Source organism: Dama dama, chromosome 20 (assembly GCF_033118175.1).
Source record: "Dama dama isolate Ldn47 chromosome 20, ASM3311817v1, whole genome shotgun sequence".
Taxonomy (NCBI): Eukaryota; Metazoa; Chordata; class Mammalia; order Artiodactyla; family Cervidae; genus Dama; species Dama dama.
Window position 1 is genome coordinate 96,316,925 of NC_083700.1, and position 128,431 is coordinate 96,445,355.

General features: G+C 42.2%; 3 protein-coding genes across 6 annotated transcripts; 2 read left to right on the forward strand and 1 right to left on the reverse strand.

The window, feature by feature from the left end:
* Window positions 1-40,729: 40,729 nt before the first annotated feature.
* EFCAB14 (EF-hand calcium binding domain 14) lies at window positions 40,730-83,108 on the forward strand. Of its 2 annotated transcripts, XM_061121984.1 has the most exons (11): window positions 40,731-41,913; window positions 43,508-43,656; window positions 52,305-52,450; window positions 63,817-63,915; window positions 67,197-67,307; window positions 69,447-69,551; window positions 70,588-70,779; window positions 72,553-72,639; window positions 74,922-75,033; window positions 75,962-76,087; window positions 79,620-83,108. In XM_061121984.1, the coding sequence occupies exons 1-11, from the start codon at window positions 41,732-41,734 to the stop codon at window positions 79,793-79,795; spliced, it is 1,485 nt and encodes a 494-aa protein (XP_060977967.1). In that variant the 5' UTR covers window positions 40,731-41,731; the 3' UTR covers window positions 79,796-83,108. The 2 variants fall into 2 exon arrangements, with proteins under 2 accessions (XP_060977968.1, XP_060977967.1); XM_061121985.1 differs by lacking the exon at window positions 72,553-72,639 and having other exon boundaries at window positions 40,730-41,913.
* A 1,701-nt stretch (window positions 83,109-84,809) lies between these two features.
* TEX38 (testis expressed 38) lies at window positions 84,810-89,780 on the reverse strand. 2 transcript variants are annotated; one of them, XM_061121988.1, is made up of 2 exons: window positions 88,542-89,780; window positions 84,810-85,420 (listed from the first exon to the last, which is right to left on the reverse strand). In XM_061121988.1, coding segments are annotated over exons 1-2 (612 nt in total). In that variant the 5' UTR covers window positions 88,543-89,780. The 2 variants fall into 2 exon arrangements, with proteins under 2 accessions (XP_060977971.1, XP_060977972.1); XM_061121989.1 differs by having other exon boundaries at window positions 87,077-89,780.
* Window positions 89,781-89,861: 81 nt separating this feature from the next.
* On the forward strand, window positions 89,862-116,568 carry ATPAF1 (ATP synthase mitochondrial F1 complex assembly factor 1). Of its 2 annotated transcripts, XM_061121986.1 has the most exons (9): window positions 89,862-90,208; window positions 93,524-93,632; window positions 96,948-96,992; window positions 97,625-97,687; window positions 101,297-101,347; window positions 102,505-102,552; window positions 105,701-105,796; window positions 107,349-107,456; window positions 113,738-116,568. In XM_061121986.1, exons 1-9 carry the CDS (start codon window positions 89,877-89,879, stop codon window positions 113,930-113,932), a joined length of 1,047 nt encoding a protein of 348 aa, XP_060977969.1. In that variant the 5' UTR covers window positions 89,862-89,876; the 3' UTR covers window positions 113,933-116,568. The 2 variants fall into 2 exon arrangements, with proteins under 2 accessions (XP_060977969.1, XP_060977970.1); XM_061121987.1 differs by lacking the exon at window positions 107,349-107,456.
* The last annotated feature ends 11,863 nt before the right edge of the window (window positions 116,569-128,431 follow it).

Consider the following 128,431-nt stretch of genomic DNA (forward strand, 5'->3'; position numbering starts at 1 on the left):
ATGACTCCACCCTGTTCCCTCACCATCAGCCAATCAGAGAATTGTGCATGAGCTAATCACATACCCTGTGATCCGCTCCCTCACCTGGGTTTTTAAAATGCTGTGCCAAAACCCTTCAGGGAGCTTGGGGCTTTTTAGGGCAAGTCTCCTTACATGGCCCTGCAATAAATCTTTCTCTGCTCCAAACTCTGAGTTTTGGCTTGTTTGGGTCACTGTGCATTGAGCACATTACCTTGTAGCAACAGGTAGTAAATTAGTAAAGAAATGAACTCTCTGGCTGATTCATATCAATATATGACAAAAACCACTACAATATTGTAAAGTAATTAGCCTCAAACTAATAAAAATAAATGGGAAAAAAAAAAATGAACTCTCAACCCTGATTCCATATCTCTGGGGATAAGAAAGAGATTTATTTCCTTCCACATGAGAGTTTTATTTCCTACTCTCAAGGATACAGAGAGGAGAGCCAAAATGTTCTCCTTGCATACAGACTGTTTCTTAAATAGCTTTAATTCAAAATAATCAATATGCAATTGAGGCATATTCTGGGCCTGTCCTGAACCCTAACATAACCAGTGAAGAACAGGGGTAGTGGATAAATGAATACTCTCCCCTCCCATGCCCCAGGTAAGCAGTACTGAGGTGTATTCTAAACAGGTCCTCAGAGGGTCCCCCAGCAGGACTGAGCCCTCTTGCCTCCAGTGGTAAGTAGCTCAATAACACACCTCAGGCTGGCTTTGCCTTCTCTCCTGGTCACTCTTCCCAGCCACCCACCCCTCCTATTTTCTGGGGTGAATGATCTGCTTTCCCTTTGAGGGAGACCCAAGTTAAGACCTAGAGCTGTGTGACTCACAGTTATATGATTAAGTGCATGGGAAGAGCTGGGGTGACAGGTATCAGAAGCAAGGGGTGGGGCCTACATGTTATGCTATTTTATTACCCTGATTAGGTCAAATGGACCCTGAGTCAATGGTCAGCTCTACCAGCCTGGTCCTGGAGAGTCAGAAACTTGGAAACCCTGTGTAAATGCCCAGTTTCCCAGGTGTAAAGAAAAGGGATATAGGTATTTCTCAATTGCTTCAGAATGCGTAGGGGAAAGGGTGTGTGTGATACATCAGAGAAAACTTCATCTGACACTTCAAAAAGACCTATTTCCTTGTCTCTCATCCCCCCATCCCCCCGCCCCCCGCCCCCTTCCTTCTCTTCTTTCCTCCTTTTCCTTTCTCTAGCCCATCAGGGATGATGACTCAGCACTTCTCCTCTAGGGACAGCTAGAGCTATGAGCAAACAGGGTTTCTGTTCCCCTCTGGTGGAACCCAAGAAGGAGGGCGTGTTTCCCCACGAGGGTGACTCTTACAGCCCTCCCCTCAGGTCCTGTCCAGCTCCACCCCATGTGATACCCCCAGATATGTTTCCAGTAGCTTCTGCCCTTAGAGATCTGACTGGGGTGGCCAAACCCCGACCTTGGTGTTCAAGCCATGTGCTGGCCAAGCTTCGCCTGGCCCCCACTACTTCCTCATCAGACACACTAGCTGCCTGGAACAAACAAGAGCACCAGTTAAGAGCATCGTCTTGGGTTTCTGATTGTTCTTAGGTACACATCCAACCCTGAACAAGTTCCTTGACCTCTTTAAATCTCAGGTTGCTAATCTGTGAAACAGTGGTTATAATAGTAGCCGCCTCATAAGGTTGTGTGAAGGATTAAATGAGTAGCACAGAAATTCTCTGGTAGCACAATGGATAAGAATCTACCTGCCAATGCAGGGGACACAGGTTCGATCCCTGGTCTGGGAAGATTCCACATGTGATGGAGCAACTGAGTCCTGTGCTACTCTTTGCAGGCCTATAAATGTGGAGCTTCCCTTTCTGCCCCCAATTTCTATGAATTTTAATCTCAGGGAGATAGGGGCCAGAAATTTGTTGGTCTTAATAAAATGCCAAGGCTGCAACAAATATATTCAGAACTGCAGACTTTGGAAAGATTTTCCTGAGTATAGTCTCTACTGATTCTCACAAAACCTTGTGAGCTCATTAAAGAAGGAAAACTAACATTTGTCTCAGTAGCCACTGAGGTAGAGAGGTAATACATGGAAAAATAACCCAGATCCAAGGAGGGAAGCCTTAATATTTCAAAATGGCACTTCTTAAAGCAGTCTATAACTCTAATGCCATTCCAAACAAGTCTGAACAGGAATTTCCATAGCACTTAATGAATTGATCCTAAAATTTTTACAGAAAAATAAAGGGCCAAGTATAGCCAGAGGAATTTGAAAAAGAATAAGAGTAGATTTACCCCCATAGGATATCAAGACATTTTATAGGTCTAGTAATATTTTTTAAATGTACTCATACAATGGAACAGAAAAACTAAGAATGATATCAAAATATCATAAATGACAAAAGTAGCATTACAAGTCAGTAAAGGTAAATGAAACACTCAGTTGATGGTTCTGTTACTACTGACTGTCCCCAAGGAAACAGGGAAAACAGGTCTCTATCTTATATCATACACAAAAATTCCAAGTGGTTCAAAGACATGAACATTAAATCTTTAAAAATATGTCAAAACTTTTAAAATAATATCAAATCATAAAGTCCTGATAAATAATACATTTGACCACATTAAAAAGTGGGCAGTTAAACATTAAAATTTGAAGTTTGTGCATAGAAAAGATATAAAGAGCAAAATTAAAAGATCACAGACTGAATCACATATTTACAAAGCATGTACTAGCAACAAATTAATTTTTCAAATACATAAAGATCTACAAATAATAAATGAAACACAAACAACCTAAGGATAATTGACAAAAGATATGAAAAGGCAATTCATAAAAGAAACCTCAGTGGCCAAAAGCATGGGGAAATGTTCAAACTCATTAGAAATCAGGGAAATGAAAATTTAATCTACAATGAGATTTTAGTTCATATCAAACAAATTAGCAAAAATTTTTAAGTTTGATAGTACCAGGCATCAGTGAGGATGTAAGGAAATGGAAACCCTCATATATTTCTAGTAAGAATGTAAGTATGAGAGCAGTGTGACAGTGCTTGGTAAAGTTGCAGAAGTGCAAACCTCACCACCCAGCAATTCTTTAGACATATACCCAATTTCCACACTCATGCCTGGAGACCATGAAAGCAAGTTTACAGTGCTAAAAGAGTAGAAACATTCCAACTTTCCCTTGGTAAGAAAATGGATACCTAAACTGAATAATTCATACCATGAATAACCATACAAATGAGTAACCCAGGTCTACATATATCAATATGAATGAATCTCAAAAACAAAGCTGGAGGGGGGCAGAGAAGTTGAAAAGGCAAGTAAACATTTATGTAAAATTTTAATGCAAAAAACCATACTCTGTATTACACACAAACAATTTTTAAGTATAATACATATGGAAACATGTTGATTTCAGGTTAGACTTTGTGGAGACAGCAAGGGAACAGGAATGATCAGGGTAGGATTTTAGCCATATCTAGCATTTACTTGCTTTTAAAGGAGAAAGAGGCATCTGAAACAAATATGGAAATATTCACATCTGTTAGATCATAAACCATCTGGAGGTGGTTTATAGGCTTTTGTTACAATATTTTTATATTTTCTGTGTGTTTGGAATCTTGTCTCATAATGTAAAAGTTAAATTTGAAATATCTCCTTGGTACAGGCAACATGTACCCTAGCTCCATGGTGGGAATTAGAGTTGCGTGGGGAACAGCCTCAGATGGGAACTGATGTTGTGACAAGTGTCAGCAGCAGCCATGGCAGTGCAGTGAGGAGGTGGTAGCTATGATGCTCTGAGCCTCTGGTAGTAGCTATGATGTCCTCCTGACTTCAAGGAGACCCCTCTGAGTTAAATACAAACCAGAAGTAGTCTTTTGACCCCAGAAAACTCCTGGGGATTTCCTGAGAGGGTCATAGTAGCGGGAACATCAGGGAGAAGCAAAAGGCATTCTCAGAGACTGGGGAGATGGGCAATCCAGCCATTTCACTGGAATATTAAAAAGGAATAGAAAGAAAGTAGTCCACTTCCATGCTTTTTGAATGGAAGATGAACCTATTCTCTCTTCGGGGCCGCAGGCTAAGAAGTACTTTCTCTTACTGAGATGACCCAAAGAGTCCTGCAAGTAGAGCCCAGAGTCCTGGTTCTCAGCTGACCCAGCTCCCAGCTGGGTGAGTGGGATTGGCAGTGAGGTGGGATTGTTCCCTAGAGTTACCAGGTACAGTGTTGAGAAATGAAAACCATTCCCTCTGCCTCTAAAGTTCCTTGAGAATCTGAGATACTTCCCTCAAATTTGTTCTGTCCCCAGGAAAACACAAGAGAACATCCCCATCCTAACTCCCAGCTTGTTGGTCATTGGCCAATTTAATCAGTTTCCTGTCATCAGAACTACAGAGCTGGGAACTTTAGCAATAAGTCTTTCAGTTTCTAGATAAGTTCTGGACAAGAGAGGAACTTGGCCAGCAAGTCACTGAAAGACCTGGGAGGAGAACGTCCATCTCTACATTTGTGCGATCTCTGATATGGAAAGTCTCTGGCAGAGCTGGAGGCCCCAAGGGTCAATGCCCAGGGAAGGGAGGAGAGAAGTTGGAGCTAGTCAGGAATGGAGTCCAGAGTCAGGACACAGTGCACTGGGCAGAGTTCCTGGCAGCTGAGAGTAGCCAGAAAGTCCTGATCTCTGTGGCCCAGAGGGAAAGGGTCCTAGGGACAGACTCCAGGACCTTCTCTAAAACTCTAATCTACCCAGAAGGTGCAACCTGAGTCCAAAGGGGAAAAGCAAGCCTCCAGCTTCTGCAAAGCAATGGGGAGGCAAAAATTGGGGGGTGGGGAGGAGGTGGTGCCAGCACAGGGTCTGAACCAACAAGAGTTCACATGGCCAACTCCACAGGCTGATAGGAGGCTGAGTCACAGCAGAGAGTCTGGCAGGGATGGCCACTGTGGCTGGTCACTCCTTGGCTTTATCTTTTTCTCCAGCACTATCTTGTTGCCTTGATGTGATGGCAGAGGTGCTGCCTGTATTAGTCTTGGTTCTCCAAACAGAGCTCTTCTATGGTTTCTTTCCATTGCCCTTAACTAAAAGATAAAGTCTGGAATGCAGCCCTCATGGAACTGCCAACCCAGCTCCTATACCCGCAACTGAGCTTCATCCTCTGTCCATGCCGTCTTCCCCTGCAACTGTCACCTATCTTCCTCTGGGTCTGCCAGGGCACTCTGCTCCATCTTGCCTTCACACATGCGCTTCCCTCAGCCAGGAATCCTCTTTCCCTTCTCTTTGCAAAGATGAATCACAAGGTGGAATCGAGATGGAAAGAGGAGTGTGAAAAATCTGGCTTAAAACTCAACATTCAAGATGCTAATATCATGCCATCCAGTCCCATCACTTCCTGGCAAATAGAAGGGGGGAAAGTGGAAGCAATGACAGATTTTATTTTCTTGGGCTCCAAACTCACTGTGGATGGTGACTGCAGCCATGAAATTAAAAGACGCTTGCTCCTTGGAAGAAAAGCTATAACAAAGCTAGACAGTGTATTCAAAAGCAAAGACATCACTTTGCCAACAAAGGTTTCTATAGTCAAAGCTATGGTTTTTGCAGTAGTCATGTACAGATGTGAGAGTTGGACCACAAAGAAAGCTGAGCACCAAAGAATTGATGCTTTTGAATTGTGGTGGTGGAGAAGACTCTTCAGAGTCCCTTGTACTACAAGGAGATCAAACCAGTCAATCCTGAAAGAAATCAACCCTGAGTATTCATTGGAAGGACTGATGCTGAAGTTGAAGCTCCAATACTTTGGCCACCTGATGCGAAAACCCAACTCATTTGAAAAGACCCTGATGCTGGGAAATATTGAAGGCAAAAGGAGAAGGGGGCTGAAGATGAGATCATTAGATAGCATCACTGACTCAGTGGACATGAGTCTCAGCAAAATCCAGGAGATAGTGAAGGACAGGGGAGCCTAGAGTGCTGCGGTCCATGAGGTCACAAAGAATCAGGACTTTGCAACTGAACAACAGTAACAAATCAGACACAATGGGGCAAAGACTCTTCAACATGCAGCACTGCTTGGAGACAGGAAAAGGGCAAGAGAACAAGAATTCAGTTATAAAACTCTTACCATACCAGATCCATTACACAATCAGCCTGCCAGGCAGGTACCTGTGAGCCATGAGTGGTGACCTCCTCATCACTGGAAGTGGGTAAGCAAGGCTGAGGTTTCGTGATAGGGAAGAGAAAGAAGAACAGTGCCTTCAGAAACTCCCATCCCTCTAGTTCATAAAACAGGGCTCCACTTCACCAACGGAGGCAGGATGGTGGACCTATCTCTAGCAATAACTACCAAGGATCGCTGGGGCAGGGCAGTCAACGGACCAAGTTACCAAATTACCTGGCTCAGGTTTCAGTAATACTGTGGGTCCTGCGTCTGCCCTGCCGCAGCTCAGGCAATTAAGCAATGCTTGGGTTTAGGACAGTTTCCAAAACCTCGGAGAGAATGTGCTAAGTACACTTGTCTCCAGCCCTGCCCTGGGAACAGCTCTCTCTTCTGTGATCAGCAAATACTGCCTGGCCCTCATCCCTGCTGATATGAGCTGAACAGGTTTAAAAAATATGTGGTGCTCAGAGAAAGGTCCTGAGAAGCTTGGGAACAGCAAAGGAAGGGGTGTGGGGTGTGGGGTGTTAATGATCCGTCAGGGGATTCGTGGTTGTTTACTTGCTAAGTCATGTTCAACTCTTTGTTACCTCATGGACTGTAGCCTGCCAGGCTCCTCTGTCCGTGGGATTTCCCAGACAAGAATAATGAAGTAGATTGCCATTTCTTTCTCCAGGGGATCTTTCTGACCCAGGGATCAAACCTGAATCTCCTGCATTGACAGGCAGATTCTTTACTATGAGCCATAAGGGAAGCCCTAAGATAAGATACCTGAGAATTTTTTAATGCTGAAGGGAAGATACTGGGAGAGAACACAGTTGAGAATGCAGGACAGAGTTGGGGAATAAGAGACAGATCCAGGTCCCAAGCAGGCAGGAGACATAAGAACCACAGGGCAGGATAGACAGCACCCAGGGGACAAAGGAGCATGAGAACAGCGTGGTGGGGTGATGGTGGGGTTCTGAGGGAACCTAGAAGGACACAGGATCCTTCGCAGAGCCAGAGGAGAAGGTTTCAGGCAGAAGGGAGGATGCCCTGAGTAAGAAGGATGAGTAGGAGATGATGGCCAGCCAGAGAAGCTTGGGAACAGTCTCAGAGAAAGGACACGGGCAGAGCATGAGCTGGGGCCCAGCAAGCTGAGGGGAGCTGAGTGGGAAGAGGCCCTGCCTGGTGCAGAGCGGGCAGAACCTGTGAGGATGGTGCTCTGACCAGGGAAGGGTGGGCACTAAGGACCTGCCCAGCTGGCTCCGCCCCCGGGGCTGCTCTTTACCCTCAGGGCCCAGCCTGGTGAGTTCCCCGGTGCACCTCCACCCCAAGCAGAGAGAACCCACCCTCCTGAGAACCCCCACAAGGCCCCTCTGGAGAATTGTCCTCCCTGAAATAATGCCTAGAGTGCCAAGTTCTTTAGACACGTTGATTTTTTCTTTCTCCCATTTAACCCTCATCACCCACCTCCATATGCAGGCATGATCATGCTCATTTTACTGAAGGGGCCCTGAGGCTCAGAGGCATAAAGACATTTGCCCAAGATGACTCAGCAAGTCTTGCCCAGGTCAGTCTGAGCACAAAACCCACCTTTTCCACTTTGCCACTGCATTGGAACCAGCTGAGCATGGGTCTGCCCCACACTGACAATATGCCCCATGAGGGCAGGAACAGGGTCTGCTTCATCTTCTTATCACCAGCAGAGCCCATGCGGTACTGAAGAATACTTACTGAGAAGACCCCAAAGGCAGATCATTTCATCTGATCCTTTCATTTTATAGATGAACAAACTGAGGCTCAGGAGACAGAAAACATTCAGCAGGGTCACACAGCAAATTGGCTCTGGCGCTGGGTTCAATTCAGTTCAGTTCAGTCCCTCAGTCATGTCGGACTCTTTGCAACCCCATGGACTGCAGCACACCAGTCCTCCCTGTCCATCACCGACTCCCAGAGTTTACTCAGACTCATGTCCATTGAGTTGGTGATGCCATCCAACCATCTCATCCTCTGTCATCCCCTTCTCCTCCCATCTTCAATCTTTCCCAGCAATAGGGTCTTTTCAGTGAACTAGTTCTTCGCATCAGGTAGCCAAAGGATTGGAGTTTCAGCTTCAACATCAGTCCTTCCAATGAATATTCAGGACTGATTTCCCTTAGAATTGACTGGTTTGATCTCCTTGCAGTACAAGGGACTCTCAAGTGTCTTCTCCAACACCACAGTTCAAAACTATCAATTCTTCGGTGCTCAGCTTTCTTTATTGTCCAACTGTCACATCCATAGATGACTACTGGAAAAACCATAGCCTTGACTAGACGGACCTTTGTTGGCAAAGTAATTTGGCACTGGGTTAGGATACACATTTTCTGATTCTGAAACTAGAGAAAGGCCCATTAAACCCAGCACAAAGTCTGGTTCTTCTCTCTGGTGCCACAGTCTCACCCTTGTTGCTGCCTAATGATCTGCCCACTAATCTTATTTTATACTATGTGGCCCTGAAGCTTATGTCAGAATCAGTGTCCTGGGCCTGGGAACACTGCCAATCCCACCTCCTGGGAATACTGCTGCCAAAGGAAGCCAGGAAGCAACTAAGTTTCACTGCTTAGATGGCCCCAGGCCCAGGGCTGGGGCTGCTGGCCAAGGAGTTAAGCTGGGACCACTTTGGAAAGTAGGGGAGACACAGATCAGAAACACTTGTGGGCAGGGACTTAGATATGATCTGGGGAGACAGCTACAGAACCAAGACCTAAAGGATGAGTTAGAGGGAGGCAGACAGAGAGAAGTAAGGGAAGATGGAGAGAACAGCAAGAACAAAGGCCTAGAGGTAGAAGAGTAAAGGGAATAGTCACAAGTTGCACATGACCCTGCACATTCACTGTAATGAAGGTACATGAGATGCAAGGTTCAGTCTAGAGAAAGGAAATAGGATGCAGGCCAGGCCAGGCCAGTTATCTTTCCCATAAAAGGAAGAGAATGGCACTGGCATTTCAAGTAGGGATAGTGGAATGAGGAAACACCAGGAAAGGGTGCAGAGAGAAAACTATTTGAACCATGGCACTTGTTTGTCTGTTTCTACTTTGAGGCAGTGACAGACTTTATTTTCTTGGGCTCCAAAATCACTGCAGATTGTGACTGCAGCCATAAAATTAAAAGACACTTGCTCCTTAGAAGAAAAGCTATGTCAAATCTGACAGCATATCAAAAGCAGAGACATCACTTTGCTGACAATGATCTGTCTAATCAAAGCTATGATTTTTCCAGTAGTCATGTATAGCTGTGAAAGTTGGACCATAAAGAAGGCTGCTGCTGCTGCTGCTGCTAAGTCGCTTCAGTCGTGTCCGACTCTGTGCGACCCCATAGACAGCAGCCCACCAGGCTCCACTGTACCTGTGATTCTTCAGGCAAGAACACTGGAGTGGGTTGCCATTTCCTTCTCCAATGCACGAAAGTGAAAAGTGAAAGTGAAGTCGCTCAGTCGAGTCTGACTCTTAGCAACCCCATGGACTGTTGCCCACCAGGCTCCTCCATCCATGGGATTCTCCAGGCAAGAGTATTAAAATGGGGTGCCATTGCCTTCTCCAAAGAAGGCTGAGCACAGTAGAATTAATGCTTTCAAACTGTGGTGTTGGAGAAGTCTCTCAAGAGTACCTTGGACAGCAAGGTGATCAAACCAGTCAATCCTAAAGGAAATCAACTCTAAGTATTCATTGGAAGGACTGATGCAAATCTGAAGCTCCAATACTTTGGCTACCTGATGCAAAGAACCAACAAATTTGATAAGATCCTGATGCTAGGAAAGATTGAGGGTGGGGGGAGAAGGGCAACAGAGAATGAGATGGTTGGATGTCACCACTGATTCAATAGACATGAGTTTGAGCAAGCTCTGGGAGATGGTGAAGGACACGGACGCCTGGTGTGCTACAGTCCATGGGGCCACAAAGAGTTGGACACTGAGCCACAACTGCCCTGTCCAGAATCTTCTAAAGGGATCACACTTCTTACCTTTGAGATGGAATTCAAACACTTTGCTACCCAGGCCTGGCACAGCTGATTCCTACAGGTCACTCTGATGTCCTCTCCCCATCAGCATCCTGCAGTTCCCTCCTTCCTCTCCTGCTCCTTGATCCCAGGATAACCTCTGTAGCTCTTCTCCTGCTTTCTGCTTTGCCTGGAATGTTCTTCCAGCTCAAATGTCACTTCCTCCAGGAAGTCAACCATACCCAACCCCTGAAACTCATCTGTCACTACTTTCTGTCTCAAGGTCCCCAGTGCTGGTCTCCATTATAGCTCTGGTGACAGTTTTATAATTATGTAACAGTAAGGAGAAAGTGTTCTTTTTTTTTTTTTTTAATGATGATCTGAATTATTTAATTTTCACAGACAACACTCTTCCAAGCTACATATACAAATGTAACTCAGAGAAGCAAAGCACATTCCCAGGAAGAAATTCTGACACAGATTTACATTTATTCAAATAGCATATTAATATATGGAAAGGATTTACTAAGCCAGTTTAAGTGGCAAATTGGATTTAAGGCTATACAATCAAACATCTCAAAATAACAGATTTCTGTCAAGAGTATTAAAAAAAAGCAGAGTTAAATTGAAAATATATGAAAAGGTGATGTATAAAAGAAGAGTAAATAAGGTATGACTAGTTTTAAAAATAATTTTAGAAAGTGTGTGTGTGTGCTAAGTTGCTTCAGTCATGTCCAACTCCTTGTGACCCTGTGAACTGGAGCCTGCCAGGCTCCTCTGTCCATGGGATTTCCCAGGCAAGAATACTGGAGTAGGTTGCCATTTCTTCCTCCAGCTGGCTTAGGAAGAAGGTAGAATTGCTCTTAGGCAAAGAATGTTCTTTTGGTTTGGAGATAAATTAAACAAAGTGCCTGGTGGCTCAGACAGTATAGAATCTGCCTGCAATGCTGGAGACATGGGTTGGGAAGACCCCCTGGAGGAGGGTGTGGCAACCCATTCCAGTATTCTTGCCTGGAGAATCCCCATAGACAGAGAAGCCTGGAGGGCTACAGTCAATAGGGTTGCAAAGAGTTGGACATGACTGAGCAACTAAGAACAACGAAGCCCCTGGCCACAGGTTAGATGTGAGCTGAATGGACAAAGAGACTTTAAAACACTGTGTAAGATGTTTACGTCCCAGTTCTCTGCAATCTCTCTGCACTGCTCTCCCCATTCCCTTCCTAGTACCCTCTAGGTACTAGCTAGATCTGAAATTCTTTGCAGAGCAGCATTCTTGACTTGCAGAGTCAAAAGGCAAGACCTGGAGTTGCAAAAACCAGGCTTTCAGACTTCAAAAACCTAAGCCCTGAAGGATTTGGAACATGAGCTCTGTAACATAAACAGTAGATTTAAAGGAATAGTACATGAACAATTGGTACCACCTTCCCATAGCTGAGACCAAATGCATGGGTACTGCAGGTGTTGGGGCCACTGGGAGGAGGGCAAGAGGGCTTGCATCTTGAAGACTGTCAGCTATCTTAAGGCAGGATGTGAACTGGGCCTGAACCCTGTTAACCATCATTAAAGGAAAACCAGGAAACCCCCTCCTCACAGATGGCAAACAAAGATTGGAACTAAAGGTCAGGTTGTCTCAGTTAGATTAATGATAGCGCCTGCACCTGCATGTTGTAATTGTTAATTCTTCAGCACCTGCATGTTGCAAAACTAACTACTAATGTGTAAACAGTCATGTAGCAGAGGGTATAAAACCGAGTCCTCCGAAATCATCAGGGTCCTTGTTGTGAACCAGTTCCCCTTGGGCCCCCTGGAGTAACAAACAGTCCTCCACTGTCTCGAGTGTCCTCTGAGGTGTGTTTTGGGACTCCAGATTCTACATTTCTGGTGCGTTGGCCGGGAAACCCTCAGAGAGACAGGCCCACTGAGACTCCGCCTGTGGCTCGCTGGGATGAGAGTCTCCGGAAGGGGAAGGAGCCTCCTCCCCTGAATCAGCTCTTGTTTAATCAACTCGTCTTTCTAGGTGGATTTCACAGGACTGTAGACAACAGAGGGAAGCACACACAGGTACATCCCACTGTAACAGTGGAAGAAGGGGCCTGATCAGTCCCTTGGAGTTGGATGAGTCTGCAGCAGCTGTGTTCTCGTAGGCTCAGTGGGGAATTGTTTACTGAAATAAGTAAAACTCTGTTAACTGCATCTGTGCTGGTTGTTTGTCAATGTATTTTCTGGCTTCCAAGGGACCGTCCCCTTTGCCGCATCACCCTCCAGTTCTCCTTAGGGATTCGGGGAACTCCTAAACATTGTTTAGGACCAGACTGGGAACTGTGGCACTGGATGCATGTTTGTCTGCACCAACCCATGATAAGACAGACTTGGATCGCTCCAGGATCAGACTTAGGCAAGGAAGAGTACGTGCAAGCCTTAATTGCTTGGATTTGGCTGGCTTCTGAGAGAAAAACATGAGAGGTATTACCACTGAAACACTTAGTAAGTAAGGCCTTTTCCACCCTGGTCATAGCCGAGGTAAAGTGGCATTTGTGCTTTGAGTGGAAACATCAGCAGTGGCTGGGGTACATGACCCTGGCAAAGCAGCAACGAAATAGAAGTTGGACTTTCTGTGATTGAAGAAACGTGAAAAGTAGGATGGGTAGTGGAGAATCCACTTGGACTTGAGCTTAGTAAGCCTAATGCCCAGTATTTTACTTGTTTGGCTTTCTTTTGTAAAAGAGTGGCTCCAGTTAGCCAAAGAATTTTTGCCAAGACCCCAGGACAGGTCGGAGAACCCAGCTGACTTGGACTCAGCTGCCACAAAGGGTTAAAAAATTCCCCTATGATATTTGGGGAAGCCCTGGCAACAGATCTCCTCTCCTTTCCATCAGATATTACTAAGTGTCAGATCCTACAATATGTAGAAGACCTACTCCTGATGGCAGAGACTTGTTCTCTATGCTGGGAAGGAACTAAGACTTTCCTGGGCTTGCTGGACCAGGCTGGATATAAGGTGTCATGGAAAAAGGCCCAAATCTGCCAGACTGAGGTAAAGTACCTGAGATTTATTATAAAGAAAGGAAGGCTTGCCTTGGGCATAGAACAAAAACAAGTGGTCAGTCAGATAAACCAGCCTACTACCAAAAGGCAAGTGAGAGAATCTTTAGGAGCCATGGGGTTTTGCCAGATCTGGATATCTGGATTTTCACAAATAGCTAAACCCCCCCTGTATGCTGCCACTACAGATCCCGGGAATGCCTCTCTAACTTGGGAGCCAGAGCAGAATCATGCTTTTGAACAATTAAAGAGAGCTGTGACAGAGGACCCCGCATTAGGCCTCCCTGATTTAACCAAACTTTCACTTTGTATGTCCATGAGAAAGAACAAGTAGCACTCGGATTGCTGACACAAGCAATAGGCTCAGGGCAACAAACTGTGGCTTATTTATGAAAGAGGCTGGATCCCATAGCCTCTGGATGGCTCCCATGTCTGAGAGAAGTAGCAGCTGTTGCCATTTTAATAAGAGACTGACAAACTGACTAGGGAGAGCTATTAAAATAAAAGCACTGCATGCCATAGTCATTCTCCTAACGGGGTGTCTGGGGCAAAGTGACTCTCCACCTCTCAGATCAAGGACTTTCATGTGAAAGTCCCCAAATAAAGGTGGAACACTGTCAAGCTCTAAACCCAGCAACTTATTTGTCAGTAAGCCAAGGGCCTCCCAACCATGACTGGGAGGAGATGCTAGAGGAAGTCTTTTCTAGCCAACTGGACCTCAGAGACATCGCCTTAAGTCAACCAGATTAGACTACACAGATGGGACGAGCCATCTGGATGTGGTAAGCACAAACGATACAGTAGTCGAGGCGGGATGACTCCCCACACACTAGTTGGCTCAGCTAGCAGAGCTCTTGGCACTTACACAAGCCTTAAAAGTGGCTAAAGGTAAATATATATATACTGACTCACGGTATGCCTTTGCTACCTTACCTGTACACGGAGCCATATATAATGAAAGAGGGCTATTAACTGCAACTGCTAAGGAGATAAAAAAAAAATAAAGGAAATTCTGCTACTGTTGGAAACAGTGTGGGAACCTGCTGCAGTGGCAGTAACACACTGTCAGTTCAGTTCAGTTGCTCAGTAGTGTCCGACTCTTTGGGAACCCATGAACTGCAGCACGCCAGGCTTCCCTGTCCATTACCAACTCCCGGAGCTTGCTCAAACTCATGTCCATTGAGTCAGTGATGCCATCCAACCATCTCATTCTCTGTTGCCCCCTTCACCCACCTTCAATCTTGCCGAGCATCAGAGTCTTTTCCAATAAGTCAGTTCTTCTCATCAGCTGGCCAAAGGATTGGAGTTTCAGCTTTAGCATCTGTCCTTCCAATGAATATTCAGGACTGATTTCCTTTAGGATGGACTGGTTGGATCTCCTTGCAGTCCAAGGGACTCTCAAGAGTCTTGTCCAACACCACAGTTCAAAAGCATCAATTCTTTGGCACTCAGCTTTCTTGACAGTCCAACCCTCACATCCATACATGACTACTGGAAAAACCATAGCTTTGACTAGACGGAACTATACACAGTAATACACTGTAGGGGCCACCAAATAAGGGTGGACACACCTCAGGGAAAAGGGAACTGTTTGGCTGATCGAGCGACAAAGCAAGCAACCACCCAGGACAATATAGCAACCAAACTTACTATGATGCCTGTGGTGTCTAGCCTACTAACCACCCAAGCAGCCCCAGACTATAACAAGGAAGAAACCACCTGGGCACAAACTGAGCAAGGAACACAGCGGGAGGATGGATGATGGAAACTCTCAGATGGGAGACTTTTCATCCCTCTAGGGGTGGCATTTCAACTGGTTATGGATTTTCATCAATCCATCCATTTACAAAAAACAAAGACTTGAGAGAGTTCAGCCATACCATGTCTAACAGCCTTGTGTGCAGATGCAAGCCTATGCATAACCTGTGCTAAAAATAACCCGGCTTCCAAGGAGACAGAGCTCCCCAAATACAATTAAGCGGGATCACTCCATTTGAACATCTACAGGTGGACTTCACTGAGGTAAAACCATGCCAAGGATGCAAATATTTGCTGGTGATGGTATGTACTTCTACGGGTTGGGTAGAAGCTTATCCCGCCAAGACTGAGAAAGCAAAGGAAGTGGCCCCATGTATGCTAGGTTTGGGTTCCCTTTGAGAATCGGATCAGATAATGGGCCCACATTTGTGGCTGAGTTACTCCAATTGGTTTGCAAAGCAGTAAATATTAAACGGAAACTACATACAGCATATAGGTCTGTATACGTACATATATACATACAAACTACATACATACAATGCTCAGGAATGGTTGAGAGAATGAACCAGACTATCAAGGTGACTTTGGCAAAATGGGTGGACATGCTGCCATTAGTGTTAATGAGAATCAGAATGACCCCCCAGTTGCATGGATATTCCCCCTGTGAGATAATGTTTGGGAGGCCTCTCCCGGTTATTTTGGAAGGAGAGGGAAATTTACAAAGAGGAAGGATGGAGGTGTCATGGCAAATGAAACAGTTGGGGAAGGTGATCCATGACATCATCCCCTATGTTCAGGAGAGAATTCCATTTTCTCTAGGCACTACTGTACACCCATACTCACTAGGAGATTTAGTATGGGTAAAGGATTGGAAGCAGCAGACATTGCCCCCACCTGGAAAGGGCCATACACAATTGTACTAACCCCTCCCACTGCAGTTAAAGTTCCAGGTATCACTCCCTGGAGTCACCACACTCGGCTCAAGACAGCAGTGGAGGAAAAGGGACACTGGACTGACCATCCTAACCCAGAAGAACCACTGACCCGACTCATCTTTCATCAGTGACCGGATTCAGGAGGGAGCCGCTTCAGATGATTCTGCTGTTCCTGATCAGCATGACAACCCTGCTGGAACTGCAAACTCAGGATAATGTGTTCCTGTCCTGGGCCCACTCATATGCAAACTTAACTGGTGGGTTTGTGGGGTCATGCCTTTGTCAGTGATGGATGGACTTTCTTGGAGGGTGTCTCCCTTACACAGAGGGGAATTTAGTCCCCTCTGCTCATTCTTGAGGCAACAATGAGAAACATTTCTTTCTTTAGTAACTCACAACCTGTTGATTCTTTTTTGGTGTAATCTGGAATCTAACCAAATTGATCAAGGCCATGGATGACATTTAAGGTAAAAGCTATGTCTAATGATAATACTCCTTTTTTGGTCATCAGTATTTTCTTGGATCAAAGGTGATTAGTGGAAAAATCTTTTTGTAATCGTTGTATTATTTTTAGGCCTTGAATTCTCCAATGTATAACTCCATGTATAACCTCTAGACTGACAGCCTTGCTACAGCTACATGGTCTCCATGTACAATACTTACCCATGACTGATGCCCATCATTAAAGATAAGATGAGCATCAAGAGGAGGGAATGTTGGAACTACTGGGAGGAGGGCAAAAGGGCTTCCATCTTGAAGACTGTCAGCCATCTTAAGGCAGGATGTGAACCCTGTTAACCATCATTAAAGAAAAACCAGGAAACCCCCTCTTCACAGATGGCAAACAAAGACTAGAAGTAAAGGTCAGGTTGTCTCAGATTAATGATAGCGCCTGCACCTACCTGTTGTAATTGTTAATTTTTCAGCACCTGCACGTTGTAAAACTAATCACTAACATGACCAGTCATGTAGCAGAGGGTATAAAACCGAGTCCTCTGAAATCATCAGGGTCCTTGTTGTGAACCAATTCCCCTTGGAATTGGTACTGGTGTACCAATATAAACTGGCAGAATAAACTGTACTCCACCGTCTTGACTGTCCTCCGAGGTGTATTTTGTGACTCCGGATTCTACAACACAAGGACAGAGAAAGAGCCAGTGAAGAGTGAAGAAGAGGTGTGACTCTGGCAAGTCCCTGAGAAGGTCCTTGTGTTACCTGTGTGGGAACTCGGAGAGGGAAAAGGGACACACATCCTCCCAGGGTCAAGCCTAGGAAAGCAGCATGACCCAGGTGGCTCTGGAAAGGTGCTAAGGAAGGGGCTGCATGGTGCTTCTAGGCTGATGGGTCTTCTCAGCCTCACAGCATGGGGGCAGATGCATGCTCTGTTCTCCCAAGTGGGGTCCAGGGGCAACTGGGAGGGAGTTTGACCGGGAAAGACCTTGTGGTTGGACATGAAGGAAGACACAGTGGCCACCTTTGCTAACTGACAGAGTGAGGGTGAGGCAGAACCGTGTATGCTCAGGAGAGAGCAGGCACCCCATAGCCCAGCCTCAGCAGTACTGCAGTGACTTCCCAAACTCGACACACACCTGGAAAGATACACACCCGGAGGAAGGAAGAAGGAGACCCAGGGGTGACTGAGATCCATTTCCGCCACCTGTAGGAAGGGCATTGGGGAAAGAAAATAAGTTTACATGTAGGGAAATAATCTTTCATGTCTTGCAGCCTTACATTTATGGACTAACACTGTGATGGTTGGATGACTGCCTATGAAAATAAGAATTAATGCAACTGAAGAGGGAAAGGAGGACTGAGAGGGGAAAGAGAGCCCCACAATGAGGGCAGAAGGCCTTGCTTATAGAACCAGCAAAAATCCCCTGTGGAGTACCTGTGAATTTTCCCTAATGGGAGTCTAACAGACAAATTCAAGTTCTCATTTGTCCTGATCTTTGCTGTAGCTCCCCTCTGCGGCCCCAAATCTTTGATATCATCCACCACATGTACTAACCTTGCATGAGTGATGCTTTGTGGGGATGAAGGAGAAGGAGCAATGGTGTTTGTGGGCCCAAGCAGCACAGAAAGAGGCTAGTGCTACTATGACACAGCGTGGCAGCAGTCAAACCTCCTAGGGCTGGAGTCTTCTCAAAGGCTTCCTCATTCACATAACACTCACATTTGTCACCTGGGGCCCCAGTTACGGCTGTTGGCCAGAACACCTGCACATGGCCTCTTCATTGTGGCCTGGGCTTCCTCACAGCATGGCAGCTGGGTTCCAAAAGCAAGTGTGCAGAAAGAGAGCCTGATAGAAGCTCTATCATCTGGTACAATCTAGCCTCAGGAATCAAACAGCATCACCTTTTTGGTAATGGAAAGCCTCTTTCCAGCTTTTTGGTTTTTGCTTTTGCTTTTTTGGCAATGCTGCATGGCATGTGGGATCTTAGCTCCTAACCAGGGATCAAACTCATGCCCCCTGGGGTGGAAGTGTGGAGTCCTAACCACTGGACTGCCAGAGAAGTCCCTCACCTCTTTTTGTTTATGAGAAATAAATCACTGAAGCCAGTCCATCATCAAGGGGAAGGAATTAGACTACACTTTTCTGATAGGAAAAATGTGTAGACAAGTTTAAGATCACTACAACAACCAGGAAATCACCAAGAGAAACAGAAGCTTCTGAAATATTGTGCGGGTCATGCTAGTTTTCCACCAGGTGTGGAAATGCATCTCAGATGGTTCTATTTGAGTGTCAAGGGTAGTGTGACTGCACTGGCTAGAAGACTTTCGGAAACCCAGGGCAATGTTGCTAGTTGCCTGACACCCCCCAGAAGGTAGTAAGCTCACTACCCTCTGCCCTGGGCGTTGAACTACATTGGTGTACACCTGCTACAACTGAAACCATCATGACTTGTTTCCATACCATGCACCTGTTTACTTAAAGTTTGGCAAATGTGTAACATCTGTGGTGCTCACTACAAGCACTGCTACAAGAGAGTACAGCAATTTGCAGACTTGAGAATGAGTATCTGGGGTTGACTTTGGGACTGACCGGGACTCTGTTGGACACAGCCAGAGGTGGGTGATGATTCTTCTCATGATCAAAACTCACCAACTAAAGCAGACAGTTAAAATAAGCAGAGATGGATTGAACCCTGAGCCCCTCCACAGCATGGTTAGTGTCTGAAAGTGAAAGTTAAAAAGCAAATTAGACCATAGGTATCACAAACATGTCTGTGAGAAGGAGAGGACAAGGGCAGAAAGTGTGAACCAGGTTCTGCTAAAAGGCAGCAGGACCTTCCCTCAGGGGAGACCCTGGGGTTTCTGACAGTAAATCATTCATCCCATCCCTGAAAAGAGGGCCAAAGAGAAGAAGCTACTTATGCTGAATCAGCACTTGCCCTTTCACCGAGAAAATGGAAGCCCTAGAACATCAAGGTACGACTCATCCGCTCTACCTTCACTCCTTCCTATCTCCAACCAAACCTGCTCCTTCTCCCTCTCTCCTGACAAATGACAACAGGGGGTGAGTAATGCCAGGAGGCAACAGGGGGTGTCAATTGCTGCACGGAGACTTACTAGGCTCTTGGCAGACTTTTGGAGAGGGAAGTGGTAGGGAGAGAAGGAAGGAGGGTATGTGTCTCAAAGCTTATGCTCCAATGTAGGGTCTACCTCTGGCCCTGGTGGGATGTGGTGGAGAATGCTCCCTTGTTGTGGAAGGGTGTCCAGAGGAAGGGGGAATCTGACCAGCAGGGACACTGAAGCTGGTTCTTTCTTCACACCACTTTGCACAACTTGAGAGGAGATCAGAGCAGCAGTAGCCTGAAGTCACAGGCCTGAGCAGGGAAGCCATCTGAGGCTGACTTCATTCATTCAACAGATACCCAGTAAGCTACTACTATGCTGAGCTACTAATACTAGTGCTAAGGGCTGGAGACACAGAGCTATCTCAGACATGGAGGAACTCCCAGAGGAGGGAGAGAGAAAAGTGCAGAACAAATCAGGGCAATCAAGTGTTTCCTGTTGCTGGAACCATGGTGAGGAATTTGTTACAGCTGGGGTAGAAAGGAAGGTCATGGAAGCATTCCCAGAAGAGGGGTCACTAGAACTGCATCTGGAAAGATAAACAAGCACTCCCTAGCAGAGAAGGTGACATGGATAGCCAGGGCCAAAGAGGCAAGGCACAGTCAGCCAGCTGTCGGATAATTGCAGGGGCAAAGGGCATGAAGGTGGTTCAGACTAAGGGGAGAGGCTGGAGAGGCAGGCCAGACCCAGAGCATGCCCAGCCTTGCAGGCGAGGCTGAGGACCAGGAGCTTGACCCTAGAGGCCATGGGGAGGACTGAAGGCCGTAAAGGGAACTCAGGCATTAGTCACTCTGGCTAACGTGGAGATTAATCTGGGGAGGTGGAAAGACCTGGAGGGTAGGAGAGCGGTGAGGAGGGCTGATAAGAGAGAGTGGAGGCTTATACTAGGGCAAAGGCCATTGAGGATCACCTGGATGTAAGACTAGCAGCCGAGGTCAGCAGTCCTGTCCTGTCCATTCCAGTGTACCAGATTCTAGCCCCAAGCTTCTGTTTCCTGTCCCAGCTTTGGATGGAAAATAAGTCTTGGAGATAGATTCAGAAAGAAAAGAGCAGGCCTTCCTTTGTGATACAGTAGATAAGAATCCACCTGTCAAAGCAATGTGCATAAGTTCAATCGCTAGTCCGGGAATATTCCACATGCCACTGAGAAACTAAGCCCATGCGCCTCAACTACTGAGCCTATGCTCCCCAGCAAGAGAATACACCACAGTAAGAAGCCATGCACTGCAACGAAGAGTAGCCTCTGCTCAACACAACTAGAGCAAGCCTGTGCACAGCAACAAAGACCCAGCACAACCAAAGAAATAAAACTAAATTAATAAAAGAAAGAAGACATTATGGAAGACTTTGGGCAGTGAAACAATTAGGATAGAGAAGGCAGGGAGAAGAAACATTTCCTCCTCAAGCTGGAGATCTGCTCTCAGCCCTGTGTGGTGTTCACCCCAAGAAATAGGATGCCTGGGAGGAGTAGGGTGTCTGAGAGGGAGGAGGACCCTGCCTTGACTTAATTCAACAAGTTTGTTCGACAGACATTTGTCCGGGGCTTGCTAACAGAGAGACACCAACTTTTTGGAATCAACACACCTGGTTCACATGCCAGGTATACAATTCACCAGGTCCATGGCCACAGGCAAGTGATTTCATTTCTGAGTCAGTTTCCCCATCCAGAAAATGAAGATGGTCATCCCCTCTATGTGCAGCTGTTTTGAAGGTTCGAAATAATATATAATACTTGTGGCACATAGAAGGTGTTTGGTAAATGGCAGTCACTATTACTTGTCTAGAACTTTGCAGAGGCTCTGACCATGCAAAGGTACGGTGAACCCAGTTCTGGGCATCAGAAATTTCTGTTTCACTGCTTCCCTCTGCTGATCAAAGGAGGCAGACTCTGCTGGGGAGAGAATCGGAGGATGCTGGCACCAGACAGAGCTCCCTATCACTCCACCTGGAGGAGATTCCCCATACACCAAACGCTCTCTAGTGGGAGGACACCAACCTCCCTCCAGATATGGATCCCTCCAGAGACAGCACACATGAAGCAGCATACAGATAGACAGACACTTAACAGCAGTTTGAAATTGAATTCATAGCTCACCTCTCTGCACCTCTTGGCTATAAAATGCATGATGATCTCTACCATGTTTCACAGAATTGTTGTGACTTTCAGGAGAATAGATTATGCCTGGATGATCTCTGTGGACAGACATGCTCTGAGCTACCACACAAATGTTACTGATCAAGCATTTTCTGATGTCCCTTCCCCACCATGCTGGGTGCTAGGGATCCCAGGAAGATAGAAGAAGCTGGCCCTGCCCTTGAAGAGTGCCAGTCTGGTGGGAGAGACAGTCATGTTTCAGGCAGGTGCTAATGGAATGGGGGCTATGCCGCCTGAGGGAATCAACGAAGGACCTGCTGTTATGTCAGCTTGTTTCTAGGACCCAGTTTTTCAGCCCTGAAATGGCAGAGGATAAAGCCAAACTCAGGATGACCTACTCCAATCACTGCATCTCTTGACATAATCCTTTCTGCCCTTCAATCCCCTCTCCCTAAAAGCCATGAAAATGTGGAGGAAGGTCAACAGAGTCAGCCAGACAAAGCCACAGCTGTCTCTGAGTATAAACCCACCTTGTATTCAGGTAAGGCTCTCAAGACCTTGCCTCACTTGGTAACACTTTCACACTGGAATTTCTGGGCCAACTCCTAAGGGAGTTGCCTTCACCTTTAAAGCTTTGTTTTGACTCCACCTCACTAATCTTGCTAAATCTCCGCAGGTGGGTTTCCACCAGACAAGCTTATCCAGGTTCCCACAACCTATAGAAATTTCTGAGGACATAGATATTGACAAAGAATCACAGGGACAGAAAGAAGTTAAGAAAACAGAAAGGGACAAACTGGTAGGGAAACATACCTACTTGGCCCTTCCTTAGAATTTAGTTTCAGAACAGAAAAAAATTTGTATGACAAGGAAGCACAGGGGCTGAGAGAGTGGAAAGGAGAAACTTCAGCCCTAACAGGTGAAAAAGACATCCAGGTATGAATAATTGGAAAAGGAGAAATATAGTTGTCATTAAGTACAGATAATATGATTGTCCACATAAAATGAAATAAAACAAAAAGTTCACAAATTCTTAGAATTATTAACAGAGCAAGGCAATTGGACAAATGTTTGAGTGATTGCATTTCTATACACCAGCAGCAAACATTTGCCATAGAGAACAATATTTAAAAGATTCCAACTATAATAGCAACAATATTATAAAGTAGTTAGGCATAATTATAACTAAAGTTGCATAAGATTTACATGTAATTAAATATAATATATTACCGAGAGATACTTCCTCACCCAAATGATCAAATCTAATGTCAGCAATAATTACACTACTGACATTTTACCCTCAGGTGTGATACACTGAGATAACATATCAATGATAAAGTATTCCTCCCACAAACATGTATAACCTGAATCTAATCTTGAGGGAAAAAAATCACATGACAATTACTGGTGGGAGTGTATATTTACATAACCATTTTGAATCTAAATTGAAGTACATTTTTGCAGAAGATTTGGCCTGTACATTCAAAAATTTTATAAAAGACAAAAAATCATAGGTCTGTGACAGGCTGGAAACTGATCTAGATTAAAGAGGAAAAAAAGACAAAGCAATGAAATGTAAGCTCTTTGACCACATGTTTTAAAATCAGTATGAAGGACATTAAGAGGAAAATTGAAGAATTTTTAATAAGAACTTTATTAGAAAATAATAATGCAACAATGTCAGATGTCCTGAATATGATCATTACATTGTGCTCATGCAGAAGAACATCTCAGTACTTGGCAGTTATGTGCAGAAATATTTGGGAATACAATTTCATAATTTGAGTTACTCTCAAATGATTCAAAACAAAAGAACATATTAGTATTTATATAAAATAGAGCCCTAAAACAAATGTTGCAAGGGTATGTGGGTGTTGCTTTACTGTTTTTGTGGATATTCTATATAGTCCTTATTACTGTTCCAAAATTAAAAACTGGGGTAAAATAAGCAGAGACAATATCAGGACTTCCCTGGTGGTCCAGGGGCTAAGACTCCAAGCTCCCAGTGCAAGGAGTCCAGGGAACTAGATCCCACATGCCACAACTAAGAGTTTACACGCTGAAACCAAAGATCCTACCTGCCACAACTAGGACTTGGCACAGCCAAATAAATAAACATTTTTTTTTTAATGGAGACAATGTCTATCCCAGGTCTCCAAAGAAAAATATATATTATGGTCAATTTTAGATTCAATGCAACCTCAATCAAAATCACCATAAAGCTTTTTAAAAATTAAGCCTAACAAACTGATTGTAAATTAATATGGAAGAGGAAAGGGCCAAGAATACCCTAAATATTTCTTTTTTTATTAGAGTATAGTTACTTTACAATATTGTGTTAGTTTCTGCTGTACAGCAAAGTGAATCAGCTACATGTATGTGTATATATATATATATACATACATATGTGTACACATATACACATGTATGTACATATACACAAACACACACACATATATATATATATTTAGGTCACCACAGAGCATTGAGTAGAGTTCCCTGTACTATACAGTCGGTTCTCATCTGTTATCTATTTTATACACACTAGCATGTATATGTTAATCCCAATCTCCCAATCCATTCCATGTCCCCTTCCCCACTTCCATACATTTGTATCCTATGTCTGTGTCTCTATTTCTGCTTTGCAAATATATCCTAGGTATTTCTGAAAAAGAAGAGGGAGGAAAGACTAGCTCGACCAGTTTTTAGAATATATTATGAAATCACTTAATCACAAAATTAAGATAGTGTGATGGTACAAACCTAGACAGCATATTTAAAAAGCCAGAAACATCACTTTGCCAACAAAGGTCCACCTAGTCAAAACTATGGTTTTTCCAGTTGTCATGTGTGGATGTGAGAGTTGAACCGTAAAGAAAGCTGAGTGCCGAAGAATTTATGCTTTTGAACTGTGGTGTTGGAGAAGACTCTTGAGAGTCCCTTGGACTGCAAGGAGATTGAATCAGTCCATCCTAAAGGAAATCAATCCTGAATATTCAGTGGAAAGGGCTGATGCTGAAGCTGAAACTCCAATCCTTTGGCCACCTGATGTAAAGAACTAATTCATTGGAAAAGACCCTGATGCTGGGAAAAACTGAAGGTGGGAGGAGAAGGGGATGACAGAGGATGAGATAGTTGGATGGCATCACCAAATCGATGGACATGAGTTTGAGCAAGCTCTGGGAGTTGGTGATGAACAGGGAAGCCTGGCGTGCTACAGTCCAAGGGGTCAGAAAAAGTTGGACATGACTGAGCGACTGAACTAAATGGATGGTACAAATTGGCCAATATGGATTAGAAAGATGAAAAATGTGAAATTGGATCCGTATTTTGAGTGAAAGTGACAGCGCTCAGTCATGTCCGACTCTTTGCGACCCCATGGACTATACAGTCCATGGGGTTCTCTAGGCCAGAATACTGGAGTGGGTAGCCTTTCCCTTCTCCAGGGGATCTTCCCAACCCAGGGACCGAACTCAGGTCTCCCGCACTATAGGCAGATTCTTTACCGGCTGAACCACAAGGGAAGCCCTCTGTATTTTGCCCCATACACAAAATGTCTGTTCAAGGTGAACTAAGGATCAAAATGGAAACTCTAAAAGGTAAAGCGTTTAGTATATACTTTAATATCTTTATAACTTCGACCTGGGAGATAATTTCTTAATAATTTACAAAAAAGTTGTTTTAGTTGCTAAGTCATGGCCAACTCTTTTGCGACTCCATGGACTGTAGCCTGCCAGGCTCTTCTGTCCATGTGATTTTCCAGGTAAGAATACCGGAGCAGGTTCCATTTCCTTCTTCAGGCGATTTTCCGGACCCAGGAATCAAATCCACATCTCCTGCATTGGCAGGTGGGTTCTTTACCACTGAGCCACCAGAGAAGCCCTTATTTAAAAAAAAAAAAAAAGTTAATCATAAAAGAAAAAGAATAACTTGAACTATATTAAAATAGTTCTACCCATTAAAAGACATTTTAAGAAAAGATAAGCAATTATTTACAAACTGGGAAAAATATAGTTGTAACAGATACCAACAAATGATTTGTATCAAGAATATATAAAGTGCCTCAAATCATTTACAGAGGGGAAAACAATTAAAAAATGAACAAAAGTCACAATTAAGCATTTCACAGAAAAGGGAACCAAATTATTAATAAACATTTGCTAAACCTCACTAGTAATACAGTAAATAAAAATAAAGACCACATGAAATCACAATTACTCCAGTTCAATTATGAAGATTAAAAAGTCTGACAGTATGGGACAAGAAACTATATTCAATATCTTATAATAACCTATAAGGGAAAAGAATCTGAAAAAGTATATAACTGAATACATATATATATGTATAACTAAATCACTTTGCTAACCTGAAGCTAATACAACATTGTAAATTAACTATACTTCAATTAAAAATGGTTAAAAAATAAAGAAGTCTGACAATAGCAAATGTTAGAGAAAATGTTGGTCAACTATTCTACTATACTACTGGGAGTGTAAACTTACTGGCTGGGAGTGTAAACTTACACAACCACTTTGATAAGCAATTTAGTACTAGCTTATAAATCTGAATTTCCAGATACTCTACAACTTAGTAATTCCACTTCAAGATATATACAGGTGTGTAAGTAAGTGTAAGTATGCACAAGGAGATATGCTCCAGTATATAAATACAATAATATTTTTAGCAGTACTGTTTGAAATAGCAAAATAATAGAAACAATACCATTATTATCCATTGACAGGAAGATCAATCAATAAATTGGGATACATTTGCACAAAAGAATATTTCATATACAGCAGCAAATTTGAGTGAACTATAGCCCATGTTACAGTTTGGTTGAATATTGATGGTATTTACACTGAAAGAAAATAGCTAGTCTCAAAAGATTGTATAGAGCATGATATTCTTTTTGTAAATACCACAAAAATAACTAAAACAAAAAAAATGTGTGTGTGTATGTTTTGAAAATCAAGGAAATGACAAATGCAAATTTCAGGATGGTGTTTACATGGAGATATGGAAAGAGGTTCAGTTCAGTTCAGTCACTCATTCATGTCCAATTCTTTGAGACCCCATGGACTCCATCACACCAGGCTTCCCTGTTCATCACCAACTCCCAGAGCTTGCTCAAACTCATGACCATCTCATCAGTGATGCCATCCAACCATCTCGTCCTCTGTCATCCCATTCTCCTCCTGCCTTCAATCTTTCCCAGCATCAGGGTCTTTTCCAATGAGTCAGTTCTTCACATCAGGTGGCCAAAGGATTGGAGTTTCAGCTTCATCATCAGTCTTTCCAATGAATATTCAAGACTGATTTCCTTTAAGATGGACTGATTTAATCTCCCTGCAGTTCAAGGGACTCTCAAGAGTCTTCAACACCACTGTTCAAAAGCATCAATTCTTCAGTGCTCAGCTTTCTTTACGGTCCAACTCTCACATTCACACATGACTACTGGAAAAACCATAACTTTGACTAGATGGACCTTTGTCGGCAAAATAATGTCTCTGCTTTTTAATATGCTGTCTAGATTAGTCATAGCTTTTCTTCCAAGGAGCAAGTGTCTTTTAATTTCATGGCTGCAGTCACCATCTGCATTGCAGTGCACCAAGAAAATAAAGTCTGTCATGATTTCCATTGTTTCCCCATCTATTTGCCATGAAGTGAAACTGGATGCCATGATACTAGCTTTTTGAATGTTGAGTTTTAAGCCAGCTTTTTCACTCTCCTCTTTCACTTTCATCAAGAAGCTCTTTAATTCTTCTTCGCTTTCTGCCATAAGGGTGGTGTCATTGGCATATCTGAAGTTATTGATATTTCTCCTGGCATTCTTGATTCCAACTTGTGCTTCATCCAGCCTGGCTAGATGTACATCATTTCATATGATGTACTCTGCATATAAGTTAAATAAGCAGAGTGACAATATACAGGCTTGATGTACTCCTTTCCCAATTTGGAACCAGTCCATTGTTCCATGTCCAGTTTTAACTGTTGCTTCTTGACCTGTGTACAGATTTCTCAGGAGGCAGGTAAAGTGGTCTGGTATGCCCATCTCTTGAAGAATTTTCCACAGTTTGTTGTAATCCACACCGTCAAAGGCTTTGGAGTAGTCAATAAAGCAGAAGTAGATGTTTTTCTGGAACTCTCTTGCTTTTTCAATGATCCAACAGGTGTTGACAATTTGATCTCTGGTTCTTCTGCCTTTTCTAAATCCAGCTTGGCCATCTGGAAGTTCTCAGTTCACATACTGTTGAAGCCTCTCTTGGAGAATTTTGAGCATTACTTCGCTAGTACGTGAGATGAGTGCAATTGTGTGGTAGTTTGATTATTCTTTGGCGTTGCCTTTTTTGGGATTGGAATGAAAACTGACCTTTCCAGTTCTGTGGCCACTGCTGAGTTTTCCAAATTTGCTGTCATATTGAGTGTAGCACTTTTACAGCATCATCTTTTAGGATTGGAAATAGCTCAGCTGGAATTCCATCACCTCCAATAGCTTTGTTCATAGTGATGCTTCCTAAGGCTCACTTGACTTCGTACTCCAGGATGTCTGGCCCTAGGTTAGTGATCACACTATTGTGGTTATCTGTGTCATGAACATCTTTTTTGTATAGTTCTTCTGTGTATTCTTGCCACCTCTTCTTAATATCTTCTGCTTCTGTTAGGTCCATACCATTTCTGTCCTTTATTGTGCCCATCTTTGCATGAAGTGTTCCCTTGGTATTTCTAATTTTCTTGAAGAGATCTCTAGTCTTTCCCATTCTATTGTTTTCTTCTAGTTCTTTGCATTGATCACTTAGAAAGACTCTCTTATCTTGCCTTACTATTCTTTGGAACTCTGCATTTATATGGGTATATCTTTTCTTTTCTCCTTTGCCTCTTTGAGGAAACAGGATGGACACTTACATGTAATTATTGCTGATGTTACTTGCTGGGCTGGTTTGCAAGTTTGTGTGTGAGAGAAAGAGGAAAGGAGGCAGGGAGAGGGAGGGAAAAAAGGAAAGAGGAAGGAAGGAGGGGAGGAAAAGAGGTCAGTTCAAAGACTAATGATGACAGTGTTATGAGCCAAGATTATAGATAAACTAAATTTGTGCAACTGGTGTCAGTTAAGAAGAAGAGGAGGAGGAGGAGAAAGAGACACCTAAGCAACCTGGGTACCAAGGAAGGCTTTCTAGAATAAGGGACCCCTAAGTTGAGCATTGAAGAGCATCTAGGGCTTATTCAGATGAAGGAGGCATGAAGAGGCTTTTCAGGGAAAGTCAACATGCAATGATAAAAGGCCAGAGAGTTTGGGCTACAGGTTGCTGATGCTTCAGGTTCTCTGATGCTGAGAAAGATTGAAGTCAGGAGAAGAAGGGGGCAACAGAGGATGAGATGGTTGGATAGCATCGCTGACTCAATGGACATGAGTTTGAGCAAACTCTGGGAGATAGTGAAGGACAGGGAGGCCTGGAGTGCTGCAGTCCATGGGGTCACAAAGAGTGGGACATGACTTAGCAGCTTACAGGTTACTAAGGATAATTGCTGAGCAGAATGGGAAATGCTAAGGAACTGTGCCTGTAAGAAACAAGTCTAGGGAACTATGTAGGTCTAACAACTTCAGCCATATGGACGGGGTAGGACCTAGGAAACTGACTGGGTCGGGGCACTCCATTCTCTAGGTATGAAGCCTTTCTTAATCTGTGTGACCAGCAAGACTATCACAGCAACAGTAACCTTGGAGATCTGAATAAAGGTGGAGCCAGGCACACAACCCCAAAAATCTTTTATCAGATCTTAAGGCTCTGAGTCTCTGACCATATTCAGGGTGATGATTGATTCCGTGATGATTGATTCAAGGCTAGCTGGTTCTGTGCCAGTCCTGAAAGCTGAGGTGGGAGCACAGATGTGCCTTTAAGAGGTGGAGAGAGGAACTTTCAGATCAGCACCATGGACAGAAGACCCAGCCATTCCTGTCTTCTCAAGGTTCAGGGCAAGCCAGGAAGACCTAGCTGGAATCTTTTGCTTTGTTTGGTTTTGTTTCGGCTGTTCTAGGTCTTTCTTGCTGTGTGGGCTTTTCTCCACTTGCAGAGAGTGGGGGCTACTCTCTACTTGAAGTGCCTGAGTTTCTCATTGCAGTGGCTTCACTCATGAAACACAGGCTTTAGGGCACATAGGCTTCAGCAGTTGCACATGTGGGCTCAGTAGCCGCAGCTCCCCAGCTCTAGAACACAGACTCAGTAGCTGTTGCACACAGGCTTAGTTGCTCTGTGGCATGTGGAATCTTCCCAGACCAGGTATCGAACCCATGTCTCCTGCACTGGCAGGCAGATTCTTTACCACTGAACCACCAGGGAAGCCCCCTGGAGCCTTTGGCAGACAAATCCTTGAGCTCCAAGAGCCCAAGGATAGAGAAATCCCAGATCAGGAGACCATCAGTCCTGATCTTCTGATTGGATGACCTCACGATTGCTTTTGCCTCCTCCCTGGCCTTCCCTGGTGACTCAGGCAGAAAAGAATCCATCTGCAATGCAGGAGACTCAGTTCAGTCCCTGGGTTGAGAAGATCCCCTAGAGAAGAGAATGGCTACCCATTCCAGTCTTCTTGTCTGGAGAATCCCACGGACAGAGGAGCCTGGTAGACTATGGGATCTCAAAAGAGCACAACACAACTGAGTGACTAAGCATGAATGCACACACTGGCCTTCCTACCTAAAGTCTGACCCCTTCCTAATCTCTGTTTGAATCCCACAGTGCTACCAAAGCAATCTTTCTATGACTTGAATCTGACTGTGACTCTGTCTTTTAAGATTGATATCCCCATCCTGGCATTCAAGACCGTTCAAGACTTCCCCTGCCCATATGTCTGACATTATTGGTCTCCTCTCCTTTCTAACACCTTTGCTCCTAACACAATTTTCCCTCCTATTTCTCAGATGAACCCCTTTAATCCCACAAGTGCTAAATATTGGCGGACCCACAGGGTTCAGTCTTTGGAACTTTTCTTCTATTTCCACTCATCCCATTAGTCATCTCATCCAATCACATAGCTTTAAATACATCTGTAACTTAGACTTCATGGGCCTACCTACTTGATAACCCCACTTGGGTATCCAGTAGGCATCTCAAACTTATCATGTCTCTGACAAAATTGTTGGGAAGAAGGATGTTGAATAATATCCTCTGAATGAAGAAGGAAGTTTAAGACTGAAAAATGCAGCAAGCAACTCCATAAGGTGCAACAATGAAGTCTATTGTGGGTAACTTACATACAGGCAGGACAGTGTGGACCACAGTCCAGACATTGATAGCTCTGCTTCACACCATACTGTGGAGGGAGTACAGGAGGATTTAAAGGAGCCAAAGCTAAAAATAGAATCTGACTATCAAGTGGGAAGCATGTCAGCACCAAGGGAAACTGGGCATTTTTCATCTCCCCCAGGGGTCTCATGACCATTAACCATCTGCATCAGCAAAGGCGTTCTTCCAGGTTTTATATGAGACGAAGGCACGGGTAAAAGTTGATAGAGAACATATATGGTTTGTGCACATTCCTTATGAGTAGGTTAAAGCTCAGTCATGCAGAAAGAGGAGGGGGTGGACTTCAGGCCTAAGATGAAGCTGATAAGATGGAGTCAGTGTGGTTCAGCCACACAAAACACTTCGTCTCATCCTCCTACCAGCTTCCCCACCATAGTAATTAGCATCTCTGTTGTCCAGTTACCCAGACCTTAAATTCTCTCTTTCTTTCATGCCCTATATCCAGTTCATCAGGAAATTCAGTCAGCTCTACCTTTAAAAATGTGTCCATAAACCAACCACTTCTTACCACTTGGTCCAGATCACCATCATCTCTGTATTACAGCAGTAGCCTCTACACTACTCTTCTGCTTCTGCCCTTTGTCCTTATTTTCTCTTCTGAATATGGAAGCCAGAGTGACCTTATTAAGACATTAAGTGGGATCATATAAGCCCCCTTATCAAAATCTTCTAATAGCTCCCTAACTGACTTAGAATGAAATCCATAATCTCCTTGCATCAAACATTCTTCTACAGCCATACAAGTATCCTCACTGTTCCTCAAATGTGCAAACATGCTCCCACCTTGGGGAAAGTTTTAGAATCAAATATTGTAAATCTTCCAACTTTGTTCTTCCTCAAAAAAATTTTTTACTATTATAGGTTTTTGCATTTTATATATATATTTTAGAATCAGCTTGTCAATTTTTATCCCAAAAAAAAGCCTGCTGGTATTTTTGCTTATGGCTGCATTGAATCTATAGATGAATCTAGGAATAACTGACATGATGACAATGTTGTCTTTCAATCCATGAACATGATATATTTATTTATTTAGGTCTTACTTTGGTCTCAGCGGTATTTTGTAGTTTTAGTGTACCAGTTTTACACATAATTTTCTGAACTTATCCATAAATATTCCATGTTTTTAAGTCATTGTAAATGGTTCTAAGTTTTTATTTTCCAGTTGTTCAGTTCTAGTATACAAAAATATAAATAACTTTTGTACATTGACCTTTTATCTTGTGATTTTGCTAAATTAATATATTAGTTCTAATAGCTCTTTTATAGATTCCTTAGGACTTTTTATTTATATGATTATATCATCTGATCTGTAAATAAAGACAGTTTACTTCTTCATATCTAAATATGTGACCTTTTTTCTTTTTTACTGTGGCAGTGATTAGGACCTCAGTACAGTGTTGAACAGAAATAATGAGAGCAGACATCCCTGTCCTGTTCTTAATGTAAAAGTATTCTCTTTCAGCATTAAGTATGATATTAGCTGTAGAACTTTCATAGATGCTCTTTACCACATTTTACTCTTAATTTTAATAGAGCTTTTCTTATAAATAGATGGTGAATGTTATTAATACTCTTTTTTGTATATATTGTGACAAATTATGTTTTTCTCCTTTATTTTATAATATGGTGATTTCCAAACGTTAAACTAATCCTGCATTTCTAAGATGAACCCCACTTGGTCATGATACATGCTTTTTATTTGGAGTGGGTTACGATTTGGTAACATTTGTTAAATGTTTTTATATCTATTTTCATAATAGAAAGACAGTTGATTTTCTTTGTACTGTCTTGTTTTCCTTCTCTCAAGGATAATAGTTCTGCGCTAATTGTTGTCCAATGCCTAAAAAGTTATTCCATGTATTTGCACAGTTTTCTAGTTATTTATGGGCTTCCCCCATGAGGTAGCAGTAAAGAATCCATCTGCAATTCAGGAGACTCAGGAGAGGCAGGTGTGATCCCTGGGCAGGGAAGATCCCCTGGAGGAGGAAATGGCATCCCACTCCAGTATTCTTGCCTGAAAAATTCTCCTCCAGGACAGAGAAGCCTGGTGAGCTACAGTTTGTGGGGTCACAAAAAGTTGGACATGACTGAGTATGCACACACATACACACACTAGTTAGTTATGCAGGACAGAAAGTCCAGCACAATTTTAATCATGTACAGAAGCTAAAATTCCTCTCCCTTGAATATTTTTATTCAAATTTCACTTCAAAAGCTGTAATCACTACAACAATACTCTTCCTTTACTGCTTCATTTTTCTCCTTAGTACTCATTATCTAACACAGTATCTATTTATCACCTCATTTGTGAATTTTTTCCTTTCATTAGAATGTGAGTTCCATGCAGGCATGGATTTCTGTGTATTTTGTTCCTTGTTATAATTCCAGCACAAAGAATAGGGCTTAGAATACATTAAGTGTTCAATAAATATATGATGGATGGATGATTGAATGGATGAAAGCTTACTTCATTTCAAAACCTTTCCCTAGTTCCATCCCTACCCTTTCTGCATCTTGTATCATGGTACTGATCACATCTTTACTGTTCATCTTTATTGTTCTCTGTCTCTGTCTGTTGATCTGTCTCTCTCTCTCTGTCACACACACACTCACACACACCAGAAGCTCTTACACAGCAGGAGTATGATCTTGTCTATCTTGTGTTTCCCCATCTCCTGACAGGAGAGTTATTTTCGGTGAAGAGCAATTGTCCCCATCTAAGAGGTGCAGTTGTGCAGGAAACCTGCAGAGGGCAGCATGAGGTAATATATGTCTATTGTCTCCTAGTGCCAGTCTCTGTAAGTAGACTGGTCTCAGATGGAACTGAACTGTAGTCTCAGGCTGATTCAGACACACAAAACCAGTGCTATTCCCTTAGAAAAGAACTCAGGATGGCCCAGACAGCCTCTCCATGTTGTCCCCCACTCCTACACCTTGCTGATTCAGCATCACCTGCCATTTACTCCTTCATCCACCCCCAACATTGATGGAGGGAGCCCATACACACACACACACACACACACACACACACACACACACACACACAGCCCTTTCTCAATTAGAAGAGCCTTCCCATCACGATCCCATTACCTTCTTTCCAAGTCTGCACTAAGTCTCCTGCTCCAAATAGGTATCTCAGAAGTCTGTTTCCTGGTCTCCCTGTCCACTCAATGCATTTAACAATTCCCTTGAAGCCCTTTAATGCCCACCATTTAAATTTAATCCTCAAGCACTGCCAGGAGGTACACATAGTTAGTTCCAGTTTACAGACGAGAAAACAGACTCAGAGAGGAAAAGGAACTCATCTAAGATCATACATTCAGTAGGTGAAAAGGCTGAGACTCAAACCCATACAATACTGTACCCAGACTCAGGGCTCCCTCTGATCCAGTCCACTTCCAGCTCAAGCCCCTGGAAAGGAGGGCAAGAACTGGTGGTCTGAAGGCCATTGTACATTCTTTCCTCCCAGGATTATTGTTCTCATCCTAAAATAAACTCAATCATTCCAGACTTTCTTTTTGTCCCACAGTATAAACCCTGGGGACCACTGCCTGCTTCCTGGGAACTCTGGCAGTGCAGAACCTGGATATTACTGGTGTATTCCAGGGCCACACACAGGACTTGGCACGTGGAAGTAGCTTCCTTAGGGCAGGATTGTTGGATGGATGGATGGATTGATGGATGGAATGAATGGGTGGGATCACCAAGATGAAGAAAAATGCCTAGAAATTCTTCCAATAGCTCTCTTCTGCTCTCCCAATAATTTAATTCAGCAAACAGTACCCAAGGTCCTTCCAGCACTGGATTCTGTTCTGGGTGCTAGGATAGTCAGTAGATGGGGAAACTGAGGCTACTACACCGCCAAGGGGAAAAAGCTTGCAGCAACTCAAAGGAGACTGTGCCAGGAATAGAAGAAGTATCCCGGTGGGGGCAGTCCTTACCCCTGCCCACAATAATGCTGGGAACCGGTGCTGCTTCCTGTTGCCTGGGACCCACCAGGAGAAAAATCATTGTTTAGCTTGGAGCTTGGCTCCTCTCCTACCACCCAGTCCTTCCTCTTCCCATTGTCTTTAGGGTACCGGATGCAGCTGCCGACACAGCAGCAAAAAGAATGGGGAAGGGGCTGGGAAAGCAGATGAAGCCACCCCAGGAGAGGTAAGATGCTTCAGCTTGTGGTCCCTTTCCAGATGAGCTGCAGACAAAGGCCCAGGCAGCAGGTCTGCCAGCATGGCGCTGGGCACCAGGTGCAGAACTCAGGCTTCCAAGGCTAAGATCCAGATTCAAGTCCCAGTTTCTGACACTGATGTGCTGTGTGTCCCTGGGCAAGCCTCTTGCAATCCCTGGATATCCATTTTCTTTTCAGCTAGAGCAAGGACAAGATGCTTACCTTGGGAGGACTAATTTATTACAGTGATGATTAACACAAAAAATGCCTAATACATGACTATTTTTAAAAGTTCATTTCTGTTCCTTCCTTCCAACTTTAACCATAGAAAAACAACAAGAAAAATGATGGCAAAGGGAATTCTTGTAGCAGATGGAAGCAGCATTTTCTATTAGGTAAATGAAGATGAATTACCCAACTGGGTCACCATGAAAATTATACTTAATAAATCACATTGAATAATTAATAATCACATTGATGGAACAGGTACATTTATTGAGCATTTACTATGAGTCAGGCACATTGCTTCTTCACACAGCTATTCTGTGCATTACATGTTATCAGGGTCAGTTTCACAAGTATGTGACGCAGAACCCCCAACTCAGAAGGGTGCCCTACAGCTGGGGCTTAATGCTCTGTGGTTACCATCTTGAAATTCTTAATCATTTTATTTTTGAATTTGTGTTTTGAAAGTGAAGTCTGATGGAGCAAAGGAGCCTACACTAGGGACTTGGAGGCTCTGTTCATACGTAGTCCTGCCTCGCCCCACCTCCCTCTCCCCTTCCCCAGGGTAGGTTCTCAGCAGCCTGTTCCCCTGCACCATCTCATCCTTGGCCTGGGTACAGACACAGGGAGGGCTGAGTTGGGGTGCCTTGGGAAGGATCCCTCACCCCTGTGAGTGTCCCCATGCCCAAGGAAGCACAGGGCTAACTAATGAGTAATGAACAGCGTGACAAGCTAGGTAAGAAATCATGAGAGAAACGGGGAAGAAAGCTTTTTTCCTGATTTTTGAACAAGGGATCTTGCATTTCCATTTGCACTGACCCCCACAAACTACATGGCTAGTCCTAGGTACTATTATTACCACCACTTCACAAAAGTGGAAACTCAGAGACGCTCAATCATTTGCCCAAGGTCACACACCTGCCACCTGGCAGAACTCAGATGTGGACTTAGATCCCAAAGAACAGAGGATTATGAGATCTTAAAGAGCTTCAGCCTAGGAATCAGAAGTCCACACATTTCTGATCATTGGCCCTGAGCCAGTTCGCCCCCACTCTCTGCCTCAGTTTTCCCACTCTCTGCGTCAGTTTTCCCAAGTGAAAGCATTCTGTAGGTCTTCTAAGGTAGCGCAGCATCTCAAGATGTGACTTCACTACTCACACAGAATGGGATTTTCAGCTCTAGGAACTCAACTTTGCTTACCCTCAGCACATTGTTGTATGAGAATTCAGCCCATATCATTCACCCTGTATAAACACTATGATGTTGCTCCCTTCCCAAAAAAGCATGGAGCAGAAAGCTGGGCAGGGAGTACGCTTATTCCCATTGTACACATGGAAAAGCTGGAATACCAGAACTGGAAAGTGACTCCAGTTCAGTTCAGTTCAGTTCAGTTGCTCAGTCGTGTCCGACTCTTTGCAACCCCATGGACTGCAGCACGCCAGGCCTCCCTGTCCATCACCAACTCCCAGAGTTTACTCAAACTCATGTCCATCTAGTCGGTGATGCCATCAAACCATCTTATCCTCTGTTGTCCCCCTCTCCTCCCTCCTTCAATCTTTCCCAGCATCAGGGTCTTTTCCAATGTGTCAGTTCTCATCAGGTGGCCAAAGGATTGGAGTTTCCGCTTCAGCATCAGTCCTTCCAATGAATATTCAGGATTGATTTCCTTTAGGATGGACTGGTTTGATCTCCTTGCAGTCCAAGGGACTCTCAAGAGTCTTCTCCAACACCACAGTTCAAAAGCATCAATTCTTTGGCACTCAGATTTCTTTACAGTCCAACTCTCACATTCATACATGACTACTGGAAAAACCGTAGCCTTGACTAGATGGACCTTTATTGGCAAAGTAATGTCTCTGCTTTTTAATATGCTGTCTAGGTTGCTCATAACTTTTCTTCCAAGGAGCAAACGTCTTTTAATTTCATGGCTGCAGTCACCATCTGCAGTGATTTTGAAGCCCCCCCCCCACCAAAAAAAGTCTGTCACTGTTTCCACTGTTTTCCCATCAACTTGCCATGAAGTGATGGGACCAGATGCCACGATTTTAATTCTCTGAATGCTTAGTTTTAAGCCAACTTTTTCACCCTCTTCTTTCACTTTCATCAAGAAACTCTTTAGTTCTTCGCTTTCTGCCATAAGGGTGGTGTCATCTGTATATCTGAGGTTATTGATATTTCTCCCAGCAATCTTGATTCCAGCTTGCACTTCATCCAGCCCAGCATTTCTCATGATGTACTCTGCATATAAGTTAAATAAGCTGGGTCACTTGGGAAAGTGACTTACCCAAGATCTTAGTGCATTACAGACAAGTTTTGAATGGGTAACAGGGCTGCACAGACACAGAATCATAATGTGAACATCCCCAAATGAACAGATGGGTCACAACCTTCAGAGGTCCTGGTGTGGGAAGGCACGTGGCTCCTCAATGCTGGAGCCCTTGCTCTGAGAGGGTTGGCTTAATTTCTGGTCTTGAGGGTCCAGGTTTGAGGGAGGAAGCTAGAGAGTACCAAGAGCTCCTGAGAGAAGAAAGACACCTGGCTAGCAGTTTTCAAAGGTTCAGTATCTCATGGGATACCCAACACCAAAAGTCATGTTATCTAAAGACCAATAGACAAAAAAAAAAAAAAACAGACAAAAAGGTGGACAGCAGGACTGAATCACAGATCCTTCCTCCTCCAACCTCCCCACCCATGACTGGTCCACTGCATGAGAGGGCAGGGCCTGGCTAACCAGATGTCATTGAAGCTGGGTGAAACAGCTTTGGTCCCACCTCACTCCCTTGGGTTCCTCAGCCCCAGGTTCCCTTGGTGTATATGTAACATCTACAACACAGGAGGGCCATGAGAAGGGCTATCCTGGGCCAGTCATTCCTTATGCCTGGGCTTCTCATGCCCACAGCACATGTTTGTGAAATGGTTCTAGAAGTCAAGACCTTTTCCTGTGCAGTACCACACCTTCAAGGAGATGCTAGTGCAGAGCTGTCCAACAAAACTTTCTATAATGATGGAAATGTACTGTTCTGTTGCTGCCCAATAGCCACTAACCACATATGGTTATGGAGCACAGTGGCCAGTGAGACTGGGGAACTAATTTAAGCTTTTAATTTTAATTAAGTAAAATGTAAATTAAAATTGTCATAGGTGGCTAGTGACTACTGACTACCATACTGTGTAGCACAGCTCTAGAAACAAAAGGAAATGAAAAACCAAAATAACTGCATCATGTTTGGGAGGCATCAAAAGCACTTTCACAAGTATCTTCTCGTGTGTCTGTCCTGTGAAATAGATGCTAATCCTCACTTTGCAGAGAGGAAAACTGAAGCTCAGATTTAAATGGCTTCCGTGTTGACAGAACTAGTAAATATTCTAAATGATTCCATCCCAGATCTCTTGATTCTAAACCTCCACTCATACCTCTACATAACTCTGCCTACCTACAGAGGTGTCACATATATATCGGATCTTCTACCTCTGGACTTGACACATAAAGATAAATAAGAGACAGGCCCAGACTTTGGGTGGGTATCCCTAGACAAAGCCAGTGTGACTGACACAGTAACAAGTGTCAATATATAAAAAATTACTTTAGGGCCATATTTTAGGATATAAAAATTACTTTAGGGCTTCCTGGTGGTTCAGTGGTAAAGAATCTGCCTGCTAGTGCAGAAAACATGGGTTCAGTCCCTAATCTAGGAAGATCCCACATGCCACGGAGCAACTAAGCCCCTGTGCCACAACTATTGAGCCTTGCTCTAGAGCCCGGGAGCTGCAACTAGTAAGTCCACGTGCCACAACTACGGAAGCCTGCACGTGTGCTCTGCAACAAGAGAAGCCACAGCAACGAGAAGCCTGCGTACCACAATGAGAGAGCAGCCCCCGCTCACCACAACTAGAGAAAAGCCTGCACGACAAAAAGTACAGCCAAAAATAAATAAATTTTAAAGTTATATTTTTAAAATTACTTTAAATGACTTTTCTCCGAGGAGTTCAAAGCACTTTGCTTTAAATACTATCTACATGGGAGACTCTCAGATTTATATATCATGACCCATCCTCTGCCCAGAATACCAAATAGATATACCAAACAGTCCATCTGAGTATTGAATTGGCTTCTCAAGTTTGCCCCAAATCTGCTCTTTCCTATCTCAGTAAATAGCAATTCCTTTGTTCCAACTGTTACAACCCGACTCTGGAGTTATCTATGACTCCTTGTTTTGCACACACCTGCTCTGTAAACCATCAGCAAATATTGTTAGCTCAATGGTCAAGAAGCATCCAGAATGCTCACCATCTCCACTATTGCCATCATATTTACTTGTCCTTTTCTCTCCTAATTCTCTTTTCCACACAGTAACTAGAGTGATCTTTTTAAAAATCTAAGCCAGAGCTTAAAGCACTAATGGTTTCCCAAAGTCCTCACAGTAGTCCCTCAAGCCCTACAAGATGCTCCTGATGCTTGTCTGACCTCATTTCTTATAGCTCTCCTCTGGCTCTTCAGTGGAGAAGGAAATGGCAACCCACTCCAGTGTTCTTGCCTGGAAAACCCTGTGGACAGAGGAGCCTGGTGGGCTGCCGTCTATGAGGTCACACAGAGTTGGACACGACTGAAGCGACTTAGCAGCAGCAGCAGCTGGCTCTTCAGGTCCAGCCACACCACATTTTCCACATCACTCCTTCCTTGGGGTCATTGCACAACTCTTTCCCTCACTGCCTCCCAATCTCTAACCAAAGGTCCCCTTATCACAGAGGCACTCCCTGTCCCTTTATCATGTTTCAGTTTTCCCCATAATATTTATCACCTCCTGACATTTAACATGTCATCGTTCTCCTTCCACTCAAGTATAAACTGCAGGAACAGGGTTGGCAGATAAAACACAGGAGGTCCAGTTAAAATTGAATTTCAAATAAAATAGCGTTTAAGTATGAAGATGTCCCAGACGTTACATGAGATATACTTACATTAAAAAAAAAATTCGTTGTTTATCTGAAATTTAAACTTTCTTAAGGAGTGTCCTGTATTTTTATTCACTAAATCAGGCAACCCTAACGCTGGAAGACAGGTACAGTGGTTATTTTGTTTATTGCTGTATACTCAGCGGTAGAACTGTTTCTGACACGTGGTAATCAATATTTACAGAATGAATGAATGAATGTGTTCAACTGGGTCATTAACCTGTAACACGCCTAAACCTTTAATAAACAGCTGGAGAGTCAGAGGGTTGGCACCTCTAAACTGGGTTAGTCACAACCGGGGGCCGGTGCGGTGATGAACTTCCCAAACAAGTTCATCCAGCTGAGTGCTTTGCCTGGCTCATCGCTGCTCCCCTGGAAAACTCATACGGCCCAGAACTGGTGAGAGACAGGTCCCCTGGGACCCTAATGGGGGCGGGGCCTCCTCGACGGGGCTGAAGGACTAGCCCGCGCCAGAGCCTGCGCCTTTTAACGCCCCGCCTCCCCTACGCCCTTGCGTGACGTCATCGAACAGGCGGCCAATAGGAGTGCGCCTTACTGGCAGGCGGTGCCGGTGGCCGCTGCCAAAGGGGAAGTGAACTGGGGCTGAAGCTATGGCCCGGGTCTGGAGCCTGCGGCCACAGCCGCCGCCGCCACCAGCGACTTGGGAGCAGCTGCGGCCGCAGCCGGAGCGGGGGCCGGAGTCGCGGCTGGAGTGGAGGCGGCGTGTGTGAGTTGCCGAGAGTCGCCCGTACCGGAACACCTCAAACTCTGGGCGGGAGCGCTTCAGGTGGGCTGAGCTCCGGTCACCCCTCCTCACCGCGCCCCCAGGCCCAGACAGCAGGGCTGGGGTCTTCCCAGACGCGGGACTGGCTCCTCTCAGGCCGAATCCTCCAGGCTGGGCTCTGGGTCTTCCTTGGCCTCAGATTCCCTTCAAACTCAGGACGAAGGCCGGAGGACGGTGATCTTCTCGGACTCGGGCATTTTCTCTGTCAGGGTTGTAGTGGCTGGGAGCCCCCTCCTGCTACCATCTAGGGAGGGACCAGCGCGTTCCCACCGTCTTGCTTTGCATCTCCCCGTCTCTTCCCATTCAAGAACCAAGTTTTCTTGTTTTTCTCTCCATTGGAAATCCTGTCCCGGAAGTCCGAAACACCTATCTGTGTGTCCTTTCCAGCTCTTGGAGTACCCTTAGAAATACTGTCTGCTGACCAGGGTTCAGAATCTCTCATTCTTGGCTTGACTTTTTATCCTGAGAGACAAAAGTTGCTCCCCTCCCCAGTACCCTCTTAAGTAACTGGCACTCCATGCATAGGCCTTTACCCATTTGGATCACCAGCTCCCTGGCCATCTTTATGTGACTTCCCCCATTCATCTGAGTTTCAGTTTCCTCTGGAGTCCAGTCTCCAGCCCGTAGTGTATCTGGTCAGTCCCACCCCTGGGTGGGAGTGACCAGAGGGCTCTGGCCCAGGATTCCTCACCCTGGAAGGCAGCTCCAAGGCAGGGAGAGAATTGGGCGTCGGGTACGAACCTGGCAGCTCAGGAGTGGGTGCTCCACTTACCCCACACAAGAAGATGAAAAAACGCAAAGAGCTCAATGCATTGATCGGCTTGGCTGGGGACAGCCGGAGAAAGAAACCCAAGAAAGGCTCAGGCCATCGCCTGCTTCGCACGGAGCCTCCGGACTCAGACTCCGAGTCCAGCTCAGAGGAGGAAGAGGAATTTGGTGTAGCTGGAAATCGCTCTCGCTTTGTCAAGTGAGTAAAGAAGTGCTGAGGCTGGGATGGGAAAAGGCATCTCCTTGCACTACCAAGGGGGCGAATGAAAGGGAAGGAGAGGGGAGTTCTTAGGAAGAAAAAAGTGTGTAGTTCCTGGAAGGCACAAGGGAGGAAAAATGTTAGAAGATGAGTTCAGGTTCTGAATGAAGTATAAGTTAGAGATCTGTCTGTAAGTGTACAAAGAGCTCTGAATCTACGGTGGAAGTGTGGACTTGGGGAATGTGCCAAGAGCCCGGTGAGAGTAGCAAAGAAGCTAAGAATAGGGACATAGGGAGAGAGAAATTCGAGAGACAAGGCCTTGTTAAATTCAGGAGACACAGGGACCTTAAGACTGCAGGGTTTTTTATTTGTTTGTTTGGGTTTTTTTTTTCCCCTACTGTTGATGGGTCTGAATCTGGTAATGGGGGAATATGATGAAGGCCGTTCTGTAAAAACTATGAACCTCGAGAGAAATGGAGTATGGGAGACAAACAGAAGAGTCAGCTTTTTTCAAATCACTTTTAGATGGTAACACCCTCCAGTAGTGAGCACAAGTGAAAGTGTTACTCAGTCAGTTGTGTCTGACTCTTTGTGACTCCCGGACTGTAGCCTGCCAGGCTTCTCTGTCCATAGGATTCTCCAGGGAAGAATACTGGAGGGGATTGCCATGCCCTCCTCTAGTAAACACAAAGACATTGGAAATTGTGGGTTAGGGTAGGAAGGGGCTGAAGGGAATCTTTAAAGTGCCCTTGGACTCTCTCAAGGAGCACATTAAAAGAGTATGCTGCTGAGGATGTGAAAGCAAGAGCTAGACTGAAGCTTAGGATGCTAAAAGAAATAAAATCCTTTGAGATTTGTTTGTTTGGAATGTCTTTGTCCTTTTATATTAAAGGAAGAGATTGGTTTCTAATAAGCTTTGCCAGGTGAAGTAGTTCAGGGCAGTCCTGGGCTTCAGCTATCAAGATCTGATGAAGTGGAATAGTTAACTGGAACAGTTACCCTGTTGGTTTAGTTTAGACCTTGAGTGCTGGTTGACATTTGATGTGAAATCTAACTCCTTCCTATGTTTCCTTCCTTCTGAGCCAATCAGCTGGAGTGTATGAGGTGTCCACTTTAACCTACTGTTGTTTTTTTTATTCCATTTTCAATAAAGCTTACTCAAAAGTTTATAAAGTTTAAATAAAGTGAAACAAGGTTCTCTGGAATGACTATATATTTGCGAGAGAGAACTAGATAGATAAGTGAATTACAGTACAGTAATAAAAGGCAGAGAAAACTCTGATCTTTACACTTCCCTAACCTGAGTCAGTTTCCAAAGACCTGAATTGATGATGATGGCAGTGAGCCCCTGTAACTCAGAAACTCCCCCATTTCATGAGAAGTTTGTCCCCGATAGACTAACTCTTCCTGGGTCATATTATCTTGACATATTCAACCTACTGTTCAGATTTAAGTGTGTTACCCTATGTTCCCTGGTAAATGGGTTGATTTTTCATTAGAGATGCTAATTGCATGCCCACACATGTGCTATTTGGAATCAAACTGTATTCATAATCCCTTTCATACTCCTGGTTGAATTTGTTCTTATGATCAGGGGAGACTATTTACGATGCTGCAGGATCTGTTATCCCCTCTGTGCGTTTGTCATCCTTGCCGCCTGTGTCGTGGCCTGCGTTGGCCTGGTGTGGATGCAAGTCGCTCTGAAGGAGGATCTGGATTCCCTCAAGGAAAAGTTCCGAACAAGTAAGTGGTCACCCTTTTCAGAGTATAACTTTGGACTCTGCCAGGTTCTAGGACAAAGTGAACCACACTGAGTTAAGATTTTTGCTCACTCTGATGAAGCAATTACACGTTCCTTTCAGCATTTTTTAAACTCTTTCTTAGCTGTCGGCTTGAATGCAGTAACATTTATTTTTAAATGCACAAACAAAACACAGTGCTTATGCATCATTGGGACAAATAACATCAGAAATAATGGCATTGCAGTCAGCGTTTATGGCACAAAAGGGAAGGGCTGAGATCCAGGATCCTAGAACTTTGGTTAATTTCCACCTGTTGCCACTGCATGTTTCCCAACTGTAAAGTGTCAGTAGCAACACTAGGCTATTTCCTTCCTCTTCACAGGGCCATTTGAGAAAGAATGTGGGCGTGTCTATCAGACGATATCCTCCTTAAGAAAAGCCTAGGGAAGCATAGTACTGAGCAGTAATAATAATACCCAGCATGTATGGCGTGCTTACTGAGGGCTGAGTCACAGATAATTATTTGTCTCATGAGTCAGTGTCTCTTAAAAAACTTTTGAAGTTGAAGAGTTTTATACATTCTAAATTGTTAAGTTGTATTTTATGCATCCAACGTCCTTTTTCTGAGAGATGTGCTTGCATGGTATCTTCAACCCTTTTTAGCCTAAATATCTTTCTTTAGCAACACTGAGATCTTTGGTTCTAGGTTACAAGGGTTAATTTTCTAAGCTAATAAAAATCTTAAAACAACAACAGCAAATTACAAAAAAAGGAAAGAAAGTTATACCCAAAAGATGCTTTACTTAGTCTTTGTTTTAACTAACAAATAATGCATAGCTATAATTACAACCTGAATTTTATTATAAGTAATAAAATTAGCTTTTTTAAAAAAATTTCTAAGCTAAGGAACCAGTTTCAGGTTAATCACAAAATCACAAATACCCTAACTTTAGCAGCTTTAACATTCCAGGAGACTGACCCCTAGGCTTTCTCAAAGTCATAAAGAAATCTATCCCTAGAACTAGAATTAGAGTTGTTCCTTACTTCCTAGAAGTAAGCCCTAGGTGATCACAACATCCTAGCTTTCCTTCACCCCAGTTTCTCTTTGTTGCCTGCAGTTAGTTAAGTTCCAAACCTAACCTAGGGACAGCTAATTCTTAGTGTGTTAATGAGGTTCCTAATGATGTTGCTTAAAAAAAATATATTGAAGTATTAACTTTAGTTTTTTTTGGAGCTTCTGATTCAGGGAATGGGATTAGATAGGCCACAGTTCTCTGCCAGGGTCATCCTGATTTCCGTATTATAAATTGGTGGGATCAGAGTACGGTGTAAGAAAGAATGAGCTTTGTATTCTAGTTATTTTCCCTCCTTAATTTTGTACTTAGCAGAATTACACGGTGTTTTTCTTGGTAAGTAATAATCATAACTTGGAAAGGAGGTTCTGAGAAGCAGTGTTTTAACTACCCACTGACGATACCTGTCTATGCCGATATCTCTTCGTAACTAGTTGGGCCTCCTACGTTTGTACTGCAGCTTATTTGGGTCACATATTTGTTGTTGTTGTTCAGTCACGGAGTCGCATCTGACTCTTTGGGTCACATAAAGCAGTTATTTATTTATACATTTCAAAACATTGCTCAATTCTGCCTTCCAGGGATTTATTTCTGACTGCTCTGTGCCTATGTTTTCAGGATACCAGTGTAATGTGTACCTTAGCTGAGCTTTTTATTCTCAGGAAATTTCTTTGTTTAGAAAGGTATGTTTGAAGTGTGTACATACAGTAGACCTAACAATCAATCAGGCCACGAATATGTTTTGAGCACTTGTTAATACCAATTCCTGGAAATTCAGGAGATGCCAGGAGTTGTGCCCTGGGACTGTGAGACCTGCTTTCTACCACTGAGCAGCATTCCCCGGGGACCCTGGCTGTACTTGTCAGCCAGCTGAATGAAGCAGATTTGGAATTGTCAGTCCAGCTGCTCTGCGGGCTTTGGTTTGCTGCAATAGATATGCTAGCACCTGTACTATCTAAAGCAGAACTTCCTGAGAGAACAGACTTGGGGCCTGGGGCTCTATAAGTCAGTCTATAGGCTGAACTTTAGTGGACCACTTGGCAAGAGGCTTTTTGGGAAAACCATTCTCTTAGCTAAATGACGTTAATCTTGTTAAACTTATATAATCTTTCTTTGAATTATGTTGCTACTTTAAATATATTTCAATAAGTTTATTTTTATTTCTTGTTTTTCAAGAGGATAGTGGAAATAAGACTACCTGCTGGTCTGGCTTAAATACCTTTTTTAAAAATTCAGAGCACCTTGTCATTTGTTTCATTATCTTCCAAGACACTAGTGAGGAAAGGAGACAGGATTGCTGAGATATCTGGAGCAGAAAGCAGAGCAGGTAGGCTAGATGTTTTTTCTTTGGGGCCCACGAGTAATTTGATCCTTAAGCTAAAAGTGCTGCCCGGCCTTGAAACTCTTCACTCAGTTTTCTTTTTCTAGAACCAGGTACTCCAGAAGACCTCCACAGTTATTCTAAGGAAGATTCTATACCCAGCCATTCCACTCTATCACTCAAAGCTAGACGGAGGGGAAAGAATTTAGAAGAGATGGACAGTATTGATAAGTCAAACATGTCTGTTTCTGGTCATACAGAAGAGTAGCAGTTCAGTCATTTCATGCAGAACTTAAAAATGGTCTTATGCTAATAAGGGTGTTAGGATGTAAGTATCTGTGACAGCTGAAGTGTTCTAGAAAGAGTGCTGGTCCTTTCTAGCACTTTCCTTTCCAAATTTTCTAGAATCAGAAAGTTTGACTGTTGAATCCTGACTTGCTCATTACAAGCTATGAAACACAGACAAGTCACTTATTCTTTCTGAGCCTACATTTTCCCATCCATAAAACATAAATTTGTGCTACAAAAGCACTTTGGGCATTCCTGTGTCATAACATCCGTCACACTCTACAGTAATTCTGGGCTAATGCCTCGTTCCCCACCAGACTGAGAATTTCATGTTCTTTTGTATGCAGTAGTGCCAGGTACATGGCTGGGCACATAGTAGGGACTCAATTACAAGATGAGATACATAAAAGTATCTTGTAAACTGTAAAGACGCACAAATATAAAATATTACTATTGGCATTATGTGTTGTATCTAAAGGGCATGTCCAGAAATCTTCATTTCCTCTTCTCAAAGATCAGGAAAAGAGCTAAGTAAGTTCTTTTGAGTAGGATTATCAGTTCAGTTCAGTCGCTCAGTCGTGTCCGACTCTTTGCGACCCCATGAATCACAGCATGCCAGGCCTCCCTGTCCATCACCAACTCCCGGAGTTTACTCAAACTCATGCCCATTGAGTCGGTGCTGCCATCCAGCCATCTCATCCTCTGTCGTACCCTTCTCCTCGTGCCCCCAATCCCTCCCAGCATCAGGGTCTTTTCCAATGAGTCAACTCTTCGCATGAGGTGGCCAAAGTACTGGAGTTTCAGTTTCACCATCAGTCCTTCCAATGAACACCCAGGACTGATCTCCTTTAGGATAGACTGGTTGGATCTCTTTGGCAGTCCAAGGGACTCTCAAGAGTCTTCTCCAACACCATAGTTCAAAAGCATCAATTTTTCGGTGCTCAGCTTTCTTCACAGTCCAACTCTCACATCCATACATGACCACTGGAAAAACCATAGCCTTGACCAGATGAACCTTTGTTGGCAAAGTAATGTCTCTGCTTTTTAATATGCTATCTAGGTTGGTCATAACTTTCCTTCCAATGAGTAAGCGTCTTTTAATTTCATGGCTGCAATCACCATCTGCAGTGATTTTGGAGCCCCCCAAAAATAAATTCTGACACTGTTTCCACTGTCTCCCCATCTATTTCCCATGAGGTGATGGGACCAGATGCCATGATCTTAGTTTTCTGAATGTTGAGTTTTAAGCCAACTTTTTCACTCTCTTCTTTCACTTTCATCAAGAGGCTTTTTAGTTCCTCTTCACTCTCTGCCATAAGGGTGGTGTCATTTGCATATCTGAGGTTATTAATATTTCTCCCGGCAATCTTGATTCCAGCTTGTGCTTCTTCCAGCCCAGCATTTCTCATGATGTATTCTGCATATAATTTAAATAAGCAGGGTGACAATATACAGCCTTGACCTACTCCTTTTCCTATTTGGAACCAGTCTGTTGTTCCATGTCCAGTTCTAACTGTTGCTTCCGGACCTGCATACAGGTTTCTCAAGAGGCAGGTCAGGTGGTCTGGTATTCCCATCTCTTTCAGAATTTGCACAGTTTATTGTGATCCACACAGTCAAAGGCTTTCGCATAGTCAATAAAGCAGAAATAGATGTTTTTCTGGAACTCTCTTGCTTTTTCGATGATCCGGCAGATATTGGCAATTTGATCTCTGGTTCCTCTGCCTTTCCTAAAACCAGCTTGAACATCTGGAAGTTCTTGGTTCACGTACTGCTGAAGCCTGGCTTGGAGAATTCTGAGCATTACTTTACTAGCGTGTGAGATGAGTGCAATTGTGTGGTAGTTTGAGCATTCTTTGGGATTGCCTTTCTTAGGGATTGGAATGAAAACGGACCTTTTCCAGTCCTGTGGCCACTGCTGAGTTTTCCAAATTTGCTGTCATATTGAGTGCAGCACTTTCACAGCATCATCTTTCAGGATTTGAAATAGCTCAACTGGAATTCCATCACCTCCACTAGCTTTGTTCGTAGTGATGCTTTCTAAGGCCCACTTGACTTCACATTCCAGGATGTCTGGCTCTAGGTCAGTGATCACACCATTGTGATTATCTGGGTCGTGAAGATCTTTTTTGTACAGTTCTTCTGTGTATTCTTGCCACCTCTTCTTAATATCTTCTGCTTCTGTTAGGTCCATACCATTTCGGTCCTTTATCGAACCCATCTTTGCCTGAGATGTTCCCTTGATATCTCTAATTTTCTTGAAGGGATCTCTAGTATTTCCCATTCTGTTGTTTTCCTCTATTCCTTTGCACTGATCGCTGAGGAAGGCTTTCTTATTTCTCCTGGCTGTTCTTTGGAACTCTGCATTCAAATGGGAATACCTTTCCTTTTCTCCTTTGCTTTTTACTTCTCTTCTTTTCACAGCTATTTGTAAGGCCTCCTCAGACAACCATTTTGCCTTTTTGCATTTCTTTTCCTTGGGGATGGTCTTGATCCCTGTCTCCTGTACAATGTCACGAACCTCCGTCCATAGTTCATCAGGTTCTCTGTCTATTAGATCTAGTCCCTTAAATCTATTTCCTACTTCCACTGTATAGTCATAAGGGATTTGATTTAGGTCATACCTGAATGGTCTAGTGGTTTTCCCTACTTTCTTCAGTTTAAGTCTAAATTTGGCAATAAGGAGTTCATGAGCTGAGCCACAGTCAGCTCCTGGTCTTGTTTTTGCTGACTGTATAGAGCTTCTCCATCTTTGGCTGCACAGAATATTATCAGTCTGATTTCGACCATCTGGTGATTTCCATGTGTAGAGTCTTTTCTTGTGTTGTTGGAAGAGGGTGTTTGCTATGACCAGTGCATTCTCTTGGCAAAACTCTATTAGCCTTTGCCCTCTTTCATTCCATACTCCAAGGCCAAATTTGCCTGTTTTCCAGGTGTTTCTTGACTTCCTATTTTGCATTCCAGTCCCCTATAATGAAAAGGACATCTTTTTTGGGTATTAGTTCTAAAAGGTCTTGTAAGTCTTCATAGAACCGTTCAACTTCAGCTTCTTCAGCGTTACTGGTTGGGGCATAGGCTTGGATTACTGTGATATTGAATGGTTTGCCTTTGAAACGAACAGAGATCATTCTGTCGTTTTTGAGATTGCATCCAAGTACTGCATTTCGGACTCTTGTTGACCATGATGGCTACTCCGTTTCTTCTAAGGGATTCCTGCCCACAGTAGTAGACATAATATAATGGTCATCTGAGTTAAATTCTGACAGAATGTGGTCCACTGGAGAAGGGAATGGCAAACCACTTCAGTATTCTTGCCCTGAGAACCCCATGAACAGTATGAGAACGCAAAATGATAGGATACTGAAAGAGGAACTCCCCAGGTCGGTAGGTGCCCAATACGCTACTGGAGATCAGAGGAGAAATAACTCCAGAAAGAATGAAGGGATGGAGCCAAAGCAAAAACAACACCCAGTTTTGGATGGGACTGGTGATAGAAGCAAGGTCCGACGCTGTAAAGAGCATGGGAACCTGGAATGTTAGGTCCATGAATCAAGGCAAATTGGAAGTGGTCAAACAGGAGATGGCAAGAGTGAATGTCGACATTCTAGGAATCAGTGAACTAAAATGGACTGGAATGAGTAGGATTATACTAAATTTTAAATGAGTTGCTTCCATGTTGAAAGAACATGAATTTGTAATCATAAGTTTTTTTATGATTAAACTTAATCATAAGTTTGTTTACTGTATTTCATTCCACATATGTAATCAGAGTACCCTTACTTGTCTTCTCTCTCCTAAAAAACCCCAAATCAGATAATGAATATAATCCCTTCTTGGCTCACACAATCCTCAGGATTTAAACCACTTGCAGGGCTTGTCAGATTTATATATTTATTAGTTAATAATTTTAATCCAAGTTACTTACGTGTTTGTCTTACTTCCTCTTCTACTTAATTCATATAGATTGCAGGAAAGAGAGAGACTTCCCCAGCCTTGGGATGTTTTACCACGTGAGAATGACAGATATGTGTGGGATAAGCTTTTCTTTATAACCTAACTGAATTCAAAATTCAGTTGGGTGCTAAGTGCTATGTTAATTTAGACTGACTGTTAAAATATTCCTACTACATGAGATGAATGTATTCCTGCAAACTGGGTGTAAATCAAGTGTCACATTAAAAGCACTTAGCCAAGGCTACTATTTATAAAGAACTCCTTCACATATTTTTGAAAAGTGAATAAAAATATCTAATTTCTTTTAATAATTCTGAATTTTCAGATAGTGGGTTTGTTTACAGTGAGGACACCACCACCACCCCCTGGTTTTTGTGGGGATTTTTTGTTGTTGAATTTATTTGTTGAGTTTTCCTTGTTTAACTTAATTAAGATAATATTAACTTCATTTTATACCCTATAATCATTTCACTGGACAAGCATTTAAATGCTTCTGTGTACCTGGGACTGTGCTGGTCCCTGGGATTACATGACCAAACAAGACCTGATCGCTGTCCTCAGGCAGCTCTCTTCAGTCTGATGGAGGAGACAAATAATTACAGCACAGCATGTTCAGTGCTCAGTAGAGTTTGGAGTTGTAAAGAAGTAACAGTGGCCTCAGGTAGGGGCCAGCTATCTGTGCTGAGTCTTGAAAGGAATCAACTAGGCTAAGGTGGAGAAAATGAAGGGGCAGAAGTCAACCAGGCAGAGGCTAGTGTGTGCAGTCACTGAGGCTTAAAGAGGTTGGTGTGCCTGGAAAATCAACTTGGCTGGAAAGTAGACTGAAGTGTGGCTAAGGTGATGAGAAATATGGTTGAGAGGTAAGCAAAGGCCAGATTCATTCAGTCATTAATACTTACTGAGTACCTGAAGTGTGCCAGGTGTATTCTCAATGCTGACCATACAGAAACAAACAAAGTTTGAGAACTTAAGATTTTAGTAAATAGTTTTATATCTGTCCCTTTATGCCAGTCTTTTATTTTAAAAAGAGCACATGATAATTAATCAAGCAGTCTATGGCTTTAAAAGAAAGACATAGGTTTTATTCTGGAGGACCAGCCATTATCAATATTTTATTTTCCATGAAAAGGAAAGAATACTCTAAAGATTGAAGTTTCAGAAAGCACTCTTTCAGGCCTCTGCCGTCAGGCTGGCGAATCTCTAAACCATCCAGAAGATGCTGTTTCTCAAAAGAAAGACCAAATTCACCTAACATTTTTCTTTATCTTCTATTTCACTTTGAGCTTTTGGGTTGATTTAAGATTTAAGAAAGCACTGTTTGCTGTTTATGAAAAAGATTTAAAATCTTAGTTGTCAAAGCAGCGTTTGAAAGGTAGTAAGAATCTATCTTGCATTTGACTGATTTGAGGTAGAAAAAATAAATTTAAACATTTAGAGATATAACTTAGGCTGTCACCTTGAGCATTAATGGAGTAAAGTTTATAAATCTTTGTTGACCAATCAGAAAGTTTCTTAATTGAGCAGGTCACTACTTAACAATTATTTATCACTTATTATATGCCTGGCCAGCTGTGTTTAGTGCTTTACAGCCCTTCTTTCACTTAAAATATTTTCACAGGATGGTTAGAATTATCACTGTATTACACATGAAGAAAGTGAGCTCAAAGAATTTGAGTAATTTGCTCAAGATCACAGTAAGTTACCAAGTTGCAATTCAAGTCTAACTCTTTCTGCTGATGTTGTTTGTTGTCGTTTTTAGCCACCTGGCTTTAAAAAAGTTGTACTGCCAATAGTGAGATAGCCCCAGTTAAATGAAGCTTTAGTGTTAAAGGTACACATTTACAGAAGTAAAAAGAAAGTAAAAAGTGGAGTTGATAGATAAGATTTGTCATTATCCTCCTAGAATTAACTTTCATTTATCTGTCGTCTTTCCTGCTGTATGATCATTTTTTCATCTTGGAGCCATGAGGGAACTTTATGGCTATTTATGATTGTTCTTATGTTTGCTTTTAGTGGAATCTAATCAGAAAAGCTCATTCCAAGAAATTCCCAAACTTAATGAAGAACTACTCAGCAAACAAAAACAACTTGAGAAGATTGAATCTGGAGAGCTCGGGTTGAACAAAGTCTGGATAAACATCACAGAAATGAATAAGCAGGTAGCAAAAGTGTGTTCTTTCTGTATAAGCTATGAATGTTTCATTTTGTCTGTCTAGTATGTATCAGTAAGTGTAGGGAACTCACTTCAGATTGTTTTATGTTTTGAAATGGTGCTTTGCATACTGTGATCCCAACACATTAAAGTCAGGTAAGATAGATAATGGTTATGCATTTACCATATATTTAAAATGTTAATCCTTTCTACAGAGGAGCAGAGTTTTACCAAGTAGAGAAGCTTAGAAGGAGTTAGAAATTCATGAATCAGCTTTTCCTAAGGAGCAGTGTAGATATTAAATGTAAGAACGTATCGCCTAACCTCCCTAAGAAAATTGGATAACTGGTTTTTATCAGATAATGAGAGCTTATTTTGCTTAATAGAATTTGAGTAATTTGCTCAAGATCACAGTAAGATACTGAGTTGTCTGTAAGTTGCGAACTTACAGACAGCCTTGGGATGTGGTGCTGTATGCCTCACTGGAAACTTAGCAGCAGCTAATGATAATTATTATTCTAGAATAGCATTAGAGGAAATGGCAGAGTTGGTTAAATACCTTGACCACGCAAGTAGGCTTAGAGCCAAAACTTCCAGTCCCTAAATTGGCCAGATCTCACATTGATTCCGAAAGAGGGACTGCCAGAGGAAAAAGGAGTATTCAGAGGATGTTGATGGAGCATCTTATATAAATAAGGTGCTGCAGCGGCAACTCGGTGGCTCTAGCCCTTGTTCTCAGTTTGTGTGCTTTAGTTAAGAAAGACATGCATTGACTGAAAAGAAAACTCAAGTGCCAAGTGAATGGTCCACCCACAATAGTCCTTAAAAATAGCTTTGTCATTCCTGTTGTGGCTAAAAGGATGTTCTGTTCTTTGGAGTGGAGTCACAAAGTTCAGAATCAGTCAGGGCAGAGAGCACTGTGCTAGAATAAAGTGCTTGCCAGTGTTTCTGAAGCTACCTGCGTCTTTCAGCAGTAGTTTGGGAGTGGCGCAGGCCAGCACTTGTGACCACAGATCAATGACCTAGGGCAGTGGCTTTTAGACTTTTGCCTGGAACCCACAGTAAGAAATATTTTCCATAATTACCCAGTAAACCACATACATGTGTGTGTGTGCACGCGCACATGCACACACTTGGTCACATCCAACTCTTTGTGACCCCATGGACTGTAGCCCACCAGGCTCCTCTGAAAATGGGATTTCCCTGGCACGAATACTGAATGGGTTGCCATTTCCTTCTCCAGGGGATCTTCCCAACCCAGGGATTGAAACCTTGTCTCCTGTATCTCCTGCATTGGCACTTGGATTCTTTACCACTAGCGCCACCTGGGTGTGACTGAAATAAAAGTTTCTGAAAACAATCACTTGCCTTAATATAATGCTGCCTTATGATATTTTATTTTTTATTTAGTTCTCTTTCATTTTTATAAGTATCATGAAATAATTGATGGGTTAGAGCACCTACTATTGACTAGTTAGTTATCATTTAGACTTGGACTCTCAGTAATAAGGGAAAAGCAGGGATTCACTCCTTTTTTACAAGAAATGTAGGATAGATTCTGACCTTGCTTGTATTCACAGAACAAATGAGCAGTTTGGCCAGAGAGTACAAGTTAAAGTAAACCACCATGAAGCACTGAGAAATAATTAGCATCTCTTTCTGGGGCAAACCATGGGTTCTTTTGCAGTTCTAAGGCATCTAATTATACCAGAAGGTTGTCCATTGTGTTCTGAGCTTTGAGCACAGTAATAATGATGATGGCACTTAAGATGGTAACTGCCACCCATTAAATTCCTTCTTTATGCAGGCCCCTATTAGATGCACTACATATGAGATATCCTGTTTTGCTTCTGTAGCTCTATGTAGTAGGAGGTACTGTCTCCGTTTTACAGATCAGAAAACCAAGGCTTATTGAGGTTAAGAGGTTTACCCAAGGTCAACTGCTGTGTAGCAGTGCTAACAAAATATTCAAGTTGTAGAAACCTATTTTCTTTCCAGTTTTTTATTCTACCTTCCATCTTTATATAATCTCTAAAGGATGCAGTAGGTGCTTAGTGGATAAAGCTGAAAGAATGTATTGTCAAGTCCATCGGGGCTTATAATCGATGATTATCTATTTTAGTAACTTTTTTACTTACTATTTAAAGAGCACTTAATTTTAACCCCAAAGCAAAAAAGCAACATTTCAGACTTTATAGTATAAAATGGTCTAATAAGTAAATGGTCTACAGTAGCTATTTTTAATTTCACTAATGAAAAGTCATGTAATATCCATGAAAGTCATGACTCATCTTTTGGCTGGAATGTAGGGGCTTTTTTTCTTAATGGTTTGTATTTAATTCAACTTCTTTTAGACTCTTTGAATTGCATTGTGTGACGTTAGAGATAAGTTTTATAATGCTCAAATCCAACCTAACATTCTAGAATGTGTCTATCAGAGACCTAAACAGCCTCTGATGTCAGTAATGGGAGAGTGTCCCTTGCCTTTCATTCTAGTTACACATGTAGCTTTGCAGTAGTTTTCCACAGATGTGGGCATTATTCCACCCAAGAGAGGAGTGCTGAAAAACAGAATCCAGCTTTGTGGTTTCCGGGACTGTAGCTGAATCCTGGTGACCAGTGTATGATCCAGATCATATAAGTGAGTACGAAGTTCTCTAAGTCCTCTAACATTTAGAGGACTTGAATGGTCCTCTAAGAGAGCACTTAGAGGAAAATGAATGGTCAGCTCTCCAGAGCGTACTCTTTCTGTGAGTCAGCTGATAGCCCAGGCCTAGAGCACTTGGGGCATGGGGAGAAGTGGACAGCGCCTCATCTTTCATTGCCTTGGCTTTCAGCTGTTCCTCTGATTTGGGTGAAATGGTAGCTGCCAGCTAGCCACACTGGCCATTTGTGAGGCCATGACCATTCTCCAGATACTTGTGATCAGGATAGTGCAGTACCTGGGAGAGTAGCTCTACCCAGATTGCTTCACCCAGAACACAGCTTGTTGTCTGTTTAAAATCTGGCCAGTTGTCAGTGAAAGGAGTTGTTCCCTCAGGTGGAAAAAGGTAATCACACAATTGATACAGTATGGAATACTGTATGGAATAATCATATCCTTGCTTGTCAAGTTGGTATAGAGCCAGTTGTGTACGTGCTCTGGGGCATTGAATAAAAGAGATGTGGGAGAGACCCCTTCCCAGTACTTCAGGGTTGAGCATGTTAAGATAGTCTTGGAAGGCCCAGTGGAGGGTGTGGGGAAAGGGTTGGGAAAGGGCTAGCCAAGGAGATCTGTCACGCCCCTCCCAAAGCTTTGTGATGTGTTTTTCCTATGTGTCTATTTCCTTCCCATCTTTTGTCTTTAAAATTTCACAAGTAATATGTGAACATATTCTTATATAAGATTTAATAGTAAGATACACATAAAACTCTTAAGAAAATTCTTCACTGCCATCTCTGTATGTGCCCCCATCATACACAGATACACACATTCCCTGTCCCTGTAGTTGTTGTCAATAGTCTGGGCTACATTTTTGCAGTTCACTTTATATACATTTACAAAATCAAAATAGCTTTTAATATGAATTGGTTTATAGGTTATTGTATACACGTGCACACATATGTGTGACTTTATAAATGGAGTCATTAGGTACATATTCTACAGCTTTCTCTGTTTACTCAATATATCTATATCCTTGTGATAGACGTTTAGATTGTTTTCTAATGTTTTGCCGTTACAAATAAGAAACCAGTGAATAGTCTTGAGCACACATCTTTATGCTTGTGAGCATAATCTTTTTTTAAATTTACATTTTCTTTCAGCTTTATTGAGATATAATTAACACTAAGCACTGTATAAGTTGAAGGTGTACAGCGTAATGATTTGATTTACATCATAAAATGATTATCACAGTATGTTTACTGAGCATTCATCATCTCATACAGATACAAAATTAAAGGAGTAGAAAAAAGTATTTTTCCTTGTGATGAGAACTCTTAGGATTTACTGTTTTAACAACTTTCATGTATAACATACAGCAGTGTTAATTATCTTCATCATGTTGTACATTACATCTCTAGTACTTATTTATCTTATAACAAGAGGTTTGTATGTGTTGACTATCTTCCTCCAAATTCCCCTCCCCTCCCCACCACCACCGCCATCCCCACCCCCCACTTATGGTAACCAACCACAAATTTGGTCTCTTTTTATGACTTTATTTTTGAAGTATAATTGACCTGTAACACTGTTAGTTTCTGTTACACAACAAATAATTTGGTATTTATTTTCATTTCAAAGTGATCACCAGTGTTACTTATGTCACCATACAAAGATATTGTGTAGTTATTGACTGCCTTCTCCACGCTGCTCATTTCATGCCTATAACTCATTTATTTTGCAACTGGAAGTTTGTACCTCTTTATCTCCCTCACTTTGTTCTTTCCTTCCCCCACACCCCTCCCGTCTGGCAGACACCTGTTTGTCCTCTGTATCTGTTTCTGTTTTGTTATGTTTGTTCATTTGTTCTTTAGCTTCCATGTATAAGTGATTTCCTACAGTGTTTGTCTTCTCCGTCTGATTTATTTCACAGAGCATAATGTCCTTTGGGTTCATCTGTATTGTCGCAAGTGGCAAGATTTTACTCCTTTCTATGGCTGAGTAATATTCTTTTGTATGTATATGTGTGTGTATGTGTATAGTACACACCACAACTTCTTAATCCATTCATCTGTTGATGGGCACTTAGGTTGCTTGTATATCTTTTCTGTTGTAAATAATGCTACAGTGAACATAGAGGTGCATATTTCTTTTTTTTTTTTTTTTCTCTTTCTGGTGTGGACTGATTTAGTTTTTTTTAAAAATTAATTTCCTGACTTAAAGCAGGAACTTTTATTTAAGCTAGACCATTTAAGCTAAACCATTTCATGCATAGTCATTTTTTATCATTTTATACAGTGATTTGAAACTTATTAGGGTACTCTCTGGCTGCTTTTATCACTTTTATTTTTGATAGTGCATGTCAACTTTATGTTGGCATAAGAACTGTTTAAGGGAGTGTTTGAAACATACATCTTTTCTAATGTTTTCATTTTCTTCAGATAAGTACCCAGGAGTGAAACTGCTGGATGATATGGTAGTTCTGTTTTTTATTTTTTTAGGAATCTCCATACTGTTTTCCATAGTAGCTGCACCAGTTTACATTCCCATTACATTATGTTCCCTTTTCTCCACATCTTCTCCAGTACTTGTTATCTGTTGTCTTTTTGACAGTAGCCATTTTGACAGGTGGGAGGCAATGTGGTTTTCATTTGCTTTTTCCCTGATGATCAGTGATGTTGAACATCTTTTCATGTGCCTGTCTTCATTGGGAAAAAAATCTGTTCAGATCTGCCCTTTTTTTTTTTTTTTTTTAAAGAAAAAATATTTATTCTGGTTAGTGCTTATAAGAATAAAGTTAGGGAAAACATGAAAAGTTACTTTGCCTTTTCTTTTTTTTGGGGGGGGTTTTGTCATACATTGATATGAATCAGCCATAGATTTACACGTATTCCCCATCCCGAGCCCCCCTCCCACCTCCCTCTCCACCCGATTCCCCTGGGTCTTCCCAGTGCACCAGGCCCGAGCACTTGTCTCATGCATCCCACCTGGGCTGGTGATCTGTTTCACCATAGATAGTATACATGCTGTTCTTTTGAAATATCCCACCCTCGCCTTCTCCCACAGAGTTCAAAAGTCTGTTCTGTATTTCTGTGTCTCTTTTTTCTGTTTTGCATATAGGGTTATCGTTGCCATCTTTCTAAATTCCATATATATGTGTTAGTATGCTGTAATGTTCTTTATCTTTCTGGCTTACTTCACTCTGTATAAGGGGCTCCAGTTTCATCCATCAAGATTCAATGATTCAAATGAATTCTTTTTAACGGCTGAGTAATATTCCATGGTGTATATGTACCACAGCTTCCTTATCCATTCATCTGCTGATGGGCATCTAGGTTGCTTCCATGTCCTGGCTATTATAAACAGTGCCGCGATGAACATTGGGGTGCACGTGTCTCTTTCAGATCTGGTTTCCTCAGTGTGTATGCCCAGAAGTGGGATTGCTGGGTCATATGGCAGTTCTATTTCCAGTTTTTTAAGAAATCTCCACACTGTTTTCCATAGCGGTTGTACTAGTTTGCATTCCTACCAACAGTGTAAGAGGGTTCCCTTTTCTCCACACCCTCTCCAGCATTTATTGCTTGTAGACTTTTGGATAGCAGCCATCCTGATTGGCGTGTAATGGTACCTCATTGTGGTTTTGATTTGCATTTCTCTGATAATGAGTGATGTTGAGCATCTTTTCATGTGTTTGTTAGCCATCTGTATGTCTTCTTCGGAGAAATGTCTGTTTAGTTCTTTGGCCAAATTTTTGATTGGGTCATTTATTTTTCTGGAATTGAGCTGCAGGAACTGCTTGTATATTTTTGAGATTAATCCTTTGTCTGTTTCTTCATTTGCTATTATTTTCTCCCAATCTGAGGGCTGTCTTTTCACCTTACTTATAGTTTCCTTTGTAGTGCAAAAGCTTTTAAGTTTAATTAGGTCCCATTTGTTTATTTTTGCTTTTATTTCCAGTATTCTGGGAGGTGGGTCATAGAGGATCTTGCAGTGATTTATGTCGGAGAGTGTTTTGCCTATGTTCTCCTCTAGGAGTTTTATAGTTTCTGGTCTTACATTTAGATCTTTAATCCATTTTGAGTTTATTTTTGTGTATGGTGTTAGCAAGTGTTCTAGTTTCATTCTTTTACAAGTGGTTGACCAGTTTTCCCAGCACCACTTGTTAAAGAGGTGGTCTTTTTTCCATTGTATATCCTTGCCTCCTTTGTCAAAGATAAGGTGTCCATAGGTTCGTGGATTTATCTCTGGACTTTCTATTCTGTTCCATTGATCTATATTTCTGTCTTTGTGCCAGTACCATACTGTCTTGATGACTGTGGAGATCTGCCCATTTTTTAATTGGGTTTTTTTTTTTAGGTGTTGAATTGTATAAGCTCTTTGTATATTTTGGGTATTAACTCCTTGTCAGATATATTGTTTGCAGATAACTTCTCCCATTCAGTAGAATCCCTTTTCACTTGGTTGATAGTTTCCCTCACTGTGTAAAAGCATTTTAGTTTGATGAAGTTCCATTTGTTTTTGCTTTTGTTTCTCTTGCCTAAGGATATAGATTCAAAAAAATATTATTAAGAGCAATGTCAAAGAGCTTACTGCCTGTATTTTCTCGTAGAAGTTTTATGGTTTCAGATCTTTTTTGTGCATGGTGTGAGAGAGTAGTCCAGTTCAGTTCTTTTGCATGTAGCTGTCTACTTTTCCCAGCACCATTTATCGAAGGGGCTATCTTTTCCCCATTGTATAGTCTTGCAATATTTTTTTGTAGATTAATGGCCCAGATAAGTGTGGGTTCATTTCTAGGCTCTCTGGTCTGTTCCACTGATTTATGTGTCTGTTTTTGTACCAGTCCCATTCTGTTTGATTATTGTAGCTTTATAGTATAGTTTGAAATCCGGGAGCATGATGCCTGTAGTTTTGTTCTTCTTTCTCAAGTTGTTTTGACGTTTTGAGGTCTTTTGTGTTTCCGTATAAAATTATTTGTTCTAGTTTTGTGAAAAATGCCATTGGTATTTTAATATAGATTGTATTGAATATATAGATTGCCTTGGGTAGTATGGTCATTTTAACAATGATTTTTTTCCCACTCCATGAACAATATATGTTTCCATCTGTTTGTGTCATTTTCTGTTTCTTTTATTAGTGTCTGACAGTTTTCCAAGTACAGGTCCTTTACCTCCTTAGTTAGATTTATTCCTAGGTATTTTCTTCTTTTTGATTAAGCAAGTAACCTCTAGGATAGATATTTCTAGAAATGAAGTTGCTGGATTAAAGAGTATAAACATTTCAAGTTGTGACAGATACTGCTAGATAACCATCTAACAAGTGTCTCCAATTTACATTTCCATTAACAATGCATGAGAATACCTGTTTCCTTACGTGCTTTTCAGACCTCAATATCATTCATACCTTTTTAAAGACATGGTTAAAACCTCCTTGATGTAATTGCTGCTGTTAAGAATTTATGGTTTGCTGCAAATCTCTCTCTGGGGCTGAGGTTTCTCACTCATTCTATTTTTAAATGGATAGAGTTGGAATGTTGATTATTTGTCTGAATATTTTGGAACACTTATGGAGAATTCCATGTTTAAGTGCTTATTAAATTTTGTTATTAAAGAGCTAAGATTTATTTAGTATTTTGTTTGTATCAGTTACTATGCTAAGAGTTCTAGTTATCTTATTTAATCCTCATATCTGTTGCTGTGTTACATTTGCCCCAAAACTTCATGACTTAAAACAACAAACATTTGTCATCTCACAGTTTTTCTGGGTCAGAAATTTGGAAGCAGCTTAGTTGAGTTGCTCTAGCGAGGATCTAAGGTTGCAGCTAAAATATAGTATCAAGGCTGCATCATCTGAAGGCTTGACTGTGACTGAAGGATCATCAGTCACAGGGCTGTTGGCAGGAGTTCTCAGTTTGTCCCATCATGGCTTCTCCATGGGGCTACTTGGGTGTTCTTACAACGTGGCAGCTGGCTTGTCCAGAACAAGTGATCTAAGAGAGAACAAAAAGGAAGACTTACTGCTTTCTTATGACCTAGTTTCCAAAGTTGCCCATTGTCACTTTCACTTTATTCTGTGGACCAAAAATGAGTCACAAGTGCAGACCACACTCAAGGGGAAGGGAATTAGTGTCCACCTCTTAAAGGGAAGACCATCAAAGAATTTGTGGACATATTTTAAAACCATCACACTTCCCTGTGAAATGGTTGTTGTTATACCATACTCCCAGTGAGGAAAATTAGTTCACACTTATGTAGTTTTATCTCTACTTCCTAGCCTCCACCCTCTGCTCTACTCAGGCTCACCTTCTCAGTGTCCATCTCAGCCACAGAGTGTTCATTCTTAGCCATTCATTCATTGGGTAGATACTTACTGAATGCCTGTCTTTGTGCCAGGTGTGTTATGGAAAATAAAAAAGAGGTGGTCCTTGATGACATGGAGCTTACTGTCTAGTGGAGGAGAGAAACCTTCATTTAAAATCACACACATAAATAAATCATTGTCACTTTGAGAAATGCTATGAAGGAAGAATATTCTTGCTGTTGCTTCCTACCTACTCGCTGATGCCACACTCACCCTTGTAACCTAGAAAGGAAAGCTGATTTATTTCTATTTATAAAACTCTTACTTCTCTGTCAGAGTCTGATTTGAGTCCTGCTTCAGTGAAGCTTGTCCCTTTCAACCTGCAGTAATAGTCTTTTCTCAGACTTTATTTGGTATCACATTTAGTACTTGTTTCTTTAATATCTTCATCTCCATCCCTCTTCCCTACCTCTGCCTCTCTGCCCTCCCCATTCTTCCCCTCTCTCCTCCCCGTCCTTTTCTCACTCATCTTTTGATCCTGCCCCCAGGCCTTCTTTCTATCCTCCGAATATGCCAAGCTCTTCCTCACACGGGGACCTAGCAGTTCCCTCTGAAATGTACTTCTTTTGATCTGGCTGGTTAATTCCTTATTATTTGGATCTCATCTTAAATTTCATCTTCTAATAGAGGCCTTCTCTGATAGTCCAGTCTGAAGTAGCTACCCAGTCATTCATCAAGTCACCTTATTTTAATTTTCCTCTAATGCATCCCACTATCTAAATATTTTTCTTACATGAAATTCTGTGTCTCTTTGCACTAAAATGTAAACACGAATGATCATTGACATCTGTGTTGTTCACCACTGGAATAAAATAGGGCTTGATAAATATTTGTTGCAGGAATGAATGAATGAGAAGGCTTCCCTAGTGACTCAGTGGTAAAGAATCCATCTGCTAATGCAGAAAGCACAGGAGATCCAGCTTTGAACCCTGGGTCAGGAGGTTCCCCTGGAGTAGGAAATGGCAACCTACTCCAGTATTCTTGCCTGGAAAATCCAATGGACAGAGGAGCCTGGCAGGCTGCAGTCCATGGGGTCACAAGTAGTTGGCCATGACTGTGACTCAGCACGCACAAATAAATGAGAGGATTAATGACAGGAAAATGGTCTGCCACTCCTGAACATATCCCTCCTAAAAGGAAAGAGGGAGAAAAGTTCCAGGGCTCCCCACTGTACTCCCTTGTTCAGAACATGCTGCTGCTTACTCCAGGAGCTCTCTTTAAGTACTTTACATAGTACTTGTTATTATCTAATACTTTTTTTCTTTGTTCTTCTATCACCTTTCTACCAGGATGTAAGCTCCATGAGAGCAAAACCTCATGATCTTGTTTGCTACTTTCTCCGCAGTGCTGGGCGCAGAGAAGGTGCCAGATATGTGTTGAAGAAAAGAATAAGGGGTCAGGTTTACGCCTACCACAGGGTTAGGCATGTCACAAGTGCCCTGAACCTTCCTTGATTACTCTGTGAGGCCACTCTGAATATAATTGCTATTGGTAGGTCTGTGTCCTCATCCTCGAATATGGGACAGGAAAGCAGTGTGGAACTGCACCTTCAGCCACACTGCAGTTGTTGGAGTATGATCTCTGCAACCTGACATGGCGTATTACACAGATTTCCCCAGTCCTCATTCAAGAGAGCAGTCCGGCTACTTAGAATGTTATCCCTAAATCGCAGAAGGGAAGATACATTTTATTTTGATTCAACTCCTATTTTAATGCATTCAGTCTATCAGTCAGCCAGCGAGTTAGTGGGTATTTATTGAGCCCCTCCAGGGTCCAAAGTAGTGCTTTGGTTGAGCAATTGAGTTTGAAATATTAATCACATTGTTAAACCAAAACTAAGTCCCCAAGTAGTTGAAAGTGCCATTCAGGTTGTCAGGTTCAGTTCCTGTCGACTATATTTTGTGATGATGGGCTTTTACTTTATAATATATTTTCCCACTTGGGTAGGAACAAAAGTTCAGTAAGTAACTGAGGTGGTATTTTTTATCAAAATGAAATCTTTTAGAGGTCCTTGATCATTAGCTTTCTTGCTGTACAGTTGTTTAAGGGTTGTATTATAATCACTGCATCATTTGGGCAATTTAAGATTTTTGGATCTTGTAGCTGCCAAGAATGGGGTAAAGAATACCTGCCTTTCCCTCTTTGGCCTGGCCAGGAGAGAACGGGTATTATTGCTGCCTTCCACACCTCAGGTCTATCCAAGGTACTCCACAGAGTTCCTCTGTTCCTGTGAGCTGACGGGGCAGGGTGTCTGGATTGCAGAATCACGTGGCATCCAAAGGTGCCTTGACAATCCTCATCAACTGCAGTGTGTGTGAAGCGATCATTTGTTCTACACATTCTGTTTTCATTGTTTATTACTCACTTCCTTTCAGATTTCTCTGCTGACTTCTGCAGTAAACCACCTCAAAGCCAACGTCAAGTCAGCTGCAGACTTAATTAGCCTGCCTGCCACTGTAGAGGGACTTCAGAAGGTAAGCGCTGTGTGTAGATACTGAAATTAACCAACTGTAATCCTACCTTCTTGCAAATTTTCTTTGAGAGGCTGGTATTTGAAATCAGTTACTCCAAGAAGTATCAGAGTTCAAGACGTCTCTGTGGTTAGTTGGGCTTTTAATTTGCAACAAGTGACTTTAACTATGGTTTATATGGATTCACACCATTTTATTTGGCTTTCCAAATCCCAGGAGTGCTTTGCTGGGACTCATGTTAACATGTGTGGGTTTGCTTTTCATTACTTGCCTTTTCAGTTCAACATCCACAGTGTCTTTATGAAAGCAGAGCAGTTGTACATGAGAGTTGCCCTAAATTGCTCTTATTTCCCATAATTGAGAAAGAGAGGTATTTTTGGTGAGTATGTTTTTATTGGTTTTGGTTTAAAAAAAAGGTTTGGAGAAGTACAAATAAAATTCCGGGATATGATAAATGTTGACAAAGATGTGGTGCAAAGAAAACTTTCGAACACTCCTGCTGAGAGTATAAATTGGTAAAAAGCATTTTAGAAAACAGTATATATTATTTTATAAAGGTGAAGGGGCACACCCTCTAAGCAAATCACTCTTCAGTATGTACTCTAGACTCTAGGCCCTAGGCAAACAGTACTTTAGAATTTCTGTTTACTTGATCCCTAGGATTCAGGCCGAGAGCAAGAGGCAGTGACCAACCAAATGAAGAATATGTGAGGATCTCTAGACCTGGGTGGGGAGAATGGGTTGGGAATGGAAGGAAAAGAGGGCACACAAGCAACATGAGACCCTGGGACAGGAAATGAAAGAAGAGATTCTGAAGCAGAGAACCCCAGACAATGGGTATCAAATCTAGAATCTTTGACTTTTAAAAGTCAACATGTGGCAAGTTTGATTTGATTATGTACCAGGCTCTTGTTTTTGTTGTTGTTGCTTTTGTTTAGTCGCTAAGTTGTATCTGACTGTTTTGCAACCCCATGGACCGTAGCCCACCAGGCTGCTCTGTCCATGGGATTTCCCAGGCAAGAATACTGGAATGGGTTGCCATTTTCTTTTCCAGGGGATGTTCCCGACCCAGGGATCGAACCTGTGTCTCCTGCATTGGCAGGTGGATTCTTTACCACTGAGCCACCAGAGAAGCCCCACACCACCCTCTATAAACGTATAAATTGTTTGCACCAGAGAATGAGAAATTCATAAGCCAGAAACAAAAGACGTTTACAGCCACACCACTGTGTGCGCGCAGTCTCTGTAGTCTGCTATTTGTCCAATATGGTCATCTGCTTACAACTTTAAAAAAAAATATAGGGACCAGATGAGACCAGTTTCTTTTTGCTATTGTTCCAAAGGCCAAGTGGGAAAAAGGTAGGCCTCTGTACCTTCAATACAGAAGCAACTCTGGCAGTCTTGCATTCGAAGAGGAAATTTGTTTATTCTCACATTCATCCATTTAATAAATATTTGTGGGGCTTCCTCCAGTATGTGCCAGGCACTTTGCAGTTGGTGAGAATACTAGTTTCAGGGTTTTGCTGTAGAGTTCACATGCTGTCAGCTGCTTCCTTAAAAAAAAAATCTTAAACAAGAGCTTACTATCTTTTTGTATCCTGATGGGCTCATACATCCAGTCAGTGAGGATTCTCTAACAGTGGATGTCTTTGAATGCTTGTAGCTTCTGTAACAACAAAGCTTGTATAGATAACATCCCTGCTTAGAGACTTCTGCCCAGCATGTTGTCTCCTTGCAATTCTGTGCATTTCTAATGTCAGGCACTACTTTTATTACAAGCGGCTCAGTTTTGAAGTGGTAGGTCATCTCAAAAACCTAACTTCAATATATCTCCTATAATTTTTTTTTTTTAAATGTTGAAAATGACATTTCCTTTTCTCTTGGATTCCTGGCTGGCTATCGGTGTAATAAAAATACCCTTGGTTAAAAATACTAATGGGACACTATAAAATTGTCAGTATATCTTAATGAAAGGCCAAAACCTACCAAATTAGTAACACTCTTTTGTATGATCCCTTAGAACAAGCCGATTTTAAAAAGACAGTTTCTGAATTATATTCCTAAATCCTCAATCCACTTAGGCTCCTTACACACAATGAAAGCAAATAAGCTACTACCCATATCAAACTCTACTCAGTAGTTACCGATGGGATTCTAAAGCAGAAGAACACATGCTGCCAAATGAAATTTTCCCTTCATCTCTGCAATGTTGGGTTTCCCAAAGCCAAAAATAGCCCCACCTATTTTTACTCAAAAGTCATCATTTTCTTCTGAGAGTGGCAATCTACCGTATTACCTCTGGTCATCTGCCTGCAGGGCCTGATAGAGACAGTTTGTGGGAGAACTTTACCTACAGGTCCCAGGTTTATAAACTAGTACTTTTTTTTTAGGAAAGCTCTGGCTTTCCTCTATGAAAAGTGTGTGTGTGTGTGTGTGTGTGTGTGTGTGTATAGTTTCTGGTTAATTGTGTCAGCACAAGCTACATGGAATTCATAGTTTGAAGATATTTGAAATAATCCTCCATTAGGTCAGTGTTTAATGTAAAATCACAATGATATACCACTGCAATCCCACTAGAATGACTAACAAAGAACAGACTGAGGATACTAGTATTGATGAGGAGATGGAATAAACAAGTTAAGCATACATACCATATGATCAGGCATTCACTCCTAAGTATTGTGTTGACAAGAAGGCATATGATGAAGGGAAATGAAAACATATGCCCACATGAAGACTTGTATGTGAATGTCCATAGCAACTTTATTTGTAATAATCAAATGTTGAAAACAACCTAAGTGGCCATAAACAGGTCAGGAGATAAACTGTGATGTATCCATACAGTAGAATGCTACTCAACAACATGCTGAGTAGCTACAGTGTATGTAAATCTCAGAATAATTATACTGTGTGAAAGAAGCCATACCAGAACAAAAAAAAAAGTACATGCTCACTCACTGTTCTGTTTATATAAAATTCTAGCAAATGCAAACTGACACATATAGGTAAATAGATAAATAGGTAGTGATAGAAAGTGGATCAGTGGTTGCCTGGCAGTGGGGAGGAATGAATTACAAAGGGGTGTGAGGAAACTTGGGGGTGATTGATGTTTATTATCTTGATTGCAGTAATGGTTTCGCAGATGTGTGTGTTTGTGTGTGAAAATTTAGCAAGTTATACATTTTAAATATGTTCAGTTTATTGTTTATCAGTTGTGTCTTAATAAAGCTATTAAAAATTTCAAAAAGGAAAAACCACCGACCCTACTCCATGTTTCTGTTCAGAGTGTAGCTTCCATTGGCAACACTTTAAATAGTGTCCATCTTGCTGTGGAGGCAATACAGAAGACTGTGGATGAACACAAGAAAACTGTGGAGCTACTACAGAGTGACATGGTAAGGAAATCTACAAATGCCAGCGAAAGCCAGCACACTCCCAAGCCAGCACACTCCCGCCTGCCCTCTTCTGTGTTATCATGTGATACTAACTTTCCACTTACCTAAACAGACCACAGGAGGCACCTTTTTAAAAGATACAGTAGGCAATGTTTATTGATTTTTCTACAATCTGTTAACTAAGATAGGAAAAGCTGAGTCTTTTGCAAATGTGGTGAAGGAGGTACAGCACTAAAATACCATTCTCAGAGTGGAACGTGTCAGAAATAAAATGGAAAAGAAGGAAAGGGGGTGAGGAAGTGTCTTATTTATTGCTACATAACAAATCACCCTAAAACTTAGTGGCTTAAAACAACACTGGATTATTTCTCACTCTTCTGTGGATCAGGAGTTGGGGCAGGGCTCTTAGACTGTGGAATGATTAGAGGCCAAGCAAAGAGGAGCTCTAGAGGGTGAAAGGCCAGCTTGGGTGTTCCAGCTTTAGCCAGTCTCCCAGTCAGATTACAGCTGCATGGATGACCTCAGCCTATGCCATGTGAAGCGGGATGCTACCCCCCCCCCCCCCCTCTGAGCCCAGTCAACGCACAGAATCATGAGAAATAGTAAACTATTGTTTTAAGCCGCCAAGTTTGGGGATGATTTGTTATGCAGCAACAGATAACTGAGACAACAGCAAAACCCCTGCAGTGTTCAGGAATTGTTTTCAAATTTCTCTTAATGCTGTGCCAATATAAGCTGTCTCAGTCCTTCAAAGGCTTTAATTTATCTCCTAATGGATACTCAGCTCCACGAAAGGTTTATGAAGGATGAAAAAGAATGGCACAGCCCTCACTGTCCTGCCAGAGAGAAGAGGTATCCATATGTGAAATCAGGATGGTACAAGGCACACAAAAATTCCCTAGATTATCCACCAATTTCTAGATCTCCCCTGCATGTTGTTTTCAAGCTTTGGAGTTTCAAGTTTAAACTGAGCAGTTTGTACCAAGGAGACCTGGACTATATTAGAGCTCTGGAAAGGAGGGTTTTTCATTTTCTTCAGAACAAGTACTCCTTATTTTCATTTAGTGGAGCTGACCCAGAAGAAAAAGCCCTGATCTGGGTGTCCGGACACCCTGGATTCTAATTCTAGCTCTACCCTGTAACTGTTTGATCCATGATAATAAAGACTTCTCTAACCCAACAGCTCTTTTATTATTATTATTATTCTCATTATTTTAATAGCTTGAGCATTTTCACAAAGTAATTATTTTCTAAAATAGTTTTTTCCTAACTCAAAAATTCATAGTTTATAGAACCATGGGATTATTTTTTTTTCTCCTCCTCCTGTTTTCTTTATTTTACCTTTTGATTATTATAGAAGCAGAGTTGACAATGTCTAGGATTTCAGATTTCAAGGAAAACAATTTATTTTGGCCAGTTGCATACTCTTATCATTTTATTTGCATCTTTTAAACTTCTGTGGTTGCCAGTGGTAATCCTACTACTGAATAAGCCATACAGACATTTTCTGTTAGAGGGAAAAGTGTATATAAACATGTCATACTTCAGTCTCTTCAGAGTCTTGAGCAGTGGGAATGGGATGAGAAAGGAAGGGTAACCTTCAAACATAACTCTTGGCATGTGCTGTACAAACTGAAAAGTTGGTAATGTGCATGGTTGATTATGTTGCTCAATGCCCAAAGCCAGTGGTTCCATGACTGGCTCTTCTTTGAATGTGCAGATCTCTTTAATCCCGGAAAAATGGTGACACTAACCAGGTTCAGACCGAGTTGGTCCTGGGAGATACAAGGGTTCTGTAGTTTCTCTGAGAATAAAGGCAACTGGGAGAGAAGACCTAGTTTTTAGGGAGTTCATTCTCAGTTTCTCATTCTGAGGCTAAGAAACGGGACCTCAGTTCCCTGACGTAGTCTGGGTGCTGCTGGTCCAGTCCAGGCTTTAGGCCAGGCCTCCCCAGAAGTACCTGGTGCCCTCAGGCCTAGCCCGGGACTGGTCACACTAAGGCTTTCGGGAAATGATTGTTGATTAATCTGTGAATGCCCCTGTGAGAAGCTGGAATGTTCCAGGCCATCCCTGATGAATAAGTGGTTGTAGTTATTAGTAGTACTTATTGCCTATACCAACGTCTGTTCCTGTTAACAGAATCAGCACACCTTGAAGGAAACCAATGGAAGCAACCAGATCATTCCATCACCTTCCACTCTAGCTGAACTTGACAATAAAACCCACAGTGAGAATTTGAAACAGGTACTTTTGACTCTGGTTTAACTCCCTTGAGACCACACTATAATCTGAAGGTGACCTGCATAGTATGGGCTCTGTGTTGTGGTCCCTCAGCAGGCATCTCTAGCACACATTTGCCTGCCTGAGAGCTAAACAGAGAGAGGGTACGTGTGGCTCTGTCAGGGATCCAACATGCAGCCTGTCTCCTCCTTGGCACATTGCTTTTTTTTCCCCTGCATGTCCCTCAGTGGAATAAATTCCTTTTCACATCTTGAAAGTCATAGAGTAACCAGATTATCCTGAAACTGTTTTTGAAAAATAGCAGTCTGGACAAATTAAAGATGGATGAATAGTAAATTAAAATGATAGCTGTTTTGAGTCACAGTTCAGAACAGTAGAAAGCATATCCTTGAAAATGAAGAGTTTCTAAAGACTAAAGACCAGAGGAGGGAAAAGGATATTGAGTTCAGAATCACATTAAAGAGAATAAAAGAAATCTTCACTAAGAAGAATTCCTATACTGAGTCTAATGCCCTGTAAAACCTGTAGTCATCATTCCTTTTTAAATAGCAATCAGTACTGGAGAATGTCAATAAAAAATAATTGAATCTTATACTAAATAATGCACTACCTGTTATAGTTTTGCTACATGAGCCAATTCAGTAATTGGTATTGTTCCAATGGTGGTTTCACTCTTGACAAATTAGGTTAATGAGCATTTCAGTTAATAACCCAGCAAGCTTTCGCACCAGCAAGTGAGGTAAACATTGGGAAATCAATTTCCAAGCTCTCAGCTTTCTAGGACCAGAGAGTGAAGCATGTGGGTAGTCTTCCCTCTTTCCCCCTCCTGTCTAACTGAGGTCAGATAATTCCAGAGGGAGTCAACTGGGAGCAATTCAGAGTGGAGGGACAAAGCAGAGACAGACAATTGATGGTCTAGAGCAGGGAAAGGAGTTTACTTCAGTAACTTGACAAAATAAGAGTTGTTCACTACTGCTTCCCTGCTTTTCTAGCACATGTCTTTAGCTGGATTCCATAACTTGATTTATTTCCACTCTAGGATATCCTGTACGTCCACAGCTTTTTAGAGGAAGTAAACAGTGCCCAAGTTGGGTACCAGAGACAGAATGATCTTAAACTCGAGGGGATGAATGAGACCATCAGTAATCTTACCCAAAGAGTCAACTTGATAGAAAGAGATCTGGTTGCTATGAGCAAGGTAGAAAAGCAAGCGAACCTGTCCTCCAGCATGGTAAGCCTCTTCCCCTCTTTTTGATGTGTTCTGTGTGTTTTGTCTGTACATGGATGACATTCCACCACCTTTTCAGACACTGACCTCTGGCATACTTGAGAGGCTCCACATTTGTGTTGTGCTTAATCCTGTCTCCTTTAATCCTTACACTAGCTCTGTGATGTGAATGGCACAGGCGGTGTTAGTCCTGGTTTGGAAGGGAGATGTGGAGAGGTTCAGTTGCTTGCCAAGGCCTCCCCACAAGTTATTGGCAAAGATGACAAGCCTCCTTTTGTGTTGCCGGTGACTCATCTGGTGGGGAAGCTACGGCATATATTTCCAAGGAAAGTCTTCTTGATCTTTGCTTTTTTAAGTTACTAAGGATGGAAAAAAGTCTGGAAAAAAAAATGTACGTACATGAAATGGAATCACTTTGTTGTACATTGAAAACTATTGCAACACTGTAAATCAACTGTACTTCAGTTTGAGACTTCCCTGGTGGTCCAGTGGCTAAGATTCCATGCTCCCAATGCAGGGGGCCCCAGTTCAATCCCTGGTCAGGGAACTAGATCCCACGTGCCACAAGTAAGACTCAGCACAGCCAAATTAAAAAAAAAAAAAAATCAGGAGTTAAAAAAAAGATTAAGGGTGGGAACAATGACAGTGACAATAACTAGAGAATCCTGTTTTTTTAAACCCAAACTAGGCTTTCAGACTTGTCCTGTTTCAGTCTTCATCTGACTTTGCAGAAAATGTCAGGAAATGACATTGCAGGAAAGCTGTTTAAGACACGTCATGTCAGACCAGCTCCTCCTCTAAAGAGATCGTTGAGTCCATCCTCTCATTTTATACAAGAGGAGCCCAAATGATGTACTGAGTCACTGATGCTGACAGATTGTATGGTTTACTGATTTTTATGTTATTGCAAATAAAATGTGAAGGGGGTTTTTTTCTTTTCTTTTTTAAAAAATCACCTTTCACATATGCACTGTTTGAAATCCATGTGGATTATTTTTTAATAGCTGCAAGCCCCACCCTTAAAATTTTCATACAGCAAAGACATAGGCATATGTAGAAATAGAAACCAAATATAGAACATTGCACTGTAAATCAAGTAACCGCCAAAGCTGGAAGCAAGCCCACAAGTAATGTCAAGCTCTGGCACATAGGAAACAACCTTTGAACTGGTTCTGCCACAGTGCAGCCTTGGCAAGTTGCCTGGCCTTGGCTTTGAGATTAGAGGAGGAGAACCCGTTCCTCCTCCTTTCCAGGGGTGTGTAATTTACTACAAAGCTGCGAAGATTAAAGGAGCCTTCTTTCAGAAAGTCCTTTTGAACTTAGCTAAACTAAGCATGGTAGAGGCTAGGAATTTGGGGTGATTTGATGAGTATTAGGCCTTGAAGGTTGGTTTTCAAGGCTTATTGTGAAAACTCACCGGCCGTAAAGCTCCCCATACTGTCCTTCCCCTCCCCACTGTATTTTTTTCCAGAAGAGGAAATTGCTAATAGTACCATCTGTCCTACTGTTTTTTCCAAAAGTATCATACCCAGCATGGTTTTGGATTAAAGTTCTCTCATTTTTTGAAGTTTGTGATGGAAACAACTAGAAACACCAGTTTCAGCTTTGTCTCTCTAAAACCTTTCTCCTACTCTTATTCTCCTGCTGGTATTTCTGTTGCGTGTTCTGAGACCCTTTACATAAGTTTGGCAAGTTTGTTTAAAAAGTCCTAAATGTTGCTTAAGTTTTCATGTTTTCCTTTAATCTTCTCTTGTTTTGTTCCTTTTACCCTTTAAGGTGAATGATAGAGCTGCCACTCTGAAGAGAGAGTCTTTGCATCAAGTGACCAACAGAATAGAGTCAGTAAAATCCCAGGGCATAAAGGTGAATAATAAGAGGCTTTCTCTGAAGTAAGAGTAAATGCATAGGCATCTGCTTCTTTCTCAAAGGGAGCACGTCAGTCTTTTTTGCTGAAAACTTCAAGACACAGTAATTAGTATATTAGTAAATAAGTAAATACTTCATCAGGCACCTGTCCCATGCCCAGCTCTCTGCTAGAAGCTGGGGTGACCACAGTGAGCAGGATAAACATGTGACTGCTCTTGTGGTGGAGCTCAAAGTCCATCAGTCAAAAGATCATTAACACATAATTGAGTGGAATATAAGTGCTACAGAGGAAAAGTACAGGATATCACAGAGTGTTAATAGAACAGGAAGACTTCCCTAAGGAAGGGGCTTTTAAGCTAAGACAGTAAGTTCTCTGTACTGTTGATGGGAAACAGAGGCATAAATTATCTAAAAATGGTATCTAAACTAAAAATTACTTCTTGTTAAGATTACAGTCTTTGGGGGAATGGAAGAGGGGAGAAAAGATTGTAGTCTCAGTGCATACAGAGTCCCTTTAAGCTTTAGCCAGTTCCCTTCACGTTGTACCTTCCCTTTTTTCCTTTCTCCCAAATATATTGTCTAGATAAGACAAACAATCTGATATGTTTTGATATCCCCGGAAAGAAAAGGTGTTTTCAACATTCTCTGTAATTAGAGTATTGTGTAGTATTAGTATTATAAGACCTGGGTTAAGATAAAGGAAAAGCCAGGAAGATCGTGACTGGGTGACTGAAATATCATTTCATATGCACATTGCATTTGATAAGCTCAAGGATGTGAGTTCACAGGAAATGAACTTGGAAATGAACCATATGTCAGACAGTTTTCAGTGTAATGCTTTCCATCTATACTTGTTCTTAACAGTTTTGTGTATTATCTAGATAAAAATCACATATGTTAAGATTTCAGTGCTTTATAAGCAGGTTTTTATTGAGTTTTCTAACTGCTACTACCAAAAATAAATTTGAACTTCACCTAGAGAATAACAAGAGAAGTTTAAGATCCAGATAAAAATGTTGAGCACAAAAAAAGTAACAGGTGATTATTGGAAAGTAGTAGTGATTTCAACAACAGTTCAGATTTTAATAGTAAATATCAGAATAAAATAGAGCTAGTACACATTTTTGCCTGGATTTTTTGGCTTTACTTTCTGACACTTTGTGATTTTTAACTGTTACCCCGATATCTTAGTGCTGCTTCATCTAAGCATCCTAGCAAAGTGCAATTTCTCCTTGCTATAAATTATTCAAACATTTAGTACCTAGTTTTAGCTATATATATCCATATTTTGACTCCCTAAACAAAGAGTGATCTATGGTGGTGGTTTAGTCGCTAAGTAGTGTCTGACTCTTGTGACCCCATGGACTATAGCCTGCCAGGCTCCTCTGTCCATGGGATTTCCCAGGCAAGATTATTGGAGTGGGTTGCCATTTCCTTCTACTATACAGTAACTGTTAGTGTAGAATAAGGATAGGAGAGAAATAAGTAAATATATGTTGAATGAAAGAAACATATAGTGGTCAATATTGTAATTAGACATAGGATCAGGACCTTTCATACTAGCCTATGCAGTTAGAAACTGACCTCACAGAAATCAGACTTCTCTCTTTTTATAATTAATTGTATTTTTATCTGCCACTATATCACCCTGGAATGAGGCAGAGGAAGGGGAAAATTTTTTTTAAAGATACAAGTAAGGCCTTAAATTAGAAATACTATAATTCTTTCATGTTCCTAACAGTTCCTGCCACCAGTTGAATAGTTATCATGGGGGACAAGAAGGCAGATCAAGGGAATACTTGTGGTCTGGTTGCCTTTTTTTTTTTTTTTAAGGTAATAAGAGCATGAAACTCTACCTAAAGTGGTATAGTCACAAGGAGAAGTAAGCTACTCAGGAAAATTAGTTAGTATGAAATAGTTCCTAGACAACAGGATCCTGCCCATTTAGGAAATGGGTGTCATGAAGGCACCTGAGCAAGTGTGCATTCCTTTACTGCTGGCATATGCATGCCTTCCCCAGCTGCCAAGTGCACACAGCGAATCAGATCATCTGTGGCATAATGTTCCCTGAATGATCTAGGCTCAAATCCAGCCCAGCCCTCATCAACACTGAGTACTAAAGATGTCTCTAGTAATTACTGATTCATTCCTTCATTGCCCTCAGAGGGAGCCTATTTGGGGTCAAGAACTACAGGCTAACTAGTCTTTGGGAATATCATGAAGAATCAGATGAGGTCCTGCTTCTGCCTTAAATCTTCTATGATCTTTGTTTTGGACAGAAAGAAGATAGTTCAGATTCTCAGGTATCTAAGCTTAGAGAGAAACTGCAGCTGATAAGTGCTCTCACAAACAAACCTGAGAGCAGCAGGCCTCCAGAGACTGCCAATGAAGGTAAGATATTCAGGACTGGCTTCTGAATATTTCACGCAGGCTTGGGCAGCTCGCCTCCCACACGGGGAATGGGGAAAGGTGTTCTGGCAGGACTGATGGCACGGAGTGAATGATGCCCGAGCGCACCGAGTTGAAGCTGCTACACTTTGCTTTCATTTAGAAAAAGCCCATTTTGCACATGATTTGTACTCCAGTCTATTAAGGGAAGAATGGGTAATGTTTAGCTGGAAATAGACTTTTCCATGCTGTCTGCATCCAATTATAGGCAGAAACATTACTGTCATGGTGTGTATTAAACCAGCCCTAAATGTTGTTTATGGGAGTCTTCATTTCTGTAAGTGCATAAAATTTACTTAAAAATAAATATTAGTCCTCCTGAAAAGCCATTAACAAGTAATAATGTGGGATCATTGAGTTGGAAGGGCCTTTGACTTTAGGCAGGGACATAACCTAATCGATATTAGCAGTTGCATCAACCTCTGCTGGTGCTGCTTAATGATGTAACCAAGGCACTAGATTATGTTCGTTTTGACCCCTACCCACCCACAAGTACTTGGCATTTTGGGGAAAGCAATACAACTTCTGTTACTCTCTTTTACTTGGGAGACAAAAGTACAGTGGGAGGCCTTGCCCGGACATTGTGCTACATAATTGTATGGTAGCGTTATTTCAGCACAGCCGGTCTGGTGACACATACCCTCAAATCAGGCTCTTAGCAGAGTTCCCACGATGTCAAATCCCCAGTGCTTTTCTCATTGCAGCTTGAACTCTCAACCTCTAAACACATATAATGCTAACTTGAACTGTAAGAGCATCCGGTTGGGACCACAGCTTCAAACTTAAATATTGAAGTTTGAAGGTGACCTTCAATACTGGTTTAATTTTATATCAGACTGGTAATACTAAAACTGTATATTGTTTGTTACAGAGGAAGTACAGAATTTCACATCAAAGCCATCAACATTGCCAAAATTCCCACGGTCTCTTGGAGACCAGACTGAGAAAGCTGTCCAGCTAAGACCTGCTTCCCTTCCAGGAATTTCTAGCATCGAAGGTAAAATTTTTATATTATGGAATGATTGAGGAAATAGCTCAAAGTTGTAGCTTTCTAACTCTTTTAACTTGTAAGATAAAGATTGATATCTAACACTGTTGAGAACTTCCTGTGGGCCAGATAGTTGATATGCATTATATCATATAATCCTGGTAACAATCCTGGGACCATCAGTAGTCATGTACTATACCCACTTTACCGATAGGGAATTGCCTGAAGTCCATACAGCCAATAACTGATGAGGCAAAATTCACACCAAGGCAATTTGACAACGAAACTTTTACTCTTAACCACACTGCATTATGTTATCTCTCTGTGAATGTTTTTTAGGGTCTTCAGTCATTCAATGAGTACCTAGTTAGACCCAGTGTAAGCAGTAAGAATACAGTATAAGAAGACACAGTCTCACTTTCCCCATGGATATAACAGTCCAGTGAAAAAGACAAGCAAACATAATACTGCGAGACTAGCAAAGTAAAGTAAAAGTTGACCCTGTTTGTCAAAAGTCCTCCAAAAATGAGGGGTCTTTGGCTGAAAATCGGCAAGATAAATGTTAGTAGGAAGGATCTGATTCACAGAGAAATGTGTTTGCCTTGCTTCCAGCAGTATGTGTTCCATCCCTCTTTGTGGTGTTTGGTCTCCTGATGTTGCACTTGCTAACTGCCTGGAAAATCACCCATTCCTATCAACCTCTCTGCCTGACTCTTCACCTCACTTTAGAAACCTTTCCACCAGGAAACATTTTCTTAACCTCCCAGGATGGGACTAGGCCCTCCTGTGTGTGTACTCATAGTATCTTATGTTTGCACAGGTCACACTGTTGTAATTTCCTGGGGAGTTATAATATTTAACTTCACTCCCAGCCCCTATCCTCATGCCTGGGACATGTGAATGTTTGTTAAGTGAATAAGTTATCTACAGGTTACAATTAATTCTTAAAGCATAGAAGACTTAAATTTACATTGCCATTTAATTTGAGTTCAGATGAGGTGGATGAACCTAGAGCCTATTGTACAGAGTGAAGTAAGTCAGAAAGAGATAAGTATTGTATACTAACATATATATATGGAATCTAGAAAGATGGTACTGATGAATTTATTTGCAGGGCAGCAATGGAGAAGCAGACACAGAGAACAGACTTACGGACATGGCGGGGGGAGGAAAGAGAGGGTGAGACGTATGGAGAAAGTAACATGGAAACTTCAATTACCATATGTAAAATAGATAGCCAGTGGGAATTTGCTGTATGACTCAGGAAACTCCAACCAGGGCTCTGTGACAACCTAGAGGGGTGGGAAGGGGTGAGAGGTGGGAGGGAGGTTCAGAAGGAGGGGACATATGTATACCTGTGGCTGATTCATGTTGATATTTGGCAGGAAACAACCTAATTCTGTAAAGCAATTATCATTCAATTAAAAAAAATTTTTTTAATTTATATTGCTATTTAAATACTTTCTTCCCTATCCCCATTTTTTTTCTTTCTGTTTTCTGGGGAGACAGGAGAGTGTTAAGTTGTGTTTGTTGGCAACACAAGTTGCCTCCTCCTGCTCTTCATTTTTACATCAAGAATTGGTGAAATAAAAGGAAGAAAGACTGTTAGAGCAGATTAAGAAATAGCCATCTTAACGTTTATACTTTAATCCCTAATATAGGTGGTGCACACTTTTGAATGACTACATTTTTTAAATGACCTGAGGCAACAATCTGATTTTTATTAGAATACTCTTGCAGAGTGCTTAGCACATTCTATAAACTCATGCCCCGTGTGTACACACATGCACACACACACAAAAAACATTTTCCAGTTGACCACTCGGTGGCAGGATTTGGGAACAAGTGTCTCATTGCTTTCCTGGTTTTCAGAGAGCTTTATATAGCTGCTTTGCTGGGGCTCTTAGGACTGAAAGTAGGGACTTACACAAAAGGTTGTCTACAAAATTGCTTAACAATGCTGTTCTCTGGTATTAGAGACTGAATCTATTTTTTTCTATTGTTTATGTTTAATTGAAGGATAACTGCTTTACAATATTGTGTTGCTTTCTGCCATACGTCAACATGACTCAGCCATAAGTATACATATGTCCCCTCCCTCTTGAACCTCCCTCCTGCCTCTCACCCCTTCTCACCCTTCTAGGTTGTCATAGAGCCCTGGTTGGAGTTTCCTGAGTCATATAGCAAATTCCCACTGGCTATCTATATGTTTCCATGCTACTATCTCCATTTGTCACCCTCTCTTTCCCCACTCCCCCATGTCCATAAGTCTGTTCTAGAGACTGAATAATTAATACTAACTCATTCCATGGGGACACAGTCAAGCCCTTGTTAAACATTATATAAACAGTTGGCCCTCCTAAGTATTCATTACAGAGCCCGCTCTTGGGAAGGGTGGGAGAGTGGGGAAGGTCAGTCTCAGAAAGAGAATAGTCACATCCTATTATCCCCCTTCCCCCAACCCCTGGCAACCACTAATCTCTCAACCACTTTCTCTTTGGATTTGCCAATTCTGGGTGTTTCATGTAAGTGGAATCATGTAATACATGGTCTTATGTGTGCTTCTTTCTTTCAATATGCTTCTTTCACTTAGCACAATGTTTTCAAGGTTTATCTATTTGGTGGCGTGCAACAGTATTGCATTCCTTTTTTGACTGAATAATATTCCATCCTATGGATATACTGCATTTTGACTACTAGGAACAATGAAGCTATGAACACTCGTTTACAGCTTTTTGTGTAGACACACGTTTTCATTTCTCTTGAGTTAATACCCTAGGAATGGAACTACTGGATTATATAATAACTATTGAATTGACAGTATGCCATAGTCTGTTTTATAGGCCATCAGAGCTCCTATCAGTTAGCTCTTTAGGCTTCTGCAGTCCCTTCCACCCCTTCAACATAAGAATAAAATCTGGAAAATCTTAAAGAAAGGCCCTGAATAGAGAGAAAATTAGTCCATTCACTTCTCCTGTGATTGTCTGTCACTGCTTCTATTTTGGGAGGATGGTGCCCTACAGTATTCTCTCATCCTTAAAGGATCAAGAATTAGTCTTTCAGGGACTTCTCTGGTGGCTCAGCAGATAGGACTCCACCTGCAGTGCTGGGGCACAGGTTTGATCCCTGGTCCAGGAAGATCCCACATGCCGTGGAGCAGCTAAGCCCCGTGTGTCACAGCTACTACAGCTACTGAAGGCTGCTCACCGGGAGCCTGTGCTCCACAGCAAGAGAAGCCACCTCAGTGAGAAGCCCACTCACCACAACCAAGAGCAGCCTCCACTCGCCACAGGTGGAGAGGTCTGCACAAGGCAACAGAGATCCAGCACAGCCAAAAATAAATGAATGAAAATTTAAAAAGCAAAGAGAATTCCTCTTTGAGATTTAGTAAGACCTTAAACTTTACCTCTGGGGAACAAAGTCAGCAAAGTAGCTTTTCTTTTAGTGCTTTAAATTCAGTTGAGACTACTTTTTTAAACTGTTAACTAAATTTAGCTATGCATATAGGTATATATGTGTTTTTGTGATTCCTTTTTAACAGATCTTCAGGGCTTATTCCGTAAGACTGGCCAGGATGTGGATGGGAAACTGACCTACCAGGAAATCGAGGACTCCTTAGAGTCTGTTGGGCCAGAACCAGAGCATTTGAGAGAGTTTGACTCTGATGGAGATGGAAGATACTCATTCCTGGAGCTGAGAGCAGCTTTAGGTATCTAGTCTCATCAAGCTCATTTCAGAAGTGGATGTATGCTGTGGACTACCTATTATCTGCTCAGCTAACAAAAACAACCCTTTTACCTACCCATCAATCCTCCAGTCCTCCAAACTACAATAGCAGACACATTGTGACCTTTTAACTTGTTTGAAAAAGCTATATAAAAGTTATTTTTTTAAAAAAAAGACCATTTTACTTATAATATTCAGAAGTCTATGATTTCCTGAAACCAGTAAGATCTTAATTTTAAAATTGCCAGAAAAAAAGTCAAGCCCTCTTTTTTTCTCTTTCCTTTTTCTGACGGGAGGAGACCTTATCTTTTAAAACTGGAAAATGTGTATATAGCGAGACTAAGCCACCTTTTATATTTCACATAAATTTGCCTTAAATTAGCTGCACTTTATACAGACTCAGAAAATGTCTTTCCTTCAGCAGATAGACCTTTTCTGTTTGTAAATATTTAAAATGAAAGAGTCGTGCATATTTTGTGAGAAGTGGGAAGAATGGTTTGAAACAGGATGTGAACAAATGACTTGTTATTAAAAATTGCTAATCTTACCTGGTAGCAGCTTGAAGCTATGTCCCCGTCTCCTTACGACATCTTTAGGTGCTGCCATGGGGTGTGGCCTGGTGCTGGGGGGAATAGATTTAGGGAGCGGACACTGTGGGGACAGGGCTGCCTCTAGACTCAGGAAGGTAAGATCTGGCTATTTGTTCTGTCCTCTCAGCTAACCCCGGCCTGTGAACCAGAAGTCTTGTTGGGGATTTTCTCATTTTAATCCTGTTTCAGGGTTTATATGCATAAAAAGTTAATCTAGTAGGAGCCACATTTCCCCCCCTGAGTGAACTAGATTATCTTCCCCCACCCATCCACTCAAGTCTACCTTTAAGCTCTAACCGACTTTCACCTCTGATACTATCTCCATTCTGAATGGCAGGGCCGCAGTCCCTTGGCCACTGTCTCAGCCTGGCGACTCAGGAACTGTAGAAGAAAGCACTGCCTCTAATTCTGACCCAGGAAACTTCTTGAGATTTTTACCTGGGGGCTAACCAAGAACCTAATGTGTTCCTCTGTGGGCTGACTAAGGCCAAAAAGGTTGTAAAATGAAACGCCTGAAATCATGTTACATTTCCTCACAACTGCAGCGCAGAAATAACTAGAGACTTTCTGTCCAGAGAACATGGCAGGCAGGCCTGGAGTAGGGGCTTCACATGATGGCAGCAAGTTTTTTCAAATCTAATACAAGCAAGTATAATCCTCCCGTTAAATACTTTTGTAGCCCTGGTACTAAAGGTCCCTGGACTAGAAGGAATTGTTTCTCCTTGTTACCTATGTTTGTGCTGTGTTGATCTTAGAAGCAACCTTCAGGCTACACAAAAAGGAAACTGAAGAATTTAACTGTGCTGTTGGCTAAGTCAGGGAGAAACTAGAGAAGACTTCAGACTTCTTTAGTAGAGCTAGTTTCCATTTTCACTTTGTCCAAGTTTCCCTGTTAGCCATGGATATAGTTGAGCACCTTTAAATGTTTAAGGGCTGGTTTTTTTCTTTATATGATGTTCAGCTTGGTGTTGGCTAACCTTTCTTTTTCCCTGGAGATATTAAAATTTAGAGTTAAGGCAGGATGAAGTCTTTTCCCATGAATGTGTCTGCTTACCTCATATGGCTCATGTTTCTAATTCCTTCACCTCTCTGTGCTATTTTATGTTCTTGGAAAGGTTTAAATATAGTATAAAATTAGTCTGGCACTTTAGGTAACTTGAAGGTAACTTAGTCTTCTGGCTGCCTTTCATGCCCCCCCCCCTTTTTTTAAATATATATACCCTTGCAAATTTTGTAACAACCAAATAAAATTCTAGCAATAAACTATACTGCTATATCTGTATATATTGTACCATAAATAATATGTCCGTACCTGGAAGGTATTTTTTGAGAATTGATTTATATGAAATATACTTGAGGGTAATGTAGCTTGTCCTTTTTAGTTTCAAATTCTTATTCATAGGCAAACACTTTGAGAACACCTTTACTCTTTGTATGTACTTTCCTTTTGCATCAGCTGTGCTTTTTAGTTTATCCTCTGTTCTTGCCACCTCAAGGTGGATGGTACCATCCTCTCCCCTATCAAATTTGGCAGAGGTGTTCATCTACACTCTTAGACCTGTGAATACCCTTGTCATACCACCTGGGAAAGTGCTATATCTCCCAGGTAGAACTAGGACATCTTGAACTCCTTTGTTCTAAGTTAAGCATGTTTGTCGGCTTAAAAAAAGAATCCCCATAAGCCTGTATTGTTCATTATTTTTTTATTTTTAATTGAAGGATAATTGCTTTACAATATTATGTTTGTTTTTACTGATTCATCAGCATGAATCGGTATCGTTCAGTATTAATTTGGGATTTTTATTTGAAAGTTGTCTTAACTTACCCAACGTGTGTTGATCTGTAATCAAGCCTAACCTGCCACACCTCAATCCTGAGAGGAAGGCTGAGTAGAATTAGTAGTTTTGGTTTCGGTTTTCATTTCAAATGCTTTTTTATCTCTTCATTCTGGCAGCTCCTACTGCTTTCCTAAGTTACCCAAAGCATGACTTCTTGGTCCTGTTTTTCTTTTGCCTTCTATCTGGTATAATGTTTACCTAGAGAGACTCCCCCATAAATCGAGGGGCAATATATTAAAGGAAGAGAAGACTCGAAGAGAGAAACTGGCTTAGATCCCTAAATAGTAGTGTCATCTTTCAGGCAGAGAAGGGCCTGGCTCTTAGGGTTGTGTCTGTTACAGCACAGCTGAAGAGTGGACGTTGTCCACCTGCTGCTAGCTGCTTTCCCTGCCTTCGGCATTCCCCCACTTTGTTGCTGGACAGAGCCCCATTTGCCCCCCTTCCCGCTCTGGTCTCAGCGGTCACAGTTGAAGATTTTGACTGAGATGGGTTCATACTCATAATGGCCTGCTGTTGAGTTGTTTTTAGTGACAGCTTTTGTTTGCTACACACCTCATTGGCTTGCTTACCAACACAATACCAGTTAGATGTGGGTCCTCTCTCATATCCAAACCAGAACACATTTGGGTGTTCCTGAGACTTTATAGAGCGTATATTGTTTGTTATACGAACCTAACCTACCTTGTTGTTTTCTCATATTAAGAAATGTAAATCTACTTTGCTTTAGTGGAGCTATTTTGGTAATGTTTAAGCAGTTTTGGTTCTGTTTAGGGAGTGAATTCAAGATTTCCATCACTTAATTTGGGCTTTGCTAATTTCATATCAGTAATAAAACCATTTTAATTTATCTAAATTAAACATTGCTTTTTTCTTCCACTGTGTCCATGATTAAAGGCTCACGCGTGCGCTGCCCCCCCCCCCATTAATAAGAAAAAAAAATCTACTTTGATCCATTTTTATGGACTCCTTCCTAAAACCTAACAGATGGTGGACAGAAAGTAACACTGAAGAATCTGCAGATTTGCCCAATTTGGCCCAAAGAAATGAAGGCGTTTTGGCAACTGTCGGGATGTGGGCAGGGTGAGGGAAGAGTAAAGCCCCTGACTCTGCATCAACCAGGGAAGTTCCACTTAGCCCTGCTTTTTATTTTGAGGTTCACTATAGGAGCATGTTTACAGGAAATACTTCATGTCTTCAGGAAAAATGAAGGAAGAAGGCTTGAAATCCATTGCAATATAAGGGTCATAGAGGAAGAGGCTGGGGCTTTTTTCACACAAGAGAAAAAATTTTTAATTAGCTCTACATGGTTGCTAGATTCTGGGATTACACACACACACAATCTGGGAGGCCTTTCCTCTCAAGAAAAACCATACATAAAGCCAAGCTCATAAATACAGTAAGGGGATTTTCTTATTTCCAAAGGGAAGGAAAATTTTATATCCTGGAGCAGAACTAGGTTTTCTTAGATTTGAACTGGGATCAAATAGCCAGTATTATCTTTGTCTCTCCTTTTAGAATAGTTTCCAGAAGATGCAAAAAATAATATTCACATGCACTGGATCTTAACTTTGGGAGAAGCCATGAATCCCTTTAAGATTTACAAAAAAAAAAGGGGGGGGGGTACTTTTAGGAGGTTCATTGGCCAGCCCTCTGCCAAGTCAATCTGTGAACCAAGTTAATCATGCCCTACGCACACAAATCATTTTCCAGGAAGTTTTCAAAGAAGACATTAGGGAATGGAGACCATGGTGAATGGTGGAAAAATCAGGAACTTTTGATGCCAGGCAGACATAAATTTGAGACTTTGCAACGTGATATGATGAACTTCCCTGGTGGTCCGATGGCTTAAGACTCTGTGCTCCCAATGCAGAGGGAACTAGATACCACATGCCACTACTAAGAGTTCACATGCCTCAAATAAAGATCCCATGTGCCACAACCAAGACCCAGCACAGCCAAAATAAATATTTTTTTAAATGATATGTGAAATGCCCTTGGAAAACTCCTGATCTGAAAGAGAAGGGTGGTGATATCTGTTTGACAGTGTTCTTGTTTTAGAAATAATGTAGAGACAATACATCATAGATGTTAACAAAGAATGCAACTGAAGCAGCAGTGCAGTGTAGTTCATAGATTTCAGACTGACTTGTTTTGGCCACTACGAATCACCATGGCTCATGCATCCTCTCGGTGACTGTCACTCTTGTGGCTGTGCTCAGTGGCCCACAGAACAGCAGTGCCTTTGGGCACCTAACCCAGGGTCTGGCACATGGTTTTGTTCTGAAATAACAGATAGAGGGATGTTGAGCCTGTCACAAGTACTGGCTCAATGTGTCTCCCCACAGCCATTCCCACTGGTGTTGGTGAGACTGAACTTTAGCATGGTTTGCAAAATGCCCCCCATCAGACACTGCCCTCCTAACAACAAATGAGACACATGGAGCCTTGGACTTTTTAAATCTTTCATTAGGTGACATCCACATGGGCCCTGGCCTTGTCAATACCACCTCCCTGAGGTCAGCTCTATTTCCTGTTCTGCCCCTGATACCTCCAGCTCCCATCCTCAGTGAGAGGAGGCTACAGTTCTGAAGCAAAGGGCTTGGCACTCAAGCAGTGGTCCCCCTGGGCCATTGTGGGGAGGGAACTGAAGTGGACATTCCTTTGAGGACAGGTGGCCAAAGGGTAGGAGACGGAGTGGTTCAGCATCGGGGGTAGGTTACACAGGGAGAGGGCAAAGGGCACCTCCTGAAAGATGGGAATTGGGAATGGGGAGCTGGCCTGGGGCCGCAGCATTGGGGAAGAAGGTAGGGGCTGCTGTGGGGGAGGCTGCACTGCAGGTTGCAGGGGGCCAGAGGCCTCCACCTTGGGGCTGCTGTCTTGAGCAGCATAGCTCCTGCTCTCAGGGACATCCAGCTCCCAGGGGCGATCTGAACTCTGGACGTCAGTCGCAGTCTTGGTGGCAGCAGGGGTAGGGCCAGTATTGATGGCTGTGTTCATGCCATAGTGCCGTCGCTTGTTAATCCAGTACAACAGCGGGCTGTAGGTGAATGTGGCTGCTCTCATCACCTCCACCCACTCCTGGGCACGCTCTTCCCGCCGCAGGTTCTTCCTCCAGTGCAGAAAGAGAATGCAGCTGCCAGTTACCACAGAACACAGCCCCAGGAATCCAAAGTACAGTGACACCCACACTAAAGGCAATAAGAAAAAAAGAATAAGCTGGCTGAAAGGTGTAGTTTGAGGAGTCTCAGCTGTTTCTCATTCCTCTCCTTAGCCCTTTCACCAGTCGTCCCCTCCATTTATCAAACCAGTCAATCCTAAAGGAAATCAATTCTGAATACTCAACGGAAGGACTGATGCTAAAGCTGAAGCTCCTATACTTTGGCCACTTGATGCGAAGAGACCACTCATTGGAAAAGACGCTGATGCTGGGAAAGATTGAAGGCAGGAGAAGGGGTGACTGAGGATGAGATGGTTGGATGGCATCATTGACTCAATGGACATGAGTTTGAGCAAACCCTGGGAGACAGTGAAGGACGGGAAAGCCTGGTGTGCTGTAATCCATGGGGTCACAAAGTCGGATACGACTTAGCGACTGAACAACTTCATTTAACCACTCTCTCCATTCCTTCCTTTTCTTCTCATTAACTTGCCTCATCATTCTTTTATTCAGTCAAAACAGAATTTTCAGAGAGCTTAAGAGGCCACCTTTAGCCCTTCACAGATAAGGGAAGTAAGGTCTAGAGAAGCATGCTGCCCAGGCTTACTCAAGCCTCTGGATCCCAACCCTGGCCCATCCAAAACATCAGAATAAGAAGCTTCACTGCAGGCAAAGCCCATCAAGAAAGTAGCAGTTTACCAGTGGATGGGACACCAGTATCCCATCCCATTTCACCAAACCCTAACCATTCAATTGAGATGGTCCTGGGACATTCTCTGGGTGGGCAGAGATACATGGCCTCTGCCCTCAAGAAATCCGTGGTTTTCTAGAGTAAACCCTGTCCCACCTCTAATACTCTTCCATGCAGGCAGTCATCACTCCCGTCCAGGCAAAAGGTCTTCCCTGAGTGCCCCCAAGCCTAAGGGCACAAAGCAAGCAGCAGGGGTTTGGGGAGGGAGCACATTTACCACCAGGGAGGCTGAGGTCCTCGCTTTGGGGATCCATACAGTCAAATCTTGGTACCTCACTAGTGAGAGGGAGCTCCCCTACTCATCTGTTTAGCCAATAGGAGTCCCCAGAATGCCCAGACCCCATTGTTCCTTAAAGGCGGGTCACTGAGTTCCGAACACTGAGCATCCAGGGGCAGCATTTGTAAAGTCTAATGGAAGGAAGGGACTCCACCAGTGGTGTTTTCTGGACATTGTGCACCTCTACTGCTTCTACCAGGGCCTGACCCACGCTCTGAATTGTTGGTCCTCTACCCCTGACCCACAGAGCAGCCTCCAGGACAGGGTCCTAGGGCCCTCAGCGGCTTTTTGTGTCCCTAGGCTTTAAGGAAAAGTTGATGGATACCTGTCCCAAATGGGGACTGGGACAGGGTACACCCAGAGCAGTGGGCAGCCCTGACCTCAAGTCTTCTGTGATTGAGTTATCACCTCCTTCCTTGGCTCTTACAATCTCTTTTGTTTAATTACTTTCCTTCAGCCAAGTGTTGGCAAATGTTTCTGGCCCTATGGGAGCTTCCCACCAGCCTCACCTTCCTCCCCATCCTTCATACACATTTCCCTTCTGACCAGATGACTCTTCAACAGACCCTGCTCATTCCCATCTCTGGAGCTTTGCTCACACTGCTCCTCCACCTAGGAGTGCCTCTCCCCACTCCCCCCCTCACCCCATCCTCAAACACCTGCTTATCCTTCAAGGCTCAGCCCAACACCCCATACTCTGTGACAGACAGTTGTTTCCATCAGCTCCCAGAATTTCACCATGTCCAGTTTGAAGGCACTTTGAGAGCTGTCTAGTCCAACTCCCAGCAGATGCTTGAGTCCTAGAAGCAGATCTCCTCTATGCACCAGTAATCCTTAGAACTGCTTGGGTCAGGGACTTGCTCACGCCTCCTGAGGTTACGGGCAGCTCAGAAAGCTAACTAAACCCAAGTCAGCCTCCATGTAGGTTGCACCACTAAGCTTAGATTGGCTTCTTGGCACCATCTAATTACTTCCCTCTTTAAGCCTTCAGCATGGCACTTGGGGATAATGAGCATAGATTTCTCTCCTGGTTCCACTTAATCTGGGCTCTCCTTACTGGCTCCTGCTTTTCAGTCTCCTTTGCTAGTGTGCCTTCTTTTCCCTGGTCTCTAAATGTCAGCTGCCCTAGGACTCAGTCCTCAGCCCTCTATCCACATTCATTCCCTCAGTGATCTCCCCCAGACTCACGGCTTTAAATATCATAGCTACACTGTCAACTCTCACTGTTATACCTCCAGCCCAGATCATTTCTCCAAATTTGACTCATATACCCAAAAGCCTGACTGACATACCTCCTAGCCAGTCTATTAAGTTACCTCAAACTACCTCGTCCAAAACCAAACTCCTGATGGCCCATCTTCCAATACCTAAGCCAGCCTTCCTCCTGTCTGTAAATGGCAACTTCTTTCAGTTGTTCAAGCCAAAAACCTGACAGTCATCCTTGATGCTCTTCATTCTCTCACACCCACATTCACTCCAGTAGCAAAATCTTTAGGCTGTGCTTTCAAGACATACCCAGACTCTGACCAGTGTGCCATCACCATCACTCTAGCGCAAGCACCATCCTCTCTCACCTGGTCTCCCCCTATAGTGTGACCAGCCGTCCTTGATTGCCTGGGATTGAGGGAGTTTCCAGGACATAGGAATTTTGATGCTAAAATCAGGGAAATGCCAGGTAAACTAGGAAAAATTAGTCACCCTTAGGAGAGCTTCCATCCTTGTCCCCCACGGCCTATATTCCACCAGCAGTCAGAATGATCCTTTTTAAAAGTGGCGCATATAAGCTACCCACTCCAGTATTCTTGGGCTTCCTTTGTGGCTCAGCTGGTAAAGAATCCACCTGCAATGCAGTAGACCTGGGTTCCATCCCTGGGTTGGGAAGATCCCCTGGAGAAGGGAAAGGTTACCCACTCCAGTATTCTGGCCTAGAGAATTCCATGCACTAGTCCATGGGGTTGCAAAGAGTCAGAAACCACTGAGCTACTTTCACTTTCACTACTCAGAACCCATAGTGACTCCCCATCTCACTCAGATTTAAAACCAAAGTCCTCAACCAAAGCCTACAAAGCCCTGAAAAACCAAACTGCCTGTCCCCATGCCTCCTTCGCACAGTCACTTCCTTACTGTTCCACAAGCAGGGCAAGCATGCTCCCACATCAGGGCCTTTTCACTTGCTGTTCCATCTGGAAGGCTCTTCCCCCAGATATCCGTACAGACCATGCCTTATTTCCTTCAGGTCTCTGCTCACATGTCCCCTTATCTCTGTCTCTCTTAGCCTGTTGTTTTTTGCGTAACATGTTATTATCACCTAACATTATTTATTTATTTATATTGTGCCTCACCCTCCATAAATTACTGTAAACAAACACCTAAGGATTTCAGGCAGTCAACTGCTCTGAAAATAAGATAGTGGAATAAAGAATATAAAGTGATGTGGGTGCATCAAGAAAAGTTCCCTTGAGGTGCTCTCTTGTGAACTGAGCCCTAAATGATGGGAAGACAGCCACGTGCAAAGGGAGCAGCCAGTGCCAGGATGCTAAGGCAGGTACAGGCTGGCACACTTAGAGGACTTGCTGATCTCAAAGTTCACCACACTACTCCCAGCACAGGCCAGGGCCTGGGGTCCATCTCCGAAACTGAAGATTGGGCTGAGCAGAGTTGAAAGTGCTGTCCCTGCCTCTGAGAGGTCCACCATTCAAGAGGGGCTTCTATCAGGTAAGCCCCAGACAGGAGGAATTTCTTGAGGACAGACTGATTGGTGCCATCACAGGCGGGCCTGCTCCAGGTGAGACACAGGTGTTGATGTCACTGTCCAAGACCAGGGGATGAAGAAGATGATGGCATTGGGGGGAGAGACAGCGTTCCAGGTATAAGGACTTGTCGAGAACAAACCCAGGTGTCTCTCTGGAGAGAAGAGTAGTTCAGTTTGGCTGGAGTTCAAGGTAGGTGTCAGGAAGCAGAAGATGACAAGACCTCAAAAACAGCTGGAATCTCGAAAAGAATTCAGTTTTGGGGCAAATCTCTTAATGATTCTCAGCTTCAGTTTCCTCGTCTGTATAATGGGGATGAAACCTGGGCTCACGTGCTATGAATCAGATAGCGTCCTGCACATAGAAACGCTCAGTCAAGAGACGCTGCTGCTGTGATTAACAGCTGATGAAAGGGCCTTCCATGCTGAAGGACGACGACTCCAGCGTGTGCGTAAAGAATTTAAAAGGCAGCAGGCACGGTGGGGACCAGCAGGTCTGAGCAGCTTTCAAGAGGAGACGGCGGGCAAGGTCTGCTGGTCGGGAGAAGGCGGGCGGGGGCGCTAGAGCTGCGGAACACGCGGGGCGGGGGCGGGGGCCCGGGCAGGAGCAGCGAATGCCCTGCCCCCAACCCAGCCTTTCCCCGGCGCCCGGAACATTGAAAGCGCGGAACCTCGTTGTTGCAGCGCGGGCGCGGCGGACTCGGAGGACGATGGAGCGGGCGCGCGGGCCGCGGGCCGAGGCCGACGCACCCGGGGAGGAGGAGGAGGAGGAGGTGGGAACGGCCATGGCTGCCGTGGTGGCGGCGGCGGGTGGCGCGGGCCCGGCCGTCTTGCAAGTGGCCGGCCTTTACCGCGGCCTGTGCGCAGTGCGCACTCGCGCCCTGGGCCTGGGGCTCGTGTCAGCCGCGCAGCTGCGCGTGTTCCCGGTGCGCCGCAGCTCCGGCAGGCCCGCCGGGGGAGCCGACGGCAGCGGGGTCGCGGACGAGCTCGAGGCCAACCCCTTCTACGACCGCTACCGCGACAAGATCCAGCAGTTGCGCAGGTGTGGGCCCGGCCGGCGGCGGGCGGGGAGGAGGGGCGGCGCGCGGCCCGCACTTCTGGTGTATCTGTATCCGGCGCTCTCAGTCCTTCCAGCAGCCCTGCCAGAGGACCTCTGTTTCTGTCCCCACTCTAGATCACACAGCTAGTGTGAGAGCCGGGAGTCTCTACTCCAGTTGTCTTTTTTTTTTTTTTTCCCCCCTGCTTTAGTTCTCAAAACGCTGAGGTCGACTCTTAGGGGCAGCCCTTAAGGGGCAGGCAGCTCCGGGAGACCTGTCCTCATTATCGAAATGGGAAAGTGGAGCTCTGCAGAGAAGAGAGTTGCTCAAGATCAAACATTGAGTCAACTGAAGCTTGACCTAGAACTCGGGGTCCCAGGCTTCTAGCTAAGGACCCTGACTACAAGGAAAGGAGACTGGGATGGGAGAAGGACATCAAAAAGTAATAGTGTCACAGTTGGTTCTCAGTTGGACCCTCATTAAGATGAGGAACTGAGGATCAGAGAGTTAGAAGCCTGCCAAAGGTCACGCAGCTGGTTAGGATTTGTCTGACTTGGAATCCCAGGTTCCTAAGACTACCCTCCACCTTCTAGAGAGAAGGTCCTAGACGTAAGAGGTAGATATAAGGGGGCATGGTGTGTCCAAAGAGTTCAACTGGGAAGAGCTGAAGGAGATCAAAAGTGAAAATTGAAAGAACTTGGGAGAGAACCTGGCAGGGTGGGCAGGCAGTTGTCTTAGGAAGGAAGACCTAAGACTGCTCCTATAACTTCTCTGAGTTCCATCATTTCTACTTCCACAGCCTTAATGCACTGCACCATCTTCACCTAGAGAATTGCAGTCATCCTCTGACTAGTCTTCCCCTCTTCCAGCCTTGGACCCGTCTACCCCTAGTCCATGTCACTGCTATTATAGTGATCTTTCTTTGAAAGAATAACAGAATAAATAAATATTTTTGCTTTCCTTCAATAGCATTTAGATATACTCAAGTATTTGTCTTTTTAAAAATTTCTTCTTGAGCTTCATTCCCCTTCAGTCTTTTCTCACTGATCGCTTTCACAGACAAGCATCTCAGAAGAGTGGTCTACATATACTCTTGAGTATTTCACAGTTCCTGTTCATTCTTATTCGTGAACAAATGAATGACTGGTTTTACTTTCCTTCCTCACTCAGTCGTTGCTGTCAGTATTTACACTACTGTTATCTCCTGAAGAGTGGCTTTCCAAGGCACCCCAGACTTTTGGATAATGTCCATATCCTTAGTGTTCCATACAAGGCCTTCATGCTCTAGTACCTGCCAGTCTTCCTAGCTTTACCTCTTACCAAAACTTCCTTTGAACTTTGTGGCCTAGCACAAAGGAATAAAGGACTGGTGTTGGGAGCAGATGTTCCAGGTAAGGAGAGCAGCAGCATAAACAAAGGTACAGCAGCATAAGACCACCTCAACCATTTAGGATTATTTGAGCAAATTTTCATCATAATACTTGTAGCACTCTAATGTACATATTTACTTGTCTTTCTGTCCTACTAGGTGGTACACTCGTTGAGGTAGGTACTCTTTCTTATGTGTTTCTGTATCTCTAGAACCCAGCAAGTTAACCAACAGGCAAGAGACAAGAAGTCAAGTTTGTTGAATGAGTGAAAGGGAGACAGGAAGGGATAAGTCCTAAAAGAAGTTGAGTGAGAGGGAAGGGAAACCTGTGTGCCTACAAAAAGAAAAAAGAAAACATGAAGTAGAGGGAAAGGGAGGTATGAAATGAAAGCAGGACCAAAAAAAAAAGAGTCAGTAGAACCTGTGCCAAACTAAGGAAAGGGGTGAGACAGAGCATAGCCGTGAGGCCCAGGACCAAACAGGTAGTGTCTCTCCTGAGATAGTTTAGAAGGAATTATAGTCCTGATTGGCTAGTGCTGGAGCATGGTCACTAAACCCAGGTTCTTGGAGCACCAGCCACAAGTTCATTGTGAGCCAAGGGCAGGACAAGCCTGTGTGCCCTGCTGACCCCACTCCAGTCTAGCCCCTGGGTTTTTGCATCACACTACACAGGTGAGCTACAGGATTTCATCTAGCTTTAGCCCCAAGGTAGGTAGGACATGCACAAACGAGCATGTCCAGAGAGCAGGTCCACAGTAGAGAAAGATTTACACAGCACATATTTGAAGAGGGGCTAGAAAAAAGCAAAGAATTTTAACCTAGAGAAGAAAAACTTAAGAGGTGACATAAGAGCAATTTTCATGTACTCATAAATAAACTAGATATTTTCTCTCGTTCCTGGCGGGGTGAAAGATGCAGAGGGGTAGACAGAGACTCGGAATGTTTTCGCCATAAAATATGCCCAGGGTGGAGTACACGACAGGGCACTGCTGCCTAGGCCACCCCTCATCCTCTCCATCCACTCACTGGCAACACTGACCTAGGCCCTGGTCAGGCAAGATGCCACACCCTACCAGCTGGGGCCCCTGGTGCAACTCTTCATCCGGGACGAGTTGGCCCTCCCTGGAGGGGAGGAAGATCTGCCAGAATACATGGCAGTGAAGGCAGTGATGTTCAATGTCACCTCCAGAAAAGAGTTGTACAGAGAAGGAGCACTCAGCGATATCTTGACCAAGAAGAACTCCACCACAGGGGTGACCAGGATGTTTTTAGATCCTGCAGACCTCACCCATAACACTATAGGTCTCATGGCCCAGGAGCTGGAGCCCCTGTATGACATTTTCACCAGAGTGTACACAACCTGAAGAGTTCTTAACAAATGGCAGCCCCAACCTGAACTTCAGGCCTGAAGACCAGCCCCATTTTGACACAAAGGACAAATTCTGATGTTCCATCAACATGTTCTTTGGAGAGAGGATCAGAGGAAACTCGGGTGCTAAATCTGCAAAATAGGCTGCCTGAAGCGTCTGGATCACCAGGCTCTGAATGGAGATTTGCCCTAGTAGGGGAGGGAAGGGAGATGGCTGAGAATTAGATGTGTTCCAGTAAAAGCTGGACAGTGGGATTCCTGTCTGAGGAGGCGACCGAGAGAGATGCCCACAGAGTACCTTTCCTGTCTTGAGGATTCAAATTCCAAGTACCTGAGAGACCAAGCCCTGTGGCACCCTAGGGAATATCCTGCAGGAGAAAAATGTTACACAGGCTCCATGAGGATTAAAAATAGGTGAATAAGTGGATTTCTTTGTCCACTTTCTTGATTTGTAGGTCTGTGCTCAGGGTAATTAAATTAAGACAAATGATGTCTATGCCCCATCTCTGAAAGTGAAACATGGTGTTTTGTTCAAAATCCAGAAAGGCCCAGGTGGTTTAACCTTTTGTTTACCTTTATCAGGTCTGACCCAGCTGCTTTTGAGTCCAGACTGGAGAAGCGCAGTGAGATTAGGAAGCAGCCAGTGGGGCACTCCAAGCAAGGTGACTTTATCAAATGTGTGGAACAGAAGGTAAGACCTGCCCCTTTGGGTGTTGTTGGCACACCAATACTCTGCACCACCATGCCTGACCCTTATCCTGGGAATGGGCTCATTGAGGGGTCAACTGGATAAACTGAACTCACTCTATGTTTACTCAGCTCAGTCTCCATCTGTAAATGGTATTCTGCTCTTTTTGGCAAGGTATTAGAGTCATGGTGGAGATATAAGGGGATGAAAATTATAATCTCTGCTTCCAAGGGGTATAGTTGAATGGTCAAGGCAAGATACACATGACAACAGCTGTGGGAATTAGGGAGGAAAAGGTGCTTAATACATATTAGCTTTTATTATCCTTAAACAAGAATCAGAGCTGGGGAAAAGTATCTTGAAAGCTGTGTACAAGTAACACTCCCTATTTGCAGGTTCTGCATCCACAGATTTCACACCTGTGGATTCAACCAACAGAGGATTGAAAATATTCGAGGGCAGGGTAGGAAACTCTAGAAAGTTCCAGAAAGCAGAACTCCAGTTTGCCACTTGCAGGCAGCTATTTACTTAGCGTTTATTGTATTTATAACTATTTATATAGAGTTTACATTGTACTAGGTATTATAAGTAATCTAGAGATGATTTAAAATGTATGGGAAGATGTGCATAGCTTATAAGCAAATACTATACCATTTTATACAAGAGAATTGAGCACCTACACATTCTGGTGTCTTCAGGGGTCCTGGAACCAATCCCTGACTAATACTAAGGGACACTTGTATAGGAAAATTAATCTAATGCAGTGCTTCCACACTTTTTGACCATGACCCAGTAAAAAATATATTTTACGTTGCAGTTCTTGACACACATATGTATATGATTATAACTGAAACAAAATTTTTACAAAACAATACTTACTATTATTGCATGGAATGCACTCTTAATATTATTTTCATCTTTTAAAAAATCCTTGGCCATAGTCCACTAAATTTATTTCACAACCTATGATTTGAAAAATACTAATATAGGGTGGTACACAGAACAAATCCAAGTAGGCGGGACCAAAGCCAGGGAGAATATATCTAGATGTGGGCTGCATGGGCCTGAATAAGGTAGTTACAATGGAAAATCGGGTTCTATATTGTAAAAGGATAGGTGTTTCTTTTACTTGGAGAATAACTTTTTGCCTTACTTGATCAGTTGTGAATGACTCTTTAAGGCCCCAAAGACTATAGCCTGCCAGGCTCCTCTCCATGGAATTTTCCAGGCAAGAATACTGGAGTGGGTTGCCATTTCCTATTCCAAGAGATCTTCCTGACCCAGGAACCGAACTCTTGCTTCTCCTACATTGGCAGGTGGATTGTTTACCACCGGTGCCACCTGTGAAGCACCCTCTTTTGGCTTGGTATCCCAAATTTTAAGAGTTCATTCAGTCTTAATGATTGGTTGAGTTAATTAGAATCAGAATAGTTAATGGATTAATCATTATAAGGTTGAGGAACAAATTCAACCTCTTATGACAAACCTAGTTTACACTTTTGTATGAACCGACAACTCTACTACAAATATTTTATCTATTGTAATTTCCTAAAACATTTATAGTCAAGATTACAAGTTAATAGCTATTGGAAATATTACTGTGTTATAAACTTTCAATATTATATGGGAAAGCTTTTTGTCCCCTTTTGAAATAAGACTTAGAAATTCACCTTTATGATGACAAGAGCAGAATAAGTAAAGATTAAATTTAAATTGTGGCAATTCTTAAGTAAATATTCACTTACTGTCTTTCTTATCTAGCTGGAGAAAGGTTAATGACTAATGAGTCTATTTCTAAAGCCTTTTCTTTGAGTCATTGGTTCCCTACCACATAACACCAAATATCCCCTTTTTGTAATAAATTGTATTTAATTCTCTCTGTTCTACCCTGAAATGAAATGTAGACAAGATAACCCACCTACCCATGTAATGTCAGGGAATATAATGCCTTAATTTTAATATTAGTTTTTAAAAAATGCAGATAATAGTATGTAAGTTCTTAGACACAACTATGCTACGAGACCTAATGAAGTCATCAGGTACTTTCACCTCTATGTAAAGTTGCTATGAATACTTACGCAGCAAATGCCAACTGGTACGAGTTGTTATGTTGGTAATTATAAAAACTCCCAAACAATAGTAGTGTTGTTATCAGTGACTCTCATGAGATTCCACAATGTATTGGTACAGTCTTCTCGCAAGTTACATGTAGTTGCATTTCTGAAAAATTCAATATTAAAACTGTTTAAAAAAAGGAAGAGGAAGGGATGGATGGAGGAAGAAAAGAAGAAAGGTAGGTCTGGCTAGACATTGAAAAGTTGTATGAGATGAGGGAAAATTCTTCATTATGTAGAATTCACCTGCAGAATTGCAGTTCATTTGGCACTACTGCCCCTCCAATAAATGCAGGTGGAACCATCCAGTCAATTATTGTGACAACAACAGCAACAAAAAAGTCCCCTTAGATTTCCAGAGCACCTGTAGTAGAGATGCTTTAAATGTTTCATTAATTGCTCTTGAAACTTTGGCCCATAGGGTGTATCCGGTAGGTTTTTCTATACCAGACTTTTGTCTAGTTTGTAGGTACTGGTTCTATAGACATCATTTATGAAAGATTTGGATTCATTAAAGCACAGAGTAATGAAAAACAGTTTAATCCAGAAAGTATGTTTCAGTTTCAGATTTCCAGGTGTGGATTGTGCTCTCTGAAAGATAATCATGAACTGAGAAATTGAATGGAAGACTCAGTATAACCCATCCCTACTATCAGAAACAACTCCAGATAGGATTTCCTGCTGTGGCCTTTATCTGAGAGTGAGTTAGAAGAGAAAATTATCACTTTCAGTTTTTCTTGGCCTTTTGTGAGAGGGAGTCTTAATTTGAGGGTGGGAATACATTATAATATGGATTACCGGAAAAGACTCGATAGTCTGCTGAGGATGCCTGCCTTCAGAAGTGCTGTCACAGATGAGAAGCAGCTTGGAAAAGACATCATTCCATTTCTCATCTCCTCTGTGGCTCACTGGGAAGTGGAGCACAGGAAACCTAAGCAGGCTTGTTCTGGGAAGGAGTCCCTTATCCAGGGATTGAATGGATTCTCAGTACCAGTAGAGGGTGTTTACTGACAAAGAGGTTTCTCATCTCTGCATCTCAGAATCAGTCAAAAGTTGTCTCACAAACAATAACTCTTAGAACAGTTACTATATAGAGTGGAGAGAAGTGAGTTCTTAGGTGCAGCATTACTAAATGAGGTTTTGGCAGCTCACCTAGGGAGGGTGGTCTTTTAGAGTAATAATCCTGTCCCATCCTGTATTTCAGACACTGGGGAAACAGCCTGTGAGCAGAGGATTCACTAAGGACAAGGTAGGTTTCTAATTGAATAGCCAAGTCTGAAGTCATGTGGAACATTTATAACAGGAGACTGCATATTTGAACGTATGTACTGTGGTTCAGTGTTTTTGTGCTTTTCTAACTGTGGAGATTAGAAATATTTCTATGAACTTTTGTTATGACTTTGTTATGGTTTTATTATGACTCCTACATAGTGTGGGTCCTGGAGCACTAGAGGAAATGTAGTGATACCTTTCCTGTCTATAGGAAATAGTTTTTAAAAATCAAATAAATACATGTTTACTCTGTCATTTAACTTGCAAATAAGGAACCATTTCTGTTAAAATAGCAGTTAAATTAAAGATAACAACTGAACTTTCTCCTCTTACCAGCTTCAAGCTGCAGCGTGAGTGAGTGTGAAACTTTTGGGAAATCCGTGCAAATAGAAATGGAAATAGAAATACCTGAAAATAGAACTGTGAGACCTGTCTGACCCTGTTGGCTGCCTTCTCTGAGCTTGTGGGTTTTTAAATACTCATTCTCCACTTACTGAAGATCTGCTTTACTGTCCTAACATGATGCTTCCTATAAGGCTTACAGATAGAGTTAAGCTGTTTTGTTTTTTCAATTGTAGGTGTTAACTGCCTTTTATTTTTTCCTTTCAGACTCTCAGTTCAATCTTCAACATTGAGATGGTGAAAGATAAAACTGCAGAAGAAATAAAACAGGTAATGAAAGAAAATGAATTGGCATACTTTTTGGAAATATGTGCTTTGTGAACCAAATCTGAAGGCGGAAATGAACATACGTTTCCTGATACCTCTTCCTAGCCAAAATGAAAGGCAGTCATTGAAAGCAAAAGTGATGAATTACATGAAAAATAGTGCATAAGAACACTTGGTCTCACTCCTGTATGTCTAATTAACTCATTTCCCCTTTCTTTTTCATTCCTGTTGTCTGCCTCTTATTTAAAATCATCACTGCTCTCTCCCCGGATGACTGTATTACCTTTCTAAATAGGTTTCCCTGCTCTTACTTCTTTGTCATATCCTCCTCATTCAATCCTCCTGAAGTTCTACTCATAATGTATTGGTTAAGAACAGACTCTAGAACCAAGCTGCCAGTTTTAAGTCCAAGCTCTGCCACTTAACTAGCAGAATGACTTTGATAAGTTAGTTAACCTTTCTAGGTCTCAGGTTCGCTATCTGTAAAATGGACATAATAATACTACTTACTTCATGGAGTTATTTGGGGAGTCAAATGAGTTAATATTTACAAAGTACTTGGAACAGTGCCTGGCACAGAATAAATGCTGTATTTGTGCTTTTAAATAAAAGAATAAAAATAAAACATGAAGTAACCTGCTCTCAAATATTCAGTGACTTCCCGTGTTCCTTTGTTTGACATTCAGAGTCCTCCATTATTTTAGGACCTTCTGCAGGAAGCCTTCTGGTTACCTTCTATCAAAACACTTGTGATCTGTTGCACTTGTTTGGTCATTCCATATACCTTGATTTGTATTGCTATTCACATTTGCATGTCTGGTTCTTTTTTCTATAATTAGAATATAATAAGCTATTTATTGTCATTCCTTATAGTTCCATAATTCTATTTTAGGTAGATTGAGAGAATCAATAATAAAAGTAGTATACTGTGTGTCAGGGGCTGTACTTAGTGCTTTATATGCACTGTTTCATTATATTCTCATAACCCCCTTATAAAGTAGGTGTTATTACAGGGAACTCTGCTCAATTTTATGTTCAGTTCAGTTCAGTCGCTCAGTCATGTCCGACTCCTTGTGACCCCATGAACTGCAGCACTCCAGGCCTCCCTGTCCATCACCAATTCCCGGAGTCCACCCAAACCCATGTCCATTGAGTCAGTGATGCCGTCCAACCATCTCATCCTCTGTCAACCCCTTCTCCTCCTGCCCTCAATCTTTCCCAGCATCAGGGTCTTTTCAACTGAGTCAGCTCTTCGCATCAGGTGGCCAAAGTATTGGAGTTTGAGCTTCAACATCAGTCCTTCCAATGAATATTCAGGACTGATTTCCTTTAGGATGGACTGGTTTGATCTCCTTGCAGTCCAAGGGACTCTCAAGAGTCTTCTCCAACACCACAGTTCAAAAGAATCAATTCTTCTGCGCTCAGCTTTCTTTATAGTCCAACTCTCACATCCATACATGACCACTGGAAAAACCATAGCCTTGACGAGACGGACCTTTGTTGACAAAGTAATGTCTTTGCTTTCCAATATGCTGTCTAGGTTGGTCATAACTTTCCTTCCAAGGAGTAAGTGTCTTAATTTCATGGCTGCAATCACCATCTGCAGTGATTTTGAAGCCCAGAAAAATGAAGTCAGCCACTGTTTCCACTGTTTCCCCATCTATTTACCATGAAGTGATGGGACCGTTTATATATAAAAATCATGTAATTATGTATAAGAACACCTAAATGGGAAAATAATTTGAAAAAGAGTAGGTATATGTACATGTGTAGCTGAATCACTTTGCTGTACACCTGAAACTAACACAGCATTGCTAATCAGCTGTCCTCCAATATAAATAAGAAGCTAAGAAAGGAAAAAAAAAACATAAAATTTTTTTAAAAACTAAAAAAATAAAGTAGGTACTATTATCCCCAATTTACAACTGAGGAAATTAACTTGAAGCGATAAAGTAACTTACTTAGTGATAGAACTAGGATTCAAACCCATGTCTGTTTGACTCTGCATCATATTCCCTTAGAAGAAGTTGTACCAGTTGCTATGGGTGTCCTTGGGTACTGTATCATTCATTTCAGCAGGCATTTATTAAATGTCAGCCTCTGTGCCAGATATAGAAATAAATGAGGGACCCCTCCTCTCAAGGAATTTCAGCCTAGTGAAAAGACAGACACGAAAATAAAAAGAGAACAGCACAGAGTTCTATCTTCTGCTAATTTAGGCCTAATACGAAGTCTCCAGGAAACTTCAAACTGCCTTTGGGTAGAAGTGCCAATAGAAAGTGGACACCAAGTATGTCATGTCCTTTAGGGGAGAGAAAAGCCAGGCCCAGGAGGCCTGACCATTACATGACAAATATCATTCCAACCTATATTTTTAGATACAAATTTGTGTTTATTAAAATAATTTTGAGTGCCCAAGGTCAACTATGTTAGGAAATATCTATCAGTCTCATATATTCAGTGTTGATTCATAAACTATCTGCCAATATAAATTAAATAAAAATAAGCAGGACATGCTGTCCTTGAAATGAGGAGGCAGTATTTTGACATAAAAATAGAAAGGCATAGCGATCTTAGGCTGCACTGATAAGGTGATCTGCCCAGGTCCTAGGAGGTAATATTCCTTCTGTGCTTTGTGATGGTGAGATCTCACTTTGATTAGTGTCTTCAGTTATCCCCATCCCATGTTCTTGGGGATGTTGACAAAGCAGAGCAGCTCTGAAGGAAGGTGACTCATTCTTTAGCACCAGCTTGCTTAGGTATCACATTGGCTCTGATGCCTTCCCTAACTTCTGTACCTTTGCTAATGCTTGTCCTTCTCTGCTTGGAATGTCTCTTATCATCTCTCCTACCTGTCTATCTTCCCAGACTCCCCATTCATCTGGCTAACTCCTGATCATTCTTCAGGACATAGCTCAAGTGTCCCTTCCTCTGGTACTTGTACCCTAAATCGGGTTAAATGCCTCTTTGTTGCCCTCAGAGCACGTTGGCTATGGTTTGCATTGTAATTCTGTTGTGCTAAGTACGAACATTATTTCAAATAATGTTTCAAATTATTTTTTCAATATTATTGAAATTATTATTTCAAATAATTATTTCAAATTCACAATAATCCCATGAGGTTGATGGTACTGGTATTTTATCAATGATTATATTGTTGTTAATTAGTCATTTTCAGGAGTTTGCCCAAAGTAGCATAGCCAGCAAATGACAGGAGCTGGGATTTGCACCCATATCTGCCTGACCTTGAGACTCTGGGTTCTCTGAGAGGGCCCACAGATGGCTGGTCATTGTGGGTTTGGGGACAGAAAATATGGAAAAAAGAATATGTCTGTTATACACAAAGCACGTCTTAGAAGAAATGATTAACAAGGTCATAGAATCTGTTTCTCTGACAGGAATTTGCTACTAAGAGTTACAGTTTAATCATCTAGAAGAGTAGATGCTATTAAATCTTTTTTGTAATCATGTACAAGTAATAAAAGTATTACGTTGGATTTTCTTCCCTGTTAGCAAATAACGTATTACTCTGAGCAATGAAAGCTGTCGCTGCTCCTTGGTGCAGATTGAAAAGATGACCAATGGGTCACAGACACTCTCTTTTTTGTACAGATTTGGCAGCAGTATTTTGCAGCAAAAGATACAGTCTACGCAGTTATTCCTGTAAGTACTTTGGAGGGGGAAATGAAAAGTGTTACGGCATGAGGGTCAGGGCTCTAACCTTAGTAGGCAGTTGCTTTTACTGTTCTGTGTTTATTGCCTCTTGAGAACCTACATTTATAGCTCTGAGGGTTTTTATTATGCCCTGAGCACCAAAGATTGGGAGCTCCATATGGTATATTTATGGCTCTTGTTTTTCCTCTTTCTGGTTTAGAAATGTCTCTTTGAGTCAAGTCCCTGACAAGGGAGTATGGTGTAAGTTTATGTTGCTGAGCAATTTCCAACTGTCTTTTATTTCTTTTTCGTGTTTTCCAATCAAGCTGTTGGAATTTAGGACAGGTCCTCAAGCATACCTTCCTTCCCTTCCTGTCTATAAGTGACCTATCCCTGAGCTGACTTGGAGCTTCCCAAGCTTTTGAGGCATCTCCCTCCTCAAAATTGCTGCCTTGGAGATAGTCGCGGGCCACTGCTTGACCATTGAAGATCTGTGACTCAGAAGGAATGCTGCTGACTTCTGGTTTAGTGTCCTGCCGCCCTCTCCCAGAAGAAAGCATTTAATGTTCTCGGTTATCAGCTAGTTCGTTAATTGTTCTTCTCTGAAGAGGAAGTAGCTTTAGGTTAAGTTTATATCAAGTACACAAATGTACACCTAGCTTACACGTGTTAAGTTTCCTCTTAAGGAGGAAAATGTACAGATGGAAAAATAAAGCCAGGCCTTTCGGTTGTTGTTGAAAGTATTGCTATCTTTTTTTCTTTCTTCCTCTTTTACATATATACCCTTTCCTTTCATGAGTTCAACAGCCAAAAGAATCTGTGCTTTTCATGTTATTTTAAATCTCTAATACTGACTCATTGTTTGAGCAGGCTTTCTTAGCTCTCCCTCATACAGACTCAGTGACTTATTGTCTCTGACACTTGGCAGAGTCCCCTGAAGAGTTTAGAGCATTTGGAGTATCCACTCCTCACACATAATTCTGATACTGAATAAGAAAGTGTACATCTGGTTTTTCCTCTCTGTTGTAAGAGGGGTTTGTAAATGATGCAACTTAAGATTGTTTTAGTTGTATTTTAGTTCTGGAGTTCAGTCTTGGTGACTTTAAATGTGATTATGACCTTTTTTATTTTCTTGTCTCTGAATTTTATTCTTTTCTAACCTACAGAAAGAAAAGTTTGATTTGATTTGGAACCGGGCTCAGTCCTGCCCAACAGTAAGTTTCCAATGACCATATGAGGATTGCTTCTCAGTGCTGCCAGACAAGGATGTTTTCTAACCATTCTCGTCATGCTCCACGCTATCACACATTGTATAGTTATTTAACAAAGATGCTTACATGTTGATTATACTGATAAATGAGATTTTTTAACCTTAGCCCTAACTAACCTTATGGGTTTGCCCAGTAAGTCTGTGGCTGTTTAGCGCTCTGAAACATCTCAGCCCTTACTGATATGGATCTTAATCTATTAATATAAGTGGAAAAAAAGAATGTAAGTGAATGTTGGAAGCAACACTTGAGACCTTAATCTTTTCAGCCTCCTCTAAGTTTCTCTTCTCTTGGCAGTTTCTTTTCAGTTTTGGCTATGCTATTTTGATTATATATATCTGAAAGGAATTATGAAATTGTTGCTGGAATAGTGAGCTGCCAGAAGACCTAAGAGAAAGGGAATAGGTGAGGTGCGTCTGCTGACTTGGTGTCTGTACTGATTTCTAAGATTCTCAAAAAATGCTTCTAAACATTGCTGAGAGAAAAAAACATCTAAGTAAATGGAGAGATATACTGTGTCTGATGATTTAGTATTGGCATTTCTCTCCAGATTGATCTCTAGATAAAATATAATCCCAATCAAAATCTTTATAAGCTTTTTTTTTTTTTTTTTAAAGAAATTGACACACAGACACACACATACAGAACTGACAAGTCAATTTAAAAAACTTGTTTGGATATCCAAAGGATCTAGAGTAACAAAACAGTTTTGAAGAAAAAGAGCAAAGTTAGAGAACTTACATTACCTGATTTCTAGACTGTGATTTCATAAAACTACAGTAATTAAGACAGTGTAGTAATAACATAAAAACAGACACATAGATCAGTGGAGCAGAGTAGACAATTTGGAAATAAACCAATATATGCATGGTCAGTTGTTTTTCAGCAAAGTTGCCAAGGTAATTGGGGAAACAATAATCTTTTCAACACATGTCCAACAAATTGTGCAGAACAATCTGAGTATCCGTACACACACAAAAAAATGAACCCTTACCTCACACAGTATCCAAAATTAACTCAAGATCTAGAAAAAAAAATCTTAGGTTGAATATTAGTCACATAGCCAAAGGGTACAAGTAACCCAAGAGTCCAGTGATAGATGAATGGATAAATAAAATGTGGTATATACATGTAGCAGAACATTATTCAGTCTTGTAAAGGAAGGAAATTCTGACACATGCTACAGCATTCATGAACCTTAAAGACATAATGTGAAGTGAAATAAGCCAGTCACAAAAGGAAAAATACTATATTATTCCACTTATGTGAGGTACCTAAGATAGAATGCAAATTAAAACCACAGTGAAGGCTTCCCTGGTGGCTCAGTGGTGAAGAGTCCATCTTCCAAAGCAGGGGACACAGGTTTGATCCCTGGTCCAGGAAGATACCTGGGCTATGGGATAACTAAACCCCTGCACCACAACTACTGAGATTGTGCTCTGGAGCCTGGGAGCCACAACTACTGAGCCCCTGAGCAGCCACAACTGCTGAAAGCTGTGTGCCCTAGAGCCCATGCTCTGCAACAAGAGAAGCCTGCAAATTACAACTAGAGAGTAGCCCACACTCCCTGCAACATGAGAAAGCCTATGCAGCAGGGAAGACCCAGCACAGCCAAAAATAAATTAATAAATTAAAAAACCACAGTGAGATACCACTAAGATGACTAAAATTAAAAAGACTGACAATACCAGGTGTTGGTGAGGATATGAAACAACTGGAACTCTAATATATTGCTGATAATAGTATAAAATGGTGCTACGACTTTAGAAAGCAGTCTGGCAGTTTCTTTGTAAGTTAAGCATATACCTGCCATACTACCTAGCCATTCTACGTCTACATATTTTCCCAAAGGAACTGAAAGCTTACATCCATTCAGTGACTTCTACACATGTATAAGCTGTTCATGGCAGCTTTATTGGTATTAAGAGATGCTGAAGATATCCAAATCTATCACAGGTGAAAGAGGAAAGAAACTGTGTGTACAAAGAAGTATAGATTCTGTGGTTCCATTTCTATGAAATTCTGGGAAGCCTGACCAGTTGTAACAGAAACCAAGTCAGTGGTTGCTTAGGAATAGTTGGAGAGAGGGAGGGGTGCATTACAAAGGGATTTTTGGGCATGATAGATACCTTCACCTTCATTATATTGGTTGTGATAATCATGTTGACTGTGGTTTCACAGTATACATGTGTCAAAACTATTGTACACTTTAAATATGTGCAACTTAAACCTCAAATATACCTCAAGAAAGCTTAAAAACATTTTTTTCTCCATGAGGTAGGCACTATGGTTATCTCATCTAATATTAGTAATAACAAAACGGAACCTTAGTGGTTGGCAGTAAGGAGACAGTTCCATGACTAATACGTATTATGCTGATTATACTGTTTTGTTCTGGCATCAGTCTCTTTACCACTTCTCCCCAGTTCATCTTGAGCATAAAATTAATCATCTCGGTGATTAGAGCCATACTTCAGTATCAGCCCCAGCCAGTAGAATATGAAGTGATTATAATAATTCTAGCAAAAATTAATTCAGCAACATGAGGAAGTTTAGAAATTGAAAAAGACCAAAAAGTTTATCAAAAGAAGGATGGGTAAAATTGTGGTAAATATCTATTGTCAATTTCCATATAACAGTGAAAATAATGAATTAGTAATATTTACCAACGTCAGTAGATCTCAGAAGTATGATGTGAAGTAAAAAAAGCAAGTAGCAAAAGTATACATATAGTTTGGTAAGATATAAGTTTTTAAACATGCAAACAGTACTGTTTCTTGTTTTTGGATGTATACTTACACACTAAAAGTATAAAAACCTGGAAGGGAATGACAGGTACCAAATGCAGGTTAGCTGTCATTCTAGAATGGAATTAGAATGGGTTTACATAGACAGCTTCAGTGAATCTCTAATACTTTCTTTCTTAGGTGGGTTGGGAAGTGTAAGAGTGTTATATTATCACATATGAATTTTAAAATACAACAGAAGTTTAAAAACCAAATGTTGAAGAAATGGAGTGAATGACACAGGTCTTGGACATAGAGCAAGAGGTTTTATTTATCCACCTGTCTCCTTGTGTATTCATTTCCCACAGTTTCTCTGTGCACTACCAAGAAGGGAAGGTTATGAGTTTTTTGTCGGGCAATGGACAGGTACTGAACTCCACTTCACTGCACTTATAAATATTCAGGTAGGTGTCCTGTGTTCATCTCTTCGGGGAAAGAGGCCTACCCCTCTGTGGGACTAAGAGCCCTTGCTAAGACTTTTAAGACAGAATATATACTGACTGCCAGCAGCATTTACTGTAGCATTGATCAACTGTCATACTTCGTTAGGCTAGCTTCTTAGGTCCCACCCAGTACCTATGAGTCATAACCTTAAGGTAGGTTCTGTGTCTTACATGTGTTTTATTAACCAGATCAGCACTATCTAAAGTGCCCGATGCATGTTTTTCATTTCATAGATGTTATTTTGTTTGCTTCCATCCTTCCTTCCTTTTTCTTCGTTTTATTCCCAAATACTAGATTAAGAAGTTTGATCTGAAGCATTTGAAGCTTTTAAATAAAAGTATTTCAAATGAGATAATCACTAGGATTGTCAGTCTTTATTTGTAGGCCAGATCTGGGAAAAACAAGAATGGATTATAACAGCTTTGCAGTTGGGATGAAGGGAGCACACAACAGAATGAGAATTTTCTTATGACTTTATCCCTTGTGATTGTATCAAAATATTGTATCATGTTTATTTTTTAAAAAAAGAAAAGAAAAAAAATAGCAAGCTTAGAGAAGTTAGTTCATACTGCTAATAAGTCGTAGAGCTGGGTTTGCTTGACTCCATGTTATTGACTCCAAGTCTGTGAACTTAACCATTATACTGTTTTGGAAACTATGCTAGGACTACCCTCCTGAAGTCCATATACAGGTATAGGAAAAAGATCCAGAAACATAATTATGATCAAAATGGTAGTGTATCTATAGAAATAATGTTCGGGAGAATTGAGAGGCTACACTATTACTAAGAGAGCCCTAGCAGTAATTAGGTATTGGTAATTAAAAGGACTTTTTCTGAAATTTTAAAGATGAAACCCAGAGACCTTTTGAATGTATGGTTGTTTCCTCCTACACTATATGAGGGCTTAGGCTTTGAACCCAGCCTCTCTTCCTAGTCTGAACTGAGGTCTGGTAACCACTGCCCTGTCCATTCTTCAAGAAATTATGATGTTCCAGTTCTTTTTCCCCCTTTCTCCCACCCAGATTATATTTTAAAACTGCACATTACAAATCTGGCCCATGTGCAAACTCTCCAGCTGTTTGCTACAGCTTAAAAGAGCTCAGTCTTCAGAGCCAGCCAAGGGGAGTAGATTTCAACTGTGAAATGCACTAGTCCATAAAAGTGGCAATTACACAGGCATATTGCTTTCTTTAGAACTTGATTTGGTAGCTGCTCGTGTCGTTTTGTTTTTAAATATATGGCCATGATGAAGGATTCACTGCCTACTGTAAACATTTTCTGGGAAAAAAGCCAAACCTTTTTCAATTGAGGACACAAATTACACTGTGCAAACTGTCAGTTTTGCTGTGACTTGGCAAACCTGACCATCCCCACGTACCAATCCTCCAACTCACTAGCCACTCAAGGGACTGTTAAGAGCCAGAATTTCCTCCAGACTCTCCATTGCTGTGAAATTGCAGTTTTGTTGTGGTGGTACCTTATTGAGTCTTGATAAGTGTTCCTCCTTACAGACCCGAGGGGAAGCTGCGGCCAGCCAGCTGATTTTATATCACTACCCTGAACTTAAGGAAGAAAAGGGCATAGTGCTGATGACAGCAGAAATGGATTCCACATTTCTGGTAAGAATCAGCTTTTACCTTTTTGCATTTATCTGGTGGCCCTAAAGGTATTCTTCTGCCAAACCTCATGAGAAGTAAAATTCCAAAGACAAACATAAGAAACATACTTGTTTCTTACGTAAATTGACAGTAATTTTGTCTTGCTCAAGCTCTTCCAATTGAAGTTAGTACAGATTCTCATTCATTTATTCACAGTTTGAAAGTCCAAAACCTCTGACCACAAAATTTTTTCATAACTCCTTTGGTCACCAAACCTTATCTAATTTGAACTTATCTGATAGCTGTGTCTTCACTGTAACTTCACTTTGATGTGAGGCCACTGATAGTCCTTATTAATCCTACTCGGTGTGGAATATTCTTGCATTTTACAAGGGAAATATTAATGGATTATGAGTGTTACATAATACAGTTATATGGTATCTGCATTTGTTATCTTACTAAAATCCAATAATTCTAACTCTAAAACACATCTGGCCCATGGGGTTTCAGGTAAGAGGCTCTAGACAAGTAAATGGCTTCTTAAGTGTACAGAAGAGTTCAAAGTTTAGAATAGTTCTTAACCTTTTATCTTTCTCCACACTGTTCACATGTAGAGCTTTCATCATACATAGTGTTTTTCCTTCCTCCTTTTCCCATTTCCTGGGATAGAGCATTGACCATGTGCCTGTAGGTAATGATGTCTGTTGTGTTTGTTTTCTGAATGTCCAGGACCAGGAGCAATTTTATGATTGCTGTTCAGCCTCTTTGTCTAGTCCTTGCTCATTTCAGTCTCATTTATCCAGCAGTGTTTTTAAGTTCAGGATGTCCTCAAGATAGTGGGCCCATTAGTGCCTTTTCCTCCTGAGGTTCTTTATTATAATACCCACTGATTTTTCCTCTCTTTTACCAGCTGCATACAAGGAAGGGAAAAGTGATGGTACTCAGCTAGTATCGCATAGTCATAGTAAGCCCCAAGTCTAGGTCGTAATTGATGTCTCCTTCACTGTCTGTTAGTCCTGTCTCTTATCAGTCTCACTTCTCCCATTCTTCCTTCTACTCATCACACTCAACTGGAAGTCACCCAAAATCCTATCCAGAAGAATGGAGTTGCCATTAACTGAGACAGACAAGACTGCAGGTGGAACAGGTTTGGGAGGAAGATCAGGAACTGAATTTTGGACACATTAAGTTTGAAGTGCCTATTAGATAATCCTAATAGGTAATTAGGCATATGAGTCTGAAGTTCAGGGGAGAGGTCCAAGCTGAAGAGATGAAAATAGGAGTTGTCAGCATAAGATTGTTATTTACAGCCATGAGACTGAATGAAATCACCAAGGAAGTTAATGAAGGTAGAAAAGAGAAGAGGTCTAAGAACTGAGCCCTGGAGCAATGAGGAAGCATCAGCAAAGAAGATGTAAAAGAAAGAGTCAGTGAGGTAGGAGGAAAACTAAGATGGTAGAATCCCCTGGAGGCTAAGATAAAATGTTTCAGGGAATACGGGTGCTGAGCCAGCAGCTCACATGCTGGTAGGGCAAGTGAGATGAGGACTGAGAATTTATTAGAAGTCATTGGGGACCTCTATGGGGGCAGTTTCAAAGGAGGGATAGGACAACAGTGTATTTGGAGTACATTTAGGGAAGGTTTGGGAGAGAAATTAGAAAAGTAAGCATAAATTTGTCTTTTTTTTTATATATAAATTTGTCTTTGAAGGAATGTTTCTGAGAAGAAAAAGAATGGGGAGTAAGAAGTGGGGATGAGAGTGGGTTTTTTGTTTTGTTTTAAATGAGAGCCTTGTATGTATAAGCTGATGGAAAGGTCAGGTAAAGAGGAACATATTGAAAATGCAGGAGAAAGAGAGTTGTTTAAGTGGTGTTTTGAATGGGTAAATCTTGGGACTGAGGGGTTAATCTTTGCCAGAAATGTAGCAAGAGAGAAGCCAGGATATAAGGACACATTCAGTTAAGTGGATAGAGGTAATGGTAGCTTGTAAGATGTTCTCTCCAGATTGCTTAGTGAAAAGAAAAATCATTAGCTGAGAGTGGGGATGGAAGAATAGATGTTGGATATTTGAGTAGAAAAGAGAAAGTGTGAAATTGTTGTCTAGAACATGAAGTAAGAATGTGTTCTATACCTTTAAGTAGTTGAAGAAACAAAAACTAAAAAAGTAATATTTCATGGCCTGTGAAAATTATATGAAGTTCAAATTTCAATGTGTATAAATAAAATTTTATTGGAACACAGCCATGCTTATCTTTACATATTATCTGTGGCTGCTTTACATCTACAGCAGAGAGTTGAGTAGCTGCAACAAGAGACTGTAGGGCCGTAAAGCCTAAAATATTAATGGTCTCTCCCTTTCCAGAAGGTGTTTGCCGACCTGTGATCTAGGAAAAAGGAAGAGAGAATGGCTGTGTGGGAATGAGATAAAGGACTGAGAGTTGGGTTTACCTAGGGTTATGGTTTAGCCAAGTGATGTAATGAAGTAAGACAGGGACCGGGAAGTTAAAGGTGAATGCAAAGAAATGACTGTAATTATTGACAATGGAGTGTGAGTTGGGTAAAGAGAGAAGTGGAAACATAAGAAAGATGAAGAGACAGTAGGAACTGTGAGTCCTGCTTGAGGTAAAAGGTTTTTTTTGGGTTTTTTTGACTTGCAAAATTTTTATTGCTGTATTTAGTTGTGATCTGTTCTCTTTTTTTAATTTATTGAAGTATACTTATTTTACAGTCTTGTGTAGTTGAAGGATTTTTGAAGTTGGGAGTGACTGTTAAATATAGGAAATAGTAGACAGTGTGAATTTTGAAATTGAGCCTTGGAGGGGATGTAGTTACCAATAATGATAAAATTTAAAACTTGACCACAGACAGGAGTGAGTGACACAGAGATGGTTTTGTATTTTCTGATCTTCAACAAAGCATGACATCTAACCATCTTAAACATGGTTCCCGTAATTATTAAAATTTGCTTCCTAGTCTTAGAACATTCAACAGCATACCAGACGACATACATTTGCCTTGTATAAATCAACCTCTGAGTTTCTAATGTAGTACAGAATTAGACATGTTAAAATTTAGTGTAGAGATACATGATTCAGAGATGGGAAACCTAGAAATGTAATATAAATATATGATCCTCTGCATACTCATGCATACATTTATTTTAGGCATTGTGTTTCCAAATACAGTAAAGCAAATAGATAGAAATACATGGAATCTATAGGTTTCTTATAAACTGATTAGTTTTGATGATGAAAATTTAGTATAGCATTTAAAAACCTTATTTGGTTCCACATGTGTGTGTGTGAGCAGATGATTTCATTGGAATGTAGTAAATGCTAGGAGAAAGACATGCACAGCTTTGGAGGGGTCAGGGGAGTGTTCTGACACAGAAGAATGAAGAAATGACTCCTGAACTGAACCTCAAAGATTAGAAGGAGTTTAGCAGTATAAAGTGGGGAGGGCAAAGGGAGAGGGGAATGTTCCAGACAGTGGGAATGGGATACGGAAATGCTAGGAAGCATAAAATGACTTGGAGTATTACAGTTTGCTATCACTGATATATTAAAAAAGGAAATTTGGTGGATTGTGTTCAGAGGATTGACTTTATCCTGTGAGCACAGAAAGATGAGGAGTTGACCCATAGAGAGTTGGATTTTGAGACCATTAACCTTAAGTATTTGCTTCCTAAACATTTTTTAGTTCTAGCCTGGTCAGTGTGATCATTTAAAATGCAGTTGCAGTAGTCTGGGCAAGAGGTTATAAAGACCTTAGCAGAGTAGAGAAGGAAGAGAGAGAATGACCTCAGAAATGTATAGGGAATAAAATGGGCAAGACTTGGCACTTTATAGGTATTAGGATTGAAAGAGAGGGAGGAATCAGGTCTGTTAATATACCTCCTTGTTGAGCAGCATAGGGAATTAATATGTTTATCTTCTTGAGTCTTGGAAAGGGAAGAGACTACTTTTTCATGTCGAGAATTAAGGGAATAAAAGACAAGGGGCAAATGAGTCGGCAGCGGCTGGGGTGCAGGGGAGCTTTCCATAATCCTCCATGAGAGACATTTCTCCATGTCTTAACTCTCTTCCCATCATTCTAGTGGTCTTCAAACAAGTGGTCAGAGTCCTTTATCCACACAAAATCTTATTATGTAAAACCCCAGGATATAACAGCTGAAAGAGAGGTGAAGGGACTGAGGCACCTCCACAGAGGCCCTAGGACTCTGCAGCTTGAACAGCACTGTTCTAGAATGAACACAGCTGAAATTACCCTTACCTCCACCATCCTGAGCCTCAAAAGAAGTTAACTGTCACAGTCCCTACAGTTCAGGGCCTCAGAGAGTGGTGACATCTGCCTCAGATTATGCACTTGCTTAAAAAATGGTCTGTCCTTGAGACATGTTTGAATTTAAAAGGTAAAAATGATGAAGTAGAGTTATCGACCTTAATTATTTTGCCCCACCAGAAATAGTATCAGGGTGACGTGGAGGGAGTACCAGCCTGGGAGTCCAGAGATCTAGTCCTTGCTTTGCCACTTGTGTGCCACATGACCTTGAGTCCATCCTTGACCCTCATCTGCTTTGGTTTTCTGGTCCATTAAATGAGGACTGGATGATCTCTAAGGCCCCTTCCTGGTCTAAAATGCTATTAATTTGAAATAGCCAGCGATTTGGAAAATGGCTTTTGATTGAAGATCCAGTCTCAGAGATCAGTACCTGCTTATGAGAAATGACCTGCAACCCATGGGAGGGAATGGAGGTGAAGCAGCCTGTGGTATTTATAAACCCATTTTCATCACTCTGTAGCTAGACATAGCACACTTTTGACAGTTTTAGTAGGAATTTTCCATTATCATTTGGGGTTGGATTTTGGCTGTGTGAACATTATAATGATGAATAAATGCCTCTGATCAGCTAGCACTAGAGAATGTATAGGAAGCAAAGTAAGAGTTTTTGAGGTAATTCTTTTGTAAGATTTCAAGAGTGTAGCCTGTATTTTGATCCCACTTGTGTTACAGTGGTCAGGTCACCATTTTCCTGCTCCTGAGCTTTAGAGAAGGTGGCCTCTTCTTTTTCCTGGGGCTTTGCTGTGGATTAGTTAGAAATGACTGCATAGCAAATTACTACTCCAAAACTTTGTGACATAAAAAAATAAATATTGATTACCTCACAGTTTCTTTGTGTCAGGAGTTCAGGCACAGCGTAGCTATGTGGTTCTGGCTCAGAGTCTCATGAAGTTGCTGTCAGGATATTGGAAAGGGCTACTGTCATTTGAAGGTTGATTGGGCTTGACGATCCACCTCTGACCCCACTTGCATGGCTGTTGGCAGGAGGCCTCATTTCCTTGCCATGTTGGCTTCTCCATAGGCTACTTGAATGTCCTCATGACATGGAAACTGATTTTCCCCAAAGCAAGTGATTTGAGATAGCAAGACAGAAACCATGATGTCTTCTGTGACTGAATGCCAGAAGTCCTTTTTCATCATTCCACTTTAGTCCGTTTGTTAGAAAGCAAGTCACCAAGTACAACCATCACTCACAGAAAGAGAAACAAGGCTCTATCACAGGGAGAAAAAGTGTCATGGGGAATTCCTTGGTGGTCCAGTGGTTAGGACTTCATGCTTTCACTGCTGATGGCTTGGGTTCATTCCCTGATTGGGGAACTAATCCCACAGGTTGTGTGGCCCAAGAGAAAAAAAAAGGATGTCATAGACTTTGTGGACAATTTGTTAAAACTACAGCTGGCTTTGGCACCACTTTTTTGACTGAGGTGGTATGAGGAATAGGTTTTATTCAACAGTATGTCTAGTTAGTCAAAACCTTAGTACCAGCTCACAAACTTAGTTCTTAGAGCTGGAGAGCTGGTTAACTATTGCTCTTTTTTTTCCCCTTGAGATATACTTAACAGTTACTAAGGAACTGAATGAAAATGGAATTTTTTTTAAGAGGGAAATTTTTAACATATGCATTTATTTATCAGCAAGCATTCACCAGATTTCACTATATGCAGGGATGTAAAACAGGCTCATACTGTGAGGAATTCACATAAGGGTAGACAGACAAAAAAGAAAAAGAGGAAACAAAGGACAGATACAATATTGTCTGATACATGCAATGCTAGAGGAAGAGTAGACTAATTTGGGTACACAGAAAAGGGGCACCTCACCAAGACTTGGGATGTCAGGGAGTCAGGAAGCTTTCTGGAAGCAGTGACTCTTGGGCGAGAGCCCCCACCTGCCACAGGCCTTAGACACAGAGCTGTGTGGCCCTGTGCTGGAAGGGACTCACTGTTCTTTCTACCTTTCAGAATGTTGCTGAGGCACAGTGCATGGCCAACCAAGTTCAGCTCTTTTATGCCACGGATCGAAAAGAGACCTACGGGCTAGTGGAGACCTTTAACTTCAGACCGAGTGAGTTCAAGTATATGTCTGTCATCGCGGAGCTGGAGCAAAGCGGACTTGGAGCCGAACTGAGATGTTCTCAGAGCCAGGATAAGACTTAGGGATGTCAGGTTGGCTTACAGAGTTTTCTGCTCAGCCCTGGATAGTCCTGAGTCTACCCACCCCTTGAACTCTCGGAGGCTCAGTATCTATAATGAACCGTCTCTAAGGAGTCGCCCTGTGCGCTTATTTGCAAGAAGTAACGTGGAGGTGAGCCCTGTTACTTGATATTCAGGAACAAAGATACCCAAACATTCTGATAACTATCTCCCGACATACTTGAAGTTTCCTTTTCAAGTGTTTGAGGTCACATCCAGAGACAATCGGAGATCCACAAGATGGTTGACTTAATTTTATGCACTGTAGGAGTGTATTTGTTCTCTGGCCATTTTGACTGCACAGCTCTAATAATTAGTTCCTCACCTTTATAAACTGTGACAGGATAATAAGCTTGAAGACCTGCTGTAGTTAGACGTGGTCTTTGCATACTCTTCCCCACTTGGCCAACTAAAGGCATAACCCAGTTAGACCCTCGAACAACCACATATTGCCATCAGGATTAAGAGTCTATCTAGATGCTCCCAGAATTGCTGGTGGTATAGCTGGTTTGGAGTATCAGCAGTTTTCAGGTATATTAAACACACAGGTACAGTGCCTGCTGCCTGCATATTTTTAAACCATAATTTGTGACACCTGCTTCTCTGACTATTCTGCCTGTTGGAAGCTGTGTATTTGGAGGGGCTGAATTGGTGCAATATAAATAAATCAACTATTTTGTAAAGAGAGGATCAATCCAGATTTGCTTTTTGTTTTTTAAACAACTCTAAAACCACGCCAATATTATATTAATAGAAAAGGAAGCAAATGTACCCTATTGTGTGTGGGGGAAAATGTAGCAATAAAATAAAGTCTGGCTTATAATCTTTGTTACACTAAATAGTGAAGTCTAAGCTGTGTGCTGTCCATTGTGTCTGTACCGTGGGCTGATCTCATCAAAGCTCATCTTGGGACTCAGCCAGTTGCTTAAAATAACAGGAAAAAAAAAAAGAAGCTGTCCAACACTAGAAGCTCAGGTTTGGCTTACAGTATCCCTGTTGTGGCTCCAAGCTCAGTGATAGAAGAGGATGGCAGTAACACACCAGCCTTCTGAACGCGAGGCCTCAGAGCACCCCCCTAGCCCACTCTTGTTGTCAGCCACCTTTATTATAATGTTTTTCCTTTTCTTCATCTAACATGTTCCACTTTGCTGCTCCTGCCTATGGTCTGGCGAACAACGCTGAGCATGGTGTGTGGGAATATAACCAGGATTTGCAGTTTATGTGTGTTTCATTTATTACTGGAGACTTTTTATAGCTTGAGCTTGTTCCCAAGTCCTTTAAATGGGATTGGACTTCCCATTATTTTCTGAGCTGGGTTTCTTTTGTTGTACTTCTGAATCTGTATGTAGAAAGAGACAGCGTTTGCTTAACCTGGAAAAATTACTGGTCTTTCACAATCTCTAAAGGTTAAGCTATTTCCTAATGCAGATTCAGGCCTCTTTTGCTGACATTTCTTTCCTTCTTTCTTTTTTTTTTTTTAAAAGAAACGAGTCTCGATGTTTTGAGTCCTAAGAATGTTTGATGTTCAGTGGAATTACTTTCATAGATATGTTTCCTTTTCCCCTCCAGATGGCCCCAGTCTTTAGCCTTAGTACCTTTTATAACATGTCTACCAGAGGATGAGAAAATGATGAAGAAATAAGTCAGAACTGACTGCTCATTTTATGTTCCTCCCAGCTTTGCCCTAAATCACCGGTCGCCAGAGAAGGGCCTGTTCATGGCCAGTTACATCAGATGTGATCAAAGTACTATCTGTTTCTTCTTTATATTTACCTAGCAAGATCTGGCAAAGAATGACAAGAAAATTGTCAAATTAATCAGTCCCCTGGTATAGTGTGGTGTTATAGAACGTGGACAGGCTTTAGAGTTAAGTGAATCTGGGTTCAGTGTTGGGATTCATTAGCTCTAAATGTTGAACAAATTATTTAAACTCTCTAATTCTGTTTCTCCATCTGTATAATGAGAATAATAGTATCTACCTTATGGGATCATTGTGAGAATTACATTAACGTATATAAAGATTATAGTAGAGCTTAATAAATGTCAATTCCCTTCTTCCCTACTTCACCTCTCACTAAAGACCCACACAAATTAGTATATCAGATGTAGATCATTCTTTATTCCAGTTTTAAGAGCAAGCCTTATCTCACTGGTTCTCAAACTTTAAGTTGCAGTGGAATTACCTAGAGCACTTTAGAATGTAGACTCCCAGGTCCCAAACTCCAACCTGCTGAAATGCTGGGAATCTCTAGTTTAATATTGCTCCAGGTGATTCTGATGAAGATAATTAGCCAGTTACACTTTGAGAACCACTGCCTTATCTGTTCTTCACAAAAAATCCACATTAGCCAGGTCTCTCCTTCCTGTGGACGTTAACCATAGAATCAGCTTCTTTGGCTCTTTGCCTCCTATAATGGTCCCCTTGGCGTACCCTATGTTATATTTATTTATGTATGTGTCTTTTCCCCCCTAGACTGTGAGCTCCTTGAGGGCCAGGGGTTCAACCTCCATTTCCAGCACCAAGGACATGGCTTAGAACATTGAAGATACTCAGATTTTTGTTGAATAAATAAATGACATGGATTTTAGCCAAAACATTATCTTGTTCGTGTATATGCCTTATATTTAAATAGTTTGCACTTAAGAGATTCTCTTGACACACATAAGTGAAAAATTTACTGAGTAGAAATATTTGCTAATCAAGACAGCAAGGTAAACAAGCATTCTCTGTATCTCAGCTAAATCTCCTGCACTTCTGTGGTGGGCTGCCTGCTCAGTGCAATTCAGCAGTCGTTCCAGAGGACATCCTCTACAACCTCCGACGTAGGTGCTGACGCCGGAGGGTGAGCGTGGTGATCCCTGCACTCAGGCTGTGTTCCGGCCCCCAGCTGCGTCTTGCCTGTGACTCTGCCTCAGTCCAGCGCCTGGGCAGAGTTTGTCTCGCCTTGTTCTGAGTGGGTGCTTTCCTCCTCAAGCAGCTGGGAAGCAGGAGCCACAGGCTCTGTTTTTCGCAGTCTCGGCAACACTGACCTTCAGTCTTGGAGAAGAGGTACAGATGCTCAGTCCGCCTGTCATTTGACTTAGAATTGATTCAGCATTCATTAATAGTTATGGAACACCTATTATATCCCAAACACAGTTATAGGAAACTGGGGAATACAGCAACGAAGGGGACAAATAAGGCCTCTGTTCTTATGGAGCTTATATTATTGTGGAGAAGACAAATGAAAAAAGCAATAAGATTTCAAATACTGGTAGTGCTGTGAAATTTTTAAAATGTGATAAAACATAAGAGTGGAGGCAATAACATAATGGTCAGGAATACCATCTCTGCAGAGGTGACAGCTGCTGCTTGACCTGTGGAAAGTACCAGGTAGAGATCACCAAGTCTGAGGCCTTAAAGTGGGGCCAAGCTAAGTATGCTTAAAGGTTCAGTTCAGCCACTGAGGAGCTCAGAGTTCAGCAAGGCAAGACACTGACGTGAATACTAATTGCAAGACCAGAGCTGTCTTAGGAGAGGGGCAGGGAGGGTTAGAGAACACTATCAGATGCTGTGGGGAATGCAGATCTTGCTTGACTGTGGTACCTACCCTGAAGCACCTATGACTTAATAAGGAATCAAAGACTTATTAAAAGTCTCAAAGAATGTGTGTTCCATGCAAGAGACAGGACATGCTATGAGTTCACAGTTGGTCTCAAAATATATACATGTTAACAATACCATTAACATCTATTGCTGGGGTCCAGCCCCAGCAGGATCCAGGGGAACCCTCAGGATGAACGGCGTCGGCGAGAGAAGACAGACACACACACACAGACGTTGCATAGAAGAGGTAGCTCTTCTTTTATTTTTAGGATAGCTCAGTTTTTATAGAATGAATGTTACCTCCCCCTTAAGCCACCACATATTACATCAGATATTGGTTTGTGCTCCCGTCAATATTTTTTTCCCCATGTTTTTCCCCTAAGCATTCATCTAGAACGTTTCCGATTACAGAGTTTATACTTAAATATCCCATACATAATCTTCTTGCTTCAATGGCCTAACATTCTCACTCTAACAAAAACAATGTTTCATAAATCTCAGGTATAGTGTAAATTCTTTGGACAATAAAGCAATACATGGGAAGGGTTACAGTAGTAAAATGTTTGACATTTCTGAAAATAGTAGCATGAGAAAAACCTGATATTTTTCTTTACCAGAAACCACAAAATCTCAATTTACAATGATTAACTATTAAACAGCAAAAACACCTTTAAAGCAGCAAAACATCTCTATTAATAGTAAAATAATGGCAGTAAAGCTGGTTAATATAAATCTTCTATTAAAATCCTATATACCCCATTTTCTAATTTTACAAAAATACCCATAATATCCCATGTTGTTTAAAGAAAGGGGAACAATGAACAAATAGCAGCAAGGAAATAGCAATAGTGAAAACTCTTTCAACCAAGGAGCAAGTAAACTAAAGCAGTATATCTACTTCTAAATCTAAATACCTCTACTCTTTTCTATTCTAGAACATTATAATCTTTTAAGCAAGCAGCCAAACTATACCTGTGGCCTTTTCTTTTATGACTTGATGTTTATGGTCGTGTCCTGAGCCAGAGCAATCTTAAGCATTTCCAAAAAGGCTTGGACTTTTCCAGCGAGGCCTTATTACTATAAATTATCATTTCCAAAAATTAATAGAAAGCCCAACAACAGTAAGACAGAAGGAAGAAAGGGACATACCAGGCCCCTGGGACAACCTCGAGGGGAAGAGCTGCCTTGCAGATTCCTTTCTCGTCCTGTGACCTTGTCCCCGGGACAACCTCGAGGGGAAGAGCTGCCTTGCAGGTTCCTTTCTCGTCCCGGCGGCTCCCAACAATCTATTATTGGTGGCTTACCTACCATGTGCCAGGCATGATGCTGAGCCCTTTACCTGGATTGTATCAGTCCTTCCTACAACCCAGTGAGGTCACAGGAACCTGCTGATTGGTGGAATGTGCCACTGCTCCCCTTGTGCCCCCTGCCTTGCCCCACTTCCAGCTCAGAAAAAGAGGGCAGCCTCCCAGTCACCTCTAACCCTAACTTCAAGCAACCAACTCAAACCTTTAGAAGCCATGAGTGTCCTGAACCAGCCCTTGCTCTGAAAAACAGGTGTGCCAATTTTCCTGCCAACACCTTAAGAACAAAATGCACTTGTTATGTATTTTTGATTCATCCAAACTTTATTTCTAAAGACATCATATTCTACCTAAAGGAAGACTTTTTGTGCTGTGTTTCATCCTGCATGGAGCATTTTGGTCTTGGCAGTTCTCTTAATATGGCAGGTTGAGGCAGCATTTTTACCCTATTCTGATAAAGGAGACTTGGTGCACAAAAAGGCAAGAGATGACTTGAAGGTCGCTGCACCAGGAACCAAGCCAGGAATAGAAGGCCATGCTCAGACTTAATGATATCATTTGTAACATCCACTGAGCAGTCTCATCCCTCACATTCACAAAGCTACTTCTGAGCTCTCTGGGCCTCAGCTACTGGAAGAGCCACAAGAAAAATCAGTTCATATCACTTATATGAATCCTCCCAAGTTGTCCAGAGCTTTCAGAACAAAGTCACTTTGGATCAGCTCACAAGAGCTTTCAGAACTAGTCTCTGGTGACTTCTCCAGGCTCATCTCTTGGTAGGCCCCACCCACTCCTTTAGCTCCCTTCAGTCTGGATGACTGGCAGTTTCCTGAATATACTGTTCTTCTTCCCTCGACTCTGATCTTTGCATAGAATTTGCAAGCTTTGAATGCCTGTTCCCCCTTCATCAAGTTAATTCTGATCTGTCTCTCAAAGGTCCACTGAAGCATCTCTACCAGAGCCTTCCCTGGCCCTTACGCACTCCATGCTGTCCCTGCCCAGGGGTGTGCTCCTTTATGCTTCCCCAGCATTTTGTGCTCTGCCTTTACAAGGCTCTCTTTCCCATAGACTGGACACTCCTCGGAGACACACATCATGTCTTACTGGACATCATGTTCCCAGTGTCCAGCAAGAAGCTCAACACAGACAGAAAGTAGCAATGACTTGTATAAATTCCTCTTGGACGACTGCTCACCTCAGACTACCTGTGTCTACAAGCATCCCTTGCACAGTGAGACCCAGCCCTGGCAAACACTCACTGTGCCCAGTTCAAGGCAGTGGCCACTTTGTTTGCCCTTCCTACAGAGGCTGCAATGTGAAAACAAGGGGCCATCAGAGGAGGCAGCTGGTCCCCGGTTTGTAAGCAGAAAGACAGTGAACAAACTTGGGGAACAGCACAATTATTTTTACCAGCTGGACACATTTCAAGCTTCCATCTGGGCTTACCAAGTCTCAGCACTAAAAACATCTGACACTGTCCAGTCACTAGTTTTCAACTGTGCTTCAAGAAATCCTTACAGGGGGACTTCCATGGTGGTCCGGTGGTTGAGAATCTACCTTCTGACACAGGGCATGTGGGTTTGATCCCTGTTCAGGGAACTAAGATCTCACATGCTGCAGAGCAACTAAACCTGCATTCCACAACTACTGAGCCCATGCTCTGCAAACGACATCTCCCATGATGCAATGAAGATCTCTTGAGCAGAAACTAACATCTGATGCAGCCAAATAAATTTTAAAAATATTTTTTAAATATTTTTTTAAAAAAGAAACCCCAACATGGACTTCCTGGTGGTCCAGGCTAAGACTGCACTTCCAGTGCAGGGGGCCTGGGTTCAATCCCTGGTCAGGGAACTACATCCTACATGCTGCAGCTAAATATCCTGCTTGCCGCAATGAAGATTGAAGATCCCATGTGCCACCACTAAGACCCAGCACAGCCAAATAAAAGAAACAAAGAAAGAAATCCCAACAGTTCCTAGGGGTGGGAGCCTGGTCCTTATCCCTAAGTCAACCAGAGAGAAGCAAACTTTATTTACTGGGCTTTCCCTAAGCTGTCATTTGAAGAAACAGTTTCCAAGAAATACTGAGAAGAGAAAAAAAAGAACCCGGTCTAGTTTAACCTCCCACTCACCACAGCAGCCCTGCCTACAGCATCTCCAAGTCATTGGGCAACTATCTGAAAACTCCAGGGACTGGGAACTCTCCACCTGCCAGCTGACCTGGCCCCTGCAGGGACAGCTATGAGTAATTGCAAGTTTGTCCCCACCCTACGCTGAAATCTCACCATCTCTCCCCACCCTCACTGGACTTTGCTCTGCCCACCATAGCTACAGCCTCCTAGAGAAGTCTCTTGGCTTTTCTATCCCCATTGCATCTCCTGCTGTTGTGTGAAGATAGTGCTCACGTTACCTTGGAGTCTTTTCGGCAGAGGAAACAAACTCTGTCTTTCCTTATATGACCCAAAACCCCAGCCTCTGCTTCTGGACAAACTCACCAGTGTCTGCCTTACAGTTGGGGCCTGGAGTTAAGCCAAAGATAGCCTTGTGGGGTGACCAGAGTGGATTTGAGATGGAAGTCCTTTGGGAGTTGGCCTGGCCCACTTGGCAGTGACCTCTCCACATTGCCTCTCACTAAGGTCACCTTACTGACTCATCCACCTTGTCCTCCCTCATCCTCATCCTCACTGCCATCCTCAGCTGTCTTCCCAGGATCTGTCAAACATGGCTTTTCCTACTGAGAGCTCTTTGCATTTGCTCCTATTTCCTTTCATCTGGCTGGTTTCAGCCTAGTGTTCCATCACATCTTGACTTGAATTTTGCCTGGTGCCCAGAGGCCGTGTCCCTCTCTACAGATGTGATACTTGCTTTTCCTTGGTGCTCTTCTACATCTGCCCTGGCAGTAATCAGAGGTAAGTGATGTCCCCTCAAGGATTTCACTTACCTCCCCACTCCGCCCCCCATACACACATACAAATTCTTGCCTTGGTTGAAACATCACTACTGGATCACACTTAACTTTTGGTTCACTGTGATTCCCCAAATCCCTTTTGTTGTTATTGTTCTAACATCCATGATTTGGCATGAATCTCCACCTTGCATTCTTATTTCTTCAACCTACATGTATTCTCCCCTTTTGACCTTGCCTCTGTTCATTGGAAGCACTGATGCTGAAGCTGAAACTCCAATACTTTGGCCACCTCATGTGAAGAGTTGACTCATTGGAAAAGATCTTGATGCTGGGAGGGATTGGGGGCAGGAGGAGAAGGGGACGACAGAGGATGAGATGGCTGGATGGCATAATCGACTCGATGGACATGAGTTTGGGTAAACTCCAGGAGTTGGTGATGGACAGGGAGGCCTGGCGTGCTGCGATGCATGGGGTCACAGAGTCGGACACGACTGAGGAACTGACTGAACTGACTGGTCAGGAGGGAAGTAGCTGACAGATCTTGCATTTTGACACTGATTTTTCAGGGAAGAGAGGAAGCATGGAGGTGTTTTCCTGAGCCCTGCAGGGACCAGGTCAGCTGGCAGGTGGAGAGTTCCCATCTCTGGAAGTTTTCAAACAGTTGTCCAATGACTTGGAGATGCTATAGGCAGGGCTGCTGTGGTGGGTAGGAGGTTAAACTAGACCAAGTTCTTTTTATTTTTTTCAGTATTTCTTGGAAAGGTCCACAACTCCCAACAGATTCTGAGACATTTGCTTCCACTATCTGTTTCTTCCATTTGATCTCTTTCAACAGTGCTATGAGGATAACATTACTCCCATCTTACAAATGACGACACTGGGGAGATAGCATTGTAGATGTTAAGAGTAAGGACTAAATTAAGACTCTCAGCTCTGCTTTTGGACAAGTTAATCTCTCTGAGCCTTTGTATTCTCACCTGTAAATTAAAAAATAATGATCGTATCTCAAAGAAAATGATTAAATGATATATAGAGAGTACATAGCACTATAGTTCACACACTGCACATAAGTGCAGAGTAGTGGCTGTTAGATTAAGTTACTTGACCTTTTCAAGGCTCACGTCTCCTATATAGAAGAGGTGGGAAACCCTTTCTGGAACATAGATCTACTTCTGGAACACAAGTTGTTGTGGGGTTTTTTTTGTTTGTTTGTTTTTTTAATCAGAGGTTAATTGCTTTACAATGTTGTGTTAGTTACAAGTTTCTATTGTGCTATTTTTCCTGCACTATGTTTCCATTTTTAGACATTCTCTTCCAACAATTTAAAGAGGCTTGAGCAATATTAAGCATATCAGAAAGCATGACATTAGGAACTGGGGAATCTCAAGGCTGGATTCAGAAATCAGCAGGTAGGAGCAAAGATGGGAAGGCTGGGTTAAGCCCAAACAGAGCATACAGGTTGGATGCTGTTTCCCTCTCCCTAACTACCAGGTGGCTAGACTCAGTGCCCTCAAGTGGGCAAAGGAAGGGAGGTGTGAAGGCAGGACCCAGAGCCTGGGAGCTGACCTCTGGGTCAGGAGCCAGGTGGCACTTGAAGATCCAGGGCAAGGTGCAGGGCATACCTAATTATTTGTGGATGACTTATCAGACCAAGTTACTTCTGATTACAGATAGCTACTTATTTAATTCCTTGACAACTCACTAAACATAACAGTTTACAGCTTAAAGAGACCAAAGCCTATAATTTACTCCTCTGGCTGGACATCAGAAACTCCAAAAGAACTCGTCAAAGATGTTGATTCTTGGGGCCCATCACTGAAATATGGATTATTTTGGTCTGGACGAGGTCTGGGAAACTGTTTACTTAAAAAAATATCCAGGTAATTCTGAGGCTCAGCCTGGTTTGGGAACCCCTATTATATATTCGTGATTTTATAGGTGAGGAAAAATGCCCCAAACCAGGCAAGATGACTGCCCCTACATCATACACAGTTTTGGTGGCAACGTTCCTTCCATCCCTTTGTGGTAATTTTTCTCTGCACTTTCGTGCCAGGCAACACAACTGGAAAACATCTGAAAAATAAGGATTTGATTATTGTCTGCTTCTAGGGAAGATTTCTGGGAAGAGGCTAGCTGTTCCTAGCATGTCTCAGTTGAGCACCTCAAGGGACAGCAGAGGAAACCAGAGGCCCCAGAGACTCCTTAAGTCCAGATGGCTTCCTCATTTGATTGTTGAGAGCTGAGAATTCTCCAGGCCCATGACCCCTGGAGCCCAGTGCTGGATTATCTGTTGCACTGGGTTATTGTGCCTGGCCCCTGCAACTGCACGGAGAATTGTATGTTGCCTGTGTAGACTGAAGTTCTCCATCCATCGTGTGTGCCTTTGCTCTCGCCTGTGGTGAGGGAGCAGACAGAGATGATGTATAGACAGCTGGGCAGGCAGCAGTGATGGAGAATGGTTGGGAACTCAGGCACAAAGCTCAGCTGGGGGACTCTCACCCCATTGAAGCTGGGATTGATTGGCTGGAACTTTCTCACCCTTCTCAGTTTGTCTCAGAGACAGCAGCCTGCACTGTGTCCTCTGGGAAAAAGAATTGTTTTCAAGGTCGGGGAAGCTCTGGGTATCTCAGAGATGTTCTGCCATATACCTTATTCCCAGAGGCAAGTGACTCTCCACTCTAGAAACCAAGTGAGGACTTCCTTAATGGTCCAGTGGTTAAGAATTCGCCTGCCAATGCTGGGGACATCAGTTCGATCCCTGGTCCGGGAAGATCCCACATACCTCAGGGCAAGTAATCCTGTGCATCACAACTATTGAAACCAACATGCTTAGAGCCTATGCGTCACAACAAGAGAAGTCACCACAATGAGAAGGCCATGCATCACAAATAGAAAGTAGCCCCCACTCTCTGCAACTAGAGAAAGCCTTCACACAGTGAAGACCCAGAAAAAGAAACAAGTGACTCTCCAGTAGCCTTCTGTTTCCTGAACCCCTTCTGTCTGTACTTGGTCTCCTTCCTATTTCCTTCTGCTTTTCTACCTTTGGCTCACAATAAATGATGTTCTTTCTTGGGTGCCGGACACAGGTCTTATCCCCATATGTGTGGGATATGACCTGTCTAAGCAGATTTTGCAGAGGTATCAAAAAAGTAAGCAAAAAATCTAAGGTGGTGTCAAGGTTACTGAGGATGGTTGAGGATCTTAATGATGTTAATTGCATTAATCCGGATCCAGGTACAAATGTCTATGTTCATCTACTTTCCCAGGAGAACATCTTCAGAAAGGAACATCTTCTTTTTTGAAGAAATAAGAAATTTTTTCCTTATTTGGAGAAATAAGAAAGAGAAATAAGAAATAAGAAACTTTCTCCTTATTTGAAAGGAGAACTTTCAAATAAGTTCTCCTCACTAAGGTCATGTGAGTACACCTGCTAAGCCCTCAGGCAGTGTGGGGCAGGGGGCTGGTACACGAACGGAGTTGGGAGGCCTGGGTTTGAGTCCTAACTCTGCCACTTTCAGGCTGTGCCCCTTGGCCAAGTCATTTCACATTTTGCTATCAATACTCACCTCCCAGGGTTGTTTCAGGACTCAAAAATGTCTGGCATGGTGAAAGCACTTTGTCAGCTAGAAAATTCCTTACAAATGTTAGTTGTTGCTACAGTGTTCCATGGGAGAAGGTAAAATAAGAACCCACTATTCAGGGTTTGTGATCCAATCAGAAGACAGAATCTCACAGCTTAAACAAGGAAAGTTGAAATGAAAAGTGTTAGTCACTCAGTCATATCCAACTCTTGTGACCTCTGTGGACTGTAGTCCACTAGGCTCCTCTGTCCATGGAATTCTCCTGGCAAGAATACTGTAGTGGGTTGCCATTCCCTTCTCGGGGGGACCCTCCTGACCCAGGGATCTCCCGCACTGCAGACAGATTCTTTACCATCTGAACCACCAAGTGTATCTGCAAATCATGAAGAACTTTCTGTGCCAAGGGCTCCCCCCTGAGGAAGGTTGGTTCCAGGCAGCTGGCATAAGACTGGCAGACTTTCTGGAAGAAGAGAGCACACGCCCTTTGTTCCCTTAGCCTTGGGCAATGCTGCACTCTTAGAGTTGCTTCTGAAAAAGGCCCAAATGCAGCTATGACCAGCTGGAAAACAACTTCGGGAAGTCATGGGCGGTACTTGGTGTGGAATCCAAACTCCACGGGGTGCAGTGTGGGTCTCCACCAAGAAGAAGTTGCTGCTCACTGCCTGAATTTCAGCTTCCTGGAAGTGGGAGGACACCATTTTCCCACTTCCAGGAAATGAAACCAGGATGTTTCACCAAGGGGTTCTCCCAGACAGAGCCCCGGGGCAGAGTTTGGGGTGTCATCCTAACACATCCAGCGCTTTCTTCCCCATTTGGGAGAATTGTGTCTTTCTATTTCATGCCCCTCCCTCCCTCCCTCTGAAGGGAAGGACAAAACAGCTACAGAAAGACAAATCTCCCTCCTTTCCAGAGTTGATGAGAGGAAGAAATGAGAAAAAGCATCTCCAGCACAGGTGTAGAGAAGGTTCATGATGTCCACATCCTCAGTATGTATTAATATCTTTGGGCCGGTCCCTTTTGCTCCCTGCGTCTCAGTTTTCTCATGCTCTGTGGAGATTAGACCGATAGCAAGGGCCCTCCCCCTTTAAGAGCTACCCTGTCTCTGAGCTGCTGCTTGCTAAGCATCTTCGGCAGCCTCAGTCTTATGAGTTACGAAGTAGGACACCTGGGCCTTGTGGACATTCCTGGGAAGACTGAGACTTTGTCATCACCCACAAATCAAGAGCAAGATCTGCAGCTGACCCCAGTACAGAGCCTGCCATCTAATGAGCCCCCAGTACATATTTATGGAAAGAATGAATGAATGAAATAGACGTACTATCTCCACCGCTTCATGCTGTCTCTATAAGATGTTAAAACTATACTAATTCACCACTGTTATTACTAGAAGACATCACCTCAGCTCTCTTGAAGGTCCCCCATTTTTACCTCACCCCACAAGTAGTATGGGGAACAGAAAGAGGTTGTCTTAGCCCATTAGGCTAGTGGAATAGAATACCATAGACCAAGTGGTTTATGTGAAAGTGAAAGTTGCTCAGTCGTGTCTGACTCATTGCCACCCCATGGACTATACAGTCCATGGAATTCTCTAAGATAGACTACTGGAATGGGTAGTTGTTCCCTTCTCCAGGGGATCTTCCCAACCCAAGGATCTAACCTAGGTCTCCCATGTTGCAGGCAGACTGCTGGGTGGTTTATAAGCAACAGAAATTTATTCTTCATAGTTCTGGAAGGAAGTCCAAAAGAAAGGCATCCACAGATTCAGTGCCTGGTGAGGACCTGCTTCCTGGTTCATAAACAGTTGTCATCTCACTGTGCCCTCACATAGTGGAAGGGACAAGGGAATTCTCTGGGGTCTCTTATATGGGCGCTAATCCCATTTATGAGGGCTCCAATGTTATGGCTTCATCACTTCACTTCACAAAGGCCTCATCTCCAAATATCATCACATTGTGGGTTAGGTCTGTCAGCACATGAATTTGAGGGGACACAAGCATTCAGTCCATAGCAGAGGTTCTCAAACCTTAGTCTTCTACATAAATATCACTGGGGAGCTTGCTAAACATCAGATTCATGGGCCCATCCCAGAGACACTTAAACAAAATCTCTATGAGAAGGACACAGATATCTACTTTTAGTGTGGTTCATCTTTTTTTTTTTAGTTTAATGGATTATGTTGCTCTCTGTGGTTTATGCACAGAGACACACGCATGCTCATGTGAAGAGAAATCACCCTGTATTTTACCCAGGACATGGAACAGAAAGTGTCAGACCTACCCAGGAACATATTCTTTTGCCTTTTTTCATTCTATGGATTTTATAAACTTCTCTTTTAGATTTATATTAGGTTTTATGAGCATCCCAGTGAGATTGCAGGATGTCTGAAGAAACAGAAGAGCTGTGATTTTTCTAAGAATAAACAGGCAGAAACTAACCAACCTGATGGGGACAGCAAACTTAACCAGCACTAGCTAATGAGATGATATCGTTCAAACAGTGATGAAACAAATACATTTCAACTTTCATTTCCTTAATCTGATGATGTTTTGCCTCAAAGTGATGATAGAAATGATTGTCCAATCTCTTATAATGTTAGTTTCCTCATCATCTCTGGTTTTGTAGACTCTGAATGTATTGCATTCCTTTGCAATTTAGGTTTGAAAGTCTTTTGAGGTTGGGCTGGTCAGACACACTCTTTCTTCAGTCTCTCTAACTTCTGGTGCTCAACTCAACAAACCTGAGTTGACTGCAGAATTTTACCATGTGTTTTATATTTTCATATGTTTTCATGTTACTAATTAGTGTCCTTTTCAGCTTGAAGATCTCCTTTTAGAATGTCTTTCAGGCTGGTCTAGTGGCGATGAACATCCTCAGCTTTTGTTTGTTCACTTCATTTCAGAGAAACAACTTTTCTGAGTAAAGATTCTTGGTTGGAAGTTTTTCTTCCAGCACTTTGAATATATCATCCCACTCTCTCCTGGCCTGATTAGTTTCTGTCAAGAAATCTAGTGTGGTTCATTTTTAAACATTTTATTGTTGAAATGTCAAACACTGAGCCAATAATATCATGAACCCAAGTTCC

What these genes read in the sequence shown, in the direction of transcription:
- EFCAB14 (XM_061121984.1), top strand. Translation starts at nt 41,732, where the DNA reads ATGAAAAAACGCAAAGAGCTCAATGCATTGATCGGCTTGGCTGGGGAC. An exon ending in CAAGGAAAAGTTCCGAACAA is followed by an intron (nt 43,657 to 52,304) that starts GTAAGTGGTCAC and finishes GTTTGCTTTTAG; the next exon opens with TGGAATCTAATCAGAAAAGC. An exon ending in ACAGTGAGAATTTGAAACAG is followed by an intron (nt 69,552 to 70,587) that starts GTACTTTTGACT and finishes TTTCCACTCTAG; the next exon opens with GATATCCTGTACGTCCACAG.
- ATPAF1 (XM_061121986.1), top strand. Translation starts at nt 89,877, where the DNA reads ATGGAGCGGGCGCGCGGGCCGCGGGCCGAGGCCGACGCACCCGGGGAG. An exon ending in GGGCTCAGTCCTGCCCAACA is followed by an intron (nt 102,553 to 105,700) that starts GTAAGTTTCCAA and finishes CATTTCCCACAG; the next exon opens with TTTCTCTGTGCACTACCAAG. An exon ending in AAATGGATTCCACATTTCTG is followed by an intron (nt 107,457 to 113,737) that starts GTAAGAATCAGC and finishes TCTACCTTTCAG; the next exon opens with AATGTTGCTGAGGCACAGTG.